Raw genomic sequence first — 102022 nt, 5'->3', positions numbered from 1 at the left:
CTCAGAACCGTGAAGCGGCCACACAAACCAAAGACAACGTTAAGCATTTAAAATTCCAGCAATGACCAAACTTGAACCAAGAAATGTTCCATCTTGTCAATTTATTGATAATATTAATCATAAGACCACTGATGGTGACATTGTATAATAATAAAATGTTTACGTGCGTGTGCGCGTGCTTGTGATCAAATGTAAGCTGAATGGAATTACGTGTTTTTTAGTATGTACAAGAGAAAACATACGTGTACTCCGAGCCATTTACAACAGCAAGTTGTTTATAAAAGCAAGCCACCATATGGAATTGAACTCAAGCTTTACTAAATAACAAGGTAAACTACACTTGAGGTTAAAAGAGACAGCTAAAAAAATGAGGATTTGATTTGAAATTGAAGAGAAAACACTAATAGCAAACCCTACAAGAAATCTATATTAGAACATCAGCCAGCTACTAGTCAGTGCAAACATATACTATGTCTAAAGAGCAGATTTAAAACAGCCAATTAGCATATTCAAGTCAAACATTAGTACATTGTCATTAACATTAGAAAGTACATTTACAGTACATATCTACAGATATGATGCGCCACACACGACACCGTCACTCTGAGAGCTCAAAGAAGACCACAAAAATGGTTGGAATAAAGTTGAAATGTAAGAGAAATTGGTCATTTTGAACAAAACAAACAAAAAACATCTAAATCTAACATATTGATTGATACAAAAATAAATATGGAATATTACAAGATTAGATTTGGGTGTGTGACAGTGAACACGGGTATATTATAATTTTAGTTTGATGAGAAAATGAATAGTTTGTGTAAATTTACATTAAAAACTATGTCCTAATATTTTAGATGAATATTTATTTTCTAATTAGGACGAAAAATACACAAATGCATTCAACTTTTACACTAATCAAGAAAAAAAAGCCCAAACATTACAGATAACAGCTGCTAATGTTGTATTTAGTCAAAAAATAATCCCACTACACTACATTGCTTAATAAGCATTATTCTTAACCCTTTTAAAACATTCCTTAATAGTAGTATCCTTCCCGTGTATGCAAATTTCACTTGCCAAGAAAAAAAAAAAGATATGGTACAATACCCGCATTAATGGTGACAGCTACCATGAATAAAACACAGCCATTAAAGCGCTAGTTTACCCGCGTCGGCCGTTAGCCTGCGCGATAGTGTGGTGTGTGGCGGTGGCCCACGCCACCGTGACGCGACGCGATCCTACTGTATGTGTCGATGGACATCACGTACGTACATGTTACGGGCAGAGAGACGAGGGAGTCAAACCAAAACAGGGTGGATTTCGGGATTTTTTTTTTCCCCGCCATCCGTCGCACTGAAAAGACGGCGGAATTAGCAATGGGGAGAGAGAGAGAACAATAAATTCATCAAAGTGGTTTCTTGGAAGGAAATTTGCCGTCCACACCTGCCAAGTGATGTCAGCTACACCATCTCGTACTGGTTGGCTGTGATGATCTTTGAGAGACAGCACGCCAGCAACATGCCAATCAACTGAAATGCACACGCGTGGAAAGGATTGCAATTAAACGCAATGTTAAATGACTTCAGGAAGACTTTTCAATAGGGGATCTAAAAAAATCATTTTAAAAATACAAATGGACTAAAATGATTCATTCATTTTCCTATAGTGCTTCTCACGTGGGTCGCGGGGGTGCTGGAGCCCATGCCAGCCAACTGGCTGCCCTGAATTGGTTGCCAGCCAATCGCAATGAGGAGAAAATTAGAGCAAGGGTGTCAAAGTTAGTTCGCGGGCTGCATTAACGTCACCTCGATTGCATGTGGGCCGGACCATTTTAGATTTAATATTTAGATTTTTTTTTTTTTTAATTAAAAGAATTGTATCAAAAGACCTAAATATTCAGTTTTTCATAGATTTAAAACAATGTGTATTTTAGCTTTTTTTTCCTAGTAATGGGAAAACATCTTCAATAATAAAGTGAAAACCAGAAAATACATTTTTAGATTTTACAAAACGCTTTTTAAACAAAAAACAAAAAAAAATGCATTAAAAATTGCAATTATTGATTTAAAAAGGGGGAAAAAAATCAGGAAATATAATAAACATTTGGAGCTTGTCCCGAAAATCCGCTTTTTCAAATGGCAACCAATGGGTTAAATGAGTACCATTTAAAGGTTTAAAAAAAAAAACTTTTTTTTTTTGCACAAAAATGTCTGGACATATTTTGTACCTGTGAGAAAGCAATCCCGAAGGTGACCCCCGCGATGATAGCCATGTTGGTCTCCATGAAGGAGGTCACCAGCTCGTAACAACCCTGCAGAAAAGCGGACCATGAAAAGACGGCGGCGGTACCATTCGTACGCCGACGCGGCGCTGACCTGGTGATAAACTTTGTTGGGGGCCGCGGTGGCGTTGCGGAGGTCGACGGGGTCGCAGTCCGAAGAATTGATGCAGCAGCTGGCGGGAATGCCCTTGGAGGGATAATACACGCTGGCCAACCAACTGGTGTAGTTGTACACGCCGCAGCAGCGCAGCTACACAATGAAAAAGGCTTTTTTGACAGCTTGCACAAATCCCAGTTTTGACACACCAATTCCACGATAGAATCTTGTCAGCACATTCCAAAATAAAAGATCACTATTAAAATGGAGTCATCAAAATATCATTTTTTCAAACAGTTTGCAACTGGTAACAATTCTGTGAGATGATTCTACGGAAAAACGTAGTCGAGACCGGTTGTTTTTATCATGTGACGAGTCAAAGAAGTTGAAATTGGGTTCTGCGTTGATCCCAGAAATAAAGACACGATTGATTACCCTATGCTGCAGGTCGTCAACAGCGCGGCTCGCCTCGTCCTCGGCGTTGTAGTTGAGGACGGCGTCGGTGTACGTCCTGTGGAAGGTTCCCTTGATCTGCAAATAGGCATCAAGTCAGTCCATCAGACCTTGACAGGTTTCGGCGCCAACGCCAGACGCACGCCGACCTCGTGACGGAAGACAAATCCACTAATCCCGGCCACCAGCTCGGCGAGGAAAACCAGCGACAGAAACATGGCGTACTACGGAGAGGAACAAAGAATGGGATTGAAATACGTATCTTGTTCAGCATTCGCGCCAACAGTTCACCATGTCACCACGGACGCTCGCTAAACTTGAGCTCTTACCAGCTTGAGCATCCACGGGCTACCGCGGCACGTAGCGAAGCATCCAAAAAGGCCAAAGACCACGATGACGGTCCCGGTGCCGATCAGCACGTAGGGGGCGTTGGTGGAGTTGTCGCCGATGAGCGACAAGTACGGGCCCAGCATCAACTTGCCCCATACTCCCACGGCCAGCAAGATGGCGCCGGTGATCTGGACGAAAAGACATGTTAATGCAACGTTCCCGTGAAATGCACAGAAAAAAAACAAAAGAATGAAACAATATTGTGAAGTTATCCACACAGTCAACTATAATAAATTTCATGCCCCATTGTTGCTGTTAGCAAACGTTTCAAGGACAGATATCCGCAGAACGGTGACACAAAGCTGCTATGCTAGCCATTTTCCTCGCAAACTCAGGGGATTCATTACCTCAGAAGAAACCTTTTTTTTATGTTATATATGAATTTAAATCCAGTGATTAGGAGCTAAACTCACTTTGACAGAATGGATATCCACCGAGTGTGAAGATGAAGCAGCTATGCTAGGGTTAGCGTTGACAGATGTTAGCCACCAGCTTATAAGAAAACAACTGACAATTGAAATCCAAGCGCTTACTGACGGCAATAGACGTCAATCCCTTTTAAATGGAAGGATCGATCGAACAATCCCAGTTCAAATGGATTTTATGTCGGCCAAAGAGTTGACCTTTGTGAGGTCACGAGAGATTTCAAAAACAAAACATGAATTCCCCGAGAGCAAAACACGCAATGGGCCACACTTATTCAAATTAGTTTTTTTCATTTTCCAAATACATTTAGAATTATTTTACTATTTAAATCGCAATCGTTTCTGCAAATATGTGCGAGGAATAGCAATACCTCCATCGGATGTCAAATGGGGGCCCGAAAATATTCACGGTTGGACACCCCTGTTCATTAGAGATCTAATAAAATTATGTAATTAAAAAAACAACTTAATTCATGCATGGAAGGGTTAAGGGTGGCGTGAGCAGGAAAGAGAAGCGTCTATTTTTTTTCTTTTTAATATCCCAACTCCCTCTAGACGGGCAGCGCGGAGGTGGATCAAGGTGGAACAAGAAAGGGGGCAATTAGAGACGGGGGGATGCATTTACGCCCAGCGCCGGATAGCGATCACCTGCCTCGCGGATAACGCAAAAAGAGAACGGCGGCGCATGAAAGGCGCCGCTTTGATCCGCCGCGAGACGCTTCCGCCTGTTGCGGCGCTCTTAGCATTTCAAATGAAGGCAGCGGATAAAAGAACGCCGTTGTGCCAGGCGGCGGCGGCGGCGTCTCGGCCGGGAACGTCTATCCCGGCGAGCGGGGGACGGGGGTGGGGGGGGCCGACGACGACGACGGCGGCGATGATCCGCCCCTGAGCGACGTCGGCTTGTCATCCTAAACCTTGCGAGAGGAGGCAGCTCGCCTCCCCGCTGTCAACGCGACTTGACAGCGTGACGTCGGTACAAAATGTCTCCCTCAAATGCCGGGGAGAAGAGAAGGGAGAGAGAAAAAAAGGAAAAAAACAGCTCGGATCTGGCGGGACATGACTCGGCCAGGCCGAAACGGTGGCAGGTCCTTTCCTGGGAATGATTCCCTTTAGGCTGTAGGTCAAACCAGGTCTTTTCAAAAGCCGCAAAAAAAAATCACGGGAATTGAAAAGTTTGACGCAGTGTTGGTGCCAAACAAAGATGGGAAAATAGAGAAGAATGTCACGACAGGACAAAGACATACCTTGTCGGACGACGAGAAAAAGGTCGCGCTATGATGAGGAGAGCGTTCCAATATTTAAATAGAAAAATAAATTGGCATATGAAAATAAAAAAATAAATAGTTGAGAGAAAAAAATAGGTCAAATCAAAAAGAAAGACAAAAGGTTATAACTGAGAATAAATGCCCAGGAACAGCAAAAAAAGTCAAGAAATATCACAATCAAAAAAGCTCAATTACAATCAAAACGTGAGCGGATGATTCGCCTAAAGACGTTTCGCCGACGGACGTTTGACAGACGGACAGGTCGCCGAATGGACGTTCCGCCGAACGTTCATTCGGCGACCCGTATTTGCAGAATTTGCAAACAGAGTAAAAATAAAGCCCAGGTGTCAAATTTGGACACCCCTGCCATCCGCTGATCACCGGTTAATATCCTTAGCCCTCATTTCCAAGACAATAGAAGAAAATTTGGAGGTTTGTCCGCATACAGATGCATTTTCCCCATCCCTAAATGGCCGTTCTCCGAGGGGCCACATCGACGATCGCCACGCGCTCGCCGTTCTGTTTACGACCTTGGTAATTGCAGATAAATTGTTTCCCGCTACCCGCCATCGCCGCGTGCAAGTGGCTCGTCGGGAGCGTTCATTTTCAAGGCCCGACGGGAAATCAAGTTCAAGAGGATACGAAGGCTTCTCCACTTGCGACGCCGCACGCCGCTGTGGGAAATTCAATGCCGCGGCGGCCATTCCGGTCACAGTGTAAAAGAGGTCAGCTTTCTTCCCTCTTAATAAAGAAGCGGGAGGTGTCACGGCGCCACCTGCTCCGCCACCGCCAGACGTACGACTCTTGGCGCGCCCGCCGTTATTCGCCAGGCGACGACAGCGAAAAGCGAGGGTCGGCCTCGGGGGCCCCGACGGCTCGACCTCCGGGGTCGCGGAAAGACGAGCCGCCGACAGGCGCGGCGAAACCCGAAGCCGCCCCGGCCGACTAAATATAAAAGCCACTGCGACGCCAACGCGCGCCTACGAGGAGGACGGCACGTCTCGGGCGAACTGAGTCGAAGACCGAGTCGTTTTGGCGCATGTTAAGTCACGTATTCGTTTTGTTACTTGCGCTTGCATCATACTTGCGCGGGACGAGTGGCCAGGAGAGAATTGCAAGCGCTAAAAATGTTAACAGGTGGGAAGAAAAAAAACAAAAACAAATTGGACCGTTAAATCCAACATGATGGAAACGTGCTGCTTTTGGATAAAGATAACGCGTTTCTATGGGAGGTTTATCCGGACTGCATGTTTATGAGTGCTTAGTATCATACGTGATATAAGAAACAGTACCATTATTTTCTTTTACAAACAATAAGGTTTAAAAAAATCCTGGTCATTGAGACTATTCCTATAAACAACTTCATTTTAACTTATATAAATAACGATGGACAAGAGTAATACGTGTACAAGGGTTATAGGACTAACAAACCAAAGAAGTGCAATTTGCATCAAAACAACGCCCTTTCGCAATCCTTGATGTGAACTTTGGACGAGAAATCATTACGTGATAAGATAAAAAAATAAAATAAACAGCCGGTCAGAACGCAGCATAAGAAAAGCACTTCTACCCACAATGGCCAGAAAGCGATTGGTCGCCATTCATTGAAACAATCGGTAAACTAGTGACCCCGATATATTCTAAAAAGTCCGACTTGAGTACATCATTTTGTTGCACACTATTTATCCAGTCAAGCCGTTAGCCAAATGTGGTCTTAAGCAATGTTTTGACATTTTTAAAAAACTGGGGGGCCCAGAGATTTCTTGCCTGGAGCCCCCCAAGCAAACCCTAGCAATGCCAACGGAGACAAAAAACATGGGTGCACGTTTCTATGGCAACACGCATTTTACAGAGGGAAAAGACGCATCGCATTGTCAGGCGCTGTTGACGGTGATAGACGTCCAGGGTATTCCGAACGGACGTCTATGGTCGTCAATGTGTTGATACACCAAAAGCGCTTCTGAGGCCCGAACCATTAACATATGATGACGATCGTCTTCCTAACGAGAGCCCCATGGACGTCCAATCAATCTCTCTACCAGTTTTTCAGCTAAATCGAGTATCAACGAACGGGAACGGGACATTATCCCCTTCAGCCCCCCAATTTTGACATCCGATCATGCGGGGATGCTCCAGCTACTAGCCGCCCCTTCGTCGTCATCATCATCGCCAAGCTCTCTCATCCTCACTGGCGGTGCTACGCACATTAAAAAGCCGCGTTGGTCGGTGCTCGTTCGGATGGACTCACCCAAAAGACGAAGGAATAGACGATGAGGAGGGTCTTGAGGCAGGTAATAACCGGTTTGGTCTCCATGATGTCGCTATTGACGGCAGCAACACATACACACACTGCTGCAGCAGGCACGGCGTCACAGGTGCGATTCGACGAGGTGGCCGCCAGGGGGAGCGGGCGGCCACGCCACTGGCCATTGGAAGCTGCAAACTCACAAGCTCATGTTTTTCTTGTTAAATCCACCCTTTCCACCAATTGTGTTAGGTCATTAAAAATAGGTTAATTTTCTTTGTATTTAAATGTATTTGAGAATAAAAGCAAAATCAATTTAAAATAAAAATCACTGGTTATAAGCCAACTAACCATCTCAAGTTATTTTCTATAGTGGACATGTAGTGCCGCCAATGGATGCCAATTATTTAAATGTGTGTCTTGTACAGACACAAGTTGACCACTGTGGCTTGGCCTTCATTTTTAAAAATTTATATTTGAGAGAAGTTGCAATTTTAATAAACGGCATGTCCTATTTGGACAATGAGTGTATTTTGCAAAGGCAAAGTAGACATTTTAGAATTGGAAGAGAAACACTTAATTATTTTATGACAAGAGTGGTATCTATGCAGGAAAAAGTCACAAGCCATGAAATATTTGTACGTTTATTAAAATCAATTTTTAATTTTACAACAAAAATATCAGTCTATAGACAAGTTCCAATTTAATAGAAGTTAATTGTGATTCAATTCATTTAAAAGAACACTGTGACCTAATCTCATTGGAAATTCCCAATTGGTGCCTGAGCAAAAAGTTGTGCTGAAAATCTTCAAGTGCAGAGTGCGGTACGGTACGGTGGCTATAAAGTGGACCGACACCGTGTAAAAATCGACTTCCTCCGTGCGGTAGTTGCAGGAGCTTCAAAATTCCGATTCATATTGTTGGCGTAGGCTCCCGTCTTAGACACCAACCCTTTGCTTGTAGAAACTGGTTAGCGCGTTAGCTTGCACCGTGAGCTTGGACAGCACCCCCTGGAGGCCGCTGAGGTGGTACTGGAACCGATTCTGCAAGCTGACGTCGTCGTCGTCGTCCTCCTTCTCTTCGGACGACGGAGCCAGAGATGGCGGAGCGGAGTTTAGACGGGTCCGCCTGGTGCCCTCCGTAACCCAGAATCCCCATTCCATGTGGACGCGCAAGGACTTGAGCAGGTGGTAGTAAGCGCACATGTCGCCGTCGCCGTCGCCCTCGTCCACGTGAGGGTTCATCGCCGCGTGCTGGTCCAACGGGATGTCCCTCAGCAGGCTGGGCACCATGACCGTCTGGTCCATGTTGTTCACCGCGCCGATGAAGCTGTTCATGGAGCTCAAGAGGGAGTCGTTTTTCTTTGGCGACATCCTCAACTTTGGAAGGGAAAAGCGGATTTTTGACTCTTAGCTTTAATCTCACTTTAAAAGTGAAAAGAAAACACCCAGCGACAGCATAACAATGATGAAAAACATAACCAAGGTAAATCAATTTAATGAGATTAGGTTTTTTTTTTTTTTCAACATAGTCTCTTACAACTAATGGAGAGGCACTGCTAGCACCTTCTAGTGTTAAAGCTTAGAAGTGGAACAGAATGTAGGTCTCATTCAAGCTTCTTTTGCCAGCCATAGAAAAGTTTCATAATTTGTGACTGGCACACTAAATGCTGGTCACCAGGCCAATCTTTGTTTATTGATGGCACTTTAAAGCTAAACAATAGCAACTCCAATTGAGCACCGAGTCACTTCCCGTATACACATTAAAGAATATATTGTCGCCAAAACGACATATTTAACGAAAGCATAATTCACTTAGTAGTGAATACAACCAAGTACTATTAGTCTATATTGCATTTGAAATGTTAACTTTCACGTTAACTACGTACACAACTGATTCACCGCTGCCAATTAGCAAGATAATCTCTTTGCTAACTAGCATTTTTACGACCCAACAATGTGGAATTGAGTCATTTTATGTTTTAACACGTAACAGGACAAAGAGTTTTTGGTCAGATCTGAGCGAGACTAAAGACCCAGAAAAGTTTTGTACATGTCGAAATACATCAGCAAGACGATTCACAGTAACCAACCTGGCAGCCAATTTGACCCGCACCTTGGTCACTCGAGGGTCAATTAAATCCAATATAAAAAAATAACTACGGACAGAAACTTACCCTTCAAAATGGAGAGTGTGCTTACTTTGTGCTGACGTGTGACCGGTTCATACCACCAGACTTTATGTACATCAAAGCCACGTTTAATCAAAGTGGACGTTCAACGCGAGTTAAATCAACGTGCGCGCGTGCGCACTTGCGAGCGCTCGGAGCGGTGCAATGCGCATGCGCACTCCCAAGCATTTAAGACTTGATGACTCACTAGCTAGTCCTCCAACAATTATCAAATCTTATATCAAAAGCCTAAAAAAGGACACTTGAGAACGGGTCCAATGAAATAAGAATGACATGACATAACATGACTACTGTTTTGAAAACAAGGTTGCAAGGAACCTCGACTCTTGAGGCATCATTGTTGATGAAACATTAGCAATCGACCCAATTTCCAGTTGCTAATGTGTTTTGATATCCACATTAAGGGAAAGACAGCACTTAGAATCACTTTCATGTGAAAGACAGTTCATTAAACTATTGAAATTCCATTTTTTTTAACCAATAATAACGGGCATGCACAAAATAATGCAGGCCATCTTTTCTTTTATTGGATTTGAACACAGATCAACAGGGGTTGCAACAAGAGCATATATAAAAGTAAAATTTCACATCCCAGTGTGGTATTCCCTGAAATGCAAGTGGCACAGCTGCTACAGCCTCAAAAGCCAAAACATTGCTGGGTCGACATCAAGTGACCATTCTGTGTCAGTGAGTTTTATACAGAACAAACTTAACAATGTGATAAGTCATCTGAATTCTGCAAGTATAACTAATTGTTATCCCTGTAACAAAAACGTATCCTAATTGACAACATAGTCGGAGGAGTCTGCTTCAAAACATTCCTTACTCTCATCATTTAAAAAAAAATACCAACCAAGTACTAAATGAATCAATGTGCAACAGTGTTGCTTATTCATCAGACAAACAGACATCGGGATTAAAGTTTCGATTGTCCCTGGTACGAGAAAGCCCTTTACCCCGAACCAAACTCGGACATCCAGGCTTTGTATTTTTCCAGGTCTGAGACAGAGACCGACTTGGAGATCTTCTTGAGGGTTAGCGTTAAGTCCTCCATCATTACTGGCATCAGGAGCTCTTCTTTGGACAGGGCTCGGATCTCCTCGGGGCTCAAGCCCTGGATTCGCCGGCGCATGGCCATCATGGACGCGTCCCTGAGGGATTGAGCGGATGATTTTATTTTTGGGGTCCAGGGATTTGTCTTTGTTTCCTGGAATTACAAACAAACCTGCAGACATTGGTAATGTCGGCGCCCGAGTAGCCCTCCGTCTTTCCGGCGATGATGTCCAGGTCCACGTCGGCGGCCAAGTCCACCTCCCGCAAGTTGATCTTCAGGAGCTCCACGCGACCCACCACTAAAGAGTGTTTGGACAAAATGGAGCCCGTCTCAGACAACACATTTTGGGACAAAGTTGACACGCAATTTCGCACTAGTTTGAACACCCCTGCCATATACCAATTAAATGATTTTCCCAGGGACTAGCAGCGCTTGAACAAGTCAAAATAGTTGACATTCTATCACGGTCAATGGCAGCCAATGAGTTAAGACTTGATAAAATATAAAAACTTGATCATTTTTTCCACCCGATTCCAATCCTCTGTTGAATGATTTATTTTACTTTCATCATTCGCGGCATATAAACAAAGATTCAACGTGACGAGTCTACCTGTTGGCAGCGGGATGTAAATTCGCTTCTCCAGACGTCGGCGTAACGCCTCGTCAATATCCCACGGGAAGTTGGTGGCGGCCAGGACCATGACCATCTTGGAGGGGTCGTCGCTGTCGTGCGACCCGCCCACGCCTCGAGAGATAAAACGTGATAAAAGACGCTACGGACTGAGATGCAAAAAAAAAAACCTTTTTACCATCCATTTGAATCAGAAGCTCCGATTTGACCCTGCGACTGGACTCGTGTTCGTTGGACGTTCCTCTCCTGCTGCAGATGGAGTCGATCTCGTCGATGAAGATGGTGGTCGGCGCGTAGAAGCGCGCCTGAGGACGTCACGGCATTGCTTCCAATGCTATTCTGGTCAACTAGAAACGGACGTGTCGGGTGGGTACCATTTCGAAGAGCAGACGGACGAGTTTCTCCGACTCGCCTCTGTATTTGGAGGTAAGAGTGGACGAGGACATGTTGAAGAAAGTCGTCCCGCATTCGGTCGCCACGGCTTTAGCTAGCATTGTCTTGCCTGTTCCCGGCGGTCCGACCATGAGCACCCCCTGCGACCGTGGTCAAAAAGATCAGATGTTTTAAAAAGTCATGATTGGTATTTACTCACAGGCTGTCACTGACTGTCAGCGGTTGACCGTTCATGGTCATTTTACCTTCCAGGGCCGTCGGATGCCCTTGAAGAAGTCAGGCATCCACATTGGGAGCACCACAGCTTCTCGTAGCAACTTCTTAGCGTCCTCCAGATCGGCTATGTCGTTCCTTTCCGAAGAATTCCCCAGTCAGCAATGTGAAAGAACACCAAGTGTACGAGTGTGCAATTTCATACCAGTAAACATTCAGGTTGCGAGACACAATGTCTCGCTCTAATGACTCCACCAGATCGTTGTCATGCCCACCGCCTTCAAATTTCTTTTCTTTTTCACCTTTCTTTCCCTGATAATGACAAGAAAAAGGCAAGTCTTTAGGGTAGCAACACCACTTTTGGAATCCTAGCTTTTCCCCGACCGTGACACGAGACTAACCTCGTCATTGGATTTGTTACGGGCGTCTCGGGCTTTCGACCTGGCGGGTCCGCGACCATCTGGGCCTTCCCCTCGATGCTGAAGACCAGGGGATTCTTTCTTCTGCTGTTTCATGCCGCTGTTGGGACGTTTCCCCACCACTGGGTTCCTACAAAGCGCAAGTTAGTGTCCATCGTTTATTTCGAAACAACCGCTGGAAAACGGACAGGTGCGAAAGCGCTCGTTGGAAACCGAGCCGTCGCGACTTTTGCGCGGTACGGAACGCTGACCTGTGTTCCACGGGCGTGGGAGGCGGCCACGCCGCCGGGTCGTCACCGCCTGCCGATATTTGAGGGACGGCAACGGTCACCGGCTTCTCCGTCTTGAAGGACTCCAGCACGAGCAAAATACTTTTCACCTGTTCCCATTCCTCGGTCAGCTCCTGCCGCACCTGGCCAAACAGAATGGCTGATGTGAAAGGGGAACGGGAGAGGGAGGGGAAGCGCCTACCTGCTGCCACCTGACTTTAAGCGCGGGGTCTCTGAGGTTCTGGCAGTGTTTGTTAATCTGTTCCAGGACGCCCTGGTAGTAAACACTGGATGAGTCGTAGTTGCCCAGCAAGGCGTACTCGCGACCCTTTTTGGCGTTGTCATAGATCTCGGATAGATTCATGATGCATGACAGCTACGAGATAAAAAAACAGAGAAAACATTAAAATTGTTTTTTTCCTATCCTTTGAATGCTTCATTTTGAACATTTGCCCCCCAAAAAATAAATCAAACATGCAAACAAACAAAAATTAACAAAACAAATGAGACACAGTGGGATATAGCACACATTTATTAAAAGCTACCCTAATTTCATATTCGGCGGAGGGGTGGAGCCTAACCCAGCCAACTACAGACACCCTGAATAAGCCAATTGCATGGTAAATGAAACAAACAACCATGCACACACATAAATACCATTTTGAAGCCTAATAATAATTGCACACATGTATTTTTTTAGCAAACACTGGGCCTATAAAGGGTTAAACTTTTGAATAGCTGACTACTGTCCCCGAAAGGATTAGCTGTAGTATAATATTTATCATTCCCATGTAAAAAAATAAATATATCCTACAAATATTTAAAAAACTGTACACATTTCATCCATTTGAATGTGATTTTCCCTCATTAAAATGTGTTAAGTGATTACATTACATTAGCCACCCCACCCTATCCACACCCATTCTGCAATAGAATTCGATGCCAGACTTGCATCTAAAAATTCTGCTTTCACGAATGTATTATTTGTTTTATGTTGAGCGTTTGATTGAATTTGAAGGCTGAATTTAATCAAAACATTTCCAACAGCTCCCCAATGCACCTGTTCGCCGACATGATCCATCCACTCGCCTCATATCCTCTTCGCCGAGTCCCAAATCATTGCCATCTGGCTAGCAGCTAGCTGTTGCTATTAGCGTCGCATCCAGGCCATGAGCACAACAAACCCAGTATACTGCCAAATAATAATAATTCAAAAAATGCGTCCTCTCGTCGAATGTACCGATGACCAACGGCAGCAACCAAGACCGGGAGACGTCCGTTGCCTTAACTAGCACAAAAGCAATAAGAAATAACACGTCATACCTGCGTGAAACGCATATGTTTGCGCTGTCCTTTTGAATCGGGGCACAACTATAAAGTGTTACCATGGCCGCGGAGACGCCTTCTGAGGAATACAGATTACGGTGCTGCATTCACGTACAGTGTGAATATACGAAAATGTCCCCGTTCTGGTATTCTTGCAGATTACTTTATCAAAGATTATTTTCTACAACTTGTCCTTATGTACGACTCATTTTTTAATGGTGGAGACAAGCCTATCCTAAAACGTATGGAACCGACCAGTGAACAAAACATTTCTGATGCATTAAAAAACTCCGAGGTCATTTGAACGCAGCATTAAGCATGCCGGTGTTGGCAGTTGGGAAGGTTGTAGCATTGGTGTCCTAGCTAAGGCCCGCGGGCCAATTGAATTCTGTGTCCAAGCAGCAGTGTGGCCGAGTTTTAGACAAGGGTGAATAATTTATATATCCATGTTGCAATAAAAATAAAATGCATTTAATGAATTGTGCAAAACTTTCTGCAGAGAAATACTTTTATTTGGGTTCACACTTATGATCATATAACTGTTTAAGAAAGCAAAAATAGATACAAAATATTTCCCCTTTACTTCTCAATAGAAATATCCCTTTACCGTCTCCCTTTTAAAATGTTGTAAAATGGTGTGAAACAAAGAAAATGAGTGCCTAAAGTAATTCTACATGTAAAAACCTAATTTGGCACTCAAATCTGGCTGTGTTTTACCATTTCATAGTCATCATCCAAAACATTACATGATAGATCACCCACTTTTTTTCCTCAATAATTCTGGTTGTGACAACACACCTGATGAATTACTTCAATAGTAATAAATTAAACAACTTTTTTTTTTAAAAAGGCCATAAAAAATATAATATGAAATAAAATAAAATCTTATAAATTGAGGAAAAAGGCCAGTCCTCCACCACGTTGAAATGGATTGGACGTCTATTGCAGTCAATAGGTGTTTTCCCTCTTTTACTAACTACCACATCACATTCTCTGAGATATGGGCTTGCCCTAATGATAACTTATAACTTGGGATAATTTAGCGTACAATTAGCCTAGCATGCACGTTACTGGGATGTGAGAGAAAACCGGAGAACCCGGAAAAAACCCACGCAGAACATGCAAACACCACACACGGTGGTCCGAACCTGGGAATTGAACCCTCGATCTCATAACTGTGAGCCGGACGTGAAATCAATTTCCTCACCGCAGCTACCTTCTTGTAAATATTTGCTACTGAGTGTAAAGTTTGTGATTGGAGGGTGAGCGTCAGCACTGACAGGCCACCCTTTCCCGCCGTCTGGGTTCCCACAGACGTCCGACGTGGTCGTCGGCGGGCGGCTTCAGTCTCAGGGGTTTGCGGCTCTTGAGCCGATGGGCCAGCGTCAAGAAAATGGCGTCCACGTGCTCCTTCTCGCCGGCGTCTTTGGCCGAGGTCTCGAAGAGGGGCGCGCCGTGGCCGTCGGCCAGGCGCTGCCCCGCCGAGGTGGGCACCCGGCGAAGGGCCCGCAGGTCGCATTTGTTGCCCACCACCACGCGGGGCACCAGCGGACCCACCCCGTGGCGCCCGCACTCCGCCACCCAGTCGGGGATGCTTTGGAAGGTGGCCGGGTTGGTGACGTCGTAGACGAAGATGACGGCGTGCGCGCTGCGGTAGTAGTGATCCACCATGCTCTTCCTGAAGCGCTCCTGGCCCGCCGTGTCCCAGATCTGCAGCTAATAACAAAAAACAGTAACAATTTGAGGTCGACCATAATATGCACCCAAAACCAACCGGAAGTGAGTGAAAATCTACAGGAAGTGGATCACGAGCAAAGCATCTGCAGGTAATTTCTCCATTTTGCATTTGGACAAAGCGTACCTTAATGACTTCTCCATCGAGTTCCAACGTCTTCTCCCGGAAATCCACGCCGATAGTCGCCTCGGGATTCTTGAGGAAAGAACCGCCGCAGAACCTGTACGTCAAGCACGTCTTCCCGACGTTGGTGTCCCCGATGACGATGATTTTGAAGACGCGACACGGAGAGACGCCACCGCCGCCATGTTGTGTCGACGTCGACAGCTCCAGGGAGTCGCGAAAGTCCAATTCCTCGCCGCCGTCGTTGTTTTCTCTTGCCATCGCTCATCTTCTCGCCGGAAGGACCTGACGTGGACACCGGGAGATCTCGTGAGAGCGGCGCGAGAGTTTGCGAGACTTGGCTGACGGGAAACGAAAATGTCGCAGAAGATGAAAAAAATCAGTTTGCATTTTTCCAGTAACAAAATATCCCTTTAAATTTTCATGTTTTGAGATAAATCTTTGTTTTATTTATTTATGTTGAGATTCCTGGAATTTGATTCTTTTCTAGCTTTTCTTGAAATGTCTCATTGTTTTCTGTCCCTTTTTTATAAATGTTCCTTTAATTTTTTCACAAATATCCAAAATCATTGTTGTATTTAAATATTTTATACATTTTATTTAAGAAGACTTAAATAACCGACATGAATACATAGAACAAAAATGAAATTGCAAAACAACACATTTTAAATATTTGACCCCATTTTTTTACATGATGATTTTGAATGTCAATCCTGCTTTAAATAGACAGTTACAAACACCCCAAAATATTTAGCAGTAAAAAGAATCCGGTTGCTGACAACTTTTTTATTGATAATGATGGTATCAATTGTAATCCCGTTGACTTCATTTTCATACACACATAAAAAATATATATTAAAATTGCATCTATTCAGCAGTCACCATATAAAACACTGCAAGTCATAAACATGGCACCATGGATATAATACTCAAAGCCGAACAGTTATTGTCGAGGTCGTACTTTAGTTTATGGCAATGACTGGATAAGATGGCATCAATAATAATAGATTTACATTGAAAAATGAGTGTGGGATCAAATAACAATAGGAAAAAAACTCACACCAACGTCATATCCAGTTGGTGAATAGGGAGAAAAAAAACCTGAGTCAGCATAATGCACTCATCGGCCACGTCTTTAGGCACAATGCCTGCACCAAAAATTATAAAAATGCTAGGTTTGGGCTGACATCATTTAAATTAAAACCTTTGGATTCCAATGTGTTTTGGAAATAAGGGTTTTACATATATTTTATATGGAGCGTTCAATAATATGGAAATTGGTCAAAAAAATCCTCCAAAGAAATCATGATTGAATTTGTTTTAAATTGTGATATCTTTTTGCCATATAGCCCACCCCTACAACCAATGCATTCCGATTAGCTTGCAGTTTGATTTAGCATGAAAGCACATCATAGACTTTATTAAACTTAGAATACGCTTTTGACATGTTTTGGTCAAGCAAGTGCAGTGTGTGATGGCTACATTTCAACATAAAAAACAATTTATTACTTTCAATCTAATACGATTTTTTTCAAAATACGTTTTTGCCAATCCCAATCTGAAACCCATATTTTCAGACCAGGAAATTAATGTAACCAGTAAATGACAAATCCCACTTTTTGTTTTAAAGCGAGCCCTGCTGGCACCTGCTGGAGAAATAATTTGATTTCACATGGGCCAGACCAGTTTATTTCTGGGCAAAAATTCACCATTGGTCACCAGTGACGGCGCTGGACGTCCATCTTGGGACAGAGCACGCGGGAAGAAAGGTTGGAAGCGGGGCCGTCGGATAAAGAAAAGGGACGGACGGGGCGCTACCAGTTCTCGTCGGAAAAGGAGCTGGAGCTGGCGGAGTCCGAGTCGGCGTCGGTCAGGCCGTCCAGGTCCCAGTCGGCGCTGGAGCCACTGTCGTCGTCCTCCTCGGCGGAGAAGCTGTGCGCCGAGCCCAGGCACGCCGGGTAGACGCGGGCGGAGACGCAGACGGGGCCCAGCGTGGACACGTAGACGGCCATGACGCTCTTCCAGCTCTCCCGCGCCGGCTCGTACTCATGCACCAGGACCCGGTTCTTGTTGTGCTGCAGCAGCGTCTGCGTGAGGAGCATCAGCTTGCCGCCGTGGTGGATCAGCTGGTAGTTGAGGGCGCGGCTGTCCACGGGGATGTCGGCCAGCCGCCGCCACTCGCCCCGCGCCGGGCTGTAGGCCTTCACCACGGGGATGTCGCACACGCAGACGATCTGGTCCTGGTAGACGCAGGCCTTGTGCAGCTTGTCGCGCCGCAGGGAGCCGCAGTGGCGCCAGCGGTTGCGGCGCGGGTCGTAGCACAGCATGCGGCGCTTGTTGACCACGTACAGGTGGTCGTTCAAGGCCACCACCTGCATCTTGCCGAAGGAGTGCGGCAGGGGGGCCACCAGGGTCCACTGGTTCCTCTGCACGCTGTAGCACTCCACCTCTTTGAGCCGGGCGTCCGTCACGGGGTTCCTCCCGCCCAGGAGGTAGACGTGGCCGTTGAGGTAGCCCATGCCCGAGTGGATCCGCCCCAGCGGCCGCTCGGCCAGCTCCCGCCAGCTGTTGAGCACCGGCTCGTACTGCCAGAAGTGCTTGGACAGGTGCGAGGCCAGGTAGAGGTCGTTCTCCGGGCTGGAGCAGGCCACCAGCGACTCGGCGGTGGAGCGCTTGTAGTCCTGCCCGCTCAGGTCCAAGAGCGGAGGCGTCACGAAGTAGAGCTCCTCGGAGTACGGGTCGCAGCACATGATGTTGTCGTTGGGCAGGCCGAAGAACAGGATCATCTCCTTGGCGCTCACGCCGATGCGGTGCTTGGGCACGCCCGGGGACGCCGAGGCGGCGCGGGCCCCGTCGAAGAAGGGCCGCAGGCACTTGTCCGCCCAGGGCCGGGCCGCCAGCCCCTCCAGGTAGCGCTTGTCCCTCTCGTTGAAGAGGTTCCAGCGCACGCAGCGCAGGGCCCGCAACGCGTCCTCCTTGCCGGGCGGCGCGTTGGCCTCGATCCAGCGCAGGGCGGCCGAGCACACCTCGCGCTCGCACGCCACGTCCAGTGTGTCCAGGGACAGCAGTTCCTCCAGCTGCCGCAGTTCCAGCTGGCAGAGCTCGCCCGACACGCACAGCTGGCCGAAGTGGCGGGCGATGAAAGCCCGCGCGCTGCCCTTCAGCTCGGGGTTGTCGTAGGTGTCGGCGAACTTGAGCATCCCCACGCAGTTGCCCAGGTCCAACCTGCGCGTCATGAAGCCGGAGCAGGCATTCCTGATGTACTCCAGCTGGAGCATGTTGGAGGCGGCGTAGAGGCGCTGCACGTTGCCCTCCGTGATGGTCACCTTCCCCGTGTAGCAGTAGTCCACGATCACCGCCATGGACTCGCCGTCCACTCCGCGGATGGCCACCTTCTCCTGGACGCTCTCGGTCAAGCCGCCGGTGAACATGCTCTTGAAGTACGGGCTGGCGGCGGCCAGGACGTTGCGGCTGCAGTGGAACAGCTGGAGCGGCTCCTCACTCTCACCCTCACCCTCAGCCGAGGGGCCCCCGCCGGGCTCCAGGGGCTCTCCGTCGGGCTCCACCTCGATGGTCACGTCCGAGAGGAGGCGGCTGTCGTATAACGCTTTCAACTCGTCGATCAGGACCCGGGCGTGACTGTCGTCCTCCAGCACTTCGGGGCCGTTGAAGCAACCCAGCGCCGAAGCCATTTTGGGCTCTACTTTCTGTTATTCGGCGTCGCGGAAGCTTTCCGATAAGACGTCGCTTCGCGCTCCACCTCCCCGGCTAGCCGACAAGGACGCATCCGCTCGCGAGAAAACGTCAAACGTGTGATTTCAAAATCATTACCGGACACTCGACGCTCTCGGCGGACGCACGGGTGCCTCGCAAGTTGTTTTTGGCCGACAAACGACCATTACGTCCGCTTGGAAGGGGCGAATGAGTTGTTTTTCTTCCCTTTACTCGCCGTGTATTAAATCTTTTGAGCGCGGAGGCAGTGAAAAAAAAAGAAGTGAAAACGCCTCTCGTTGAGTGTCAAAATAAAAGCAGCACGCGTGTGTATTGTAATAAAACCCACAAGTATAAACGCGATTTTCGTACAGGATACATTATGAATATAACTTGAGACAAGTTAATAAAATTTCACACGTCTCAGTCGACATTGAGCTTCAAAGTAGAAGGAGCAAACGCTTGCTCTGAAAGTAACTTTCGGCGCTTCCGCACTTCCCCATTGTAACCGGATGCAAATCTTGACATCAGAGCGAAAGTACTTTCGTGATTGGCTGTCAAATCTGGGTCAACTTCACATGGATAAACTGTATTATCTATTCTATAGTATTTGGAAGCTAACGACAATGCCAGTGTCAAATTCGCCAGCATTAATCCATTATGTCCCGTATCCAACTAAAAAACATTTTCTTTTCAAAACATTTTATTTCACTTTAAAAATTCACCGTCTCATATACAACTCATTATAATTATGGTAAAACTCATCACCGATGATGTGCAATGTTTTTGCAGCGGTCACAATAATGAAAGTGTCTTTTTAAAAACAATACTTGATAAAAACACAGCAAAAATTCACATTAAAGAACCGTCCTCATTTAAGCGACCCAAAACTTTGAAAATGTTATTCACACAGCTTTGATAAAAGTGAGGCAAAATGAGTCCTGTAAATTGAAATGATATGAAGAATGTGACATCTCTTCTAAGCAGGCACAGGATGTAGCAAAACAGTTTGTTTTTTTTACACCACAGTGACAAAAGTTTGTGTGCTATTTGAAAAAAGCATGTACAAAAGCGTGATTTGTTTATTTTTCAGCTTGCAGATGACCAATCAACACGCACACTTATTAAAGAGTTCACATTTAACAACTGGTTAGTAGTACAATATTGCAAGTGTCAACAACAGGGGTGGGGAACCTTTTTTCTGATCAGGAAGCCTTTATATTTATTTATTTTTAGTCATAGTATTCATAGTAGTTAGTATAATGAGAATATATGAAAATATAGGATGCAACAAATTATTATTTTATTAATTATTATTATTAGTATTTTATTATTATTATTTTATTAATTATTATTAGTAGTATTTTATTATTATTGTTATTATTATTATATTATTTATTCTTATTACTATATATTACGAGTTTTGGGGTGTTTTGTTCAGCTTCCTCTAAGGTTCGATCAGCTTTTTGGCCTTGCTCTAATTCAACTTGTGGCCCCATTTGGCCCTCAGACCGTAGGTTTCCCACCTCTGTTTTTTTTATTTATTTAATTTTATTTTAATTACGATCCAGCCTGCTGGATCTACTGACCTGATCCCTTAGAAAAGAATAAAACAGTCCTTTTTTTGTTGGGTGGCAGCTCAATAAATGCTGTTACAGTCAGTAATGCAGCATAACCCTGTATATTAGCGTTAGCATTAGCGCCACCGTCGTAATGGTGACGTTACCTGCGAAACATTAATAGCAGCCGTCTTTCCAGCTGGCGTCCCTCAGGGTGCTTAGGGAGGACAGGCTCTTTGGGGGTGTCAGCAAACTGCAAAACATGAAAAATATGGAGATTCAAAAACTGAAAAACTCGCAGTCTTAATGGATTGGACATCCGGCGTCATCAATGGCAGTGAAAGAGGAGCTTTGGCGACCAATCATCCCATCTTAAATGGTGACTCTTTCGACTTGCCCGGTCGTTCGCTTACCTGCGCGTGGACTGCGTCATTTTGCCCGAGCGCAGAGCTCCGCCGAGGCCCAAAAAGGAGGCGGGGCGAGGCAGTGAGCTGCGTGGTATGGCCGTCTGGGCCCCGGTGGGCATCTTGAGGGGCTGCGGTACGGCGCCGGCGGCGGGCTTGAGGGACTGAGGCGGTGCCGCGCCCCAGGGGATGGAAGGGCCCTGCAGGACGGTGGGGCTGACGTAGGCGGTGGCTTTGAGCGGGTGACGAGGGGTGGCCGGGAAGTTGCCCACGCTCCCCACGCGCTGACTCAGCTGGCCGGGAGAAGGAACTGCGGCACATCGGGTGAAAGGAGTCGGAAAGCGGCTAGGCTAAAAGCTAACGACGACTTTGCGGAGCATCGTGGCTGGCCACCGATTCCGGGTGGTGCCCATAGTTGGCAGGGATAGGCTCCAGCACCCCCCGCGGCCCTTGTAATGGAAGATGATATTTTAATGGACATCCTTACTGGAGGACTGCAGGCGTGCCAGGCTGCTGGAGGAGTCAAAGCTGAGACTGCTGCGGAGGGACGACACGGTGGGCAGGGAGGATGGGCCGTGCGACGCCGGCTCCGCGACGGACGTTAGGCATTGCATACTGGGAACGCTGGGGATGCTGGGGACGCTGGGCATGCTGGGGGCTCGCATCAGGTTGGGCATGCTTCGCCGCAGTTTCAGGTCTGAACGAGCGCGGCAAAAACAAAAGTAGAAGAAGCCAAGCAACTAAGCGCCCAGTAATAATTCGCTACGCTGTCAAAAATTCATTGTATTATTTGGAGAGTTCCGGACGGCCTTCATCGAGTTGATTCGCTTTTTTCGTGCACAGAGTACGGATGTTATTTTATTTCCCCTTAAACGTTTAGCTGACGGACGGCCAAAGACGTCGGATCCTACCTGTGCCGTTCCTGTACGGCGATTGCATTTCTTCGCTAAGGAAGGCGTTGCTCGAGAAGGCGGAGCCCCGCCCGCAGTCTCGGAAGCTGGAGAAGGTATGCGAGTGCGACAGGGAGCCCCGCTGCGCCGAGGCCGTGCGCAAGAGTCGAGGCTGCGGGGGAGGGAGCTGGTCGTAGCCCTCGTCCTCGTCTTCCTCGTCGTCCTCCTCCAGGCGGACGTCGCCGCGTCGGAGCGCGAAGCCGGAGCGTCGCCGTCCGCCGGTCACCGAGGTGGACGCGTAGTCCTGCCGCAGACCTGCGGGCGGCAGCGCGCTCGCGTTGGAGTCGGGAGTTGGGAGTCGGACTTGGGCGGATTCTCGGCGCTCTACTCACTCTCCTCCTGAAGGCGAGCCATGACCTCCACGTCCGTCATGTCGTGCAGTTTGTAACTCATGGAAATGGACTCGTCGTCCAGCTCGGAAACGCCCGCTTCGCTGTCCAGGGAAGACTGGGGGGTGACGGTCGCCGGCCGACGCCCCATATCTAAAATGGACAAAGAGTACAGTTAGAATTGCACAAGTAGGAAGAACCTTTAGCCACTGCATTTACACGTGCCGCCATCTTAGGGAAAAAAAAATGGAAACCCATGCAGAAACATTCTTGGATTCAAATAAGAGGAGGATACCAAAAACCTATTGGCCTAATGGCTTTCTGTTGGTTTTGGGGCCTGGTATCGGAAGCAAAAAATAAAAAAAATAATTAAAAAAGGCATCACTCGTTCACAAAAGAAATTATTTTTTTTTCCTAATTGACAAAAGAAAATGTCTTTTTGCTAAGATGGACACCAGTTCTAATTCAATGTCAGGTTTGCATAGAGGTGAAGGTCTTACTGTGCAAAGTGGAGTTGGACAGGAAGCTGGGGGCTCTGTCCAGGCTGAGGCTGGGTCTGAGGGGGTAGCTGGGACAGGACGGGAATGACGGCAAAGCTTGGAAGGGGTAAAAAAAAAGGTCACGCCGCTTTTTAATCCTACTGAGGATAACGAGCAAATCCACAGAATCAACTTCATAACATGGAAATATGGATGCGATTCAGTTTTCCGATTTGAGCTCTCCTGCACTTTTTTTCTGCCCGTTTAATCTTCTCTGGAGCAAAATACAGTGCACTTCTCTGCTTTGACCAGCAGGGGCACTGTTTCTTCACAATCAACATCAACATAAAAAACGAACTTTTGCTCACATGCCTGCGATGGTGTTTTGAAGGGGTGTGATGGGATATGGTTGCGTTGGTGCATTACCTGCGGTGTCGTTTGCGGCAGCGGGTTTGGAGTAAGGCAGGATCGGGCAGCTGAGGGCGGACAGCCCGTCCGCGCAGCTGTACGGTCGGACGGGGGAGCGTCCTCGCCACCGCTTGGCTTGACACGCAAACAGAGCGCGGGCTGGTCAGCATATCGATTATCCCGTAATCTCCGGTCGACATACCGCTACTCGTGTTGTACCAGTGTCCAGATAAGCGATAGATTACGGCGACAGATTACTTTACTTTGGGAAGGATAAGCGGGGATTGCCTTACGTATGTAGGTTACGTGGTGTTCCTTCCCCAAAACGGAATTAGGTCTACTTCGCCAGACTTTGACGCATTTGACCGCTCAACCGCCGGTCAAGTGATCGGAAATCGGGCCCGATAACGTCTTATGTTTAAAGATGGGAATTGGGTGGAAAAAGAGTGTTTTTAAACTGTATTGATTTATTTGGGGTTTTGAATTATTAACGCAGCGGCTGCCATTGATGGGGATGGAACGATCGCTGCCAGCCTTTCCCGTCATAATGGGTGGGACGTCTATCACCAGCAATGGCAGATAATGAGATAATACTGAAAATAATCCTCCGTTTTTTTCACCCATCCCAGAAATGGTGTTTACCTTGGTCCAATCTGTGGCATAGCGTCATCTTGGCTAGCTCCACTTCTGGCCCCGGGTGGTCCAGGACCTGCCTGCACCACTGGAGTGGACTGAGGCCCCCTTTGTCGCTAGCCATCTTGGCTTTGGAGCTCACGTACAGCCTGAGACACGCACGAGAAACAACGTTGTAGGCCAGCCTGACAAGATCGTCAAGCATTGCTCCAAATGTCAGCGCCTCCCTCCGTTTTACACCGAAGCCTTTTAAACAGGATATAAAACGGGGGGCTTTTATTGGCCCGTTAAAGTCTGCCAATTGAATTACGGCCCGGTGGACGCTATTCCTAAATTGGATCGGCTAAAAAAGCCGGGGGAAATTGGGTAGGGGTGCTTTCCTCTCTCCCTGTAGATTTAATATATATATATAATTTTGGAGCTTGGCTGATATGGACGGCGGTGGACGTCCAATTTGACTTGACTTGGGGGCGGGGCAAAATAATGTTTACTCTTTTACGCCTTTTATTGTAAATAATCAAAAAGAATATGCACTGTTTTCTTGTTTCATTTTTCCAAAAAAGTCATGTTTGTACTTTGATAAAAATGTCCGTCAAGAGTCAAAAAAAGGGCTTAACGTCACTTTACGCAGGGGTCGCCATTTGACCTATATGGAAATTTGCACTGATCTAATTGTGGCATTCAGAAATACAACAAGTTCAAGCGGAGTGTTCTCTCAACTGGCGCCGACCCTTCTAACGGGTCGCAACTAGGTCGCCGTCGCCAGCCTACACGAAGCGTCTTTCGAATGCAGAACGGCGGCAAAGCTGCTTCACTTTCCGCGCCGTCGCATCGCACGCGGCCCGATTCCTCGACGTGGTCTTAACGCTTGCTTCTGAGTGCATCTCGGAAAAGATCTTTTAAGTCTTGTGGAGGAAAAAAATTGCACTCTCAGCACCATTCCATTTTGCATAAGACCATCAAGCGCTTATCATCCACTCTAGTCGACAATTACGCTTATCCCAGAGACGGTAAATGTGCGTCTTCGTGGGTGTTGAGGTATTGGGGTCGATGGCTGCCGGAGTTAAGCTCAGAGTTTGAGACCCCTGCCCAATATAAATTGACATTCAAGAAATAAAAAATGTTGATATGAACCCTAACCAGAATCATCAAAAAATGAATACTTTTTATAAATCATACCAGGGTATGAGCACAACTGGCATAATAAGAAAATGGAGTATGGTTAGCATGTTTGGCTCGCTGTCAGAGGGTCTTGGGTTCGACTCTGTGCGATTTTTTTTTCAGAGTGTGAAATAAATATTGTATAATGTGCTCAACTAGCCTGTTTGTGTGAGTCCCAATTTTTAATTTGGTCATTCCTGTTCTATGTCTACTAAAATGTGACATTTTCAATGATGGAGCTCAATATGTATTTGATCAAAACAGTCCTTTTTAACACATATGTAGGCCAAAATCGAGGCCTTTTGTTTGCATTCATGCAACTTGAGGGGGGAAAAAACCGACGATTGCATTCATGCATTTTGTAATAGTATACCAAGAGGATAGTAAGAAATAAAACATTACCAGCTATCCGGTTGGGAGTCTGAGAAGACGCTGTTGAGGTCCAAAATGTCAACCTCATCCAGTACCGTCGTGCATCCATCCGCCTCCTCCTCGGCAACATCGGGAGAAGACGATGATGACGGCGGCGGCGGCGACGGCGATGACAACGACGAGCTGGGCTGAAAATAGGCGAAGGGCTCCCGGGCGATCGGGCTCTCACACTTGAGCGGAAAAGGCGTCTTGGCCGCGGCCGGGCTCCCGTGGTGATGTCGGGATGCGGCGGCGGCGGAGGCGGCGGGGCAGTTGTTTACGGCGTTGGCCCTGCTCCGCAGCTGCTCGTTCTGCTTCTCCAGCTTGCGAACCAGCTCCTGCAGCTTGAGCACCTCCAGCTCGGCGTTCGCCAGCTTATTGTTGCCGTTCACGTCCGCCATCGCCATCGCCATCGCGGGGGGGCTCACAAGCACCTCGGCGTCCATTTGCTACCGCCGAGCACATGGAGATGCGGCAATTTAGCCCCGAGAGTTATGCTTGAATTCGGATGGAGGCGAAGCGGCCCACGTCCGCTGTTTAAACACACACACACACACACACACGCACTCACACGCGACACACACACTGACGTTTACACGCACTAGCTCGCTCACTCACGCGCACATGCGCGGAGGATGCTGATGCTGGCATGACTTACAAGCAGTGTTCTGATTGGCCAGCGGCTTCCTGAACGCCACACGTCCAGGAAGTCTATCTCATTTTTATTTTATGGTAGTTAATTTATTTATTTGAATTAATTTAATTATTAGACAAGGGTTAGGCTTGTGAGTACTTATTTTAACTATAATTTCAAAGAGACTGGCGATTTTAGTATCCGAATCAGTGTTGCCTTCAAGTGCTCTGGGAAAAATGATGCTTACCGTATGCTTTTGTTGTGGAAAATAAAAACAGGGTAACATGGACGTGTTTTTTTTAGTGTTTTAGAGCTATTAATTTAAATGGTTTTGAATAAATAAATCAAATCATAAATGGACAAAGTGCTGATCAAACAAAATTAAATAAACACAAATATACTTTGCTTATGATTCATGTTGTATTTTGCATTTTGTCGAGTGATATCAATACAGTGATTGCTTTTATTGCACACAGGGGGGAAAACCCGGCCATCCACATCACAGTATTGGCATCACATTACAAACAAAGACTCCCTTTAAAGCATCCACAGAATATTAGCAATAGTATAGTCCTGTAAATAAATGATTACCTTAATACCAAAATCCAGGTACTTCTGTCCTTCACGATCTTCTAAAAACACCTGAATGAATACAAATCTAAATGCAACAGACCCCGTATGACCCCGTCATGATTTTCCTGATATTTTTGCATAACTTTTTTTCTCCATTGGTGGTCGAGGCGCTGACTCAGTGACGCCATTTTTCTGTGGGACAAAAAAATAGCCATTTTATTTCCCGCCCCTTTAATAAAAGGCTAAAAGATGATTTTTTGTGTGTTTTATACCTCTGGTCACATCAAAGCAGTTCTCACAGTGCACCATGTGATTGTACACCCACATGCAGTCGCCCGCTTTCAGGTGGCTCAGCGTGCCGTTGCACACCTCGCACTGCGCACAAATGAATGGTTAATCAAAATTCAGGGAAATGATCATCTTTTTTAAATTCCTTGTTGTTCAAGAGGGAGCTTTTCTGCCATTATTTGCTAAGGTAATGCCATTTACCGTACTGAGTTTGTATCTGTTTTTAAATCACCTTGAAGCAGAAGGCATGGCAGCTAATCTTCATTTCATCCAGGACCATTTTGGCATCCCCATTGAAGGGCTTGTGGCAGGAAGTGCACAAGTCCCTCTCATGGACTGACCTACCACAGTAGAATACAGCACGTGAGGGCTATTATTTTTAGACCGTTACATCTCAGATTGAAGAATTTGTCTAACCTATCAGAACTGGTGTAGACGGTCTTGGTAGAGGACACTGGACTCGACAGCAAGTCGTCAGACCTGTTAAAACCGTTTCATGGTTTGTAATTATTGGTTCGCAGCAGATTATAAAAATACCATTGAATATGGGCCGCACAAGAAGTTTGAATTTAGGCTGTGTGATGTTGCACTGTTCAGAATTCAACACTAGATGGCGCTGGTCACGAATATCACCATCAAGGCGAGCCAATGAGTTAAACGACACGATTTGGCCCGATTTCTTCAAGTTGCCATTCATGTCAAGCCGTATGTATTTAGCGTACCTCCTGTACGTAGTGGAGGTGTAATCAGTAGGGCTGCTGATGCTGCTGTATTCATAACTGGTCTTGGAAGTGGAGGAAGAGGGCGAGTAGTAGTAGCTGCCGCTTTTAGTGCTGTAGTCGTCACTGCGGTGACGTCAAGGGAGAAAATAGTTGATTAGTGAACGTGGAACCTATTTTGTGTGTATGTGTGTGTGTGTGTGTGTTTGTGTTTGTACCCAGGTAAAGTGCTGCTGCTGCTGACAATGTAGGAAGTGGTGCGGGAGCTGGGAATTTCCTCAATGTAACTGCGGCTGCGTGTCAAACAGAAATGGCCATGCTTGACTTTATCGGTGTAATGTTACTTTAAGAAAATTTATTGCCATGTACACAACATCCGTAGCACATGAAATAAGAAACTTTGGATGTGGAGGTTAACAGTCAAGTCCTGACAAAAGACCTGTTATTAATCGTTCATAAAACCATAGGGATAGAATTATGCAAAATAAAGTGTGGAGAAATTAAATGTTTAAAATGAAGGATAGCATTTTCTGGACTATAAGACGCAGTGTTTTTTTTTTCATAGTTTGGCCAGTCCTGTGGTTGACAATGGTATTTTTTTTTCCTTTTCTTTCTTCTGAATAACTTAGGGTTACTAAAGAAATAAAATAAAAGTTTACCTGGTGGAGCGCAAGGAAGAGGATGAAGTCATTGCAGTTGAGCTTTTTGTCACACTCGAGGTGCTGACACAAAAAACACGAGAATACCGTGAAGGCACGAGTCACGGAGCGTTAACTTTCCGGTCCACTGTCTCACTTGTAAGATGAAGATGAAGTGGAAGAGATGCTCTTTGGCAGCAGGGTGTCGTACAGCTGATCTTCGGTCCTGCGATCGCGTGACAACGTTATTATGTAACGTACAGTTTATTTATCATTCGCATCAAAGACAAGATTTACCCGTTAATGCTTCGTGTGATGGTCGTGATCTCGGAGCTGGAGAGGTTCGATGGGCTAAAAGGAGACGAGAACATTTTCGGCGGCGTTTGCCGACTTGTAAAAATTGCAAATCTGTTTCTGAGGGCGGAGCTAACGGATGAATGTGTCACCTGTCCACGCTTTCCTCTTTGAGGCCACCCGGGATGAGGGTGTCGTACAGCTTGTCCTCAGTACTACAGACAAAAGAAATGAAAAGCACATTTAAAAAAAACAAACAAACATAATCTTAATTGAAATACTCTTTTGCTGCAGAAAATAATCCCTTTCACCCCTTGCTGAAGCTCTGCACGCGCTCGCTGAATGTCTTGGTGGGACTTTTCCTGCAAATGAGAAAAGAAAAAAAACTGTAATAAAGCGGTCGAATGACAGTATAAAAACATGGCGTGCACTTTATACCTGACATTCTGGCTGGTAGTGTACGTGGTTTCGGTGATTGTGCCATCCTTGGTTACTTTTGTGGTGGTGGTGCTGAAAACGAAGCACAAGCAATATTAAAAAAAAACACTTAGACTTATTTTTTACATGGTTTGGGTGTATGAATGACTTTGATTGGAGCACCTTGAATCCAGTTCAGCGTTTCTCCTGTAGGTAGGAGAGCTAAACGAGACACATGAACATGTTATTTTGAATATGTCATTATGTATTTGATATTCTTCGCTTAAATTGAAATATGTTTTCTACCTTTGAGTGTAGGAGACTGTGGTCGCACTGTAGGGGCTTCAAGTAAGAAGGCAGCGACATGATGACTAAATGGCTTTACTTCATTGCTTTTAGTGAATATAAAAATATGACACAAACCTGCTTTGCAGCTCGTCCTGACTCCCACTGAATCTGCAATAACAGAAATGACAATTATTGGACTAAATAAACATCTCTGATTTAAATTGACAAGTCAGTTGGCTCATTTAATGAATTAAACTATTTTATTTGGTGTTTAGTGGCCTCTGCACACCATTTTCTTTCATTTAAAAATAACGCAAACAGCTAGAATTTTTATTTTTTTAAATCTGCAGCACCAGACTTTTACCTCTTTGTGAGAGCCTGTACAGATGAGCTGGTAATTTGTGTACTTTCTGAAACGGAGCTGTAAGCAACATACACATGAAAAAAGTTACCAAAAAAAAGGTAAAACAACCTCCACCAAAAGAAATAGTAGGAAAACTGTTTTAGTGCAGACCTGCTTAAATGCAGGATTCTAAATATGAAAAAAAGAACACCTTAGAAGGATTTGATATTGGACTTGGGATCGGAAACAGCGCCATCGTGCGTCCAAGTACGATTAGTAGATGTCAAGGCACGTCGGCTAACTGCCACCCATTGTTTATTTCCAGCAAAAACACGAGTAAAAATCGATTCAGACAAATTTTGAATCGAGAAGAATCGTGCAATGTAATATTGCGATATATCGCGGAATCGTTTTCTCTTTAAACATCATATAGAAATAAATAATGTGGTGGCGCGGAAAGAAAGGCATGTGAAGAAAGTCATGCAATGTCCAAAAGAATGTTTACAAATTTTCCAAAAAGAATAATTTGGAATGTATTTTATTATTATTATTATTTTTTTTACCTGGATAGGCTATCGGTGGATCTGTAGTGGCTCAGAACCGATGAACCAAAGTTTGGATCTCGGCTATAGGAGAAGACAACAAGGAATGAATTCCAAAAGGCAGTATTGAATTCATATTCCAAAGATGCTAATATGAACTTTTTGTCATCTGTTTTCTGTCATGTCATAATCGTACTTACTCGACAGCTTCGTAGTCATCGTCGTCTTTTCTGATCCAGCTGTCGTCTTTCAGTGTGGATGAAGAAGATGAGGAGCGGAGAAGACTACCTTGAAACGGACCATAATGCTCACATTTTATATAAAGCTCACACAAAGTACACTAAATTTGCCTTTTCTATAAGAATTTCCAATAAAAGCAGTTGATAGTATGGGCCATTTGTAACGTAATCATTATATTGTGGGATGAAACTGGTATATCTATCACCTGTATACATCTTTATGTATTTAACAATCATTATAATTCAAATTCAATGTCGCATTTGTACAAAATACTATAAAATGAACATCTTGTGATCAGCATAACGTAGCAAAATGTCATGCATGTATTCACCTGCATATTCATTAAAAAAAGTTTTCAGGTTCATCACTCATTGTGTCAAGGTCATAGGATATATACAACATTTTAAATATACCAAATGTATAGCTTAACTATATTTTAACGACTCTTCAAATAAACAATTTGGATAAGAATACTCACTTTGGAAGGCCATGTTGGTATTTTCAACTGTGTGGGCAGAAAAGCAAAACAAGAGGACATTTTATCATACGAATAGTAACCAGTAAAATGCTTTTCAATAACTACCGTGTTATGCTATGTATTATGAGACGCGATGTGTAAAGTAGCTGCCTTTTTAAAACTGGTTTGTCTGGATCCAATCCCACGCGAATACACACCCACGTTCCATTCAACGCACACCCTCTTTAAACACACACAAATACATAGTAGGACATCTGAGTGACATGACTCATTACTCTTTCCTGACCGCTTTTTGCGTTTTATTTTTTTTTTAAAAAGAAAAAGCGTGGGAAGTTTTAATGAGAGCTTCCGCGCTGATGGAATGCCATAAGCTCTTGGTAAATCCTCTGTGAAATTAAATATGATTATGACTTTTTTAAAATTTAGCCTCTAAAGTTGCGGGCAGTGTTTCTAACAGAGAAATTCAGAATAAGAAAATACTATATTTATAAGAGAATTTATATTAAGTGTTAAAAGTATCTTCAAATGGCGAGTATTCATGTCGTATTAATCGGTTGTACAGAAACTAGTAATTGTTAGAGTTGCATGACAGATAGGAATGCGCCATAAAACATTTAAATGAAGTACGTCCCGCAGAGGACGCAAACGATTCCTGCTCGTTTGACTCCTGCCAATTGACAGCTGTCCTAATTACCCTAACACTCCTGGTAATGTGTGTGCTAATGAACAACACAAGCAAATCAATGAGGCACGGATTTCTCGACTCAATATTTGTTCTTAATTACCGCCGCCTAATCACAGGAGCAAGTACGTTCCAATCGCCCTAATATCCTTTTGTGTACTGAGAAGTGTGGCGTCTGTTGACATAAAACCGTATGCTCAGTCAATGTTTGATATTTTTTCTAATGATATTAGTAAAGGAAAGTCCATACCTCGGCGGAAAGTCCCGAGTTCCGAGCGTGTCCGACACAAAATGGAGCTCTAAATCCTGCCTCGACACCTGTATGTTATAAAGCGGTGCGCAATGACGCCCTCTCAAAGCACTTTTAACCCGAGGGAGGGGTGCGCAAGGTCACCCTGGGGCAGGCGGGGCCTTAGAGAAGGAGAAAAGTGAACACATGGAGTGAGTACTGGAATGAAGGTGGAGTCCGTAGACGGACCTGCACGTCAACTTCCATACACAACAAAGGGTGTGGGGACTGCGTGTCGACACGTCATTGAAAAATGTGTCAAATGCAGGAATACCTTTTGAACATGAACTTGATTATTGTTTTCCTGGTAAGCTTGGGTCTACATGTAATGACAGTTCCTTTAATAAAGTACGTGGAAGGAACGGGACTTTGCACTTTGCAGTGGTAAAAGCTCGGAATGCAAGCCAGGGTATCTTTCCCGAGGGTTACACCCAAAATAATTGGTACGCAGTTATCGCTGTGTCAAGAGAGATCGACGGTATTTTCATGAATGGAAAAATATAGAGTCGTTGACAGAAGAGACTGAGCATGAAACTATTATTTTCCTTAAATGGTCCGTCTCTTCATTACAGTCACTGTTTAGAAGAAAAAATATAATATCAATAGGATAGGTATGGAATTTCATCTCTTCAAAAAAATGACACCTATGGGTTATTATGTTGCTTGTTTTTACCATTTTAAATAGGAAAGCTGGCACGGTGACATGTCCAATCCAATTTGAACAGGGGACTAGCAGTAGTCGAACGCTTATTACTTAAAATGGAAGTCAATGAGTAAAGATCCTTCCAAAAACATTAAAATCAGATCTGTACACGAGGCAGATCCTCTGAAAATGACGCAATCGGGCCTGATTTCCAATCCCGTGATGCGGTTTGGGACATCACTAATCATTTTACGATGCAAGTTTTATATGGAGATGTTTTTTTGACTTCAACAGCATTGAAATGATCAAAAGAATGACTGTCTCATAGCATGCCAGGGTGTGACAACGTCATGCTGATAAGCAAACTTCGCTTGCGATGATAGGAATGCAGACGACCCAGCAATGAGCTCGCCATTGTTTTGTCATGCTAGCGCGAACCCAGCGGTGTCCAAACTACGGCCCGCGCCCCTGTTTTTATTGGCTCTCGAGCACAAGATGAATATATTCACTGTTAATAAACGGATACGGGTTTCACCAATTTCATCACACGTAGTTTCTGGGTATGATGACAATTAGGCTTTTGTCGAGTCAATGATGATGACAGAGCCTATGTGCGATTATTATTATTATATAATTGAATATGGTCTGCACAAGAGGCTGGAGTTCAGCCTACATTGCTATGAACTTCTTAGCTTCAACATTAGAGGGAGCAAGTCACATAAAGAGCATGTCTCCATTTCCTCTGGGGGTCAAAAACGGAACGGGTACACCCTGAATTGGTGGCCATCCAATCGCAGGGCACAAGGAGACAAACAACCCATTATGATAAAATTAGGTATTTTGTTTGTGATTAAATTTCGATGTTTTCTTTTTTCCCCCACAAAATCCTAATCTCTTGTTTATTTTGTTGCTTGTGGTCCTTAACTCATTCACCGTAACTCATTTCACCGCCCTTGACGGGGATAGACGTCCAATCCAGCTTGACTGGGGGCTTGCGGCAATCAAACAATTGCATTTAAGCATAAACGTTCTTCTTGAGAAAAATTGTTTTAAAAAAAAGCTTATCCATTGTAACAGTACGTTAATTTGTATGAAGGTTAACAACATTCTACACAATCGCGTACACTGGAGGGTGCTAGTGCTGTGATAAAATTGGGAAAAGTGCACGCCAGTACAAACGTGTGTGTATTTATAGTATATATGTAATAAGTAAGTATAAGTAGTAATTTGGAGTTGAGAGTTGTAATAATGATAATACCAGCATAAAAATGTGGTGATACAATATGAAATATCAATGATTAATGACAATCATTATGATGAAAGTCACTGATTATGTTGATTTAAGGTCACACTAACATCAATGATGCTACAAAAAAAGGAAACAGGACTATTTCTGATCTGTTTAGATTTTCCTCAAATGATCACATCTAGATTATTCAATAGACATCATTGTCTCATATCTAGTAAAGGAATTTCATGATAGGCTCACATGCTATGCATGTGGTTTTTGGGAGTGGCCGGGTGCCTCAGGGGTACCAGCTTGGTACCCCTGCTTCAATATGTGTGAATGTAAAAATGTTTATCTGTGCATTCCATGCAACTGACTGGCATCTAGTCCAGTCTGTATCCGTGGAAACTGACTGGATGGACTTGTGTGTATACCTGTTAGGCCATTGAATGAAAGGTGTACAGTGATCCACGTCTGACATACCAAGAAAGCCTGTCTCATCTCATCTCATCTTCTCCCGCTTTATCCGAAATCAGGTCGCAGGGGGCAGCAGGTTCAGCAGGGAGGCCCAGACTTTCCTTTCCCAAGCCACTTCATCCAACTCTTCCGGGAAAGCCTGTGTGTGTGGGGGAAAAAAAGACTAAACACATTATTGATCTTAAACCACTATTTTGTTGTCAAAGGTAATTGACTTGTAAAATGGAATAAAAGGGGCAAGGTCGTTTCTTGATTGGAAAAAAGTCAATAAATTCAAAAATTTACATAGATAGTAATAATGAAAGGCTCAACCTACTCTAAAATATCAAGTGTTTCATTTTCCACCCCCAGCTACTTATGCAATACAAAACATACACTATAGGATGGCAAACATATTTGCAAAGAAATAGTCTTGCCTGTATGAATCCCAATTGACATTTTTTTAAAATCTGGAAGTATGCAACGTAAAAATACCAGTGGGTGATGATAGTATTCCAGTAGAGGCTAATAATAATCCCAATACACTAATGAAAGTGTTCCGTCAGTCAGAGCGCAGGCAACGCAGCACACAGTGCTGGGGAGGGCCAGCAGGGGAGGGCAGGGGAGGGGAGGCATGATGGAGCTAAGATGGCAGACCGTCTGAGGGTGCAGCCGCTCGGGGGTCAAAGCATTTCCGATGGACGAATGGCAATAAGCCCCCGATCAACAAACGCTCGTCATCATTTTGCCATTTTAAAAGGAACGTTCTTGTAGGTCGAAGAAGAGACGCCACGGAGGAGGCGGGTGGGGGCCCACGGTCGCCGAATTAGCCCGGATAAGCAGCGCCGATCTCGGATCCGATTTGTGCCATTTTCCGCAACGTGGAAAAAAAGAAGAACGCGCGGTGGAATTGACAATAACCGGACTGTACCCGATGGCAGGGCGTGATCGAGCCGCTTTCTCTTTTGAGTGATTCATGCATGCATTGTGCTCCTGAACGATGATGTGTGCCGCTGCGGCAGCGGCCGCCGCCTGTGGGGGGATTCTGCCCTCCTCGTCGCCGTCGATCGGGCTCGGAGTCCGGGTCGTTTACGGACTAGGAGCCGATCTCTCCTCCATTGGGCCGGGCATGGCTCCCTGTCCGACACCAGGAACCCAGTCTGACTGTCGGACTCGGTACCAGCTTTTACTCTCAGGGAGAGCCCTGGCGGAAAGATACCGGAGGATTTATACGACTGCCATCAACGACAAAGAGCAAGGAATAAACCCAGGAAGGTGAGTGGGGATGTTTGCCTGTGCCTGGCAGAGGCTGACTTGTCATTTGCAGGGCTAGCTTCGAGCTAACCCTAGCGCACGTCACATCCCCGGCTTGTTAGCCAAATGTCACCAGGGTCTCGTTAGCTAGGCTAGCTTTTACAGTTCGAACCGTTGTCGCATTAACTCCCACAAATAAATAAATAAATGAACAAACCCAAGAGGTGCACTGTTCTGGGAGGGGTGGGGGCGCTCCCGGTGGGGTCAGTTTGCCATGGTAGCAGTTGGTCCGGAGACTTCCTTAGCCCGGTGTAGCTCCTGTTAGCATCGTCCATCATGAGCAAGGGGGACATGTTTAAAGCATTGTAATTACGTAATAATTATCAAGCACGACACCTGCCATTTCAATCCCACCACTCGCTCGGACTGTACCAGTGTAACAAAACACACCGGTGGGGTTGTTAAAGCCCGACTAACACAGCCGAGCTCAGCTGTCAGAGCAGCTTTTCTGTTTTATTTGTCAACAAATCACACTGCCACAAAGTACAAAGAAACGTGGACTGTCCTGGAAAAACGTTGTTATTTGAGTGGCGTTCGTTCGTGTCGTGTTTAGGCCCAACCGCGTCATTATTTCGTATGCTAACTCGTTAGCTTGCCAGCTAGCTGGACGTCAACATAGGAGAAGCAAAAGACTTTTCGCGTCTCATGTCATTTTTAAAAGAAGATGAATAAAAAATGGCACATCAGTGTCCCCACGTTTATAAGATGCGTGGAGCAGAATGTGGGTGAAATTAAGTGGCAGTTTTTCTATTTGGCCGTGTAGCGGGTAATGGAGTTACGTCATTTATTGTCAGTCAGGTTGGAGGAGCTGAGTTATTGCAGCATCCTCCCTCACTTTCTCTTCTTGTCTTGTTGTCGGCAGCCTTCAATGTCAGTTGGCATGAGCTCGTTGCTTGCCAATGACAACAAGGGATGTCAAATTCTTTTAAATTGAGAGGACTGCCTGAGAATGATAATCTCGCAATGACATTGATGGCGCTTTAACTTGGTATCTCCCAGTCTAAACAAACCAGACTTTTACCACCATCAATGGCAGGCCAATGAGTTAATCAATTAGAGTTTAAAACAGAATTGTTTGGCAGGAAAACAATGCTGGAGGCAAGAAAGTATCAGAATGTTCAAGCTATAATCACTACTTGATGTCATACATTTATGACATGGTTTTTAATTCACATATTCATAGCTGTAATAAATCAAAAGAAGACACGTCCTTTTGCGTGTGACTCAAGTCATGCCTTTATTTTCTTACTGCCATGAGTAATTTCATTTACTACACTTCAGGGTTTCACTATAATTCCTTCATCGCCTCTGGGCAAAATTGCATAATGATCGTTGATAACCAATTCATTGTAACACATCCTAAAATGAACACCTTAATGTTAAACATTAAACACTACTCCAAAAATAGCACAGGAGATGTCAAAAGTATTCAAAAATAAAGTGCGCCGACACTGCTTTTTATCAACCGCTTCAATCGCCAATTGTCTGCTATTTTCTTCACCCTTTCAAGTGGTTATATGAGAATCATGCCTCTCCCGGCTTAAGGTACCTCAACTGTAATTATGCTATTTTTAGATTTGACAGTGTTTATGTTTTCAATGTTGCCTCGTTTGGATTTCTGCTCTAATGCCGCTACATTTCTAATACCACACTATTAGGTTCAAAAGAGGGAACAGTCATGAACACATTTCTAATTTGTTTGGCCGCTTAAACCCACAATAAATTACTCGCCAGCCCAGCCAAACGATGAAAAAAAAGTTTGACTAAAAATATGGTACTTTATGGACGTTCCTATTAATGGGCATTTTTTTTCAGGGGGAAAAAGGCATTGAATAAGAAGAAGCTGAAAAGACGACAAAAAGTGAAGTCCAAAGTCAAATCGAGGACAAAGGTAAGCCTTAAGCTGCTATCACTATTTAAATGTACTAGCAAACTTCCATTAATAATGCACTCAAGGTTCATGAAACAATGTTTCATCCACAAGCCCCCAAAAACTAAATATGAAACTCGCTGGGATAGGTTTGGCTTGCTTGTGTCAGCGACCGTCTGTTGCCAAGCGACATGATGTTTTCAGCATCACCATGGCAACAGTTGCCTGGCTCCAACTCCTCCATCCAAAGAGGAAAGCTTGTCTGCTCTTGAGGAGGATGACCTCTGTGTGAAGACGCAACATTTGTTTGGTCACACAAAACTTCTATTTTTTTGCTCCCCAACACAATTAGGCAGATCTGTTCATTTTTTATTGGAAATAATTTTCCCCCTTTGGATCCTTGTGTAAATAGAAATATAGGTTCCTTGAGTCAAAATGCATTATGTTTTTAAGGGTTCTTTTTACTAAAAAAACAAACAGGAAAAATATTTATGTATTTATTTAATGTCAAATCTAAATTTATTGTTATATTGTTGCTCAAAGTTGAGATATACACAAATCAACAGTACCTTTTACATATCGAAAATTTAAAACAAGTTAATCTTGACCCCCAAAAAATTATTCTACAAATTTTAATTCTGGCTCAAACATGAAATTTCATCCCAGTGACAAAAATTGTTAGAACAGAAAATATTGTCCGTACATCTATCATCTTAATTTGAATTTCATGGTGAAGTTGACACACGTGATTTACCTTTGTGGGGCCGCACAAAATGATGTGACGGGCCGCATCTGGCACCCCCGGGCTGCTACTTTGACACCAACGATTTACCACCTGAGGTCGGAATTACACGCCTTCCATCCATCCTTCTCCTTTTTAAATGTCCACAAAGTGCTACAGGCAAGCGAGCAGCAGACTCCCTGCTAGCTGGAACTAATATCCTCCCTCTTGCATTGAGCTGAGTACGAATGACCTCCTAACACCAGCCCCCCTCCCTCCTAAACAAATGACATCACCTCCTGCGACGGGTAAGCCCAAAGGGTAACGAGAGGCAAGCCATCGATCGTTGAACTTCCCCCTCCCACGGGGTTGTGGCTAAAAATGCTGCTTCAATGGAGAACTCTAATCATTCACTGCGCTCATCCTGATTATTATTTAATGGACACTTAGATTATGGTACTTGATAGCTCTTCACTTAGGAAGCATTGGGGCATGACTGTAAACTATACTCTCAATCAGAGGACGTTGGAGTGGAAACATTTTGAAGCAAAAACGTCAAATGGTGTTTTGTTGTCACTTTTTGTGTGGGAAAATCTGCATAAAAGGCATGAAACTTGGAGTAGGCATGCCCAGTGTGTAGCTTTAAATGAGTGTGAAGTATATGTGATTCAATGTGTGTTAATTAGTTTTTAGGTTAGGTTATGGTAGGTTAGGTTAGAACTTTCTTTCATCCCGTATTTGGGAAATTTCTTGTTTGCATTAGCAAGACAGACCTAAGACACACAAGACATTGTAGAACTAGGTAAAAAACTAAATACCAAAATGCAATAAAAAAGACAGAAAAGCAGCAAAAACACAAAACAAGCAAGAGCGGATTATTTATTTATAGGTAATACCTCACTTCACTTTGGGTGACCAACTTTATTTGATGTACATATGTTTGTTATACACTAAACAAACAATTTTCCTGCAGCTTAATTGTGGCGCTACACAGTTCATTTGTAAAAATAGGATGTGTGATTGTTTTTTGTTTTGAGTGATAAATGTACAAATTACAGTATCAAATCAGGAGGCGCTATCAACACAAAATTTGGTAACACGCAAAAATCTGTGATTGGGACATCACTAGTGGTTTAAACTACTACTAGTGTTTGCTGTCCAAAATGAAGTTCCTGAGCCGACTGATGATTTCCCCTTTGTGACTTTTGTTCGTACAGACAGAGAGTTTCGATGGCGCCTTCTGCATTCCCGACATCAAGCTGCACAGCAACCCGTCTGCGTTCAACGTCTACTGCAACGTGCGCCACTGCGTGCTGGAATGGCAGCAGAGGGAGGCCTCCTTGGCGCTGGCCTCCAGGAGCTCGGTGCAGAGCGGCGACTCGGATAGCGAAGAGGAAGAAGAATTCCGCGAGCCTGCTGTCAAGCTGCCAAAGGTAAGGACACCGCTTTTTAAATACGCCCATCAAACAATTATGTGATGTGAGAAAGTTAGTACATTCAAGCATTTCAGAATGCACAGCAAAAAAAAAAAGAATGGAAAGTGGTTCAGATTTCAGCTCCCATTTCTCTGTGCTCGCAGATCATCAGTATCGGCCTGTGTGGGGTCTTTGAGCTGATTAAGGAGACACGCTTCTCGCACCCCTCGCTTTGTCTGCGCAGTCTGCAGGCTTTGTTGGACATGCTGCAGGGCCAACAACCCGAGGGATTCCAGACCGAGCCGCCCGATGTGCTGGGTGAGGAGCATACAAACAAATTAGTAGGATTCCAGTCAGCTCATTTTGAGCGTCTGCTAATAGCGACTACCGAGCCAATCACTGGATTTATTGATTTCTTAACATATTTATTTTCTCCTCTTTTTTCATGAAATCCTATTTTGTTAATTTATAAAAAAAAAAAATCCTTGAGTATTAGGGTACTCGGACGTTTCGTCAAAAGACGTTTGCTCCCCGGACGTTTGGTCCCCAGACGTTTGGTCGACCGGACGTTTGGTCGAACGGACGTTTGGTCGACCGGACGTTTGGTAGAACGGACGTTTGGTAGAACGGACGTTTGGTAGAATGGACGTTTGGTAGAATGGACGTTTGGTAGAACGGATGTTTGGTCGCCGGGTTGTTACTGTTGAAACCAGCTCTCAAAATTATAATCATGAGAGAGAAAGAGAGAGTGAGTTTAATATCTAAATATCTAATATCAAAATATCAACAGTAAACTCTCTGTCATAATTTGACAGCGAGCGAACCCGGCGACCAAACGTCCGTTCTACCAAACGTCTGTTCTACCAAACGTCCGTTCTACCAAACAAAAGTGACTTATAGTCCGGAAAATACGGTAGTATTGTGCACTCTTTGAATTCTATGTTCAAATGGAATTAATTGCATACTTTTTGTCCATCAGAGTCCCTTTTCCAGCTGCTTCTGGAGACCACGGTCAGGAGCACGGGTCCCAATGACCCGACGGGACAGGCTATCACGGCCCTGTCCTGCGCCTGCCTTTTCAGCCTGGTCGTTTCCTGGGGAGACACTGGCAAGATTCTGCAGGCCGTCTCCGCCATCCTCACCAACAACGGCAGTCACGCCTGCCAGACGATTCAGGTGACCGACATATGTAACATTTTGCGGTCTTGGAACAAAATTGACCCTATTGAAGCTTTTCCTAACCTGAATATTTTTTATGTAGAAACATTCTTAAGTAGAGGTACCACTGTATTTTGTTAACCAGCAGCAGCCATCAGCTTTTTATTGCGCAGGAAAAACATCACAGTGGATCTCTTTGGTTCAATTCTCAGAAGCAATGTGGACAGTCCAAATTGAATTTGGAAACATGTCAGCCGAGTTGCAGTGGCCTGAATAATTAGTTTACGCTGCCTGATGACGTTTTTTCTGTTCTGCCAAGTCACTGGACTCTCTTGAAAAAACCTGAATACTTCTAATAATAATAATCTTCTTAAAGGAAACTGTTTCCACAATTTGATACAGTATTTTCTTTTGGACACAGTTGTATTTTCGTGTGAATGAAGAGCCATTCTTCCTTTTAGCACTTGATTGGACATGTACAAGAATTAGCCTGATAATTTGAGATTTACGTGCAATGACATTCATGTTAAATTCAGTCAAGACAAACCCAATTTCCACCTATTTCCCCCCAAAAAATATATTCTATTTTATCATTATATGATACATGTATTGTTTATTTTTGGTATGATTTTTTCCTGTGGATTTAAAAAGTTAACCTTGATGTGATTCCAGACCATGTGTTGATTTGATAAGGAGGTTGATTCAACAAGAGTGTGAAAAAACAGAATGTAGTAGAGCGTAGATGATATTTTGTCAAAACAATTCATTACAAAATGCCATTGATGAAGTAATAGTTCACCATCCTAAAAACGGATGCCATCCATCAAAAGTGAGAATTTTTAGATCCCTAAAGATAGAATGTAGGTTTACGTAAAATAGGGTCAATTTGAAAGCATTGTTTTTCCTCTTGGGCTCCAGACTTTATAGCCCTGACGAGACGGTGAGTCATCATCGAAGCGAGCTGGCGGGAAATGTGGGCCTCACGTTTATGTGCGTAATAAAGCCGCTTTGGTATTGTGATGTTCAGCTCAATGAGACGAGTGAAAACTCGCACAACAGATCATAATAACATTTAAACGTGTCATCATTTGCATTTAATTACTCACCACAACAGTCGCTATTTACCATGGGCAATGTGGGCGACCGCCTGGGCCGCAATCCATGAGAATCCTCCAAAAATTCAATAAATCAAGTATATCATACTCAAATCTCTATACTCTTATGTTATATTTACTCACACTTTCGATTCCCTTAGGTGCCCACCATATTGAACGCCCTCCAGAGGAGCGTCCAGGCAGTTTTGGTGGGAAAGATCCAAATCCAGGACTGGTTCGGGAATGGCATCAAGCGAGCCGCCTTGATGAACAAATGGCTGCTGAAAGGCGTGACCATCGATGAGGATGAACGCTGCCTCCTGCAGACCGACGGCTCTTTCCTCTACCTGCTCTGCAAGGACGGGCTGTACAAAGTGGGCTCGGGGTACAGTGGCACTGTCAGGGTACGTCACTCCAAAGATGACCTTCAGTGCGCAACCTTGATAAACAGTTTTTATCACCATTGAAATACCTGCTGGTCCGATGTCTTTTCTTCCCCGCAGGGCCACGTTTACAACTCCACGTCCCGCATTAGGAATCGGACAGAAAAGAGATCGTGGCTGGGCTTTGCACAGGTAACTTGAGATCAGCAAGGAATTCAGCGCACTGGCTTTACTGTACAGTGAATATCTGATGATTGTTTCGAGAGTAGCGACGAACGGCTTTTTTGTCTCACCGCTTTAGGGATACTTGCTGTACAGGGACACGGGTAACCACACTATGTCAGCCATCAAGATCAGTCCTGAGACACTGGAGCCTGAGGGGGCTGTCACCATGCCAGGTGCTGAAATTATGTTCATTAACTTGTTTTATTGGATGTCATCGATGTTTTTTTGCCTCTCAATAATGCTGGAACACTTATAATCCTCGTCATAAGGATGTATCAAACTGATATTCTTGTTCCTGTCTGCAGGTCAGCACTCAGATGGACAGAATATTCTCTTCACAGACGGAGAGCACATCAACCAAATAGCAGCCTGTAAAGATGTGAGTCTTAAGTCATTTCCCGTGGAAATGGATACATTTTAATAATGAATACCACACACAACAGGGACCCAATTAGGAATGACGCTGAATTAATTTCACATTTCCCAGCAGTAAATCTGCAATCTGTTTGCTGTTGTACAAAGGTTTTTATCTATGACACTGTCATTCGTGCGTAATTTTAGCAAGCAAATGCTGATGTTGACGCAGTTAGTTTCAAGACAAGTGCCAGTGGATTTATGATTGTCAAGAATCAAATGGCTGTAGATAGCAGCATGTTTTAGTGTTATTGTGTTGTCTCCTTTTAGCAGGATGGTTTTGTAGTGCGCATCTACACAATGAGCTCCGACCCGAGCCTGCAGCAGGAACTGCAGTTAAAGCTAGCAAGGAAATGTCTGCACGCCTGCGGCATCTCTCTCTTCGACCTGGAGAAGGATCTACACATCATCAGTGAGTGACGCTAAACAGACAGGAGGGAGTTTTTAAATTCATCCTATTTTCTGAGGTGGACTGTTTCTTATTAGCATATTCTCAACTGCATTTTCTGACAAGTATTAAATAATCCCTTTTTGACTGGTAAGGCTAAAAATGAATGATTGTAATTGAATTCCATTAAGGGCAGATGGGGAAAACGCTATTTAAGGCAATTCTGTAATGCATGCTCCTCTCTATCGATTTTGTCTGCATTTGTTAGTCAGCAGACTTCTCAGCCCCATTGAGCGATACTAACAGCGAAATGTTGATCTCCCAGGCACGGGCTTTGATGAAGAGGCAGCCTTGCTTGGAGCTGGCAGGGAATTCGCACTGATGAAAACTGCCTCCGGGAAGGTGAGGGAAATATCCAACATTTTATTCGCTATACTGTACACTCACTAACCACATCCATAAGTCTCCACATTCCAGGAGTCATTGAGTTACTGTAAACGCAAAATACTAGACCTATCATTACTGCTTTACTGCCTATTTGTAGGTGTCTGTAAAATACGTCCATAATATACAGGAGAGGAATGACTAAGAAACTCCCTTCCACTAGTCATCAGAAGTCAATGCCAACTATGTAGTTAGACAGGCAAGGGGTGTGTGTGCAGGGTGCTGTTTGTTGCATCTGTGCAGTGGGTGTAACAGTGTGAGGCTTAGCCAGATAACAAGAGGAGGCCAGTTTGCTTGTTGATCTTCTTTTTGGAACTGTTTGGATAAGGGTTAACTAGTCGCGCAATCAGTAGCATTGCTAGAGTCAAATCCACCCCTATTTTAAACCTGTGCACAAACCTCTGCCTTATTCACAGTATGTAGGCCAAAAAGAGAAAATTAAGTCCTCTTTATAAATGTATTAATACCGCTCTTCTCGACTTGAACTTGTTTTTCCATTTTGTCCGATGTCAGATCTACTACACGGGAAAGTATCAAAGTCTGGGTATCAAGCAGGGAGGCCCTTCTGCTGGCAAATGGGTGGAACTCCCCGTTACCAAATCCCCAAAGATCCTTCAGTTCTCCGTCGGGCACGACGGCTCCCACGCGTTGCTCGTGGCCGAAGATGGAAGCGTCTTCTTCACCGGCTCTGCCAGCAAGGGAGAAGACGGCGAGTCCAGTAGGAGAGCATTTCGCATTGATGTCATTACGGCTCAGATTGCACAATAACAGAATTAACTTGATGGCTCTTTTCCAACGCAGCTAAAAGCCGGCGACAGCCCAAACCCTACAAGCCCAAGAAAATTATTAAATTAGAGACCAAGATGGCCGTGTACACGGCGTGCAACAACGGCAGCAGCAGCATCGTCACCAAGGACGGCGAGCTGTTTATGTTTGGGAAGGATGCCATTTACAGTGACAGCACTTGTGAGTTCTGCTTTGATAAATATCAATGTAATCTGCAGGGCTAATACATTTGAATCTCAAACTATTTTTTCATATCGAGTAGTAGTATTAGCTACACCAGGGGTGTCAGACTTGGGTTGGTTTGCGGGCTGCGTTAACGTCAACTCGATTTCATGTGGGCCGGACCATTTTAGATATAATATTTCGATTTTTGTTTTATAAATGGATTAAAAGAACTGGATTAAAATCCCTGAATATTCCGTTTTTTATAGATCTAAAACAATGTTTATTTTAGCTTTTTTTAATATATTTTTAGATTTTACTAAATGATTTTTGAACTAAAACACAGAAAAAAATGGAGTAAAAAATGACAATTATTGATTTAAAAGGGGGAAAATCAGGAAATTTAATACATACATCTATACTCTTCATTTTAATTTGATCCTAAAACTGAAAATCGGCACTCATGATTTACTTTCCCGTGCCACACAAAATGATGCGGCGGGCCAGATTTGGCCCCCGGGCCGCCACTTTGACACATGTGAGCTACACAGTTCCCTACAGTGATTAAATCATGTTAAGTTTTAACTCGCTAGTGGATTGGCAGTGTTCAAGGGACTTGCGCCCTCTATCGTTGAAGCTGAAAAGTGGAACAGAAAGTAGTCCAAATTTAAAGTTCTTGTGGGGCCACGTTCAATGATATTTTCGTAATTAGCCATTAGCAGGATATAGTTTTTACACCACTATTCTATAGCTTCCACCATATAGTCATCACCTTTATTTATGTTTTTATCAATCTTTGCGTCTGACTTTTGTCGCCGTCTCATCTCTGCAGGCCAAGTGACCGACCTTAAAGGCCACGTTGTGACCCAGGTCGCCATGGGAAAGGCACACACGTGCGTCCTGACCAAGAATGGGGAGGTGTGGACTTTTGGCGTGAACAATAAGGGCCAATGTGGCAGAGACACGGGGGCCGTTAGCCAAGTGGGCAAAGGTGGGCAAATACTGCATCTAAATGTCGTTGGCTATTTAAAAAGCGGTTTAACGCGTCCTCGTGTCGTCGACAGCTTTCGGGGTGGAGAACATGGCAACGGCCATGGACGAGGACCTGGAAGACGAGTTGGAAGAGAAGGAAGAGAAAAGCATGATGTGTCAGCCCGGCATGCACAAGTGGAAGTTGGACCAGTGCATGGTTTGCACCGTGTGCGGCGACTGCACGGGTTACGGCGCCAGCTGTGTCAGCAGCGGGAGGCCTGACAGAGTACCGGGCGGGTAAGGTCACAGAGGTCCTACATCTGGGCTGTCAAAAACAGGATATATCCATTGGATTTTTGTTTTTAGGTCATTTTTAGATGTAAAAAAATGGGGGGAAAACTAAATATTAGTGTTTATGGGATTAATGAGATTTATTTCTTCAGTAAATGGCACTTTTTTATACCAAAGTTTTTGCTCCTCAGCATTTGTGGCTGCGGCTCCGGGGAGTCTGGTTGTTCGGCGTGCGGGTGTTGCAAGGCCTGCGCTCGGGAGCTGGACGGTCAGGAGGCTCGACAGAGAGGAATTTTCGATGCGGTCAAAGAGATGATCCCGTTGGACCTCCTTCTAGGTAATGCCTTTTTCTCAACTTGTCTCTCTTACACGGAGATGCCAGTCATTTGGAGCCGTAGCTCTCAGCAAGTGCAAATGCGTGCACTTTGAAATAGCCATACAGAATCCTACAATCCATCGAGTCCTTTCAACATGACTGGGCTAGAGAATTCAATGATACAATGAACATGCACACTTGGGTTGCAACTTTTTGCATTAACACAGGACAGTTGGAAAAGGATGTTTGTTGTCCCACATTCTTTACCCCATCATTCACTCACTAGATGGCCTTTCCGCATGTATTTTCTCACTTAAACCTAGGATTAACATGGTTAGCATTCATTCATGCAGTGATTTTTCTACTGGCGGAAGGGAAGAGGGACGAGAAAAAGACCGTTTGAAATATTTCTGAGCCTTTTCTACGCACACCGCTCTGCCTGTCGCTTTCCCCCCCCCGCACTCCACGTGCCCGTGTCACCCATTTTGTCCTCCCGTCGAGCCGCACGTCCATTGCGTGGCTTCATCGTCATTCATTCATTGATGTGTGTCTTGTTTTGTTCTGCTCTGCTCCTTCTCTTTCCTCCCATCCTGCATTTGTCTGGCCTGGCTGCACCCCCGCCCTCTTTTTTTTTTGTTATCAGCTGTGCCTGTTCCCCCCCCTCCAGGAGTGAACATCGAGGAGCACATACAGATCCGTCAGGAGGAGAAACGGCAAAGGATCAACCGCCGACACAGGCTGGAGGAGGGACGAGGTAGGAATCAGGGTTAGACAGACGGGGGTGTTAGGTTTTGTTAGGTAATCCAGTTGAAATTTCCCAACGGAATTGATGGCACTTCCTAAGGGATCGTTTTGGTTTATGATGATATGTGGACACTGGGATAGTAAAATTAAGTTTGCTCAAAAATCATAAAATCATGTAAGGGAAAAATATGAATTATATAATTTGTATCGTTAGAATTGTTTGTGGAATGGAGGTGAATTAAGAAAAAATAACTGGATTTTGCTTGTATTAAGGGAGCTGTCATTTTATGGAATGTTATGATTCCAATTGACAAAATAAACATTTACTATTGTGAAACCTAAATTGCATAAAAAGCCAGGAGATAGAAATTCGAGTTTTAGGTCATTACAGTGAAATCTTACTTGATTTAAACCTTAACCTACCCAGAAAATATTATATTTGCAATATTGCAAGGGCAAATCATTCTAATTCCATTGGGCGAAAGTTTGTAATTCCGTAAAATAACATTGCCATATTACAGGATGTAAATAAAGAAGAAAATTGTGGTTTTGTCGGACCATCAAGAAGGACCACTTGAGCTTTGAGCACATGTTCATCTTTGTCATTCCAATATTTTAAAGGTGCTGCGCTAGCTTTGGTGACTCCCCATTTGCTTTTTTTTTTCATTTCTGTGAGTGCGCATGGTCGTGGCGTAGCAGTATTTATCCTGTTCTGTTTCCCATTGATTTGTGAGCGTTGTGGCTTGCATGTGAAAGTTTCTTTCTCCCCCAGGCCCCATTGTTTACCCCGGTACCATTTTAATGAACCAGCGTGAGCAAGCCCTAGCCAGAATAAGACCCCTTCAGGCACTAAGGCATAAACCGGACAAGCACAAAGGTACTATGGTCTTACACTACCTCAATGGGCACAGAGATGCTCCCCCACTTTTGATTTTTTTCTTTTTTGACTCCATTTCCCCCCCGTCTGGCTGTCCGGCCCGCTCCCTCTTTTCACTCTCTGACAAGCGTCTTTAAGTTGAGGTTTAGTGACAACAAAATCTCGAATTTGTGGGCCCCGTAACCCACATTTCTTTTTAAATATGCATTCCGTGAGGTTTTAATTTTTTGGAGTTGTGTGGTGGACTGGATCAAATGCTGACGGAAAGCATCACAGATTTTTTTTTATGATGATTTATTGCCAGGGAGAAGGAAACCGCTTCACAATGCTTGTTTAATCAAAGGTACTGTGGACCCTCGGAAGTAGAACAGAAGATGTTGTTTTAGGGGACTTTTTGATATTTTTAAATGACACTGAAGCTTGTAAAAATGCTATTGCAAAACCGCACTTGTACACAAGTGGCCAACTTTGAAATTCGTATTTTTCTTTCAATTTAGATTTCCAAGGGTCCACTGTACATCCACTGTGTACCTGAAAATTGTCAGCTCTTTTCCAGGGAAAGACAAAAAAGCATCCATGGCGGTAGTAATCTTCTGTGTATTTTTTCCTTTGACTTGGAGACGATACAATGTCTGCTTTGCCCTTCGTTTTTAGCTCCGCTCGTTAAGTCATTGGACCGTGAGCCAGTCAATTTTTAGTTTGACAATCCGGGCCAACTGCTGTCCTCTAATGTTTGTTATGCAAAAAACAAACCGTTAACGGTCAGTGTGAGTCATGGGAGTTGACCAATTTTTTTTTTTCCCAACTCCCAGACCTCTTACACAATCCTCTCAGTAAACCAGATTTCCTCACATAAGCCTTAAAAGAAATAATAGTAATAACCTCATGCAGATTGCAAAAAAAAAAGCCACCATTTTATTTAGGTTTGACAGAAGCTTGTCGGTTTTTCCCCTTTTTTTATTCTCAGCATGTGATTTCCTTCTCTCCTTTTCCCTGCAGCATAGTTTCTTTCCTGGACCGCTATGACGGGATTCGAGAGTTTCAGCTACACGTTTTTCGCCGCCCTCTCTTGCCTTCAAAACGGGTTGTGATTTTTCTATTTTGCCTTCTTCCATTTCAGATGGCACTAGTGAGCGTGGCGAGAAAGATGCCAGTAAAATCACCACCTATCCACCCGGGGCTGTCAGGTTTGACTGTGAGATGCGAGCTGTGCAGGTCAGCTGTGGTTTTCATCACTCGGGTAGGTTACCTCTTATCAACTTCAAGCCTATCATTTATCATTGAACCGTGACCGGATGATTCGCCTAAAGACGTTTCGCCGACGGACGTTCGTCGGCGAAACGTCTTTAGGCAAATCATCCGAGTACCCATTGAACATGTGATGGGTTATCACTATCTCACTATTATTTATCCAAGGATAAAATATTGAACTCACCTAAGACAACCCTGTTTCTATGCCTTTGTTCCACACATTTTTTTTTTACTTTAATGTCTCCTGTTTTGCTGCCTTCAATTATAGTAGTCCTATTTTACTTCATATACGGTAATGGGTTAACAACAGCCAGAAGTCAATCCAAAAAAAGACCTAATTTCTGTTTCATTACGAGTGATACGCTTATTTCATTGGTGGTTACTTTCCCTTCCAGCCGTGTTGATGGAGAATGGAGACGTCTACACGTTTGGCTACGGGCAACACGGCCAGCTTGGACATGGTGACGTCAACTCCAGGTATTGTTTGGGTATTCCTTTCAAACACCCAGGGTCTGGGAATTATGTTTCAGTTCAAATTGAGGCTAGACCATGACATGTTATGTCAAGAATACAATATGAACGCCTTAAAACTGTACATATTTGCGTGCGAAACATGCTGCTTCACAACATATTCTTAAATAAATTCCTTTTTCTACTTTGTAGGGGATCTCCGACTCTTATCCAGGCTCTCCCGGGTCCGAGTATTCAAGTCACGGCAGGCAGCAACCACACCGTTGTCCTCCTAGTGGACGGGCAGGTCTTCACTTTTGGTAGTTTCTCGGTGAGAAAACAACAATCGCTCGGTTAACCGGACGCCCGACTCTCGAGGACGTGTCAAAATCTGTCCTCTTTCAGAAAGGGCAGCTGGGGCGACCTATCCTGGACGTGCCATACTGGAACGCCAAGCCGTCCCCCATGCCCAACATCGGCGCCAGGTACGGACGCAAGGCCACCTGGATCGGCGCCAGCGGGGACCAGACGTTCCTGCGGATCGACGAGGCGCTCATCAACTCCCACGTGCTGGCCACCTCCGAGATCTTTGCTAGCAAACACATCATCGGCCTGGTGCCGTCCTCCGTGTCCGAGCCACCTCCTTTCAAATGTTTGCTCATCAACAAATTGGACGGGAGCTGCCGCACCTTCAACGATTCTGAGCAGGAGGACTTGCAGGGGTTTGGGCTCTGCCTAGACCCTGTGTATGATGTCATATGGAGGTCAGTCCTAATCTGCTAATCTGCTATTATCGACCATTTAAAAAAACATTTAATTGTAGTATTAGTAATACTTACACATTGTGCAATGGCCCAACAAAAAGCGGGGCTGTATTTTGGGTACACGGTCGATTGGTCGCCGGTCTTTTGGTCGCCGATCTTTTGGTCACCGGTCTTTTGGTCGCCCGGAAGGTAAGTGATAATTACCATTTAAATCGTTGCTCAAATTCCTTAAATACAAACTGTGAATTACCAAAAGACCGGCGACCAATCGACCGCACACGGTATTTTTTTCTTCTGGGAATGTTTTTTGTTTTATTATATAAAAATCTCTTGAGACCTCTCACATCTGAACCCTCCAATTGACAGCTATAGACGTCCATTCCATTTTAACTGACCATTCCATTGCTTCTAGTTCATCACAGTTAAAATGGATTGGACATCTAATGCCATCAATAGGTATTTTCAATATCGATTTCCCCTTTTACTAACTACCACAGCAAAATAAAAATAGAAAATTGTTGCTACCGCCATCCAAATGCAATCAAAGAATGAGGAATGTCTCACTTTGTGCTTCTTCAAGGAAATCTGTAAGCGTATTCGTCTGTGTGCCGTTAGGTTCTTACCAGCTTCGAGAGAGATGTGGTGTTACAATGCGGTCATCGCCGACGCCAGGATGCCGTCTGCCACGGACCTACAGGCCCGCTGCAGCATCCTAAGCCCCGAACTGGCGCTTCCTGCGGGCTCGCATGCCACCACCACGCGCTCCCACGGGGCCTTACACATTCTTGGTGAGGTGGCGAGATCATCATGTGTTCAGTTTTTGGGGTTTTATTATTGATTGATTTATATTTTTCCAAAATGAACGCAAAAAAAGGTTGCCTGGACACGCTGGCGGCCATGCAAGAATTGAAGATGGGCGTGACCAGCGCTGAGGAAGAGACGCAGGCAGTCATGAAGGTCTACTCAAAAGAGGACTACAGCGTGGTCAACCGTTTTGAGAGTAAGCGTTTATTCAGTATTCAATATAAAGCGGTCCCCTTTGAGTCGCGATTTATTACGCGCTGAACATTGATTAGCACACACTGCACGGCCTTAATGACATTTCATGTCGTAGGTCACGGTGGCGGTTGGGGCTACTCGGCACACTCGGTGGAGGCCATTCGCTTTTGCGCTGACGCGGACATCTTGCTGGGGGGGCTCGGTCTGTTCGGAGGCCGAGGAGAGTATACTGCTAAAATCAAGGTAGGCCGCTCTCCTTTCTGATTGAGAGTGGATCTGATTTTGGATTGCTTTCAACTTTAAATAACAATTCACCAGCTTTTTGAACTGGGGCCCGATGGAGGCGACCATGAGACAGATGGGGATCTGCTTGCAGAGACTGACGTACTGGCCTATGACTGTGCTGCCAGGTACACCTAATAACCATTGTGTACATACTATACTAGTATATTATTCCTTAAAGTGTGTATGTAAAACGGCTCATTTTTTATGGGTTATCAATACAATACAATGTACATCTTATTTTTAAAGCGATGCATGAAAAGTGCCACGAGATATTCTACAAGTATTTAAAGTATTCTTTATTTTCACTGTTCTCCTTTTGTTGTCTTTTTTTGTTTGTTTTTTGATTCTAGGGAGAAATACGCCATGATGTTTGATGAGCCAGTGCTGCTTCAGTCAGGCTGGTGGTACGTGGCTTGGGCCCGGGTATCAGGGCCCAGTAGTGACTGTGGATCCCACGGACAAGCAACTATAACCACTGATGATGGGTACAATGCACTCCATTTTTATATACTACTGCATGATGTGCATCAAACAACATTGTTTTATTAACACTTTTTTCCCTTTAGTGTTGTATTCCAGTTCAAAAGCTCCAAGAAGTCAAACAACGGAACAGACGTCAATGCGGGCCAAATACCTCAGCTGCTTTATAGGCAAGTAATGATAATAGGGACGTCCCGATCACATGGTATTTGCATCCAAGTCCGAGTCCCTAATAAGGAGGAAGAAAAAAACATCCAAATGACTTATTTAAGCTATCCTGACATTAGAATTTTTTTTTGGTTGCTGTTAGTACAACTGTGATTTCAATAGAGTGAGGGGAACATCTTTTTTTTTTCAAATCCAGTTGTGCACCACCAAATAATTTGCAAATAAATCATGTTTATAGCTTCTTTCAGATCAGGGCCATACCTTTTTGATACTGCTCAAAAGCGTTATACTGCTTTTTATAGGTTATGAATTAAACGTAGACCAATTTCACACTAGGCTTCCTTCCAACGATGGCAATGCGTCAAAAGGGAAACAGCAGACAAGTGAACCGGTTCACATCCTTAAGCGCTCCTTTGCTCGGACAGTGTCTGTGGTAACTATCCCCCACAATACGAAACATGATTATTTTGATCTAACGTCAAATGGCTTGATACTAACACTCGTTTGTCTGCACAGGAGTGCTTCGAGTCCATTCTCAGCATCCTCCACTGGAGTTGGACCACTTTAGTTCTGGGTGTAGAGGAGCTGCGAGGCCTGAAGGGCTTTCAGTATACAGCTACCCTGCTAGACCTGGAGCGGTTGCGCTTTGTGGGCACCTGCTGCCTCCGTTTGCTCCGGGTCTACATCTGTGAGATATTTCCCATCGCCGGTAAGTCGTTAAATATTTTCAAAAGTCACTCTGAGGATGTTTTCAATCAGGGGTGTCAAACTCCGTTTGGTTAGAGGGCGGAAGACATGTGAGGTTCTTACTTTGAAATTGCATCTGAATCTTAGCCAACACCAAAGCTGTGGTGGAGGAGTCCAGCAAGCTGGCCGAATGCGTGGGAAAGACACGCAGCCTGCTGAAAAAGATTCTGTCGGAGAGCACGGACAACTGCCTGACCAAGCTGGACAACGACCCGCAAGGCTACCTGTCCCAGCCCCTGACGCTGCTGGAGGCCGTCCTGCAGGAGTGCCACAACACCTTCACCGCCTGCTTTCACTCTTTCTACCCGACGCCGGCCCTCCAGTGGGCTTGTCTCTGCGACTTGCTCAACTGCCTGGATCAGGTTAGTCACTCTTTTTAAATTACCCGCCACCTTTCATTTTGTTATCTGCTCCAAACATTCACTCTCATAGAATAGAACCTTTATTTACAAAGTGGCGGCGCGGGGGCCAAATCTGGCCCGCCGCATCATTTTGTGTGGCCCGGGAAAGTAAATCATGAGTGCCGACTTTCTGTTTTAGGATCATATTAAAATGAAGAGTATAGATGTATATTGAATTTCCTGATTTTCCCCCTTTTAAATCAATAATTGTAATTTTTTAATCCATTTTTTTTGTGTTTTTAGTTCAAAAATCATTTTGTATAATCTAAAAATATATAAAAAAGCTAAAATAAACAATGTTTTACATCTATAAAAAAGTGAATATTCAGGGCTTTTAATCCAGTTCTTTTAATCCATTTATTAAAAAAAAAATCTAAATATTATATCTAAAATGGTCCGGCCCGCATGAAATCAAGTTGACGTTAATGCGGCCCGCGAACCAACCCGAGTCTGACACCCTTGGACTAGAAGTACTAAAGGAGACCAAGAAACTCTATCAATTTAATTGCAGGACATCGCAGAGGCCAACTTCCGTACATCCAGCAGCCGTCTATTGGCGGCCGTGATGTCGGCCCTGTGCAACACGTCGGTCAAGCTGACGTCCATTCTACCCATCGCCTACGATGGCGAGGTTCTGCTCCGCTCACTGGTCAAGCAAGTGAGCACGGAAAACGACTCGGCTCTGGCTCATCGCTTCCCCCTGCTCGTCGCCCACATGGAGAAGCTAAGCCACGTGAGAATCACGCCCCAGCCCATCTTGCCAAGGCGCCCGTCGAATCGAAACGTTATCCGTGTCGTAGACCGAGGAGAACCTGATGGGAATGACCAGCTTCAGGGAGGTCCTGGAGAAAATGCTGGTGATCGTGGTCCTTCCTGTGAGGAAGAGCTTGAGGAAAGAGGTGGAGCTCTTCTCTCCACACCTGGTGTCCAACACCTGCGGTCTTCTGGCTTCTATCGTCTCTGAGCTTACTGCCTCCGCTCTGGGCTCTGAGGTAAAAAAATTCATGTGTATTTTTCCCAATGGTGCACCTATAATCTGATGAATTTCTTTCATTTTTGTTGGCTGGACGTTGCTTAGATTTGATCTTGTTGCAGAGTTGTTTTATATGGCGGAGCTTCACCAATTCCTCTTGGTCTTAACAATGACTCCTTTGGAGGTCACCCAGGCTAATCCAATTTCCCCCTCGTTTTCATTACATAGGTTGATGGTCTAAACTCACTTCATTCGGTAAAAGCGTCCCCCAACCGCTTCACTAAGACGAGCCAAGGCCGCAGCTGGAACACGGGCAACGGTTCCCCAGATGCCATCTGCATGACCGTGGACAAGCCCGGCGTCGTCTTGGTAGGCGTCTGCGTGTACGGAGGCGGCGGCATCCACGAGTATGAGCTGGAAGTGCTGGCCGACGACGTAAGAAAAGACTTTCCAGATGAGTTTTTTTGTCCTCTTGGCAGAATCTCCCAACTTGTTGTTGTCTTGCTTCTTTTGACTTTTACACAGGCACAGACCGAGCACCCCGGGGACTCTGCACACTCTCACAGATGGACGTCCCTCGAGTTGGTAAAAGGGACTTACAGTACTGATGATTCTCCCAGTGATATTTCGGAGATTCGCTTGGATAAGGCAGTGCCACTCAAGGTACGTCTTTTTTACGTCGACGTGTGGTTACAATTTAGTTTGAGGTTTGCGGCATTTCAGTGTGAAACAGACCTGTTCTTCTGTAGGAAGGGGTCAAATACGCCGTGCGGTTGCGCAACTACGGCAGCCGCACCGCCAACGGAGACGGCGGCATGACCACGGTGCAGTGCGCCGACGGCGTGTCCTTCACCTTCAGCACCTGCAGCTTGAGTAGCAACGGCACCAACCAGACTCGCGGACAGATACCTCAGATTTTATACTACAGGTAATGTGGCAAGTGCCACCTCCTCGTATTATTTCACCTTGACGGTTGTTTCCTCACTTAGGAGCGAGTATGACGGAGACCTCCAGTCCCAGCTGTTGAGCAAAGCCAACGAAGAAGACAAAAACTGCAGCCGGGCGCTTTCCGTGGTCAGCGCGGTGGTCCGAGCGGCCAAGGACTTGCTCCACAGGGCTTTCGCCGTCGATGGTAATTACGTCAGACAAGCTTTGAGTGCAGAAATAGATTCTTTCTGTAATCTCATTTATGCGGCCTGCTCTCAAATTTATCAATACCCGTTTTCTCTTCAGTGGATGACATCCCTGAACTGCTGAGCTCTTCCAGCCTCTTTTCCATGCTGCTTCCTCTAATCCTAGCATACATTGGCCCCGTGGCCGCATCTGTACCAAAGGTAAGCGTCCAAATCCCGCATTGTCTCACTCATTCAGAGGTAAAATGGCTCTTTGTCAACCCGCAGGCTGCCGTTGAAGTCTTCGGGTTGGTCCAAGAGCTGCTCCCCGCCGTTTCGGCCCTCAACCAAAAGTACGCCCCACCCACGTTCAACCCCAACCAATCCACGGACAGCACAACTGGCAACCAGCTGGAGCAGGGACTTTCCGCCTGCACCACGTCCAATCACTACTCCGTCATCGAGAGCGACCACCCCTACAAACAGGCTGGCGTCACACAATACAAGGTACACAATAGTTTATACGACGAGATTCAATCATTTAATTAGCGTGTAAAAAGCCGCGGCAGTGATAGACGACGTCTCACCCATCCACAGGTGTCGTTTCCCGATTGCGTACGCTGGACAAGCATCGAGTTCGACCCGCAGTGCGGCACGGCTCAGCCGGAAGACGTCCTCCGCCTGCTCATCCCCAGCCGGACCCTCCACCTGTCCTGTTTGGGGGGTAAACCGCTGGTCCACGACACCATCAACACCTGGACCGAGCTACGGAAGTTTTCAGGCTCCACGGGCTGGCCGACTACAGTGCTCGTGCTGCCGGGTGAAAACGACGCGCCTTTAAGATGACGGAATATTATTGCTCGCTTGATTTATGTGGAATATTTATTGATGTCCTCTGCAGGAAATGAAGTCTTGTTTTCACTCGAAACCGCCTCAGATTATGTGAAGGATGAAAAGGCATCCTTCTATGGCTTTAAATGTGTGGCAGTGGGATATGAGTTCAATCCGGGTCCCGATGAGGTCATGTCTTTTCCGCATCTTCAAATAAAAGCGGAACATCACAGAATTGTTACGCTAAAGTCATTTTTGACATTTCAGGGTATCATCCAGCTGGAGAAAGAATTGGCGTACTTGGGTAGTGTGTGTGCTGCAGCTCTAATGAAGAAAGACCTAGCGCTCCCCATAGGTATGGACAGATTCATGCACATTAAAATGAATGATTTATTATATTATTATCAGTTTTGTGATAGAGCCCTACTCTTTAACATTTTTTTTCTCTGAATGTTTTAATGTTATTTCTCGCACTGTCAGCATGAAGCAGCAAGTTACCTGTGTTTTCCCATGTTCTTCCACAATGTAAACATATCTATAATTTATATATATTTTTTAAACATATTTTTTTTTTAGGCAATGAGCTTGAGGAGGACCTAGAAATCCTAGAAGAAGCCTCTCTCCAGGTAAAGTACTTGTTAAATTAAACATTTTTCATTTGATTTTAATTGACATTTTTTCCTTTTTGCCCTGTTTAGGTCTGTAAAGCCCACGCAGGGATCCTGGGGAAGGGTCTGGCGCTATCTCACCCCCCCATTATCCTGGAAGCCCTGGAGGGCAACCTGCCCTTGCACCTCCAAACCAATGAGCATTCCTTTCTTGAAGACTTCATTACATGTGTGCAAAACTCAAGCGGAGGACGTCTGGCCAGGTATAATTAATGCCAATTTACACTTACCTGACTTGAGTTGCCATTGAAGCTTTTCCAATGGCAAAACAAGCTACTAGAATAGAATATCCCAAAAATACGGTAATAAGTCAGCTAGTGTTTTGATTACACACTTGTCTTGCATCCAAGGTGGCTGCAACCGGACTCTTACGCCGACCCCCAAAAGACATCTCTAATCCTGAACAAAGACGACATACGCTGTGGGTGGCCGGCCACCATCGTCGTCCAAACCAAAGACCAATATGGAGATGTGGTGCATGTTCCTAACATGAAGGTCAGCAAAATGTTGAATGACATTTGGAGGAAATCCTTTTCGGTATCCTTTTCCCTTAAATTCTTGCTCGCCATCCCGACCAGGTGGAAGTCAAGGCGGTGCCGGTTTCTCAAAAGAAGTCACTGCAGCCGGACAATGTGAAAAAGTTGCAGCGATTGACCGGAAGCTGCTCTCCAGTTTGTTCTGGTCCCGACCTCACCTTCGGAGGTCTTCCTCCGCCTAAGTTGGAGGCCACCTACGAGCCCATGATTGTGAAGGAAGCTCGCTACATCGCCATCACCATGATGAAGGTCAGCTCCATTGTGCAACGTCTTTCCTTCAGCTTAGAATTGATGTTACTTATTTATCTGTTGATATTTTTCCAGGCATATGAAAGCTACTCTTTTGAGGAGCTACGGTTTGCCTCCCCCACGCCAAAGAGGTACGATACAATATGAAAATTCCATTTTAGTACAATGGAACCTCTCCATTTTTTTTCCAGTTGACCCGCCATCTAGATTGCTATGATCGATCATATTATACAGGGCAGCCATAGCCTTTCCTGCGATGTTCCGATAGCCCATTTCGGGTGATGCTCTCATGAAACCATTTCTCTCCAAAGGCCTAGCGAGAACATGCTCATACGTGCCAACACTGACGGAACGTACAGTGCCAACTGGACCCCAGGAGCAGTGGGACTCTATACAATCCATGTCACCATTGATGGAATTGAAATAGGTGTGTACAAGTGCCTTATGCCCCATCAAGAAATATGTTACATATATATGTGTGTGTGTATGTGTGTGTGTGTATGTGTGTGTGTGTGAGTGTGTGTGTGAGTGTGTGTGTGAGTGTGTGTGTGAGAGTGTGTGTGTGTGAGTGTGTGTGCGCGTGTGCGTGCGCGCTACGCGCGTACGTGTGCGTGTATACGTATATATGTGTATAGGTATATATGTGTATAGGTATATATGTGTGTATATGTATATATGTGTATAGGTATACATGTGTATAGGTATATATGTGTATAGGTATATATGTGTGTATATGTATATATGTGTATAGGTATATATGTGTATATATGTATATATGTGTATATATGTATATATGTGTATATATGTGTATATATGTATATGTGTGTATATATATATATGTGTGTGTATATATGTATATATATGTATATATGTGTATATATGTCTGTATATATATATATATGTATATTTATATATATATGTGTATATATGTATATATGTGTATATATGTGTATATATGTATATATGTGTGTGTATATATGTATGTATATATGTATATGTGTATATACGTATGTGTGTATATATATATTATACAGCGCCTCACCACCCTGACAAGGATAAGATCTGTTTAAAATGAACGAATAAATGACTGTACAATGAACCTGGCTTCTACAGATGCAGGTCTGGAGGTAGAAGTGAAGGACCCCCCCAAGGGCATGATACCACCCGGGACACAGATGGTCAAACCCAAGGCAGAGCCTCAACCCAGCAAGGTGAGCTTCTATTTTTTGTTGTTGTAACAAAAACCAAAAAAAAACAGAAAGTCAGCAGGACTGTAGCAGACCTGGTGCAAATGACGCACGCGCATGCCTCCTCCTCGCTTTCACGCTCTGCTTCTTTACTGGGGGCTCTTATTTTGCTGGCGCAGCTCACACACATTGTCCTCCCTCTGCTTCTCCCAGGTCCGCAAATTTGTGTCCAAGGATAGCGCAGGCCTTCGTGTGCGCAGTCACCCCTCCCTGCAGAGTGAACAAATAGGCATAGTGCATGTCAACGGCACCATCACTTTCATTGACGAGGTAATCAAGCGCTGGAAAGATGTTTGTTTCTATTGCTTTTATCGCAAGTCCATAAAGACACAACTGTATTAGTGTATTATAAAATACTTTAAAAATTTTTTTTTACTTTTGTGTTTCTCAAATGCACAATCAAAATTGTGGCTTCCATCGGTCAGATTATCACTGTATATTTCCCGGAATATAAATTGCACTCATTTCGTAGTTTGGCTGGGCTGGCGACTTACGCTCAAATGTGATTTATGGTGGTGCTACTTTCTAGTCTTTTAGTGGCCTCAGAATTTTTAGGGGGGTTTCCATAGTAATGGATTGGATTGGATAACTTTATTCAGCCCGTATTCGGGAAATTTCATTGTCACAGTAGCAAGAGGGTGAGGATGCAGGAATAGGAAAGGCATTTTAGACATAAATAGACATAAATAAATGGAACGCCAAGTCTGCGCTCAGCTCTTTTGCCTGTTTCTCCCGCTTCCTGTTTTAGATCCACAACGATGACGGCGTGTGGCTGAAGCTCAACGACGAAACCGTCAAGAAGTACGTTCCCAGCATGAACGGGTACATTGAGGCCTGGTGCCTCTCCTTTAACCAGCACCTGGGCAGGAGCCTCCTGGTCCCCGCCGACGTAAGTAAGATGGAAGCGGTCTTTCCGTCCAGTGAGTCAAAACTTTTCGAGGCTTACGTATATACAAAGTATGTGTCCGTTGAACTTAGTGGTATGCGGTGGGCACACTTGCATGAAATATCTCTGGAATTACAATTTTCACTGAAGGGTTGCAAAATAAAACGCATGTGTGAAGTAGCCAAGAAATGATTAACTGACAGATGACAATCCATTTTGACTGGGAGAGCTGGGAGAGAGCGATTACTCCCAACCTTCCCAATCAAAACATCAATGGCATTGAAATATGGGCTTTGACTGTCAGTCATCCTAGTTTAACGGAATTGGACGTTTATCGTTGCCGATGGCAAGCAATGAGTGAGAAGGTGTTTGAAGGGCTACTGAATGTATTGTGTTTCCTCAAATATTGGTGTACTACTATTTCTTTTTAACATGTAAAATGGTATTTAGAAAATGTGGGTCGAGTAATTGTATAATTCAACAAACACTGCCAAATCCCCTGTCCAATTGGATTGGACGCCGGGAACCAGTGAGTTAACAAAAAAAAAGTGAAATACCTGATCTTTTACACCCGACTGCGAAATAACACCACTATTTGAGAAAATGATGGTGCATTTTCAAACGTTGTGCTGTTTTTTTAAACTCATGCATTCACACTTTGAAGTGCATTGAATAACATGGGGAAGAAACTGAAATTTTAATCCTGAAAAAAAATAGCTTTGTGAAGTCTTCATTCCATTGCAGTCCATGAAGTTTTAATTCAATTGGCCTATTTTCATTTCGACAACTCCATCTTTTTAAATCATCAGGGGCTTTCCGTGCAATTTCTCTCTCTGAACAGCATGACACACCGAATCATCCGATTGGGGGGAATTTTTTTGGAAGCACTTTCAGCTCCTACCGTTTCAAAATCTATTATCTTTTTGGATGCCGGCAAAGATGCTCCATGCCAAGAAAAGGGTTCTTCTTCCAAAAAAATGTTTGGTCGCCCCTTCCCACGTTTCTTCATCCCGTTTCCCCCCCTTTCCTTTCTCTGCCGCGTGTCTTGACTATCTCACCATCTGTTGCTCAGAGTGTCTTTAACGCTAGCCGTGGAGTCAGGGATGTCGACTTTTTGTCGTTGCCGCAGGTGAGTTGTAAATAGGAAAGCCCCCCACCCCCCGACCCACTCACACCGTCTATTGTGTCTCATTTATTTCGCACTATAGTTGTGTCAAAAAGAAATGGAAGCAAAGTTGCATGCATGGGTGTCTTGTTTTCTGTCTTTTCGTCACCCAAAGGTGATCATTGAGTCTCCGACAGTGTCCTGAAGTAATTTGTGTTTTTGACTGAATTTGCATGGAACTGGAAGGTTTATGTCGCAGTGGTCACATGACTTGCCATATTTGTGTGGTCTGTTGGCCTGTATTAAAATTGAGACATAGCGTGATTGCGCGTTAGTGTTGATTCAATGTTGCTTGGAAGGTCCTAATTCCTACACCATTTTTTACATGTTCTTTTTAATCCTAATCCTTTTTTAAATTTTTTTTTACCTGAATTCAATCGGCTGTTTAACACAAAAAAATGGAAGCATTTAAAGTTGTTTAAGTTGATAGCGGTGGACAATGTTCCCTCTAAGCTGCACATGTGCGCAATTTCGCACGATCGTCTTCTCTGCGCACAGCAAATCATATGGAGCGCACAAAATAAAATCCCAATTTTTTATTTATTTATTTTTTAGCTGTGAGGCCGACACGCAAACCACTCATCCGCCAGGCCGCACATTCATAGATATTAATCATTACATTTTATTATTACTAAATCATTTATGAGTAGTAGACATACACCTGCTTATGGCAGGTGTGATACTGGTGTGTGTGCCCATAGCGAGCAATGATGATGATGCTCACACCGGTCGGTACTCAGTGTGCTCAGGGAGGTTGTCTTTCTGCCCAGACAAACAAAAAATTAGAGGGAACATTGGCGGTGGACGAAAAAAAAAAAACAGTTTGGACTTCCGTGCTTTGCTGTTTTTACAATCATTGAATATTGGTATACTGTAGATTTAAAGGGTCCACAGCCTAATTCCCACTCTCACCTCTTGCAGGAGGTCAGGGGCCAGACGGAGGACTCGGAAAAGGAGGTGAGCAGCCGCCCTTCCCTCGAAGACCCCGCTCGGGCGCAGGGCGGGGCAGGGCAGGGCGGCGGACCGGGGCTTTATAAGGTAGTGAAGACCGGCCCCTCTGGTCACAACATCCGAAGCTGCCCAAACCTTAGGGGTATCCCTATTGGAATGTTAGTACTTGGCAACACGGTCAAGGCCGTAGGCGAGGTACGCACTGGTGCCAAATGCAATGTTTTCGTGATGGCGAGGGTTGATTGAATTTGTCTTAGGAAGAACTGCATTGATCAAATGGAGCAAATCCGCTCACAAACTAATCTCTTCCTGAAATTCAAACGCTCAATTGTGGGTTTAACCCGGTCGCCTTGCGGGTGCGTGCTCTTTAGCTTTAACACTTTGCCTCTGCGATTTCTTACTCAATCCGTTTGGGCGAAAGGGGTCACATTTATGGGCTGAAATATGGGCCAGTTGAGATTAAAAAAACATTTTTATATGCATGTTTTAATGATATCACTAGAAAATTGTATTGTTCAAACCCTGTCTATGTGACATTGTACCTTTTATTGAGGAAATACATTGGAAAATATGAAAAGTAAATGATCACATTCAATTTGAAATGTCACTATTTTCTGTTTTTCCACGCTCTGAACTTGAACAATATAATTTTAATTCCCATAATTGCCACTTTTTGTAAGTTAAGCAATTTAGATTCGGTTACCAATGGCCCAAATTTGAGCTCATATTCTGCAGCAGGAATCTCATGCACGTCAACATTAGAAACTTTGGCGCTTGTTCAAGTGTCGAATGGCGCCTCACTCTTCCCTTTTTCATTTTTTTGTTGGTTTTTCGCTGATGTGGTGTGTCATGCTGCTCACTAGCCTGCACTTAAAAGGGTCGTGCAGACCCGGGAGATTCGGTTTGCACTTACTAATACTTCCCGTCTGTGTTCTGTTCTTCCCCCAAAACGATATAGTGTTTCAGGCAGTTGAGTGCATTTAACTTTCAGTAAGCAACCTCTCAAAGAGTAAGTTGTGCTTCAGCCCCATTGGTTTTTGTTCCGTTCCACAGTTTGGCGTGCTAACAACAGCGGCAAAATGAGCGAATCCTTGTGTTCCAATATTGTGCCTGGTGTATTTCAAATGATTCATGTTGCATGTGAAAAGATCTGCCCTGATCCAATTTGTGTCATGGCCTGTGCAGTGATTACATGGGGATTTAGACAAACAAAACCATAACAAATCTGATGTGTCTTTAGACCAGGGGTGTCCAAACTACGGCCCGGGGTTACGTTTCAATTGGCCTGCAGAAAAAGCTCAAAACTTGATAACATTTTGAAAACAATGTAGGCAATTGGAGTAGAATTTCAGTATTTCCTTTCACATTAATGTCTGTATATTTAAAAAAAATCAATTAAAATGGCCAATTGGATTTTTTTTTTAAATCTATTTTGCTGGACATTTTTTTTCTAATTTTGTTTCAGTAGTGTAAATGTATGTTGTTGATTTTTGAATATTCTTATACTTCTGGATTATTTTGTTTCTTATATCCCTTAATACATAGATGAACACAATTTTGATCATCTGTTTAACAAATGAAAATGAACCAATTTTAAGTGATTTTTCGGAAACTAGCTCTCGCTGACAAAAGTTTGGATACCCCTGCTTTCGGCTGTATGAAATGTGGATGTAGCCACTGTGACTGGAATTAAGTATTTGAACCAAAGTACAAGTACATGAAGTACATATCCTTTAAATAGCTAAATGTTAGAGTCAATTCTAACCATATTTTAACACATAGACCATAATACAAGTACATATTGTGGTAACTGAGCCAGCCTATTTGTACTGTACATCAAAAAATGATGCGTCCGCGTGGACTATAGTTCATTTCGGACTTTTAAAATCTCATCTAAGTAAAGAGACCCTTACTCCACTTTGGTTTTATTCGTTAACATAGCCCCCTTTGCCATACGAATCTTCTTCCAGGTCCAAAGCTACGTCCACTCGTATGGCACGTTATGATTTTTCCAAATAGGAATTAAGACAGCAAGTACGTTGGATCGTTGAGTTAGTATAAAGAGTCTCGTGTGTGTACCAGGTGGTCAACTCTGAGGGAACGTGGGTGCAGCTGGATAAAAACAGCGTGGTGGAGTTCTGCGAAAGTGATGAAGGGGAGGCGTGGTCACTGGCCAGAGACCGCGGAGGAAATCAGTACCTACGCCACGACGAAGGTAAACCCCATCTTCCGTCATAATTGTCGTATATCAAATGGTATAAGGAGTATCTGGATCAAATGCGTCAACCTGCTGTCGCAGAGCAAGCGCTGCTTGAGCAGGGGGCCCAAACTCCGCCCCCAAGTCCTTTCTCAGTGCAGGCCTTCAACAGAGCTGCAACGTCTAATGGAGCTCAGGGTTTTGACTATGGGATCACCAACAATAAAGGTCAGTTGAGGAAGGATATGGAATCCACCAACACATTTGGACTGATACAAACTGCTTACTTTTGATCAATATTTACCCAGATCTGTATTCATTTGTTTATGTGTGGTTTTAGTGTCCCAAAGATATTTTTTCTACGGGTTGGTTCAGTCAGCCTGCTGTATTTTGTCACAAATAATATGAAGATACAGTCAAACTAACTCAATTGTGATGCCCCCCCTGTCCCTCCAAGTCTTCCCCTGATTAGATTGGGTGTGTCCAAACTATGGTCTTCCTAGTCAAAACGGATTAGACGACTATGGCCGTCAATTACAGCTAATGAGTTCATACATCAAAATAAATAGATGTTAAACTCAACCTTCTTTTTTTGTTTTTTAACCTGATTCAATGTACTGTTTAACAAATTCAAGTAAGCGGCCGTCCCATTCAAAATGGACTGAATATCTATCTTTTTTTCCCCCAATGACGTGATGGGATTGGGCCATCCTCTGATTCGTCAAAAAAAACGGCCCTTGTTGGGACACCCCTGCCTTCCAGTTGGATTAGTAGTGTTTTGTTTCTCCAGCTCCTCTGTCTCCATGTTCGCAGGTGACCGTCTGAGCGCCATACTGAATTCTATTCAGTCTGGGCCCTTCGTCTCAGCGGCTCCCTCCTCCTCCTCCTCCTCCTCCGTGTTTGAGCAAGCCACGCAACCTCCCTCCTCTTCTTCCTCTTCCTCCTCTTCCACATCCTCTCTTGCCCACAGCCCATTTGTGTTTGGCCAGCCCCCCTCCCAACTGTCTCAGCCGCAACCACAGCTTCTGAGTAAGTGTGCCCAGGCCCCCCCCATCATTTTATTTTGAAACCTTTCATTCCTCGTAAGGCATCACATGCACTTACTGTATGTTCGTCCTTGACCGGGAACCCCCCATTAACCAGGTCTATCAATGATTTGTTATTCTTTTAAAATGGCATAGATGATAATGCATTTACGTTACCATACAAAATTCGGGCAAACGCAGGTTCGCATATTACCCACGTTAGCCACTGGATACTTTTTTTTTTAACCATGCTAATCATTTTCTGCTCTAAATACTAATTTTTCTTTCAGTTTCTCAGAATACTTTTAGCCAATTTCATCATCTTGATTGAGCCCATTGCCTATATATTGTAAACTCTCTCTCTCGCTCTCTTTCTCTTTCCATCACTCTGTCCTTTCCTTTCTGGCTCCGGGCTGGCCTCCTTTGCATTCCATGCCTTGTTTGTTTACCTTGCCACTTGTTTTCCGCCGTAGATGATTCACCACGCAACCTTGCTTCTCGCGAACGTGTGCGCAAAAGCGGCGCGGCCGCCGCCGGGCATCCCACCGCTCTTTCATCTCTCGCTCACAGGCAAAAGGGTGGGTAGTCAAACCACGCATGCCCTCCCTCGGACTCAACCGAGGTTGGGTGAAAAGTGGGTTTTCTATGCTAACCGTGTTCGAGGTTTTCCAATCACTTTTCGCCCTCCCTTCCCTAAAAAAAAGAAGAATATATGTTGTCACCATGATAAACTCCACTCAGTGCTCATTCACTTTTGTACCTAGCTTTCCTATCTGTTTACGTCATCTTTTTTGTCATGAGTTGTAAGCAATGTTCCCTCTAATTTTTTGTTTGTTTGGGCAGAAAGACAACCTCCCTGAGCACACTGAGTACTGGTGTGAGCAACATCATCATTGCTCGCTATGGGCACACACCAGTATCACACCTGCCATAAGCAGGTGTATGTCTACTACACATAAATGATTTAGTAATAATAAAATGTAATGATTAATATCTATGAATGAGCGGCCCAGCGGATGAGTGGTTTGCGCGTCGGCCTCACAGCTTAAAAAATAAAAAAATAAAAAAATGGGATTTTATTTTGTGCGCTCCATATGATTTGCTCTGCGCAGAGAAGACGAGAGTAGTGCGCAATTGAGCAGCTTAGAGGGAACATTGGTTGTAAGTAACTTAAAGGGGACTTGTCATGTGTTTTTTTGTTTTTCAATGCTATGCAAATTTTTCCCTGCTTATAGCATTTTTTTTCTTCTGTAATTGTACTGACACAAAACAGGGGCACTAAATTAAGTTAAGTTACAATTTTAGATGATTCAACATGTCACATCTGATATACTTTTTTTGCAACAAAACAACAATGTGAACATCCACCACACTTTTTTCCATGGGCTGAATGAATTGCGTGGAAAAATGCTTCTACTATCCAAACCAAATCACAATTAGCATTATGTGTCCCCTTTAAATGCGTATGATAGTTTCTCCGGGATTTTCCGCTTGGCCTCTAACTGAATGATTGACCTTTAGGTGAACGAGGGAACCTGATGTCGGGCGCGCGCTCCATGTCCCCGGCGTCCAAGCACCGGCAAGAGAACCGCTCGCCCAAACAAGAGCGTCGAGGGAGCCGCGCCTCGGAACAGGGACGAGTCAAGACGGGTCAAGAGGGCTCGCACTCTGCCAGCGACGCCCTCATACTGCGCTCCGATACGGCCAAGCTGCGCTCGGATTCTCACGGGCGCTCTCACTCGCCCAATCACAACACCTTGCAAGCGCTGAAATCGGAAGTCCGAACATCGGGAAATCGCTCCGAGTCGCCCAACGTCAGCTCGCGCTCCTCCTCCCCCAGGCAAAAAGGGACGACGTCCTCTTCGGGGAGATCCAGTCCCTCCGGCACCTCCTCGTCGACGCATCACGACAAGAATGTCCCACCCAAAGTTAGCCCCTCCTCCAAAGCCCGGCTAGAACCGCCCAGAGAGAGATCCAAGTCGGATTCCTACACCCTGGACCCGGACACTCTTAGGAAGAAGAAGATTCCTCTAACGGAACCTATACGGGGCAGATCCACCTCCCCGAAACCCAAACTTTCTCCCAAAGATCCGAACCAAGATGTCTGCAACGCGGAAAACCGCGTTCCTTCCCCCCACGTGACCCAGGAGAACCTGCACAGCGAAGTGGTGGAAGTGTGTTCCTCCAATGCCCTCCTCTCCAACGAGGACGGAAACGACGAAAACGCCGAGGCGCAGGACTCGGCGGAGGAGGCCTCGTGCAAGGTGCACTTCAGCATCGGCAAGGCGCCGGTCAAGGAGGAGCTGGAGAGCCGCTCTTCGCCCAAAGTCAGCCGCAAAACCTCCAGCCGCCACGCCCGGCCCAAGAAGGACAAATCCGGACCCCTCTTCAAAGCGGAGAGTGCGCAAATAACATGCGAGCCGGCCAAGCAGGCCATGTCCCCGTCCGTCGCCGAGTGCTCCCGCGCCGTCTTCGCCGCCTTTCTGTGGCACGAGGGCATCGTCCACGACGCCATGGCCTGCTCCTCCTTCCTCAAGTTCAACCCGGATTTGACCAAAGAGCAGGCGCCCATCCGCAACTCCCTCGGAGCCCAGCGCGCCGAGGACAAGGAGAGCAAGCTGAAGAACCGCCACTCCCTGGAAATTTCCTCCGCGCTCAACATGTTCAACATTTCCCCGCACGGACCGGACATCTCCAAAATGGGCAGCATCAACAAAAACAAAGTGCTTTCCATGTTGAAGGAACCGCCCCTGCCAGAAAAGTGCGAGGACGGCAAATCGGACGCCGTTCCCTACGAGTTGACGTCGCACCCGTCCGCCCGAGCCCGATCCGTCCTACCGCTCACGTTGCAGCACTTGGTGGCGTTCTGGGAGGACATTTCCCTGGCCACCATCAAAGCGGCCACGCAGAACATGATCTTCCCCAGCCCGGGGTCCAGCGCCATCTTGAAAAAGAAGGAGAACGAAAAAGACGGCAAAAAGGCCAAGAAGGACAGGAAGAAGCGGGAGAAGGCCGAAATCCGGCCTCGGGGGAACCTCTTCGGCGAGATGGCCCAGCTGGCCATGGGCGGTCCGGAGAAGGACACCATTTGCGAGCTGTGCGGAGAATCTCACCCTTACCCCGTCACGTACCACATGAGACAGGCTCACCCTGGTAAGGTTCACCGAGACTCCTCGGATTCCTTCGCGGAGCGGATTAACCCTGTCCTCCCTTCCTCAGGTTGCGGTCGCTACGCCGGAGGCCAAGGCTACAACAGCATTGGTCATTTCTGCGGTGGCTGGGCTGGCAACTGTGGCGACGGAGGCATCGGAGGCAGCACCTGGTATTTAGTATGCGATCGCTGCCGGGAGAAGTACCTGAGAGAGAAGCAGACCGCCGCCAGGGAGAAGGTATTCTCTACTTGAACTTTTCTACCATGTCTCAGTGTTTAGATCAAGGGTGTCAGACTCGGGTTGGTTCGCGGGCCACTTTAACGTCAACCCAATTTCATGTGGGCCGGACCATTTTAGATATAATATTTCGATTTTTTTTTAATAAATGGATTAAATGGACTGGATTAAAGAGCCTGAATATTCCGTTTTTTTTACAGATCTAAAACAATGTTTATTTTAGCTTTTTTAAATATATTTTTAGATTTTACTAAATGATTTTTGAACTAAAAACACAGAAAAAATGGATTAAAAAATGACAATTATTGATTTAAAAGGGGGAAAATCAGGAAATTTAATATACATTTATACTCTTCATTTTAATTTGATCCTAAAACAGAAAGTCGGCACTCATGATTTACTTTCTTGGGCCGCAAAAAATGATGCGGTGGGCCAGATTTGGCCCCCGGGCCGCCACTTTGACACATGTGGTTTAGATTGAAAAAATCTCAAGGCACGGCCCTATCTGAAAATGTAAAAATGTCAAAAAATTGAAAAAAACTCTGTTAGAAACCCAAAAACTTGGTGATAAGCACCTTTTGGGCTGGAGTGACTACAAACCAGAACCACGGACAGCGACACTCAATCCAGTTGTGAAAATACACACCTTTTTTGCACCAAATCTTTATTCTTTCCAGGTAAAGCAATCCAGAAAAAAGCCACTGCAGGTTAAGACCCCGAGAGCCCTACCCACCATGGAAGCCCACCAGGTGATCCGGGCAAACGCTTTGTTCCTGCTGTCGCTGAGCAGCGCCGCTGAGCCCAACATGCTGTGCCACCATCCTCCCCGGCCGCTTCATTCTCAACTACTGCCCAGCCTCAAGGAGGGCGTGTCGGCTGAACTTCCCAATAAAATGAGCTGTCTCTACCTGCAGACGCTGGCCAGGTAGATAACCGAATAAAGTACGAAATAATACAGAGAGTCCTAGAGTTACAGACGTTGTGCCATTAAACTCGAGATAGTTCAAATAGGTTGAGTACGTTGTAACCTGAGGACTCCCTTTAAAGGTATGTGTGATAATTGGCTCGTGTTTATCATTAAGGCAACACACGGAGAATTTTGGAAGCTACCAAGACGATAATCTCTTCCAAGATGAGATGCGCTATTTGCGCTCCACCTCGGTTCCCGCGCCCTACATTTCGGTCACGCCAGACGCCTGCCCCAATGTTTTTGAGGAACCGGAGAGCAACATGAAGTCAATGCCACCAAGGTAGAAAAAAAATCAATATTTTAAAGTATTCACCCAAGTATGACGGTGCTGGACATCCAATGAATTTCTACTGGGAAGCGATGATTCATTTCAATGATATTTTACCATTTTAATATACAACGCCTCTAATGTAGTGTACTTTTTGTCAGTCTTGAAACCAGCCCCATCACGGACAGCGACACGGCCAAGCGCACCGTTTTTCAGAGATCTTACTCCGTTGTGGCCTCGGAGTACGACAAGCAACACTCGCCCTCTCCGGCTCGGGTCAAGGCTGTGCCCAGACGCAGAGTACATAGTGGCGATGCGGGTAATTGAGCCCAACTCGTCCGTCTTTGCGCATCTTTTTCCAGCGTCAATTCTAATGACCCGTAAAACCCTCCCGTCTCTGACGTAGAGGTGGGATCGTCGCTGTTGCGCCACCCGTCTCCCGAGCTGTCCAGGTTGATCACAGCCCACGGCTCCCTCAGCAAAGGGGAGAGGAACTTCCAGTGGCCCGTGTTGGCCTTTGTCATCCAGCATCACGATTTGGAAGGCCTCGAAGTAGCCATGAGGCACGCGCTGAGGAAGTCGGCGTGCAGGGTCTTTGCAATGGAGGTATGGTCCAAATCCCCGGATTTTTAAGATCTGCCAATACTTCTGCAATGTATTTATTCATTTCTAAAATCTGTGCACACACGGGTCGGATCTAGCTTTTTTGCACCTGTGCGCTAACGGATACGCTGGTGTTCTTGGTGTCCCCTTAAGGCCTTCAACTGGCTCCTGTGCAACGTGATCCAAACGACGTCCCTGCATGACATTCTGTGGCACTTTGTAGCATCTCTCACGCCATCTCCCTTCGAACCCGAGGACGAGGAAGAAGACGAAAACAAGGGCAACCGGGAAAACCTCGAACAGGTGATGACGCGTCCTTAAAAAGTATCACTCTCGCTTACGAGGCCTGGATTTTTTTTTTTTTTAATGCGGGCCATCATCTTACCTCAGGAACGGGATCTCGGCGTTTGTGAGCACCCCCTTTCCGACATCGTTATCGCGGGGGAGGCGGCTCACCCGCTGCCTCATACCTTCCACCGCCTCCTCCAGACCATCTCGGACCTTATGATGTCACTTCCTAGCGGAAGCTCGCTTCAGCAAATGGCGCTAAGGTACACGAGTTCAAGTTTTCTGCAAATAGATCAGGACGTACATCCGCCGGAAACCCCTCAGTTACGTTTCCATCCCCTCCAATTTTTGTGCAATTGGTTTGAACAGCCTTTTGGGTTATTACTGCAGGAGTATTGGATTGGTTTTGATAAATATTTACAATAAAAACATCTTTTTATGAAAATAAGTGGGTTTACCTCAACTGAAAAAAGCTGTTTGAATACATACAAGGTCCATTTTTTTTTTTAGATGCTGGAGTCTGAAATTCAAGCAGTCCGACCACCAGTTCCTCCATCAGAGCAACGTTTTCCACCACATCAACAACATCCTTTCCAAATCCGATGACGGTGACAGCGAGGAGAGCTTCAACATCAGCGTGCAGTCGGGCTACGAAGCCATCAGCCAGGCACGTCGAACGCCGTCGCCCAAAACCTCGGCAGCTTCTGACCCCGACGCCTTGTCCTTCGACAGGATCTTTGCCTCGTGACCTGCCTGAAAGACCTGACCAGCGTGGTGGACATCAAGACGTCCAGTCGTCCCGCCATGATCGGCAGCCTGACGGACGGTTCCACCGAGACCTTCTGGGAGTCCGGGGACGAGGACAAGAACAAAACAAAGAGCGTCACCATCAGCTGCGTGAAAGGCATCAACGCGACCAACATTTCTGTTCACGTGGACAACTCTAGAGACCTCGGGGTAAGTGGACACCAAAATCTGGCAACCCTGTGCATCTTCACATCACCCCTCGCTAATCCACAGAACAAAGTGACTTCAGTGACGTTCCTGTGTGGAAAGGCTATAGAAGACCTTTGCAGGATAAAACAGGTGCGTTTTGAAAAGATGGCTGCTGCCTAAAAATGGATACTATAAGAAATATTTGAATATTAACAATTAGACAAGTTGGTTAGTAGGAAATAAATAGTGTGAATGAGGCAGAATAACAATCAAGCTCGTATTAATTCACCTCCACAATCTCAGGTGGACCTGGATTCTCGTCACATGGGCTGGGTGACCAGCGAGCTCCCTGGGGGCGATCATCATGTGATCAAGGTGGAGCTAAAAGGGCCCGAGAATACTTTGAGAGTGCGGCAGGTGAAGGTCCTGGGCTGGAAGGAGGGGGACAGCATCAAGATCGCTGGACAGATCTCCGCCAGCATGGCGCAGCAGAAGAACTGCGAGGGAGAAACATTGCGCGTCTTTCGACTCATCACGTCACAGGTTCACATAAATGCTCCTCAACCGCGTCCCCCCAAAAAATCCAAATTTTTGATCGCAAATTTTGCCTAGTTCTTGTTTAGCGAGACCTGTCATTTTTTTTTAAAATAAGGTGTTTGGGAAGCTTATCTGTGGAGATGCCGAACCAACCCCCGAGCAGGAGGAGAAAAATCTGCTTTCTTCTCCAGAAGGAGAGGAAAAAGTATGCACCGTATAAAGAAAAACTATTGACTCATTCTCATCTTTTCAATTACACAATTTATTCTCTTATTCCAAAAGGTACCATCAGACGCAGACCTCAAAGAGCACATGGTCGGAATCATTTTCAGCAGGAGCAAACTGACCAACCTGCAGAAACAGGTCCGCTTTAACAGTAAATGAGCAGAATCATTTCATCCTCCAAAAGATTCTCAATTCGATCCCCCCTCCGCTGCACAGGTGTGCGCGCACATCGTCCAGGCCATCCGCATGGAGGCCACACGCGTGAGGGAGGAGTGGGAACACGCCATCTCCAGCAAGGAGAACGCCAACTCTCAGCCCAGCGACGACGACGCCTCGTCGGACGCCTACTGCTTCGAGTTGCTGTCCATGGTTTTGGCGCTGAGCGGCTCCAACGTGGGGCGCCAATACCTGGCGCAGCAGCTGACGCTGATGCAGGACCTTTTCTCGCTGCTGCACACTGCGTCACCGCGAGTACAGAGACAGGTGAGCGAGGCCTAACGAGAACAATCAGGAGGACAGAATCCTCGTCCTCGAAAATGGCGATTCCCAAACTGCTTACCGTATTTTTCGGACTATAAGTCGCCCTGGAGTGTAATTCCAACTGGTCAAAAAGTGCTTAAAAAAGCCGATGGGTCACTTTGTGGAGGATGATGCACTATATTTTGTCCGGCATTTGTCTTATTACTTTAGCACACGTGTCAAAGCGGCGGCCCTGGGGCCAAATCTGGCCCGCCGCATCATTTTGTGTGGCCCGGGAAAGTAAATCATGAGTGCCACTTTCTGTTTTAGGATCAAATTAAAATGAGAGTATAGATGTATATTAAATTTCCTGATTTTCCCCCTTTTAAATCAATAATTGTAATTTTTTAATCTATTTCTGACATTATGTTTCGACTAGAACACAGGTGTCAAAGTGGTGGCCCGCCGCATCATTTTGTGTGGCCCGGGAAAGTAAATCATGAGTTTTAGTATCATATTAAAATGAAGAGTATAGATGTATATTAAATTTCCTGATTTTCCCCCTTTTAAATCAATAATTGACATTTTTTAATCATTTTTTTCTGTTTTTAGTTAAAAATCATTTTGTAAAATCTAAAAATGTATAAAAAAAGCTAAAATAAACATTGTTTTAGATCTATAAAAAAACTGAATATTCAGGGCTTTTAATCCAGTTCTTTTAATCCATTTATAAAAAAAAAATCTAAATATTATATCTAAAATGGTCCGGCCCACATGAAATCGAATGCAGCCCACGAACCAACCCGAGTCTGACACCCCTGCTTTAGCAAGTGCGGCTGATAGCCATTCCAACAATAAGACCACATCTTTATCCAGGTGACGTCGTTGCTCCGACGCGTCCTTCCGGAAGTGACGCCGGTGCGTCTTGCCAGCATCATTGGAGTGAAGTCCCTGCCGCCGGCGGACATCAGCGACATCATCCACTCCACCGAGAAGGGCGACTGGAACAAGCTGGGCATCCTAGACATGTTCTTGGGCTGCATTGCCAAAGCTCTCACCGTGCAACTGAAGGCCAAAGGGACCACCATCTCGGGCACGGCCGGCACGGTCGCCGGCAAAGGGGTGACCACTGTCACGCTGCCCATGATCTTTAATTCCAGGTGGGGTCGTCATAGGGTTATCTTCTTGGGCTCCCCCTGTTTTCCCTCTGTCATTTCACCTATTCCATTTCTGTTCAGCTACATCCGGAGAGGGGAGAGCCACTGGTGGATGAAAGGCTCCACTCCGCCTCAGATTGCAGAGATCATCATCAAATTGGTCAAAGACATGGCAGGAGTAAGTGGTTTTTTTTCTGAACAGTTATGACATCACAAAAGAAAGCTTAATAAATACGACAAACATACAATATATGTTTAGAAGAGGTAAAACAAAGAAACAAAATTTAAAAAAAAACAGCTCAGGCCTTGGACATCATTGGTATTGAACATTAATTATGATGGTTTCAGCAGAATATGACATTCAAGCACTCCAAATGTATTTTGTACTCTGAATGAGATTGTAAAGTACACATAAAGTTCATTTTAAAACACGGGTGAAAACATTTAGGACCGTGAATCTCTTTAAGAACGACATAGACCACATAAGTAGCTAAATGAAGCCCAGACTTGAATAATAAATGTGTGTTCTGATGAATAAACCAAGTGTTATATATGATATATATATTATTTGCAGGGTCACCTTTCGGACGCGTGGTCACGAGTCACCAAAAATGCAATCGCTGAGACGATCATCGCGCTCACCAAAATGGAGGAGGAGCACCGCTCACCAGTGCGCTGCATTGCCACCACCAGAGTACGCGCTCGCTTGGTTACTATTAAAGCTTTTATTTTTAGTCGGCCTTGGTCATCTTGTTGTTTTCTCTTGATCTGCTAGTTGTGGCTAGCGCTCGCTTCTCTCTGCGTGCTGGACCAAGACCACGTGGACCGACTCTCTTCTGGTCGATGGATGGGCAAAGATGGACAGCAGAAGCAAATGGTAAGAACTTGATCAAATGAAAATACCAGCACTGGGGATCTTATTATCGTTGTGTAAAAAAAAGGAGGATTTATGATAGTTAATATCATAAAATTGAGGGCCAAAGTGGAGCGTAGGTGACAAAAACGGCATTAAAAGTGTTTTTTTCTGGGTTCTGTGTCAAGAAAGATCGTGTCTGTTTTTTTAAAATAAAGAATTGATGGGCTCAAACACACAACACATGGACAATGATGGCACATAAGCCCTATTTGGTTAGAAGATTTTTTAATGTACCTTGGTTCATAATTGTTGGTAAGAAAACAAAGTACCACCAGCCACATCATCAGGTCTCTCTATCTATATTGACAGGGAGCATACGATGTATACTGTCATTAGTAGGTGTTTTTAAAACATATTTTACCAACACAACACATTCTGTGAATAACATACATGAACTTAAAATGGCAGTGAATGACTTCTGTTGCAATTGTGTACTGAACTTTGTTTTTTTTGTCTGATGACATTTACGCCAAACTATCAGGGAAATATTTGATTTAAAAATAGTACTATAAATTCCCCCAACTTTTGAAATGACATAGAGCATATTTATAACCAGAGTTGTGTGGAAATTACATAGAAAGGCCATCTTTTATCCCCCTCTCCTTAGCCAATGTGCGACAACCACGACGACGGCGAGACGGCGGCCATTATCCTTTGCAACATGTGCGGCAACCTTTGCACCGACTGCGACCGCTTCCTCCACCTGCATCGACGCACGCGCTCTCACCAGAGACAGGTGAGCGTTTCACACTTTATTTTTTTTATCTTCCATATTATTATGATGATATATTGTGATACTATGTATATCCCAATAGGTTATCACGTTTTAAGAAAGGAACCAATCAAAATGTTCCAATACATTCTGCTCCGCCAATGCGTTTGTTATTGGCAGTGGCGGGCCGTCAGGGCCTTCAAGGCCTTCTCTGCTGGCCTAAGAAATATCTGAATCATATATTATATTTTGTCCATCAATACTTATTAAATAATTCCAAATTGTCTGTTAGCTTCCTTTCATTGCTTTTCCCCCTGGTTGCACTGCTTCCAGATGTGTGTTTTCATATTGAAGCATTTAACCAATCACATTTCAGCTATTATTTGTTGCCAGGGTCATAAATCTGCCTCAAGGCCTTCACAATCAGTTCTGTGGGCTCTGCCGCTTTAAACAAGCGTTCGTTGAAGGCGCTATGAGAAAATGCACGGACCGCCACTGGTTTTTGGGGACCTTATCATAACGTTAAAATATGGTCTTTGCCTCGATTGTTTTCAGGTGTTCAAGGAGGAAGAAGAGGCCATCAAGGTGGACCTCCACGAAGGCTGTGGCCGGACCAAGCTCTTCTGGCTGATGGCTCTGGCTGACTCCAAAACAATGAAGGCCATGGTGGAGTTCAGAGAACACACAGGTTCGTTGACGCGCGACACGCAGTGGCGAGACTCCGCCTCTCCCGCTATAATCTTCCTGATTTACTTCCAGGTAAGCCCGCATCCAGCAGCTCGGATGCGTGTAGGTTCTGCGGAACGAGGAACGGAACCGAGCTGTCGGCAGTCGGAAGCGTCTGTTCTGACCCCGACTGTCAGGTAAACGGTCTTAGACTTTTTGATCACAGTTCCCGGTTGGTATACAGACGCTCCCCAACCTACGAACGCGTTACGTTCCGAACGATCGTTCGTAAGGTGCTTCAGTGCTATATTTTGTATTATAATTTATGTTTAAGGCCTATATAAGTATATTGAAGGTTTATATAAGTATGTTTAAGGCTTGTATAAGTAACCTAAGACACACACAGTATGTACATGTACGTAATAAGATAAATGAAATGAAGTTTAACTTACTTTTGGAAGATGTACTCGATGCTAAAGGAGATGATGGAGGAGGAGGAAGAGGCCGAAAGAAGCGATCTAATGACGATTGCACAGTTTTCTTCTTTTTTTCATCATAAATGATGAGGTAGCACTGTATGGCATCATTCAATTGATTTGCAACCTTTGTGCAACGTTCAATATTTGGGTCTTGCTGCTCGAAGAATGCGATGGCTTTATCTATCAAGCGTCGGTATTAGCGACGGAAAGAAGCACTACTCGGGAAAAGGCGTGCAATACAAAATCTAACTTACAGCATCTCACACGCGCAGACATGTTCGTATGTACCGTTGTTCGTAACTCGAATGTTGGTGAGTTGGGGAGCGTCTGTATTCATTTTTCTTTTTCATTCCCGCAGGAATATTCCAAGCTGGCGTGCAGTAAGACGCACCCCTGCGGGCATCCGTGCGGCGGAGTCAAGAACGAGGAATCTTGCCTGCCGTGCTTGCATGGCTGCGACAAGAACACGGGCTGCTTGAAGCAAGACGCCGACGACATGTGCATGATCTGCTTCACAGAGGCGCTCTCTGCCGCCCCCGCTGTACAGGTACGGTATTTTTTCAAACTGTAAGTCGCACCTGAGTAGAATTCACGGTGGCCATATTGAAGAGGAAAAAAATAGTCTCATCTCTTAAGTCCAAGAACAAACAAACGTTTGAGAACGACAAAATGGAAAACTACATGCTAAGTAGGCATCTTTTCATGTGACATCACAAACGGAATTGCAAAAATTCCTTTTTTTTTTTCGAATGCAGCTGGAATGTCCACTTGAATTCAGCAGTTGAAGACACAAAAGCCTACGATGGGGAAATAAAAATACTAATCAAAAATCTCTTTTTTTTTTTTTGGTTATCCCCAGCTGGACTGCACTCACGTGTTCCACCTTCAATGCACCCGCCGTGTTCTGGAGAACCGCTGGCTTGGGCCCCGCATTACTTTTGGATTCATGTTGTGTCCAATTTGCAAGGTAAAGCCAATAGTGCGGATTAACTTTTTCAACAATTTAATCCCGAGCGCGCCCGTGACCGGATGATTCGCCTAAAGACGTTTTGCCATATACGGCCCGTTAGGATTTTTAATCCGGCCCGCCGCCAGCGTTTTCCAAATTATAGTAAAAATCAATGATTCATTTCCCTTTGCCGCTCATCACTCTCAATTTATTAGTCTACCGTCAATAGCAGCCCGGGAATAAGCACTCTTGGGCGGGCAGATGTAGCAGAACCGAGCCTTAAAATGACAACAATCGGGTCAAATCCATCCTAAAACAGCATTTAATGATGAAATACAAATACTGGAGCTCTTTGGACATTAGAACCGAGCCCAGGGAAGTGAATTCCTCAGTAAAATGTTGCGATGGAGTTAAAAAAAACGTCTATATACGTTCATTCGCCAAACGGCTCAAAATGCTCTCAAATTCCGTCAAATCCACCCAAAAACAGCGTTTAATGATTAAATACAAATAATAGTATTTGTACGTCGTTCTCCAGAACAAGATCAACCACTCGGTGATCAAGGACCTGCTGGATCCTATCAAAGAACTCTATGAGGATGTGAGACGGAAAGCCTTGATGAGGCTAGAGTACGAGGGTCTCCACAAGAGCGAGGCCATCACCACGCCAGGCGCGCGCTTCCACAACGATCCGGCGGGATTTGCCATGAACAGATACGCTTACTACGTTTGTTACAAGTGCAAGAAGGTACCACTTTAAATCAAAAACACTTTTTTTCTGCAAGACGAAAGAAATGGGCTCCAATTTTTGGCTGGCGTTAAAAACGAACGTCTGAAATTTCAGGCCTATTTTGGGGGAGAGGCCCGCTGCGATGCCGAGGCTGGCCAAGGCGACGACTATGACCCCAGCGAGCTGATTTGTGGGGCCTGCTCTGACGTCTCCAGGGCTCAGGTGGGTAAAGGGTACCCTCATCGTACCCTATATGTTGTTTAACGTGTATAGTAGCAAACAGCAAATAAGTGACTGGAATGCCAATTATTTCACTGGCTTACTTGATGAACTGTAAGGTTGAAAATTGCCTATTTAAAGTAGTAAGTAAAATAGCCTACTTGAGAAATCAAGACAAGGGTCAACCAATAGAGCGAAAATAATTGTCAATCTTGACTTCCCGAGCAGATGTGCTCCAAGCACGGCACGGACTTCCTGGAGTACAAATGTCGCTACTGCTGCTCGGTGGCCGTGTTCTTTTGCTTCGGCACCACGCACTTCTGCAACGCCTGTCACGACGACTTCCAGAGGATGACCAGCGTCCCCAAGGAGGAGTTGCCGCATTGCCCTGCGGGTAGGCAACAACTCTTTTCATTTTTTATGACCTCAAAAATCAGATCTTTATTTTTTTACCCAATGGCGTGAATCGTGGATTTTGAGGGAATAACCCCGTACCGGTCTTTGCGATAGGGCCCAAAGGCAAGCAGCTGGAGGGCACCGAATGCCCCCTCCACGTGGTCCACCCGCCAACGGGGGAGGAGTTTGCTCTGGGCTGCGGCGTGTGCAGGAACGCGCACACCTTCTAAGCAAGATTCCCTCCGTCGGGAGCTACATCATTTTGCCCGCCGCGATCTACGGCCGCCCGCTCGCCAAAGCGCATTCGGCGCAAGTAGCTCGGCTCCTCCCCGCTGGAAAGGGGCGCCGTTTCCCGGGCTAGTCGAGAGCGCTCATGGTCGCTCTTAGCCCCGCCCAGGCTCCGCTTTGGATTCTTCTGAGAAGAACAGAAGATGAACAATGTCTCCAAAAAATATATACAGCATATACATAATAGAAGAAGAAAATAACCTGTGGCATCTTTGCATGCGGAACTTCCCCCGATGCACACCTTCCGGGCAAACAAATGAAAGACACGCGTCTGGGTTATTCCAAAAAATTAAAAAAATGAAAGGGACAGGTCGTATTTGCAGCTTCTTAATTATTACACATTTAAAATGTTGTTGTATGTAAAACATTTTTCGTAATCTTGTACAGTGTTCTTCAACTGTCAAGTGTGTTTAAAAAAAAAAAGGTCAGTGAGACTGTTATAAGAATATTGTTTGGAAGGAAAATAGTGTACGATTTATCTAATCTTGTATATAAAGCTACTATTCAAATGAGCTGTATTCTCAAAGTTGCTACTTTCACTTCACTTTTCTTTAATATATTCTGGGTTATGTTTTGAACCAGAATTGTTAATGAAGTGCAATACTGGGCGTGCCTCCTGTTTTGCAGCGGTTTAAAAAAAGTACAAAAAAAACTATGGAATGTATGTCAATAAAGCCACTGTACATTTTTATTAAACCTGTGGCCCAGTTTTTCTGATGTAAAATGGTGGTTGTTTATTAGGAGTGTGGCAATATACCCACACCGAGTTCTATGGCGATATCTTTAATAGGTCCCGCCAAGAATTTCTATATTGTTTTATATAGTTGTCACTCTTTAATAAATGAACCAATAAGTTACTAGATTAGTGTTAATTCATTGGTTGCCATTGACGGCGCTAGACGCCCAATCCATTTTGACAGGCCCTCTAAGCGAGTTCATTTAGGCTTCCACGCCTCCCGAGGACGTGATTGAATGGCAACAAAAGTGCCACACGAGGCTTCAGAGCCGCAAATTGTATAACTACTATTTTTTGGTAAATTGAAGATGTGGATCAAAGAAAATTTTATTTGATTTAGCTTCTCAGGGATCTGTATTTTTTTGGTGCCCAAACTGAACCTTGGACTTGTCAATTATCTCAAATCAAGTCAATCATTAAGGATTATAGTGCATTTAAGATTCATTTTGAATACCCCCCCCCTCATTTAATATACTAATATATTAAATGGGGGGTATATTAAAATTTTACTTTGTCTCCAGAACAACTAAGTTGAAAAGAAGAAATTGGCAGGCGAAAGGGAAATCTTTATCAGTGTAAGTGCTTTGGGTAATGAGAGTGAGCCGCGCTGGGCGCCATTTTGCCCGCTTCCCACAATGCAATGCGGCTTTGAAAACAACACTTCGCCATTACAGACTCAGGGGGCTGAGCTGCAACTCCTGCGAGCGGGGGAATTAGGTCAACCATAGCCTAGGCGCCACTGGCACTTTTTTTCGTTCGTAAACACTGTGTAGCTGTTTTGATTTTCGCCTACAAAGGCTCTGCGAAAGAATTCTCGATGCTGGTTATTCTGCTTGTCCGAATGATTTTTTCCAGCGTGGGCCCGGGCTGAACTGTCACTGTTGTCAGATTTTCCTGCTAGCAAGCTAGCTGATTGTAAACAAGGTAGGAATCGTCGCGATAGCTAGCCTACAAAACATACATAAATACGGGTAAATTATCATGAATTCTACGACTGATTTGAACTTAAAGTTGTTCGTATGTGGTTTAAATAGCTCAGTATCTTACGATGAGTGAGAAATCAAATATGTTTGGTCTAGTTTACGAGCCTGTTAGTGAGCTAATTTAGCTCTCCTAGCTGTCAGTTCATTTTGCTGTCCGTGCGCACTTTTTTCATATTTCATGCTGTCATTTCACATTAATGTTACATTTAGTTAGCACCACTTGTCATTTTTCTGAAGGCCCATTGAAGACGCAGAGATGATTTTTTTTATTTGCTGTCTATTATTTAGTTATTTAAAATAGTAATGTCTCGATCACATATTCTTGCATGTGACTCTGAGTCGCCGTGCAGCACCAAAATAAGTTGCAAACAATTTTTTTCAAGAATATTTTCCATCAATAAATGTAATACCACGGTGTCAGGATGAAGAGGATAAAAGGTGGCAAAGAGGAGGGCAACGACGCCCTGGGCAAGACCTCGCCCGAAGCCCGCAAGAAAATCCGGAAGCAGTCGAGCCCGGCGTCGGGGGACGACGACGACGCCGTCGGCGCCACCTCGCTCGACTCCAACTGGGCTCGGCTCCCCCAGGAACTCCTCCTGCACATCTTCCAGTACCTGCCGCTGCTGGACCGGGCCTTCGCCTCCCAGGTGTGCCGTGGATGGAACCAGGCCTTCCATATGCCCGAACTGTGGCGCTGCTTCGAGTTTGAGCTCAACCAGCCGGCCAGCTCTTACCTGAAAGCAACCCACCCAGACCTGATCAAGCAGATCATTAAGAGGCACTCCAATCACTTGCAATACGTGAGCTTCAAGGTGCCAGCCCGCCTTCGCCTTTTCAACATGCCCAAACGGAATAATGGCTCTGCTTTTTAACTCTTTTTTTCCCCCCGAGACCAGGTGGACAGCAGCACCGAGTCAGCGGAGGCGGCGTGTGACATTCTTTCGCAGTTGGTCAACTGCTCACTGAAGACCTTGGGGCTGATCTCAACCGCCAGGCCCAGTTTCATGGAGGTCCCCAAGGTATAATGAACACTACCATCATAGCAGAATAATAAATAATAACATAAGCGTTTTCTCTCTCCCTGCAGTCTCACTTCATCTCGGCACTGACGGTGGTGTTCGTCAACTCCAAGTCGCTGTCGTCGCTGAAAATTGATGACACGCCAGTGGACGACCCCTCGCTTAAGGTGCTGGTGGCCAACAACAGCGACACACTCAAGCTACTCAAGATGAGCAGCTGTCCGCACGTCTCGCCGGCAGGTAAGTCACTTAGTAAAAAGCCTCTCTCTGTGTTGGAGGTTACACCTTTTGCCTGCTTTGTTCAGGGATCCTGTGCGTGGCGGACCAGTGTCACGGGCTGCGGGAGCTGGCGCTCAACTACCACCTGCTGAGCGACGAGCTCCTGCTGGCCCTGTCCTCGGAAAAGCACGTGCACCTGGAGCACCTGCGCATCGACGTGGTGAGCGAGAACCCCGGCCAGCACTTCCACGGCATCAAGAAGAGCAGCTGGGACGCCATGGTGCGCCACTCGCCCAAGTTCAACCTGGTCATGTACTTCTTCCTGTACGAGGACGAGTTTGGGCCTTTCTTCAACGACGAGATGCCCGTCACGCACCTCTATTTCGGCCGCTCGGTCAGCAAGGAGGTGCTGGGCCGTGTGGGCCTACACTGCCCACGCCTGGTGGAGCTGGTGGTGTGCGCCAACGGGCTGCGTCCGCTGGACGATGAACTCATCCGCATCGCCAAGCGCTGCACGCAGCTCTCCGCCATCGGCCTGGGGGAGTGCGAGGTGTCCTGCAGCGCCTTCGTGGAGTTCGTCAAGATGTGCGGACATCGCCTGTCGCAGCTCTCCATCATGGAAGAGGTACTCATCCCCGACCACAAGTACTCCCTGGACGAGATCCACTGGGAGGTGTCCAAGCACTTGGGCCGGGTTTGGTTCCCGGACATGATGCCCACCTGGTAAACGGTGCAATAATCCCCCCACCCCCCTGACCCTCCCCAAAAAACCTACAAAATGCTCGGGTGCCGTGACATTTTCCCCAAAAGTTCCACGCTCAATTGCACTAACATTTAAAACGACATCCAAGCGCCCAGCTGTATTGAAAGAAATTGGCTGAAAACGGAATCAAAAATGTATATACTCTGTTTCCCGCTCCGTTTCCACGACTTTCTTCGGCTTATGCCGGTTTCTGTGCAGTCAAATTTTCCCACGAGCACCTTACGTCAATACCAAACAAGTTTAATAGACGGTAAATTCATCCGGATTGAACTGTGGTAAGATGGCTTCCGACCGGTTGGCCCTTAGCCGCTCGGGCGGATTCAGTAAACATGCCTTTTAACGCTCCTATTGGCAAACTGATCAGTTGAGTGATTTTTTTTCCCTTTAAGGAGCAAGCCGGAAGAAATTGTATATAAAACGCCAGTGTGTTTGATTGATGATATAGAAATGTTTGTATTTCTTTCAATTCATCCCGTCGGAGTTCCTTCGTTGTCATCTGCCGTGTTTTTGTTGCGCGAGGTTTGCTTTGCTCCGTTTTCCACAGTTAAGGTCAATCTGGAAATAGCTCACTGCATTGGAAGCGACATTTGGAACTACTCCATTTTTTTTCCTAGTGTTCCAATGCCATGGAAAATGAACAGAATAAAAACTGAAATAATGAAGATTAGAGCGAGCATGAAGCTACGATACAACGATAATGAGAAAAACAAACTAAAGTTTTCAGACTAAACTCATGGTTTCAAAGTAGGTGGGGAAAACGATTTATAGTTCGGATATTGCGGTGTTTTTAAATGTAGAAGGGAAAAAAGTACCTTTGATGCTTGAAACTATGGGCCTGTTTTTTTCTTTTGTACAAATGGCGAGAATTAGAGACAGCAGTTTGGAATAAATGCTCCAATCGATCGCACTCGCTCAATTCAAGTAATTAGCTCGGTTTCTATTCACGCATATGTCGATGTTGACGATTTCCTGCTGACGCCTCCGCGAAGTTTGTCACTAATCAGTAGACTCGGGAGCATTTGTGGTGATTAGCTACCGTGTAGTGGAAAAGGGAATGATAAAAAAACAACACCCTTCTAGTGCACTATTTGTATATCTGTAAAGGGAGTCCTCAATTTAAGGCCATGTAACTCAAATTAGTATGATTCCAAAGGCAACGATGCTAGAGACAGTAAGTGAGTGTGCCTTATTTAATCAAAGCACCTTAAAAATGAGGACCCCGTTTTGAAAATCTTGTTTTTGCAGTTTCCACTTACCTAAAATGAGATTTGTTTTCAAACCAGTCTACTTTACAATTAGCAACAACGAAATGTAGTCGTAGTAAACATAATTTATGTTGTTGGTGGATGGGGGAACATTTCAGAGATAATATAATAAAGCTTTATTATTTTCTTAAAATCTTTAGTAAATGAAAGCCATCTAGTTTCATATGACGACGGTACAGTAAAAAAAAGGGTCATGGTAAACAACAGTCCTTGCCTGCTCTAATTTAGTTTCTATTCACTTTTGCAAATATCTCCTGAAAAGGTTTTACGTTAACAAGTTGACCATGAAGTAGCTTTGGAGTGTTGCGATGTACAATGTCCCTTAAACGCACCATCTGCTTCTCTGCTCTCCTTTTAACATGAAATTTGGACGTGATGTACTGTTAATAAACATCTGTTGAATGAATGCTTTGGACAGTTTATTTTTAAGCAAGAAGTAACAATAATGAGTTAAAAACTAAAAATAACATTTTTATACTTCTAACAAAAACATTTTAAGGCAGCGGTACCTCCTCGTATTGGATACGCACATAGGGAGCCTTCATGGGCAGCATCCAGTATTCAAAATTGTAGTAAAAGTAGAAGGTTTTGTCCATCACCACCTTCTTGTAAACCTCCAGCAGGCTGAGGGCCAACTCCGCCAGGGACTGGTGTGCCCGGAATTCATTGTAAAAGTCCCGGATGTCCTTGGCCAGGTTCTGCAGCGCCGGCTGCCCGAAGATGGCGCTGTCGTTGCCCAGGTAGACGGGCTCTCCGCTGTACAGGTAGATCTTGGTGTAGTTGGTCTGGGAGCGGCTGGACAGTTTGGCCCCCAGCGAGCTCAGCTGGCGGTACGTGCGGTGCACGAACTGCGAGCAGTCGTACGACTCGAACCACGTGGTGGCGCCCGGACCCCAGTGGGACAGAACCGCCCACGTTTCGTAGTAAATGCCTGTGGTGTTGTCCTCGCGTACGTAAAGACAATTGTCGCAATGTGTCAAAATTTCAAGATTTTCTAAATGACTTGCGAGTAAACGCACACCCCAGAAACTTTAGTTGGCCTCTTTGTAAAATTCCTACAATCTTGAATTATAACCCAACATATGTTGTTTGTGATATGTGTCGCCGTAATGTACGTCATTGCTTACCGCTGATTTCTCCGATTTTCTCCAAAGTGCCGTTCTGCTCCCAGTGGGAGTCGTCGATACCGTCGAAAAAGCACGCGGCTCCCTGATTGCACCAGAAGGGGGCGAACACTCCTGGTCGAAGGTGCGGAAAAGTGCAGTTTCCCAGCTGGAAGAGTTCGTACCACTCCATGGTATAGTTGGCTCCCGTCGCCGCGCTGCCGAAACCGATGGCGTCGTGCATGATGTGCTGAGAAAACAAACGGGAGGTGCCCCGATGTGGCATTAAAATGCAAGCCCTTCCCAAGATGGCCGCCAGTCCCAAATCAAACTTACAAGTTTTCCTAAAATGCTTCCATACTTGAACTCCCACACGGGAGTCTGGAGTCGATACACCGAAATGACGTCCGCGTCCTTCATGACGGGAATGCGGCCGTCTCGGTCTCCATTGGGACAGAACGGGTACAGAGCTTGACAGAATGCATCCACTTGGGGACGATGGTCGAAGCGTCTGTTGAGCAAACATATGAAAGTAGTCACTAAATAACTCCACTCGACTGCCAATATGAATAACAATATGTAAAAAGTAACTGTCTGCAGAAATGTGACATACCTCTCCCCCAAGAATATTTTATTAGATTTTCCTCAAATCATAAATTAGTGAGCATTTTCCCCTCCAAGATTAAGTGAATAATCAAATTGAAATCTTTGCAATTCCAGCAGTTGCTAAAATTTCAGAAATCATGTGAGTAACAATGAATGTGCTTGATAAGAAAACAATGACTGTCATTTTGCAAACACTGCCTCGTTGTTTTGTATTGAATTAAGTTGTTGTCGACCAGGTAACTAAGAGGGACTATTGCATTTTTTCCACAATACCTTCAAGACGATAACAAAAATTAAATTACTTTGCAGAATGAATATGTCCATCACGTTTTCCATTATAGGCATGGATACAGATATTCTATTGATTTCCATTACTGGTCTAATAGTTCTATAAGCAGTGGTTTTTTTTCCACACATTTGGTTAAAAAAACTCAATAGATATAAATGTATTTATGGCACACGTGCTGAAAGTTAGAATTCTACAAAAGTATATAAATAATAATAGATTAAAAAATAAATAAAAATCGGCCAGCCAGGGTTAGGGGGCGTCACGTGACGTCACCTGACGTCCCCACAAGTTCGTGTTCCTACCTGTATGGTACTGGCCAAGTTTGATTCTTGAACGCGATGGCGATGTGAAAAAACGCCACCAAAACGAAAAGCCTGGCACCCATCTCCGAACGATACATGTTTGAAGCTCAAGCCCTGGACAACGTCTGGCCTCTGTTCCTCATTCTCTTCCCTTCTCTTTTGACAGGACGTAGTACATAGTACTTCCCCATTTCGTGTCACGTGGTTTTGTTTACAAGTCACACGACCAAAAACGTCGACGGCAGATTCGACACAAAAATACAAAATCGAAAAAACACGTTATATACACATTTACATATCTTAAAAATGACCAAATTTACTAATTAATAATATTTTAATAACAAACCGTTCCTACAAGTCACGTGCATATGGAGAAGTAAAAAAAAAGACATTGAACTAGGCAGTGGCAAGCCAGACCCCATGAGGGCTTGCAATACCACTTCCCTACATCAAGGTCGCTGTTCTCCCAAAGGGGCAGAGGACTGAGCGCAGAGGAAGAAGAATTTGCGTCCGTTCGACCGCTATGATTAGTCTCCTTCAAGCGTGTGGTGGAAAGTTCCTCGCTCGCAGCGCCGTCCAAGTTGCAAACAAAGCCTTCTACTCGGCACAGATGAGCAAACGCGTGGCCGTGGTTTTGGCAGGCTGCGGAGTCTACGATGGCAGCGAGATACACGAAGCCTCCGCCATCCTGGTGCATTTGAGCCGAGGAGGAGCGAGTGTAAGTTGACAGTGGCGTCCTGTCCGATGGTCAGGTGACTTGGCAAGTGCGTGACATCGTGTCTTCTTTCCAGGTCGACATGTATGCCCCCAACATGGAACAGATGCACGTGATAAACCACGCGAAAGGCGAGCCCACGGAGGAAAAGAGGAACGTGTTGGTGGAGAGCGCCAGGCTTGCTCGTGGAAACATACGGGCCCTCTCTGAACTTAATGTCAACGACCACGACGCCATCATCTTTCCAGGTAAGACGTTAACAAACATTTCCAATATCTGTTGAGTTGAAACCTTACTATTTGTTTGCACCACGCGTTTTACGACGTCCAGCTCATATTTATTTTGCATGTTGTGACTTGATTTAAATTAGTAAGGCTGCCATTGAGTGATCACGTTTCAATGCCATTGACGGCGGTATGCGTCCAATCCGTTTTGACTGAGAGGGCTCTCTATGATCATTCGATTGCAATGAGGAAATACTTAAAACATCCATTCCTTTTCTGAACTGCCTTTCCTCGCAAGGGTTGCGTAGGTGCTGGAGTTTATACCAGCTTACTATGGGTAATCATCGGGGACCACCCTGATTCGGTGGCCAACCAATCGTTGACGACACTAGATTTCCAACTTCAGCTGTCAATGGCTGCCACTAAGTTTTGGGCCAAATGTAAATTAGTCCGGCCCACGTGAGATCTAGTTGGCACCAATGTGGCCCGCCAACCAAACGGAGTTTGACAACCCAGTTATAAATACCAACGCTGCCGATTGCCCCCCCCCTTTTTTGGTGTTGCGGTCACGCTCACTAGGTGGCTTTGGTGCCGCGAAGAATCTGTCCACGTGGGCGGTGGAGGGTAAGGACTGCTCGGTCAACGGCGAGGTGAAGGCGGCGTTGGAGGCCTTCCGCGGCCAAGGCAAACCCATCGGCCTGTGCTGCATCTCGCCCGTGCTTGCCGCCAAAGTCTTCCCCGGTTGCGAGTTGACGCTCGGCCTGGAGAACCACGACAAGTGCGTTTGAACCTTTTCGCCATCCCCACGAGCGCCCCAAAAGCCAACGCTGGCCTTCCGTTTTCAGGTACCCCAACACGACGGACACGGCGGCCGCCGTCCGTCAGCTGGGCTGCCGCCACGCCAGCGTGGATGTCGGTCAGAGCCACGTGGACCGTCAGAACAAGCTGGTGACCACCAGCGCTTTTATGTGCGACGCGCCCATCCATGAGGTCTTTGATGGCATCGGCTCCATGGTGAAGGGGGTGCTGGAGCTGGCCTGATGCCGCCAAGCGCGGCAATAGAAAAAAATAGCTTTGGGCCGCCTTGCTAATGGCAACGGCTACCGTTTAGTTTCAGAGTGCAGCTTTTGTTTTAGGAGAAATAGAATTTTGCACAATGGCCGCGACCGCATTATTCACAGGCTTTTTTTGTGGCAAACGGGGGGCGAGAGGCACTCTAAAATCAGTGCGAAACTGAGGGCGTTATGTTTTTGCTAAAAAAAAACATGATGGAAAATTCAGATGTAGCAAATCACGTTAAACAAGCCTTTGTTCAGTGGTGTTTTTGTACACAGGGAAATGCAAAATAAATGTTCTCAAAAGTTCAACGTGTTCAGTTCATTTTAATGAGTAACCCTATTTTTTGAGAGCATCGGTATTGTTACTCAAATTGAAAATTTTAAATGTTATTTTAAGTTATTTATACGTCGACTTACTTAAAATGTAGTTGCTTTATGTTGTGTATTAAGAAAAAGCAAAATAGAGTACTGGTAAAACAACTCAATATACAAGTAAGGGGGGGTTACATTTAATGTGTTTTATTGGACAATAAATTCAGATTAGTTAAAAAAATGACTTCAACCCTCAATAAAAAAAGAAAATCAGTAAAATCATTATTCTTATACGTGAAAAAGATTTCAGATAGGAACGATATCTATTGTTTCCATCAAACTGGCCAAAGTTGGCTCCTGCACCCTCGTGAGGATAAACAGTCTCTTTCTGAATGTGTATGCGCACATTATTGGTTAGCTGCCAAATGAAGTCAATTTGGTGGTCTTCCCCATACAATAACTGCCACAAACATGTTTCCGTCAGCAGGGGTCACCTTTGCCCTGGGAACCAACTCATTCTCATTCAGTAAAAAGTATGGATCAAAAGATCGCTGCTAGCTCTCCCAGTCAAATTCAATTAGACACCTTTCACCGTCAATGGCAGCCAACGACTTAATACAAGTGAACGAGTTTTAAACAGTTTTTTTCCGGTTTGCGATCCTCCGTGTGATAAATGTTAGGGTTTAATTTTTCGGAAAGTGGCTCTCTCTCGTGGACAACCCCAGATTCCTGTGAGTTATTGGCGTTGAGACAAAGCCACGCAGCCGTCGTGGCGCTCCTCGCTGCTCATTCTCAAGTAGGACGTCAAGGACGTGCAGTCTTTCTCCATCTCCATGTTGTCGACGGCACGCAGCAGGCCTTCCGCCCCCTCCGCGCTTAACACTGACAAAGCGTTGGCCGTGAACTTGTCCACCAGATCCTCCCGCCTCAGCGGCTTCCTCCAGTGGCCGTAGAAAGTGTCGCACCTGGCCGAGAAGGTCCTCCCCTCTCGGGTTTGGATGGCCACCTCACCATACATTTCCTCGAAGTTGGCTCGGTTGTCCGCGGGCACGCGCACCTCCACTTTGTTCAGGAGCTGGCGGAGACGGGGGCGCTCCCTCCGAGCTCTGCCGAACGAGGCCGCCCCCACGCCGCCGTCCAAGATGGCCGAGCAGGCGTTGAACTGGAACGAATGCCTGGCCTGGTGCTCCGTGGCGGGGAAAGAGCAGTGGACGTACTCGGACGGCGGCACTTTGAGGGTGACGCGTTCGATCCGGTCTACCGCTTCCTCCCCCTCGGGGAGTTGAGCGCGAGCCGCCGAAGCCGCGTCCGCCAGCCAGTGCGTCCCCAAGTGAGCCGGCGCGCGCTTCAAGGCCACATCCTGATCCTCCAGCAGCCAATGGTAGCCCTCCGCCCCGGGGAGGCTGGTGGCGCGCGGTTCGTAGTCTTGGTAGTAAACCCCGTAGCCGTGCTCCACATCCAGGATGGACGGGTTACCCTCGATGCCCGCCCGGGCCAGCCGGGCGGCCTCCAGGCCCCTCTGGGCGGCGAAACCCACGTGCAGGGGTTTGCTTTGGGTGCCGGCGTTGGCCAGGGGCGCTCCGGCCGAGCACGCCGCGATAGCCAGGGCGTTGACGCATTGCCCGGGAGATAGAGCTAAAAGCTTGGCGCAGGCCGCCGCGCTGCCCATCACGCCCACTACGCTGGGAGGGTGGAATCTGGTAAAAAAAAAAACAGTTAGGGACCGACGCATCGTCCAGGGCGGCGGCCGACCGCCTAAGGCGCCATCCATTTGAGGGCGCACGAGAGAAAGTGGCAGTTGGACAAACTGTTTACCTTTTGGGGATGTTGAAAGCCTCCCTGGAGAACCTCAAAAGTCTGCCCTGGACCTCGACGCCAACATTGAAAGCCAGCAGCAGGTCGGCGCCGCTGGGCCTCTCGGCTGTGACCTCGGCCAAGGCCAGCAGCGCGGCCAGCACGGCCCCCGACGGATGGGTGGCGGGGTACCACGTGTCGTCAAAGTCCATCGAGTGAACCTGCCAGGGTTTAGCAATGGGTTGCGTCGGGGGGTGATGCTAATATTCGTTGGCGGGAGGCGGCTTACCGCCACGCCGTTGACAAAGGCGGCAAAGTGCGGAGACGCGCTTTTGTCCGCTTTTCCCCAAATGGTGCTCTTCTCTTCCGAACGGAAAAGCTGTTAGGAAAGCAGAGCAATGTCAATCTCGATTTAGGGCGGGGCTCCGAGGAGTCGGTGACCCCTGTCTACGATCATCGCCATTGCGTAAGCACCTGGCTGTACCGGAGCGCTTTTGTGAAGATGTCTGTAGTAGATCCCAGCAAGCCCACCCCCAGGGTGTCCAGGATCATCCGTTTACTGCGCCGAACGACCTCATTGGTCAGGTGGCCGACGCCCAGGGCGTGGACGGTGGCTCCGAAGCTCTGCGTGACACCCTGACGTGCGACAAGGCATGTTGTAAAGCCACTCAAAAAGCCCAAACCTTCAAACGGACGTTACCTGACGCAGCATCGTTGGCGCCTCCAACTCGACGTTGAATGTTTTGGGTCCGAAAGGGAAGCTTGATTTATAAAGGGCCGCTGCTTACATCACATGTCCGATAGCGGAATTTCAAAATTTCCAGTGTCTGCTGATGGTCAACATGATGAGAAGTGGGGATTTACACAATGAAGACATTTTGTTTCACTTTCATATTGTTTGATAGATAGGCTTTTGGTTTAATATGGTGAATTCGTCTTCAATTGGACATTTTGTAATGTACATTAGCGCTCAAAAGTCTGATTGAAATTGTCATGCAGGTATATTGCTCAACCCAAATAATATGTTTAATTTATTTGAACTGGGAAAGCTGGCATTTTTTTTTCATGCTCCCCCAAAATAGATTGCGCCTTGGGCAGTCCCCCCACATTGCCCGTAGCAAAAACTGACCCTACATTATCCCATTTAGGACCTAAAAAATGAACCAGGATAGAAGTAACATGTGAGTTCACAGTTTCTCCACTGTGCTGTAAACCGAAGGAAAAAAAGCAGATGTCGAATTAAGCGGACACGCGACCGACCTCATGTCTTTCATAATCGAGTTTTCTTTGGAGTGGATCGAAAGAGGTTCTAAGAGGAAATGACAAAAGCAAGCCATGACCAGAGCCGCCAAGCCAGGAATGCATGTGACACAAAAAAAACCCTTCTGGGAAAGTCTGAAGAAAATTGCAGAAAGTTCACACTGCGGTTTCTACTTTTTATGGAGGTGCAAAATGGCAACAAACAGCTCATGGCCAAAACAAAAGCCAATCGCTTGCTGAGCAGATTTGCGACGGAACAGTTTGAACCGTGAACCAAGTTTGGAGGAAAAGTCGAAGAAGAGATGTGAAGGTCTTTTTTTCCAAAGTTGACATTTAAACCGTGATGATGTTCTTTTTGGATCAAAAAGAAGAGACCGTTTCTAATGAGCTGAAGCATCGGCATTTCACTCTTGATTTGTTGTGCATTCTGCGACAACACGGAACCGAACAAAGTAACGTCAAGAAAGAAAAGGTCAGGCCGATGACACAGCAAGTAAAGTCAAGCCATTTCTGTTGAGATTGCTGTCAAAAAGCAGAAGCAAATCCAGGAGGAAATCATTCAAAACACACCAGAAACTGCAACTAAATAATTCTAGATCTTGGGAATCAAGGCTAAATACTTAATCAATTGAGGAAACGGGTATATGGATACTATTCCCGTAAACTGTCTTAAATATTTTTAAAATATTATTCAATCTGACCAGCACAAACTTTAATTCATCCTCCATTCTGTTGCACTTCTCATCTTTAACACAAGACGGAGCTCTTCACTTATAAGAGGATGATAAATTAAGTTATCTTGGCTCTGTATTTCTACAATTTGAAATTTGTTCAGAAATTTGTTGGAGTAGTGCAAATATGGATACATTGCAACATTTTTGTATTCCTGGATATTTTTTAACTCATTCCCTGCCGTTGGCAGTTACAGTAATGCCACCCTTCCTTGTCCAAATGCATTGGACATCTCCCGCCGTCAATGGCGGTCAAGGTTCTTGCCTATCAGCGATAAATGTCAGGTTCAACGTAGGCAGCTTAAGTGTTTATTCGCTGAAAACTAATTGCACATGAACGTATTAGGTCATTATCCACATGATTTGACATAGTTGTGTCGCTTAATGGTTAACCGCCCGAGCCTGTACACAGAAGCCCACCCCCCGTCCCCACCCAAACACACACACGGTCCTCCTACATAAGCGGAGTGCGGCCACTTGAAGCTCATCCGCTCCACGGCTCAGTTCGTAGACGGACCAGTAGGATGGCTTTGGCCGAGGGGTCCAAACCCCGCGACGACTCGCACTTCCCGGACATCGTGGAGCTGAACGTCGGGGGCCAAGTGTACGTCACCCGGCTCCAAACTCTCGTGGCCGTGCCGGACTCGCTCCTGTGGCAGATGTTCAGCCGGCAGAGCCCCAAGGAGCTGGCCAGGGACACCAAGGGGCGCTTCTTCCTGGACCGGGACGGTTTCTTGTTCCGCTACGTCCTCGACTACCTCCGCGACCTGACCCTGGTGCTGCCCGACTACTTCCCGGAGAGGAGCCGGCTCCGGAGGGAGGCTGACTTCTTCCAGCTGCGCGAGCTGGCCAAACGCCTGAGTCCGACGGTGAGCAAGGACGACTCCGTGGGGGAGGAGGTGGCTCACGTTCACGGCCACGGCGACTCCGAGGGTGGCTCGGTCACCTCGCCCCACGGCGCCGGCTCGGCGCGCTCCCCGTCCGCCGACGCCAGAAAGTTGGGCTACATCACCGTGGGCTACCGGGGCTCGTACACCATCGGCCGGGACATCCAGACGGACGCCAAATTCCGCCGAGTGGCGCGCATCACCGTATGCGGGAAGACGTCGCTGGCCAAGGAAGTGTTCGGGGACACGCTGAACGAGAGCCGGGACCCGGATCGCCCGCCCGAGCGCTACACGTCGCGCTACTACCTCAAGTACAATTTCCTGGAGCAGGCCTTCGACAAGCTGACCGAGGTGGGCTTCCACATGGTGGCCTGCAGCTCCACGGGGACCTGCGCCTACACCAGTAACGACCCCGGCCCCGGCGAGGACAAAATATGGACAAGTTACACCGAATATGTCTTCTGTCGAGAACAGTAGCCGCTTTAAAAGTTAAGAAAGCCCTTCATTTGAGGGCCTCCTTGGAATTATAGGGACCCTTGAAAACTTTTATTAGAAAGCAATTTTGTGTATGAATAAACTCTTGGAACTTGTGTTCACTTGGTTTGATTTTATTCGCTCTAGTACTTTAGTTTTGTCTTACTCGTTGGCTGCCTTTGATGATGCCGTGATACGTGTCCAATCTAATTTTACTGGGAGTCCAAATGGATTGGACGTCGGCTGCCGTCAATGAAACGTGATCACTCGATGCATGGCAGTGAATTAATAACATTAACTTTTTTACCCCTGTGCCAATAGGGAAGCAGTTTTTAAGTGACTCCATCGAATGTTGAAGCTGAGAAGTGCAAAAGACGGTAGGTTGAACTCAAGGTTCTTGTGTGGGGCAAAATTCAAGTTTATTTTAATAATTTGCTCCAGGCCAACAAAAAAAATGCCCGACGGGCCGTCGTTTGGACATCGCTGCTTAACCAGAAGTTAAAGGATGTTGCAAAAATATATAGATTTATATTTACACGACTGGAACAAACTGCAGAACAGAGAGAAAATATCCAACGAAAGCTAAAAAGTCACAAAAATCACAACCAAGATTAAGTCTGTTACAGCAATAGTTCAATACGTGACTGCTGTTTGACTCCATGTGGACTCGGGATGCTCCTCGGCTTTGGACTTTTTTTATTTTTAGATCAAAGCAGAATTCATTAATTCATTTGCACATCACAACGGCGGCTCCTAACCATAAGACTCATGTTTATTCAAATGATCACAAATTACGCACATAGTATGTAGTATATACATTTCTATTTCATCATGGCGGAAGGTTACTTTTAACTCAAGTTGGCCGGCCGACTTTGATGCGAACTCTGCGGTTGTTGCATGGATTTCAATGCCAGTGTCATTTTGCCGTTTGGTTTTGGGAGTGGGTGCTTTTCTGCAAAGCCACAATTAGAGGGTAAAAAAAGGATACACAACAAGAACACATGTAATGTGAGCATTTCTATTTAGAGGAGGGAGCTTCAAAGTTAAACTCCATTTTACATTTGTGGCCAAACGGTCATTAAAATAGCGCATATACCCCATTTTGTGGTTCTGCCGATACCCATTCTGATAAAAGATAAGAAAAATAGCATGTGCAAATGTCTTTTTCTTCCACATTTTTTTATTCAGAATTAAAGCCTTAAAGTTTTTGCTAATCAATTGTCCACCACAAAATAAGGTGCTAAAAAAATTAGGTCTCAATCTTTGGTTCTAGTGATAAACTTCTATAGAAAATAGTCAAATGTGCATGATGGAGTTCTCTTGATGGTGATTTTCTTCACTTTTATGCTCTCTCTGGTCTACAAAGTTTGTTTCACTAGTGTAACTATATTGTATAAAACATACTTTGTGTATTTTTCTGCATTATATCATTGTATTAGTTTATTAAGAAATAATCCAATGTGATAAGATGATCTTTTGATTGCGATTGTACTCATACTTTTTCTGGACATTTTCTGCAATGTTGGTTTCACAAGTGTAACTATAAATATCTAGCATAGTACTGCATACGTATTTTTTTATGGTACACTTTAGGATTATTTAGTTGTTTTTTAGCGCTTAACTCCTTCCCAAGAGTCTGTCCTCCAAAGATTAAAAAAGGAAATACTAACAAAATAACAAACAGACATGATAAACATTTAATGGATCATTTTCAAGCCTAAATTCCGTCAAACTTAAAGGCACTGAAACGACGATAAGAAAAAATATTGACATCTGCTCAACTCACTTTCAAGCAGATGTCTGCCTCCTATGCATGTTTACAGGTTAAAGCCCGATTGAACAACTGGGTCAACGAAAAGGAAAAAAATAATGAAGAGGCTTATTTTGTTAGCTACATATATCTAATTAAGACATCGGTACTTCGAGCGTTTGCAGTTGAACAAAAGGCCACATATTTTGGAGTGGCAGGCAAAAACCGCATTCAACCACCCACGGGCAAAGCTAACCAACCACCCTTGCGTGTACTGGAAGACATCAATGGTGCTATTTTGAAGCCAGAGCGGAGGAAATATTTCTCAACCTATACTTGGAAAGCAAAGTACGCATAACTGCAAGGCAGCAAAAGCCCCTAAGCTCGTAAATTCGCATTCTGTTCTTCGCTTTAAAGCCTCTTGCTAAAAATACGCTAGAGAAAACATTTAGGAAAAACTAAACGGTCGAAACGGCAAAGTCAAATAGGAATCAACTTGATAATCGACCACGTAGGGTTCAAAAATTGTAACGTTCGACCGGAAAAGTCAGTCTTTAGACTTAAACCCTATAGAGCACATGTGTCAAAGTGGCGGCCTGGGGGCCAAATCTGGCCCGCCGCATCATTTTGACATCATGAAAGTAAATCATGAGTGCCGACTTTCTGTTTTAGGATCAAATTAAAATGAAGAGTATAGCTGTATATTAAATTTCCTGATTTTCCCCCTTTTAAATCAATAATTGTAATTTTTTTAATCAATTTATTCTGTGTTTTTAGTTCAAAAATCATTTTGTAAAATCTAAAAATATATTTAAAAAAAACTAAAATAAACGTTGTTTTAGATCTCTAAAAAACTGAATATTCAGGGCTTTTAATCCAGTTATTTTTATCCCTTTATTAAAAAAAATCTAAATATTATATCTAAAATTGTCCGGCCCGCATGAAATCAGGTTGACGTTAATGTGGCCCGCCAACCAACCCGAGTTTGACACCCTTGCTATAGAGCTTAAAATATGTGACTGAAAAGTGAACGTTAAATAAGGAAAATAAAAACGAGTTAAAATGCTTAAAGTGGAAATATTACATTCAAATTTCATTGATATCGTCAAAAGGGTCACGAGGGGTGCTGGAGCCTATCCCAGCGAACTATGCGCAGCAGGCGGGGCCACCCTAAATTGATCCATGCAAATTTCTATTACAAAAAATGATGTCAATCGTTGTGGTGTAAAAAGTATCATTTGTGCTGGTACCAATTTTGCGAGATTTACAATACTTATGTTGGTCAATCTAGGGTCAACAAAAAAACCTATCAATTGTCTGTCCTGTGAAACGTTTCGTTTGCGCTGCTGTTGTATAAATACAACCCTTGTATAGATCAATTTGAGGTCAACCAGTTCCCTATTTTGATTTTTAAAAAATGGTGTCAATCATTTGTGCTACATTTGCGCCATAAAAAGTTTCCTATGTGTTGCTTTTTTTTTTTAGATTAAAATAATAACACTCCCCCCATAAAATCTAAGATATTTTATCCCACTTGCGAAGCCCACTCTCAATATCAGGGACACCTGTGACATCTGAACAGTCACTACAAAAAATGCATTAAAAAAACGCACAAACTAAAAGCGAGGGTCTCAATAAATCAGTTTGTTTTGATCAGATGGCATCAGGAAGCCATGTAGCAGGTGTTGCTGCCCTAAAGTGTCCGCCTGCATTGACACCCCCGCTGCGTGCGTCTCCGCACCAGCTGCGCCGCCTTGTTTATCGGCAAATGGAATCCTCCGCTTCTTGGTGGGCCATTGTCATTGAAAACAAGAACATTTCCAGCCTGGATGTGGTCTTGTGGCGCCTCCTTGGGAGTTCGCCCCTTCACGCCAGCGCATATTTGCGTCTAGCCGTCGACGGCCAGCGCGCCCCGACTGGCGAAGCGCTTTTGTTTTTTGGTCTGGAGTGGAGCCGAGGTGCCGTCTGCTCCCAGGCGCCAGTGGTCTTGTGTGGGTTGGCGGCGAATAGTTGCGCCCTCGCGTCGGTGACCCCTTTCTATCGATTTGCCATTTGTGTGTGGCTCTGAAAGCAGGAAACATAAATTCCTTCCTTTTTAAAAACACTCTCTTTCAAATCGGACTCATAAAGAACCCAGCGAACTTCACATTTGCTTAAAATGAATGTCGCTCTGCATTGGCCGTGAAGTCAATTAGATTAGCAGCCTCTGCACACACTCACACACACACACTCACACACACACACTCACACACACTCACACACTCACACACTCACACACTCACACACTCACACACTCACACACTCACACACTCACACACTCACACACTCACACACACACACTCACACACACACACTCACACACTCACACACTCACACACACCCACAGGCACACCCACACACACAGGCACACCCACACACACAGACACATACACGCACACACTCACACACTCACACACACTCACACACTCACACAGACACAGACACAAACAGACACACACACACACAGACACAGACAAAAACAGACACACCCACCCACTTAGACATACACAGACACACACAGAGACACACACACAGACACACAAATACACAGACACAGACACACACACACACACACACACAGAGACACAAACAGACACACACACACACCCACACTCACATACACAGACACACACACACAGACACACCCACATACACATACACACACAGACACACACAGACACACACAGACACACACAGACACACACAGACACACACAGACACACACATACATACACACATACATAGACACACACACAGACACACACACCCACATACACACGCACGCATACATGCACACACACGCACGCACACCCTTGTGAGGATATGCTGCATGGAAAATAAAGGAATCAATGAATTATACCACATGAAAGAAGACATATGTTTATATCTAAGCATGCATTTGATAAACCTAAACCTTGTAATGTGTTGTATGTTTAATTAGTGCACAGAGGGCGCAAAATTAGCCCGAATTGCCCCCGCTCACGGCACGGCACACTTGTCACTATTTGGCATCCGTGTCTTGGGTCGCGTCCCCCTGAGGACACAAAGTATCATCAGCCTGCCAGAGCGTGAGACAAATGGAAAGCAGTGACGCCATAGAGTGCGGCAAACATCAGCGAATTAACAAGGCAAACAGTCTCATTAGCTCAGGGCCTCCTTTTTTTCCTCGCTTATCCCTCTGTAGGCGGCAACGGCTTTAATGCCCAACGCGGGGAACGATTGGACGAGCGGGGGTCCCGCAATGGGGTTGTTTGCGCACCGTTTTTCTCTTCCTAAAAGCAATGAAGGGATGGTAAATCTAATGGGTGCAGAAGGAATTTGACCTGAAATAAACCCTAAGATGTGAAAAATAGGCTCATGCAAGTGGAAGAAGAACTAAAAATATGCTTTCCGTTTGGAAAGAATGTAAAGGGAATTATTAGAATTATTTTTTTAAACTATGTTTTAAAAAAAGAAAAAAGAAAGATACATGACATCAATGGAAACCACTGGCGATTGAACCCAAATCTCAGAACTGCGAGGCGGACCTGCCAAGTCCAGATTTTCAACTGCACTTAATTAAATGAACTTTAAATATTCTTTTATTCAAAGAGAAACATTAGCCATTGATAATATTACAATTTTCCGCCAAGATAAAGGGATGCCGTTTGTCTTCTACGTAAGTATTATAATGTTAAGAGTCCAATAGCTTTCTGACCGAGTTACTATGATGTTTTAATATTGGTTTACCCAGGAAATGAGGGAGAAATGTGTGGGAATTCCGTTTCCCGTCTCCCCAAAGACCCTCGTATGCGTGAATTAGAACGAAGCGCGTTGAAGCGAACCGAGCAGTCATCCAGGAGCCAGAAATGTCCTCCAGGCTGGCCTACTCATGTCAGCAGCTGGCTTCTCTGAAGTCACCCTCGAATGGAAAATATGCGAAAGAAAGCTTAAACATGAAATTCAATTCGAAGAGGTGAGGCTGTGGGTTTTTGTCCTCACCCAAATTCTCAATTTGCATGGTTCCAGGTGGCTGATAAGTGAAAAAACAGGTGGCCCTCGATGTCTAAAGAAGCAAATGAAATGCATGCTCCATTGGATTCAGGTCAGGTAACTGTGCAGTTCCACCCAAAACGCATAATAATATATTTTTTGCCTATTTTTATTCACACAACTGCAATTGTCTAATGCCTCACACATAAAAGTCTCTAGCTTGTACACCCTGAGACTTCGAGACTTTTGACACTTTATATGGGATTTCCAATAGACACTTTAAATTTGTTTTAACGGTTTGATGCACAAATTATATGTATTTTTTTTCTTCCCCTAGCGCGCCATTCATTTAAACCATTGTCTGCCATTCCGGGCTATGAAGAAGGGATCGCCTTGGGCAAGGAAATGAAGATAGCGGCCCCCGAAGCTAGATTATATCCACCTTGCGATATTTCCTCAAGAGCGTATAAATCCTTCGCTGGGCTCTTTTGTTCAGGCTCTGTTTAAACGTCATTATCGCCCCTGATAGTTTTTGTAATTACAGTACGGTGGCGCAAATGCCCCTCGATGGCTCATTATTTGCCAAATCGTCCAGCGCATTTTCACTGGATCCAGTCGATTTATTGATAAGGAGTTTTCTGCCACGCCATTTTCTTAGAAAATGGACGACGGCACTCAAGGGGGGACGTCAATAGCAACACAATGAACATTGTCCAAACGTGTTCGAGGCGGGGTGACCGTCAACTAGTTTTATCGATATAGGCCAGGGGTATCCAAACGCAAGCGTGTTGGCCATTTTTTTATTGACCTGCAGAAAATGATGAAAGTATCATTGAATATGACTCGCACAAGAAGCTAAAGTTTAGCCTATATTCACTCTTCAGCTTTAAGACTAGCTAGAGTAACAGTGAATCTCCTGTAGTTCATGGTAACATTTTGAAATGTAGGAAATTAAAATTGCAGTATTTTTTTTTCACTAATATGAGAAATGAATTTAATATGATGACTTTTTTTTGCAGTGGTCTGAAGTGATTCACTGCCTTTGACAGTGATAAACATCAATATTTTTCTGCATGCATCTTTTAGAGCAAGGGTGTCAAACTCGGGTTGGTTCGCGGGCCACATTAACGTCAACTTGATTTCATGCGGGCCGGACCATTTTAGATATAATATTTAGATTTTTTTAAAATAAATGGATTAAAAGAACTGGATTACATGCCCTAAATATTCAGTTTTTTGTGGATCTAAAACAATGTTTATTTTATCTTTTTTAAATATATTTTTAGATTTTACAAAATGATTTTTGAACTAAAAACACAGAAAAAATGGATTAAAAAAATTACAATTATTGATTTAAAATGGGGGAAATCAGGAAATTTAATATACATCTATACTCTTCATTTTAATTTGATCCTAAAACAGAAAGTCGGCACTCATGATTTACTTTCGCGGGCCACACAAAATGATGCGGCGGGCCAGAGTTGGGCCCCGGGCCGCCACTTTGACACGTGTTTTAGACTGTGATTTGTTCTGGATCTTCTGATAATGACCTTTGACGTGGTGACTGTTTATGATGCAAATGTGATCATTTACTTGTTTCTTTTTACATTTGTAGAATATTTGAAGGGTTCCCAGGTGGCTCCACTGCAATTCTACTCAACGGATAATCACTCCCCTCTTGAGATATCGATCTGTGACCTTTGCTGATCGGCACAAATCCGAGCAGTGGCGAACCTAGGCGCATCGGGCTAATCCCCGAGCAGCGAAAGGGCAACGCCGCAAACAGGGCAAGAGGGGCGCGCGACACCCGCGGCCTGCCGAGCACTTAAGGAGGAAATCATAAAAGATCTTCTCCTGGAGATCATCCATCCTCAACTCTGGTAAGACTCACGCGTATTATGACAGAAGAGGACGTGTTTGTTTATCGGAAACTAAAACGGCACCCCCGCGGGCGCGGCCCCGCATTTAGGACGCTAAGCGTTGGCTTTGCTCTGGCTTTGAGATGTCGTTTCTGTTTGTGACATGACTTTAAAAGATACCGATTGGTGGAGGAAGTCAAGATAACGCT

At 45.1% G+C, this 102022-nt stretch overlaps 13 protein-coding genes across 18 annotated transcripts; 4 read left to right on the top strand and 9 right to left on the bottom strand.

Annotated features, from left to right (window-relative positions):
* Positions 1–887: 887 nt before the first annotated feature.
* tspan7 (tetraspanin 7) lies at positions 888–7320 on the bottom strand. The gene is made up of 8 exons (XM_077617702.1): positions 7160–7320; positions 3161–3349; positions 2981–3055; positions 2814–2909; positions 2376–2531; positions 2228–2311; positions 1444–1529; positions 888–1353 (listed from the first exon to the last, which is right to left on the bottom strand). The coding sequence occupies exons 1-7, from the start codon at positions 7223–7225 to the stop codon at positions 1461–1463; spliced, it is 735 nt and encodes a 244-aa protein (XP_077473828.1). The 5' UTR covers positions 7226–7320; the 3' UTR covers positions 888–1353; positions 1444–1460.
* Positions 7321–7784: 464 nt separating this feature from the next.
* On the bottom strand, positions 7785–9499 carry LOC144086781 (mid1-interacting protein 1A-like). 2 transcript variants are annotated; one of them, XM_077616882.1, is made up of 2 exons: positions 9333–9499; positions 7785–8535 (listed from the first exon to the last, which is right to left on the bottom strand). In XM_077616882.1, the coding sequence occupies exon 2, from the start codon at positions 8527–8529 to the stop codon at positions 8095–8097; it is 435 nt and encodes a 144-aa protein (XP_077473008.1). In that variant the 5' UTR covers positions 8530–8535; positions 9333–9499; the 3' UTR covers positions 7785–8094. The 2 variants fall into 2 exon arrangements, with proteins under 2 accessions (XP_077473008.1, XP_077473009.1); XM_077616883.1 differs by having other exon boundaries at positions 9358–9488.
* A 353-nt stretch (positions 9500–9852) lies between these two features.
* Positions 9853–13790, bottom strand: katnal1 (katanin p60 subunit A-like 1). Of its 3 annotated transcripts, XM_077616878.1 has the most exons (12): positions 13650–13713; positions 13387–13518; positions 12529–12702; positions 12309–12469; positions 12040–12187; positions 11844–11950; positions 11671–11776; positions 11407–11565; positions 11211–11337; positions 11012–11146; positions 10573–10699; positions 9853–10498 (listed from the first exon to the last, which is right to left on the bottom strand). In XM_077616878.1, the coding sequence occupies exons 2-12, from the start codon at positions 13405–13407 to the stop codon at positions 10300–10302; spliced, it is 1464 nt and encodes a 487-aa protein (XP_077473004.1). In that variant the 5' UTR covers positions 13408–13518; positions 13650–13713; the 3' UTR covers positions 9853–10299. The 3 variants fall into 3 exon arrangements, with proteins under 3 accessions (XP_077473004.1, XP_077473005.1, XP_077473003.1); XM_077616879.1 differs by lacking the exon at positions 13387–13518 and having other exon boundaries at positions 13650–13790; XM_077616877.1 differs by lacking the exon at positions 13650–13713 and having other exon boundaries at positions 13387–13643.
* Positions 13791–14142: 352 nt separating this feature from the next.
* On the bottom strand, positions 14143–15843 carry LOC144086780 (ras-related protein Rab-33B). Its single transcript, XM_077616881.1, has 2 exons — positions 15514–15843; positions 14143–15368 (listed from the first exon to the last, which is right to left on the bottom strand). Exons 1-2 carry the CDS (start codon positions 15769–15771, stop codon positions 14922–14924), a joined length of 705 nt encoding a protein of 234 aa, XP_077473007.1. The 5' UTR covers positions 15772–15843; the 3' UTR covers positions 14143–14921.
* Positions 15844–16281: 438 nt separating this feature from the next.
* On the bottom strand, positions 16282–19692 carry kbtbd7 (kelch repeat and BTB (POZ) domain containing 7). Its single transcript, XM_077616876.1, has one exon. The coding sequence runs from the start codon at positions 19200–19202 to the stop codon at positions 17325–17327; it is 1878 nt and encodes a 625-aa protein (XP_077473002.1). The 5' UTR covers positions 19203–19692; the 3' UTR covers positions 16282–17324.
* A 216-nt stretch (positions 19693–19908) lies between these two features.
* On the bottom strand, positions 19909–26173 carry slain1a (SLAIN motif family, member 1a). Its single transcript, XM_077617831.1, has 9 exons — positions 25547–26173; positions 23993–24132; positions 23369–23485; positions 22964–23059; positions 22467–22616; positions 22096–22389; positions 21672–21881; positions 21194–21494; positions 19909–21033 (listed from the first exon to the last, which is right to left on the bottom strand). The coding sequence occupies exons 1-9, from the start codon at positions 25999–26001 to the stop codon at positions 20958–20960; spliced, it is 1839 nt and encodes a 612-aa protein (XP_077473957.1). The 5' UTR covers positions 26002–26173; the 3' UTR covers positions 19909–20957.
* A 417-nt stretch (positions 26174–26590) lies between these two features.
* scel (sciellin) lies at positions 26591–35889 on the bottom strand. Of its 2 annotated transcripts, XM_077616422.1 has the most exons (22): positions 35779–35889; positions 34335–34467; positions 31942–32102; positions 31010–31036; positions 30492–30579; positions 30313–30375; positions 29771–29827; positions 29542–29574; positions 29425–29460; positions 29302–29340; positions 29140–29211; positions 29013–29063; positions 28854–28916; positions 28705–28758; positions 28565–28633; positions 28429–28491; positions 27988–28062; positions 27773–27895; positions 27468–27530; positions 27283–27391; positions 27035–27137; positions 26591–26954 (listed from the first exon to the last, which is right to left on the bottom strand). In XM_077616422.1, the coding sequence occupies exons 4-22, from the start codon at positions 31020–31022 to the stop codon at positions 26938–26940; spliced, it is 1191 nt and encodes a 396-aa protein (XP_077472548.1). In that variant the 5' UTR covers positions 31023–31036; positions 31942–32102; positions 34335–34467; positions 35779–35889; the 3' UTR covers positions 26591–26937. The 2 variants fall into 2 exon arrangements, with proteins under 2 accessions (XP_077472548.1, XP_077472549.1); XM_077616423.1 differs by lacking the exon at positions 31942–32102.
* On the top strand, positions 34926–80163 carry mycbp2 (MYC binding protein 2). 2 transcript variants are annotated; one of them, XM_077616425.1, is made up of 82 exons: positions 34926–35582; positions 37437–37512; positions 39430–39645; positions 39792–39945; positions 40607–40803; positions 42041–42283; positions 42383–42454; positions 42564–42660; positions 42793–42866; positions 43175–43313; positions 43615–43691; positions 44247–44451; positions 44535–44699; positions 45514–45672; positions 45746–45950; positions 46136–46281; positions 46904–47014; positions 47777–47881; positions 49002–49121; positions 49528–49609; positions 49796–49913; positions 49988–50346; positions 50962–51134; positions 51221–51346; positions 51461–51588; positions 51664–51755; positions 51981–52115; positions 52197–52280; positions 52615–52711; positions 52795–52987; positions 53113–53387; positions 53938–54159; positions 54227–54418; positions 54628–54834; positions 54925–55062; positions 55149–55327; positions 55389–55531; positions 55633–55733; positions 55800–56018; positions 56109–56331; positions 56413–56531; positions 56610–56697; positions 56919–56968; positions 57041–57213; positions 57361–57505; positions 57589–57795; positions 57871–57926; positions 58107–58222; positions 58909–59006; positions 59196–59312; positions 59791–59931; positions 62015–62239; positions 64127–64259; positions 64344–64469; positions 66788–68419; positions 68486–68655; positions 69333–69580; positions 69738–69905; positions 70055–70212; positions 70300–70499; positions 70650–70799; positions 70887–71047; positions 71295–71451; positions 71517–71741; positions 71805–71870; positions 72024–72263; positions 72373–72462; positions 72540–72620; positions 72699–72965; positions 73818–74101; positions 74180–74276; positions 74673–74792; positions 74874–74975; positions 75622–75750; positions 76282–76414; positions 76486–76589; positions 77230–77418; positions 77731–77838; positions 78359–78568; positions 78665–78772; positions 78998–79163; positions 79280–80163. In XM_077616425.1, the coding sequence occupies exons 1-82, from the start codon at positions 35308–35310 to the stop codon at positions 79393–79395; spliced, it is 13995 nt and encodes a 4664-aa protein (XP_077472551.1). In that variant the 5' UTR covers positions 34926–35307; the 3' UTR covers positions 79396–80163. The 2 variants fall into 2 exon arrangements, with proteins under 2 accessions (XP_077472551.1, XP_077472550.1); XM_077616424.1 differs by lacking the exon at positions 62015–62239 and having other exon boundaries at positions 46928–47014.
* Positions 80164–80809: 646 nt separating this feature from the next.
* Positions 80810–83871, top strand: fbxl3a (F-box and leucine-rich repeat protein 3a). Its single transcript, XM_077616942.1, has 5 exons — positions 80810–81113; positions 81594–81984; positions 82069–82191; positions 82260–82431; positions 82497–83871. Exons 2-5 carry the CDS (start codon positions 81595–81597, stop codon positions 83135–83137), a joined length of 1326 nt encoding a protein of 441 aa, XP_077473068.1. The 5' UTR covers positions 80810–81113; position 81594; the 3' UTR covers positions 83138–83871.
* A 668-nt stretch (positions 83872–84539) lies between these two features.
* On the bottom strand, positions 84540–87120 carry cln5 (CLN5 lysosomal BMP synthase). The gene is made up of 4 exons (XM_077616944.1): positions 86739–87120; positions 85878–86052; positions 85559–85791; positions 84540–85413 (listed from the first exon to the last, which is right to left on the bottom strand). Exons 1-4 carry the CDS (start codon positions 86834–86836, stop codon positions 84933–84935), a joined length of 987 nt encoding a protein of 328 aa, XP_077473070.1. The 5' UTR covers positions 86837–87120; the 3' UTR covers positions 84540–84932.
* Positions 87121–87210: 90 nt separating this feature from the next.
* Positions 87211–89044, top strand: LOC144086814 (glutamine amidotransferase-like class 1 domain-containing protein 3, mitochondrial). The gene is made up of 4 exons (XM_077616943.1): positions 87211–87456; positions 87530–87701; positions 88257–88455; positions 88523–89044. Exons 1-4 carry the CDS (start codon positions 87262–87264, stop codon positions 88716–88718), a joined length of 762 nt encoding a protein of 253 aa, XP_077473069.1. The 5' UTR covers positions 87211–87261; the 3' UTR covers positions 88719–89044.
* Positions 89045–89777: 733 nt separating this feature from the next.
* acod1 (aconitate decarboxylase 1) lies at positions 89778–91568 on the bottom strand. The gene is made up of 5 exons (XM_077617323.1): positions 91542–91568; positions 91316–91477; positions 91131–91220; positions 90863–91062; positions 89778–90744 (listed from the first exon to the last, which is right to left on the bottom strand). The coding sequence occupies exons 1-5, from the start codon at positions 91551–91553 to the stop codon at positions 89784–89786; spliced, it is 1425 nt and encodes a 474-aa protein (XP_077473449.1). The 5' UTR covers positions 91554–91568; the 3' UTR covers positions 89778–89783.
* Positions 91569–92972: 1404 nt separating this feature from the next.
* LOC144086945 (BTB/POZ domain-containing protein KCTD12-like) lies at positions 92973–94315 on the top strand. Its single transcript, XM_077617144.1, has one exon. The coding sequence runs from the start codon at positions 93357–93359 to the stop codon at positions 94194–94196; it is 840 nt and encodes a 279-aa protein (XP_077473270.1). The 5' UTR covers positions 92973–93356; the 3' UTR covers positions 94197–94315.
* The last annotated feature ends 7707 nt before the right edge of the window (positions 94316–102022 follow it).

The sequence above is a fragment of the Stigmatopora argus genome, chromosome 13 (assembly GCF_051989625.1).
Source record: "Stigmatopora argus isolate UIUO_Sarg chromosome 13, RoL_Sarg_1.0, whole genome shotgun sequence".
Taxonomy (NCBI): Eukaryota; Metazoa; Chordata; class Actinopteri; order Syngnathiformes; family Syngnathidae; genus Stigmatopora; species Stigmatopora argus.
Note: the sequence above shows the minus strand (reverse complement) of the source record. Positions and strands in the feature narration are given on the sequence as shown.

Bases quoted from the DNA above. Each gene is read 5' to 3' on its own strand.
- LOC144086781 (XM_077616882.1), bottom strand. From the start codon at position 8,529: ATGTCGCCAAAGAAAAACGACTCCCTCTTGAGCTCCATGAACAGCTTC.
- slain1a (XM_077617831.1), bottom strand. From the start codon at position 26,001: ATGGACGCCGAGGTGCTTGTGAGCCCCCCCGCGATGGCGATGGCGATG. The intron at 23,060-23,368 runs GTAATGCACCAA...ACCCCTTCCAAG, and splicing joins TGCCGCAAACGACACCGCAG to CTTTGCCGTCATTCCCGTCC. The intron at 21,882-22,095 runs GTAGGATCCGAC...GCGCTCGTTCAG, and splicing joins GCCGTACAGGAACGGCACAG to ACCTGAAACTGCGGCGAAGC.
- acod1 (XM_077617323.1), bottom strand. The intron at 91,063-91,130 runs GTAAGCCGCCTC...AAACCCTGGCAG, and splicing joins CCTTTGTCAACGGCGTGGCG to GTTCACTCGATGGACTTTGA. The intron at 90,745-90,862 runs GTAAACAGTTTG...TTTTTTTACCAG, and splicing joins GCTTTCAACATCCCCAAAAG to ATTCCACCCTCCCAGCGTAG.
- mycbp2 (XM_077616425.1), top strand. From the start codon at position 35,308: ATGATGTGTGCCGCTGCGGCAGCGGCCGCCGCCTGTGGGGGGATTCTG. The intron at 62,240-64,126 runs GTACGCACTGGT...TGTGTGTACCAG, and splicing joins CGGTCAAGGCCGTAGGCGAG to GTGGTCAACTCTGAGGGAAC. The intron at 75,751-76,281 runs GTGAGCGTTTCA...GATTGTTTTCAG, and splicing joins CGCGCTCTCACCAGAGACAG to GTGTTCAAGGAGGAAGAAGA.
- kbtbd7 (XM_077616876.1), bottom strand. From the start codon at position 19,202: ATGGCTTCGGCGCTGGGTTGCTTCAACGGCCCCGAAGTGCTGGAGGAC.
- tspan7 (XM_077617702.1), bottom strand. From the start codon at position 7,225: ATGGAGACCAAACCGGTTATTACCTGCCTCAAGACCCTCCTCATCGTC. The intron at 2,910-2,980 runs GTCGGCGTGCGT...GCCTATTTGCAG, and splicing joins GATTTGTCTTCCGTCACGAG to ATCAAGGGAACCTTCCACAG. The intron at 2,312-2,375 runs GTCAGCGCCGCG...GCTTTTCTGCAG, and splicing joins CCAACAAAGTTTATCACCAG to GGTTGTTACGAGCTGGTGAC.
- LOC144086945 (XM_077617144.1), top strand. From the start codon at position 93,357: ATGGCTTTGGCCGAGGGGTCCAAACCCCGCGACGACTCGCACTTCCCG.
- LOC144086814 (XM_077616943.1), top strand. From the start codon at position 87,262: ATGATTAGTCTCCTTCAAGCGTGTGGTGGAAAGTTCCTCGCTCGCAGC. The intron at 87,702-88,256 runs GTAAGACGTTAA...CACGCTCACTAG, and splicing joins CGACGCCATCATCTTTCCAG to GTGGCTTTGGTGCCGCGAAG. The intron at 88,456-88,522 runs GTGCGTTTGAAC...TTCCGTTTTCAG, and splicing joins GGCCTGGAGAACCACGACAA to GTACCCCAACACGACGGACA.
- katnal1 (XM_077616878.1), bottom strand. From the start codon at position 13,407: ATGGATCATGTCGGCGAACAG. The intron at 11,338-11,406 runs GTACCCACCCGA...TGACGTCCTCAG, and splicing joins TCCGTCTGCTCTTCGAAATG to GCGCGCTTCTACGCGCCGAC. The intron at 11,147-11,210 runs GTAAAAAGGTTT...TTATCTCTCGAG, and splicing joins GCTTCTGATTCAAATGGATG to GCGTGGGCGGGTCGCACGAC.
- fbxl3a (XM_077616942.1), top strand. From the start codon at position 81,595: ATGAAGAGGATAAAAGGTGGCAAAGAGGAGGGCAACGACGCCCTGGGC. The intron at 82,192-82,259 runs GTATAATGAACA...CTCTCCCTGCAG, and splicing joins GTTTCATGGAGGTCCCCAAG to TCTCACTTCATCTCGGCACT. The intron at 82,432-82,496 runs GTAAGTCACTTA...TGCTTTGTTCAG, and splicing joins TCCGCACGTCTCGCCGGCAG to GGATCCTGTGCGTGGCGGAC.
- cln5 (XM_077616944.1), bottom strand. From the start codon at position 86,836: ATGTATCGTTCGGAGATGGGTGCCAGGCTTTTCGTTTTGGTGGCGTTT. The intron at 85,792-85,877 runs GTAAGTTTGATT...TTGTTTTCTCAG, and splicing joins GAAGCATTTTAGGAAAACTT to CACATCATGCACGACGCCAT. The intron at 85,414-85,558 runs ATGACGTACATT...TGAAATTTTGAC, and splicing joins GGAGAAATCAGCGGTAAGCA to ACATTGCGACAATTGTCTTT.
- scel (XM_077616422.1), bottom strand. The intron at 29,341-29,424 runs GTAGAAAACATA...TGTCTCGTTTAG, and splicing joins ACAGTCTCCTACACTCAAAG to CTCTCCTACCTACAGGAGAA. The intron at 28,634-28,704 runs GTAAATCTTGTC...ACGCGATCGCAG, and splicing joins ATCACACGAAGCATTAACGG to GACCGAAGATCAGCTGTACG.
- LOC144086780 (XM_077616881.1), bottom strand. From the start codon at position 15,771: ATGGCAAGAGAAAACAACGACGGCGGCGAGGAATTGGACTTTCGCGAC. The intron at 15,369-15,513 runs GTACGCTTTGTC...TTTTGTTATTAG, and splicing joins TCGATGGAGAAGTCATTAAG to CTGCAGATCTGGGACACGGC.